This window comes from Miniopterus natalensis, chromosome 6, assembly GCF_054644295.1.
Source record: "Miniopterus natalensis isolate mMinNat1 chromosome 6, mMinNat1.hap1, whole genome shotgun sequence".
Lineage (NCBI taxonomy): Eukaryota > Metazoa > Chordata > Mammalia > Chiroptera > Miniopteridae > Miniopterus > Miniopterus natalensis.
Genome location: NC_142086.1, coordinates 87,812,272 through 87,954,612, shown reverse-complemented (window position 1 = coordinate 87,954,612; position 142,341 = coordinate 87,812,272). Strand labels below are relative to the sequence as shown.

Here is a 142,341-nt window from a genome sequence, read left to right as displayed (position 1 = left end):
ACTCTGCCCGGGGCCTCAGGCGCAGGGGCTGCAAACCCAGCCTGCAGCTGGGCCGAGTGGGCAGGGACAGAGCAGAGCGAACCTCAGCAGATGGCAGGGTTACCGCTGGGTCTCCGGGGCCCGCAGAGCGATGCTGAGCCCGGCCGCCCGCCGGTGCCCGCCAGAATGACTTATTGCCTTTGGTGGTGGGGTCCGTGCCATTGCTGCTTTCAGCAGCTTGGGGCCGGGGAGCTGACAGCTGAGTGTGGGGAGAGGGAGAGAGGCAGATGAGACGCAGGAGGGGAGGAGGGACCCGGGGCCATGTTGGGACAGGGCTGCTCGGCCCTCCAGCTGCCTGAACAGGTCCAGCGGCCACAGCTATCAGGCTCCCAGCCCAGGGCCCCAGCTTTGACTTCCCTGCACTGCCGCCGACAGGGGACAGGAGTTCAGTGAAACTGCCCCACCACGTTCCAGCAGGGGACACAGGCTGGCCATCGGCCCCAGCATCGCCCTAGTACGAAGGTCCTGGAGTGGGCCCAGGGGGCCCCTGCCCTGTCACCTCACCTGGTGGGCTGTCACCTTAGGAAAGCACCCAACGAACTGGTCCCTGCCATTTCCTGAGGCTCCCGTGTGTGTCTCCTCCCTGGGCCCACATCCGGGGCCTCATCAGACCTGAACGGACTGCTCGAGGGGGCCACTTCCTCTGGTTTCAGGCTGGTATGTCTCATGGGGTTAAAACCATTTCCCCATGAACACTCTGACTTATTTTCTTAAGTCATGAGTCAATATTAGTTGCAGCAAGCACTTGGCTCAACCACCAAGAGACGGACTTTATATCCAGAAGTTTCTACTTCACAATCCCTGAACTATTTATGCTAAAAGATGATCCCCACAAGGAGGAAAATCAGGGCTCTCGGATGGACATAAATGAGCGCATGTCAGCGTTTTAACTCGGTTTCAGTCCGGGGACAGTGGGTGTCCCAGCTGGTTCAAAGGAGCGGAGCAGAAAGCTCAGGTTCACACGGAGCCAAGGGATGGGGGCTCCGATTCATAAACAGTGGGAGCTGGCTTCCTGGGGGGGGGGGCGGTGAGGCCCCCCACTGGGCAGGACGCTTCTGCAGGTTCTAGTCCTTTCCGGGTGCTGCTGTAACAAAGCTCGCAGATGGAGCTCTCCGGGTCCCGGAGGCGAGGAGTCCCCAGGGCCCACTCCATCTGGAGGCACCGAGGGAGGGCCAGGGCCCTCCTGCCTCTCCCCAGAGCCCAGTGCTGCCAGCTGTACCTCCAGCCACATGGCTTTCCCTCTGTGTCGTGTGGCTCAGATCTCCTTTTTTTTTCCTCTTGTAAGTACACAAGCAACTGAATTCCGGGCCCATCCTAAATCCAGAATAATCTCATGCCGAGATCCTCAAATTAATGACATCTGCAGAGACTCTCTTTCCAAATGAAGTCACATCCATGGCTAGGAGGGGTGAGTGTGGACATTCTCCTTGGGGGCCACTCTCCAACCCACTGTCTGCAAACAAGAAACAGCTGGATTGCTATCAGATATCTATAATTTATAGCATGAAAGAGTTCAAAGGCACTGAAGGCTAGAACCAGAAACCCCAGGAGGGCCCTAGCTGGCGTGGTTCAGTGGTTGGAGCGTCTGCCCACGGGCTAAAGGATCTCGGGCTCAATTCCGGTCAAGGGCACGTCCCGTCCGGGGAGCGTGTGGGAGGCAAGCAATCATGTGTCTCTCACATCAATGTTTCTCTCCCTCCACTCTCTCTGAAAAGCAATGGGGAGGGAAAAAAAAAAAGAAACCCCAGGAGGAACAACTGCTCCCACTGGAGACACCTGTTGCCTTTGAATCCCTGCTGCACACTCCGATTCTGTACACTGAGGTCTCAGGAATCATTTCCAGGCTCCAGGACGGCAGCAGGGTCTTTTACACCCACTGGTCATTGGGAGCTGCAGGCCCGGGACTGGGGGACCTGGTGTGCTGTGTAGTGGACAGGGGGGTCTGAGGGTGTGCGGGACCCACAGGCCTGGGGCTGAGTAGGAGGCTGGGATGTGGGTGGCCTCGGTGAATGGCGTGGGGTGAGGGGTGCAGACGGAACCTTAGGAAGGACCAGCCTCCCCCCTTGGTTATTTCCTCTCTCCCAGCCTTCACCCTTCTGCCCCTTCCCTGCATCTGTCCCCCCAACCCCTGAGGCTGTAGGCATCACTCCCACCTGGAAAGTCCAAACCACCGCCAGGAAACCCAAACCTTCTGCACTCCTCTCCCTCCCCCAGCACCTTCACTGGCAGAGGATCCGCTGGCATCAGGTCCTCTGTCCGTGCCTCCCCCTCCCCCAACACTCCCCCCAGGGGCGGGGGGCACACCCTCCTCCCTCCAGTTGGTCTCTGCCCTGAGAGGCCCCACTCGGCCCACTCTGGTCTCTTCCCACAGCACTCACACCCGCGCAGCTCTGCACTCGCCTCGGGCCTTGAGCCCCACACAGGACCCTGTCCTCTCCACGCTGCGCCTCCAGCGCCTAGAACAGCGCCCGTCCGCAGCCATCGCTGCCCACACCGCAGGTGCCCAGGGAAGGAGCCCTGCAGCGGAGGAGGGGTGAGCCTGCTCCTCCTGCCTGGGGGAGAAGGGCTCCTCCTCCTGGGTCCATCTCAAGGGCACACTTGCTCGCCTTACTCCATATCAGGGTTGGCCCTGGGGTGAGTGATGTCTGGGACCCCTCTGCCTGGGGACACAGCCAGCAGGGCCTGGGGAGGGAAGGATGGGCACGGGAACAAGGCTGGGAGGGAGGTGCTGGGTGGGGTGGAGCAGGACCCTGGGGAGGGACCCCTGGAGAGGGCAGCAGTTTGGGGTGCTGCCGCCTGTTGGGATGACCATGACATAGCGAGTGCACAGGGCTGGCTCACCCTGGCCCCTGGGTACCTTCTGTCCTGTAGAGGCTTCGGAGCCAGAGCCTACCCCAGGGCAGGACACCAGGCTTTCCCTGTGCCTACTGCAGGGAGGCAGGTGTGGCCTGGAGCCAACAGCGGGGGGCACAGAGGGCAGTGCCCTGGGTCCTGGCCTCTCCCTGGAGGCCAGCTCTGCCCCCCCACCTCCCTGTTCTGGAAGCCACTCCCACAGAGGCTGGGTGAGAGTCCCCATGCTGGGCAGTCTCCCGAGGACCGTGGACAGAAGTGGACTGGGGTCTCTGAGGAAATTCCAGGGATTTTCAGGAGACCAAGGAACATTTCTCTTCCCCAACTCGCAGGGGGAACTCAGAAAGCCCCACAGATCGGGGCCACTGGATTTATGCATCACGGACACACATTCAAACTGTGAACTCTGACTGCGAGCAACGGGGTCAATTCCCATGTCCATGGCTCCCAGCAAAGCAAACAGGAGCAAGGCCACAGGTGGGGCCCACCAGCCCTCCAGGAGGCCCTGCGTCCAACACCCCCTGGCTGAGCTCGGTGCTGCCTGCTGCCAGCACTCACCGAGTGCCCAGGCCTACCCCATGCTGGCTCTGGACTCAGGAGGCAGGCGACAAAGCCTCTGTCCTCCAGACCCCCACCCTTGGGGAGCCCCTCGAGTTGCAGGGTCTCTGAAAGAAAGCCGGGTGCAGAATCAGCAGGAAAGAGCCCCATGGGGCATCACCAGCATCCTTTTGCTGGAGCAGATACTCAGGGCCTGCTGTTCTGGGGGGGGGAGCTGGGAGAGCAGGCCGCACCCACAGCACAGGCGGAGAGGGCAGAGGGCCTACACTGCACCCTCACGCTGAGAGACACTGAGATGCGACCCCTTCCCACCTAACCGCGTAAACACTTATGGGAGCTCGCCGGGCTCCACTGAGAGCGCCTCCGGGTGTGTCTAAGCTTTGGGGATATTCCGAAAGTGCTCGTTCTTTCTTCTTCCTTAATAGTTCCTAAATTTTAAAACCTCAACTTGTTTTGGCCTCTTGTGCTGTGGGGACAAGTTTTGTCCAGCTTGGCTAACGTGTGAAGGGGACCCAGTAGACATGGGACAGGAGACACGCAGGGTGGATTCTGGCACCTACTCCACCTGTGCCAGGGAGCCTCCCTCCCAACGCGCCGCCCTGCCTGGCACTAAGAGGGGCCCCCCCGAGGCCACGGTCCTGGCCTGGGGGCAGGCGACTGTCTCAAGAGCAACAAGAACGCAGGTCCCAGAGTCTGTCTTACTGCACGAGGTCAGTCAGTCCCAGCTGTGTCCTATCATCTCCTTGAGAGCAGACTAGGGAGGGTCACCTCCGACCTCAAAGAGAGAGGCCAAGATAAAGAGGAAGATAAGAGCCAGCAGGAAACAGCTGACCTCCCAGGGCACCTCCTCTTAGAACACGGCTGGCCCTCAGCGCTGCGGACACTCAGACACTCTCAGGGGGCCGTCCTGTGCACTGGAGGATGGCCGGTAGCACCCTTGGCCTCCACCCACCAGGGGAGACAGTGGCACCCCCACCCTGGTGCCACAACCAAGTATGACTCCAGGCACTGCCCAGTGTCCCCTGGGTATAGCTGAATGAGCTCCGGGAGCCAATGTACAGCATGGTGATTAGTGCTGATAACACTGTGCTGTGTGCTTGAAAGTGGCTAAGGGAGTATCTCCCAGTGTTCTCACCCCCAAAAGCGATGGTTACTACGTGACAGGGCGAAAAGCGATGGTTACTACGTGACAGGGCGAAAAGCGATGGTTACTACGTGACAGGGCGAAAAGCGATGGTTACTACGTGACAGGGCGAAAAGCGATGGTTACTGTGTGACAGAATGAAAAGCGATGGTTACTGTGTGACAGGAAGAAAAGCGATGGTTACTGTGTGACAGAATGAAAAGCGATGGTTACTGTGTGACAGAATGAAAAGCGATGGTTACTACGTGACAGGACGAAGAGCGATGGTTACTGTGTGACAGAACGAAGAGCGATGGTTACTGTGTGACAGGACGAAAAGCGATGGTTACTATGTGACAGAACTAAAAGCGATGGTTACTATGTGACAGAACTAAAAGCGATGGTTACTATGTGACAGAACTAAAAGCGATGGTTACTGTGTGACAGAATGAAAAGCGATGGTTACTGTGTGACAGGATGAAAAGCGATGGTTACTGTGTGACAGGATGAAAAGCGATGGTTACTATGTGACAGAACTAAAAGCGATGGTTACTATGTGACAGAACTAAAAGCGATGGTTACTATGTGACAGAACTAAAAGCGATGGTTACTGTGTGACAGAATGAAAAGCGATGGTTACTGTGTGACAGGATGAAAAGCGATGGTTACTGTGTGACAGGACGAAAAGCGATGGTTACTATGTGACAGAACTAAAAGCGATGGTTACTATGTGACAGAACTAAAAGCGATGGTTACTATGTGACAGAACTAAAAGCGATGGTTACTGTGTGACAGAATGAAAAGTGATGGTTACTGTGTGACAGGACGAAAAGCGATGGTTACTATGTGACAGGACGGAGGTGGGAGCTAACACTGTGGTGGCCCTGGTTCTGCAACATGTAAGTGCATCAAGTCAGCCCTTGGATACAGCCTGGCCTGTGTGGCTCAGCTGGCTGGAGCATCACCCTGTGCACTGAAAGGTCCTGGGTTTGATTCCTGGCCGGGGCACGCACCCCTAGGGGTTTGATCCCCAGGCAGGGTGCATGTGGGAGGCAGCCAATCGATGTTTCTCCCCCCACCCTTCTCAAATCAATAAAAAACATATCCTCAGGGGAAGGATAAAACAAAATGCCTTGTATACACCGGAGGTTTACACAGTCTTATATGTCCATTAAGGCCTCATAAATCTGGGGGGAAACTTAAAAGTCACAGTTTGAAAAAAAATGACATTGACTATCTCAGACCAAAACAAGGCGATTAAGCAGCTTCTGCGATGAACCGGTCGGGAGCACACAGCAAAGATTTATTTCTATTTGGCCAAAAAGAGAATCCCTGGCATGAGAGCAGTTTATGGGGGCTTCCTGGCAGAGGCATCTCATAGAGAACAAAGGACAGCTCGTGACCCCAGTTACTCAAACTCAAGCAAGATAAATACACAGAAGCCCCGCAGGCCCTGGGTTCTAGGCCAGAGGAGAGAACCCACCTCTCATCGAAGCCGCTCAGAAATTGCCCCATTGTGTCAGGAGGCCAGGCTGTCCCAGGGGCGCCCTGAGGGACATCACACAAACTCACCAGCTGCCCAGACCTGGGCTGGGACGTCTGCCTTCCTGGCAGTCTGTGCTTACAGACCACGATGGATAAGCTTTGTATTCTTGCAGGGAGCAGCGGGAATGCTCACAGTCACCCCCCGTTGCCACAAAAGCCAGCATTCCTAGGGAATTTCACATTCTGCGGGGAAAGTGGAACTTGACTCCATCCCACAAACAAGGCTCTTGTGCTGATTAGTCACTCCCAGCTCTGCAAGGGCTCTGGCCGCTTTGGGGAGCACCTTTGAAGTTGAGGAGCTTCCTCAAGGTGTCAAGGGCTCCCCAATAGCTCCTCGTGGCAAAGCACCCTACATCGAGGTGGCTACGTTTTTCTGGAACCCCAGCGACGTGGGGGCAGATGGGAAGGAAAGGGGGGCTTCTGCTTCCCCCTCCCTGCCCCAACCCATGCAGATGCCTTCCCGGCACGTACCCCAAGGTCACGGTCCTCTTCCTGGAGTGGCTAGCCCGCCACCGGGGAAGTCTGGAGCCTGTGTTTCTGGGACTCTGGGAAACCAGCTGCTCGGATTGATGTGTTTGTGGTGCAGCCGCCAGCAAGACCACAATGTTGAAACATCCTTAATAACACAACCGAAATGAAAGCTATTGTAGGCGGCAAAATAAACATCAGTGTTCAGCTCTGGATCCAGGCCGCTCCGTTTTTTAAGATGTATTAGCAGTTGTTGACTAGGATAGGACTTAAATAAGCATTACTTCTTGCTTTTATTTGGCTTTTTTCTTAAATGTGGTCTTGTTATTCGAGTTTTTGTAACCTCTATGCAAATGTTCCCGGTCTCATGCTGATCAAGCATATTTTATGGAAATTTTGATAACAGTGTCCCCTTTTCCTGCAGCAGCTGGAATAAATCCCCACAATTTAGCGGCTTAAAACAACACAGATTTATGATCTACAGTTCTGGAGGTCGGAAGTCCAGAGTCGGTCTCAGTGGGCTGGCTCCTTCTGGAGGGTCTAGGGGAGGGGATCCGTGTCCTGCCTTTTCCAGGTTCTAGAGGCGCCCGCACTCCTTGGCTACTGGTCTCCTTTAGTCTTCAGAGCCAACAGAGTAACATTTGCTCCCTCTCTGGCCTCTGTTTCCATCGTTGCATCTTTTGTCTCTGACCTTCCTGCCTCCTTCTTGCGGACCATTTCCCATCTCAAGATCCTTAACTGAACCCCAAATGCAGAGTCCCTTAGACCCTGGAAGGCCGCATTCTCACAGGTTCTGAGATTAGGCCCCATTATTCAGCCTGGTACAACTAGGTTTCGTGGCAAAGTTTTTCAGTTAAATAGGAAAGTATTTGAAAATGAAAAATATAAAGAACAGCAGAGGTGACCCTCATAAAAGAGTTAGAAATGGTCACCTCTGGGGGCCAGCAACAGAGTGGGAGGTATGGGGACACAGGATGGCTTTTCTTAATGAGCTCTTCAGATTTCAATTCTCCTTTTTTTGGTTTAAACAAAGTGCAGTTATTATTTAATAATATTTCTTCAATTTAGAAAAAGAGAATGCTATGTCCCCTGCCCCCCAGGATGTTGACAGTGGGCACGGGCGCACCCGTATTTAATGCACTATGATACAGGTGACCGTGTGGTGCAGGAGGTTGCACCAAGGGCCAGGCAAACCTGGGGGACCAGGGGGCCAGCACAGAGGGGGCTCCCTAAGCCGTGGCCTTCAAACACTTCTCAGGGCCACAGGTAGGGGACCAGGTGGCAGAGCTTCAGCTTCCACATGTTCCTTTCTGGAGATACTTTCAGAGGGGTCCCGGGTCCCTGGTCCCTGCTCTCGGGCCCACGCTGGGCACTGTGGTCAGAGAGCTGGACCCAGGTGGCGGGGAGGGGGAGGGGGACCCTGAGTCACAGCAGAGAATAAAGGCACAGACTCTAACTCTGCAGGCACGGAGCCCCCCCTTCTCAGCTGCTCCCAACACCCATCCCGAGGGGCTGAGGGGACCGCACAGCCCAGATGGCCCAATGACTCAGGCCAGTGGCTCTGACGCCTGCAAGTGTGGGTGGGCCGATTCCCTGCCCGGTCACGGCTTCACACTGTCCTGGACACAAGTCACATTTTACACGTTCTGCCGGCAAAATGAAGGTGCCGTCCCACCCGGGCTCGGGACCAGCAGGCTTGGGCCCCTGCGGTTAACGCCTCGCTGTGCTAACCCGACTTACACTCCATTCTTATGTAACGACGCCCCGGGCTGACCGCCAGGGCTGAAGTCACACGCTCACACACCCGATCACACACTCACACACGCGTTTCACCAAGAAACCCAAGAGGGATGAGGCGCCGACGTGGCCTGAGTCACAGGGCTGCCCGTCACCCCCACCCGGCTGCTGCGGGGCTGAGGCGGCCCCTGCTCCGCGCCTTACAGCCTGGTGGCTTCTGGGATCTTCTCTGAAGTTCATAGTAGCCTGTGTCTATGAATTGACAAATGAAACCGGGCTGTTTCTGGGACAGAAAATCCTGTGACAGGCAGTTAGACAGACACAAGCAAAGCAAGGAGGATGGGCCAGGTACAGAAGGTCATCAGGGCAGGAAGCCCTGGGTGCTTAGCAAAGGACAATTGTAGGGTGGGACCTCGGCCCCAGGCTGGCCTTTCCTCCCCTAGCACGTCACTGGTCCTGCAGTTTGGACGCCCTGGCATTTCCCCCTAGAGATAACATCTAGGCCTCAGTTGTGTTTCAGCTCCAGGCCCAGAAAAGCAACGGAACCAGCCACAGCTGACCTCAGGACCAGCTGCCTTCGATAATGAGCCCCTGCCCTGGCACCGACCAATCAATCAGTGGGGACCACAGCCCTGACAGGACACACCTGGGAAGCTGCTGAATATTTTATTAAGAACTTCCCAACAGTGAGAATTGACTTAGGATCCGGGAGATGGGGGTTCGATTGCCCCTCAGGGCACCTGCCTGGGTTGATCCCCAGCGGGGGGCGTGCAGGAGGCAGCCGATCAATGACTCTCATCACTGATGTTTCTATCTCTCTCTCTCTTCCCTTCTTCTCTCTGAAATCAATACATATATATATTTTTTAAATGTTCCCCTGGGACCTCCTCTAAAATCTCCTCCCTTAAAACCCTTAGGACATAGGACCCAGCCCGAGCTCCCTCCCGGGAGCACGCCTGTGCCTTTCCCTTCCCCTCCCATCCCCCAGGCACAGCACCATCAGCTTCCTCACTCTGCAGCTCCGAGGGCCCTTCCTTTGCCTCTATACCTTTTTTCCTAAGCCCATTTCTCCTAGGAATTACTTCTACCTCTGTGATTTACCAAATAAATGTTCTCCTATAGTTTGGGTCTTGGCTGTGAATTATTTCCCAGCCAGAACCCAAGTACCGAGGTAGCTGAACCCAGGCCTGGTCAGATGTCATCAGACTAACATGCGGTGCCATCCCCGCCGCCTACAACAGTTCCATTTGTCAGTTGGTGTGCGAGAGGGAAGTGACATGGTGGACGTTTTCCACTCGGGCACAAAACCTGCAGCTCCATGTCTTTTGGCAAAAATACAATTGAGGCTCATAAAAGGCAAACACACTGAGCAGAGAAATGAACAGGACTTTAAATTTTCCCCAACATTTTGGGAACAGGCAGGGTTAAACTCACAGCCTCCCTGGAAGTGGGAGACTAACCTGCCTGGAAACAACAGCCACCTTCTGAGTCTTGGCAAAGCCTTGGTTGGCCCCCCAGAAATTAAGATTTAGGTCCACGGCTACCGATGCTTTTGTAAGTCAAGGAATCCCCGGTGCAGACAAGGAAGGCGGGCCTCACCTAGCTGGTGCCTGGCAGAACCTCACAAATCATTTGTCCTTTAACCCGGGGAATTCCCTGGAAAAGAATCAGAGACTCAGTATTTTTTTTTAAATACATTTTTATTGATTTCAGAGAGAGGAAGAGAGGGAGAGAGAGAGAGGGAGAGAGATAGAGACATCAATGATGAGAGTTATTGATCGGCTGCCTCCCAAACGCCCCCTGCTGGGGATCGAACCCACAACCCGGGCATGTGCCCTGACCGGGAATCGAACTGTGACCTCCTGGTTCATAGGTCGATGCTCAACCGCTGAGCCACGTCAGCCAGGCAGTTTTTTAATTTTTAATTTTCACTGCTACAGAACCCGTCCCCTTCCCTTGCGGAAATGAAGGCGGGAACAGGCTGTGGCTGGCTCTGGGTCGCCGCAGTGCGAAGCAAGCTCGTCTCCAGAAACACGACCCCGTGGAGAGAAAAGCGGGCGGCAGCTCCGGGGAGGCCTGCCCAGTGAGGCCTGGCTCTGACGGGCAATGCGGACTTATCTAAATGATAGCAGGTAGGTTGTTTTCATCAAGTGCATAATGATTATTGTAATGCTCACAACCCAGAAAAGAAATTTTAGCACCTAAAGCCTCATGGTCACAGTCGATAAAAGTGGCTTTCATTTCCCACCGATTTGCATATTTAGCTGCCGAAAAGTAAGAAGGAGGTCAAGAGAAGACCGTCAAGCATAAAAATATGTTAGGAGAAGTTCACCAGGAAGAGACGAATGAAAATGCATGGTCTACCCTCGCCCCCGCCCGAGGGAGCCACCCACGTGGACTGGGTGTCACCAGCCACTGACAGGGACAGGGATGGTGGCAGGTGCAGCTCTTATCCCCAAGGAGCGTCAAGCCCAGCGGGGAAACGAGGCCTGGCCCCTGACGAGCGGGGGAGCTGCCTGGGAGGGACCGACGACGGGAGGACACCGAGAGCTGGCGGCTCACCAAGTCCACACACATGGCGCACGTGGGCGCAGACACCCTCACACGGGGCCCCGGGGTCGGCACACACAGGGAGGCTCAGGGGCCCCCCTCAGCAGGGGCACTCTAGCAGGTCTCAGGGTCAGCAAGTCCTCTCTCGCGGACGGTGGCCACGGCGAGGACAGGACGATGGACACACAGGTGGGGCGAGGTAGGCGGGAGGGGCGGTGGCACAGCCTCAGTGGCTCCACAGTTATAACGAGACCAGAGCTCAAGCATCACCCACGTTCACGTGGCCACTGAACACGCTAGGAGCTGAGCAACAGCGGCCACACGATCCAATGTACATTGCCACGTTTCCGGCTGTGTGAATTTTTGTTTTCAGCTGCAATTCCTCCTGTGGTTTTTAGACAATTGAGTCTGTCTCTTCGATAAGTGTTCTCACAAATCCAAGCCAAGTTCAAACAAATGGCCTTAATTAAACATCCACATCCTGCCCGAAGTGCAGCGAGACGCAAAGCAAGGCAAGGGCGCAGGGCGATGTCCAGAGAAGCAGCACCGGGAGCCCCTCCTGACAGGGCCAAACCTGTCCCCGTGCGGAGGAGTGACGTTGGAGCCTCCCCTCGGTCCCCGTACAAACATTAGCTCAGGCTATTCCCACGGCCTGAGAAAGGGCTAAGGCTATAAAACTCTTAAACAAAAACATAAGGGGAAAAGCTTCATGACATTAGACTGGGCAATGATTTCTTGGATATGACATCAAAAACACAAACAAGAGGAGAAACAAAAACACTAAATTGCATCAGAATTAAAAACTCCTGTGCACCAAAAGCACCAGCAACAGAGCGAAAGGGCAACCCACAGAATGAGGGAAAACATTTGCAAGTCACACACCCGAGAAAGGGCTAATATCCAGAATATACGAAGAACTAAAATTCAACACCAGCAACACCCAACCTTGATTTAAAAATGGGCAAAGAATTTGAATAGAAATTTCTGCAAAGAAGGTATAAAAACAAGCAATAAGCACATGAAAGATGCTCAACGTCCCCGGTCATTAGGGAAATACAAATCAGAGCTGCCATGAGACGTGACTTCACACCCATCGGGATGCTGTTATTAAAACAGCAGCAACAGTAACAAACAAAACCAGACAACACAGCGTGTTGGGAAGGGTGTGGAGAGCCTGGAACCCGGCGCGCTCCTGGTGGGAATGTGGGACGGCGTGGCCGCTGTGGAAGGCGGTGTGGCGGTGCTTCAAAAGGTTAAACGAGTCGGGCCGGCGTGGCTCAGCGGCTGGGCTTTGACCTAGGGTCCAGGCGATCGGGGTTCGATTCCCGGTCGGGGCACGTGCCCGGGTTGTGGGCTCGACCCCCAGTCGGGGGCGTGCAGGAGGCAGCTGATCCATGACTCTCTCATCATGGATGTTTCTCTCTCCCTCTCCTTTCCTCTCTATGAAATCAATAAAGATATTAAAAAAAAAAAAAAAAGTTAAACGGAGCTGCCACGTGACCCAGCAATCACCCAGCAATCACACTTCTGGGTATACGCCCCAAAGACCTGAAGGCAGATATTTGTATGCCCATGTTCATAGCAGCACAACAGCCAAAAAGTGGAAGGAAACAACCCAAATGTCCATCAATAGACGGATAAATAAAATGTGGCCCGTCCATGCAATGGAATTTTATTCCACCTTGAAAAGGACATTCTGCCGCTGCGACAACGTGGATGAACCTTGGGGATGTTATGCTAAGTGAAATAAGCCAGACAAAGATAAATACTGGATGATTCCACTCAGGCGAGGTCCATAAAATGGTGACATTTATGGAGACAAGAAGTAGAAGGGTGGTTGCCAAGTGCCGGGGGGGAAGGGAAATTGCTTAATGGGGATAGAGTTTCAGTTGGGGGAGATGCATGGGGGTGGAGATGGGTGGGGTGATGGTTACACCGCAATGTGAATGTGCCTAATGCCTCTGAGCTGTGCACTTAAAAATAGCTAAAAATCATAAATTATACGCTATATATATGTTACCACTATTTAAAAAATTAAGTTCTTAAACATAACTACATATATATTTTCATAATAAGAGTATTAAACTTTATAGCTCATTAAGTTCTTTATAGTTATATCAAAGTTAGCATTAAACTACACTACATTGAAATAAAAAATCAATAGAAATAATGCACTGCCAACCTCTTTGTATTAAAAACATTTAAAAAAAAAAAAGTATTGATTTCATAGAGAGGAAAGGAGAGGGAGAGAGAGAAATATCAGTGATGAGTGAGAGTCATTGATCGGCCTCCTGCACGCCCCCCACCGGGGATCGAGCCTGAGACCCAGGCATGTGCCCTGACTGGGAATTGAACTGTGACCTTCTTGTTCCTGTGACACTCAACCACTGAGCCATGCTGGGGGGCTATATTAGATACCTTTAAAGTGAAGTTCAGGAATAACCTCAATTCTATTCCCTATTAGAGTTGCGATTTTAAGCTGAGAGATGTTAAATAATTTAAGTTTGAAAAACAGTATTAGAATGTGGAGGTGGAATGATTTGTTATAAGCTTAATTTATTAGAGTAATTTAAGTGTTTGAGATGCTTGGTTTGGGTTGTAAATATTTTTGCCAGGTACTTGAATTGCGGAAAAAGAAAAATGCCTACATTAAGTTATAACTGAACTTCAAACATTAGAGGAATTTACCCGTCATAAAAAGCTGATCAACAATGACCAATGTAAAATAAGGCACCAATGCGGAGAAGGCTCCGAGTCTCCCAGCGGGCCATCCTGAACTTGGTAAACCAGCTGAACTTGTTTTCAAACAGCAAGATAATATCTGGTGAGGGACTGGTGAGGCAGGACCAGCAGGTGCCGGTTAAGAGGCACTCCCGAGAATAAAATGCGTGTGACACCCCCCCTTCTCAGTCTCCCTACCAGTCACTGCCAGGAGAACGCATCCCACTCGCTGTTTGCTTCCCACGGGAGGGAGGTGTCCTCAGCAAGCACAGCCATGTGACAACCCAGATGCGGCCAAAGGAGCCCTGCCGTTCCCCCTGCCAGGGATGTGCTCCGGGGTGGGCAGGGAGCCTGGGCCGCCGCGGGCCTGGGGCGGGGGCAGGCCTCTCCTCCGCTCCTGGCCCCTCGGAGAAGGCGGCCAACGGCACCCAGGCGCGCTGGGCTGAGGCCACACCGGCCACGGGTATGCTGGGGCCTCAGAGGACACGGGCTGTTCACACGTCTGTATTTGGGGGTCACAATAATAGTAAAAATTCACAAAATACCTCTGAGGGCCGGCCTGTTTGCGATGATGTTGCGGGAGGGAAGTTCCGGAGGCGAGGTCCCCAGCGTGAAGACATCGGCGAACCGTCCCCCTCCATTGCGCACAGCGCTGGTTACACGGCCACGGCGAGCGGCGCTAGGCCGCAGGCGCGCTTGCATTCTGCTGAGTCATCAGTGGCATTCTGCTGAGTCATCATGACATACGGTCACCATCAGGCGCATGGGGGGCCACCGAGACCTATCAGCCCTGGCCCGGCGCACCCGACAGATGACTTTAACCCGCCCACCCACTCGGCGGAGGGAGCGACACAATGTCCTCGGTTTTATGGATGGGGAAACTGAGGCAGAACTTGCCCACAGGGGGACAACTAGCCACCCGGGTAACTAAGCTCTGGTTTGGGCTCCTGACCCCTGACCCGCCTACTTACCTGCGACAGGTAAGAATGAGGCTGACAGGTAAGGACAGTGCGGTGGGTTTGGGGCAGGGTCCCAGGCCCTGGGCCCCCCGGCCACGTTCATCTGCGCGTCCGTGAGGGAGGGCTCTCCAGCCCGTGGGTGCAGCTGCAGGAGGAGCGGGAGGGTTGGATCCTGTGGGCCAGGGTCAGTGTCTGTAGGCCGCCAGCCCTCTCCGAGGCCTTCAGGCCTCAAAGTACTGGACCAAGGGGCCCGGCCTGGAGGCAGACACCCTTCCCGGGCCTGTGAGCCAAAGTGACTGACACCCAGGCGTGGCAGGCTGGGGAGTGAAGAGCCCCACCCTGGGGCTCCTGGAGGCTGGTGTCCCTCGGGCTGTTCAAAAGGAGGTGAGGGCACCGAGGGGGGAGGGGAGCCCTGGGACCCCAGAGCCCCGGGGTGGAGGCAGTCAGGGTGGACCGGGGACCTCAGCACTATGGGCACAGGTGGCCTGGGGGCTGGGGGCTGAGCGGGAGGCTCAGGGCTGGGTGGAGGCCTCTCCCCGGCCTGAGCCCGAGTGTGGCCGCACCTGGAGCAGCTGGGCGGGTCTGTGAGCAGCATGGGCTGCCCAGGGAAGCAGGGCCCAGGTGGGGGGGGGGTAAGGGGTCTGCTGCAGGGCCCAGCCCACGCTGGGCTTCATTCACTCCACGGGAGAGAAAGCCACGAAGATGTGAAGTTCCCCAGTGGAATCCCGGTGCCCCAGAGCAGCTGAAAATCAAGCAGCAAACACCGTCCACGGGAGGAACAGCGGGAAAGGAACACCAAAGGGGAAGGAGGGGAGTGGGGAAGGACCCTCTCCCTGCAGGGGAGATACCAGCCTCCATAAAACTCTGAGGGCGGGGGGGGGGGGGGCAGAAAGAAAAATAAAACCAGCGTGGAGCCATTAAATGCTCTTTTTCATAAACCCAGGAAAACACAGCACCTACTTGTGAAAAAAAATTTTTAAGGAAAAAGAATACATTCAGGCTACTAGTTTCACTCAATAAAACTTAAATCCTTACGTGTAGGACATAAGGGCTGAGGAGGAGATGCTACAGGCTGGAGTTGAGTGGGAGGACAGGAGAACAGATGGAAATAAGCAAATAATGCAGAATAAAGACATGATGACGACTTTAAGGGCGAGACCTGCCGGGTGGATACGTGACGCTCCCAAAGAAGAAAAAGCAATACATGAAACGGAGACAACAGTCAAAGATATAACAGAAGAAACTTTCTTGAGCAGGAGATCGACCTTGATCTACTTAACAGAAGAACTCACTGGGTATCGAACAAAATGAATATTTTATATCCCAATGTAAAATATCAGAAAAGCACACGAAAGGCAGGGTGGCCCAGGAGAGTTCTGCGCAAACACCAGGAGACAATGCGAGTGGCCACAGTGTCACGGCGGCAAACCCGGGCTCCGTCCTCAGCCAGGTCACTGCAGTTGGCCTGCTGCACGTCAGCTACGGGGGATGAGAAGCTGTGCTAAGAACATTTCCTCCCTGAAAAACCAACTCGAAAAATTTCCAGGCAAACGGGTGACTCAAAATAAAGACCCACAGACAGGGAATGGGGGGTGCGGGAGGACAGGTGACTGAAGCTGGAGTCGGGTCCAAGTAGATTTCGTGAATAAAATCTCAAAAATTGCGAAAGAGCCGTCCTTCAAGCTAAAACTCTCTCCACCTTATTAGAAATGACGGCTCCTTGGGGGATTCACTGCAAAGGAGACAAAGATACACGTGGTGAGCAGAACTGGGGACAGGTGCGGATGTTGTCATGGCCACGGCCAGCACCAGAGTCTCAGTGTCCCCTGCCCACCCCAGGGACCCTCTGACACAGCTCACATGAGCAAGAACACTGGTCCTCATTCTACCCCATGACCCGCACCCTTAGGTCAGCCAACTATCTCCTGCCAGGCCCCCCCACACCTTCTGGTGCTTTGCAGCTTCGTAGCTTTCACTCTACTCACTTCCCTTGTGTGCTAGTCGGGGCTCTCCAGAGACACAGACTAACAGGGGATCTCTCTCTCTCTCTCCCGCTATGTCTGTCTCTCTGTCTCTATAACTATATCTAGAGAGAGATTTAGTTTAAGGAATCGGCTGGTGATTGTGGTGCCTGGCAAGTCCAAATGCAGCAGGGCAGGCCAGAGACCCAGGGAAGAGCTGATGGGGCAGCTCTGGTCTGGAGGGAGAATTCTTTTTCCTCAAGTGACCTCATGTTTTCTCTTAAGGACCTCAACTGGTTGGGTGAGGCTCACCCACATCTGGAGGACAATCTGCTTTACTCAAACACTACTGATTCCATGTTAATTTTGCCTAAAAAATATCTTCATGGCCACATCCAGATGTGTTTGACTAAATATCTGAGTACCATGGTCCAGCCAAGTTGATATATAAAATTAACTATCGCACCTTGTCAATCCTTTGAAAATTAAGTTTTCAAGAAGCTATAAGGACAGGCAAATATATTTCCCTTTTCAAAGAGTGAATCACCTAATCTTACTCACACAATATAGGTTATTCCTACCATTTATGTGTATATTTATTATTAAATTTCACAAATATAGCTTCATTCTGAATTACATAGTCGGGGCAGGGGGAAGGGACCACGAAAGGTATCAATCTCCCCCTTAATATTGGCATACCTTCTTTCTACTTACATTTTTAAAAATTCTCACTCAAGTATATGTTTTTATTGATTTGAGAGATAGAGAAAGGGAGAGAGAGAGAGAGAGAGACATCAATTGGCTGCCTCCCGTATGCGCCCTAACCGGGGATTGAACCCACCACCTTTTGGTGTACAGACAATGCTCCAGCCAACTGAGCCACCTGGCCAGGGCTTTACTTCTTTAATGCTGAGAAATCTGACAGCAAATCACAGATACCATGGCATGCCTCCGGGAAATATTTCTGTATGCATCTCTAAAATATACAAATATTTTTCCCACAACCAAATAACATCCTCACTTAACAAAATCAAGACTAATTCTTTCATAATGTCTAATTTCCCCAAACTGGCAAGAATATTGTCTACAGCTGCTCTCCCCCAAAGAGGATTCCACCCGGGCCTGGCTTGCGGATGTAACGTCCCGGGGGTATCAGGCCCCCGGGGCGCATGTGTTTTCCACGCCAATGACAAGCAGGCGGGGGCCCGCTGCCCTGCAGATGCCCACCGCCTGGATTTGCCCGGTGGCTGGTTTTTGATCCCGTCATTCCTGCGGCTGGAACTTAGATTTAAAGGCTTGTTAGATTCAAGTTAAATATTTCTGGCAAGAGTGCCTTGCAGCTGATGGTAGTTTACGGAGTTGTTTCACAGTAAGAAACACGAAATCCAGTCGTTACCCTGAAGTGGGGCCAAGCTTCTGTCAGAGACTTCAACTAAGTACTCAGAAATTGGCTGCCTGACTTAAAGCAAACAAAACCCCCTCCTTTCCAAAGGAAAACTCACATAATCCATAAGCGGCCACCTGCGCCCACAGTGGCGCCTGCTGGAGACCCTCACGGGTGCACCTCCCACTGCCCGGCGCTCCTGAGAAGTCGCCCTGGGTCTCGCCCCGCCGAACACTAGCGGGAGACTTCACTTGGTCACCGGGCCCGAGTGTTACCGTGTCGACCTTTGGGAGCCTCCCCACGAGACCCAGAGGCCCAGCGGCCTTTGTTCGCCCCCCCCTCCGTTCTGATGACCACCTTGTCTGGGGTCCCACCCTCACTTCTGGGGGCCCCAGATCCGAAGTCTCTGGGTTGTCACATTCCTCTCCAGCCCCCAGGGCCCCAGGCTGGCCGGGCCTGTGTGTGTCCTAAAGGGTGGCTCGCAGCTGTTTGTAAAGAAACCCAAGAGCCAGCACCAAATGGCAGATGAGGGGCCCCGAGGCAAGGACCAAGGGCAGCTTCTAGGAGCTGAGAGCGGTCCCTGCCCAACAAGCAACAGGAAAGTAGGGCCCAGTCCTGTCCCTCCCCAGGAACTGAACTCTGCCAACACCTGAGCCACCCGGATGGCCCGCTCTCCAGGCGAGGACGCAGCTGGAGCCGGGGCACCTTGGTCTCAGCTGTGAACCGGGGCCCCGGCCATGCTGCGTGCGACTCTGACCTACAGGGGACACTGATAGACCGGTGGGCTGTTCCCAGTCACTCACTACTTTTACTGCAGTAACGTGCACATAACATGAAACCTACCATTTCACCTAAAGTACACGATTCATGGCATTAGGTACAGTCAGTGTTGGGCAACCATCCCTTCTATGTAGTTCCAGAGCCTTCTCCCCACCTAAACTCCCTGAGTGAACCCCAAATGTAGGTCTCTGAGGCCACAACTAGAGAAAGTGGTTTGGGCGTCTGCCAGAGGCCAGGAGACTCGGGAAGTCCCTGTGGGACAGGCACCAACAGCCCAGCCACCATAGGTGGTTCGTTTCCTCCAGACAAGGTTGGGCTTGTTCACTTTCTCCTCGCTGGTGCCCAGGGAAACTCCACACCAGCCGGGGAGACTGGCTTTCAGGAGAACACACTCTGCCAGGGCAAACCTCAGACCCAGCGAGGAAGTGAGCGTGACCTTTCCTGTCCCAGGTTTCCCCGCACGAGCTCATGCGCCCTGGAGGGAAGGAGGAAGGCTCCTGCCCTGCTCTTGACTTGGGGCATCTGGAGGTAGCAGGTCACCTTCCCCTGGGCATTTCCGACATCCTGGCTGGCACCTGCACCCGGGAGGTTCTCTAGGGGAGGGGCTGGGCTCCAGGCAGTGGGAGGGGGGCTGGCCAGTACTTGGCTTGTCTTTGGAGGGGGTGGGAGGCTGATGGGACCCCCAGGCATCACCTCTGGGTGAGCACTGCTGGCTCATGGCAAGAAACCTGCAGGAAGGCTGCAGTCCCTGGACCTTCCCCAGCACCTGTCACGTGGGGCACTTCTGATCTGGGTCCCACGACAAGGTCCTGATACAGGTGCCTCCTGCCTGGAGAGGGGTCCCTGCAAAGCGCCTCTCTCTGGCCAGACGGGAATCCATCCATCCATGCAAGTGAAAGCATACGCATAAAAATGGGCATTTGCACACGTGTCCCAGTGGTCCGCAGGATGGGGGAGTGTGGACCACTACACGGTGGCCATCTGCCTGTCCCCTCCCACAACCGATGGGACTAAGATGGGGTGGGGGGGGCATTTGGGGTCTTCTTTTGACCACACCAAGACCCTTGACCTAGAATCTCCTTTCTGTCCATCAAAATAATTGGAAGTGCAACTAGCCAAGCCCTAGCATCCTCCACTCCCTCAAGTCTGCCAGCCTCAGCTTTCCTATTTAAAACGTTTCCCATTTTTGCAGGAAACCCCACTGAGGGTTGAGTCACCCACGGGGGTCACAGACTTAACTTAGTGCCAGCTCCCAGCTTTGCAAGCTGGCACCACAGCTCATCTGTTTGAATGGCTCATTAATTTGTAATGTGGGCCGTGTGGCTCAGTGGTTGAGGGTGAACCCAGGAACCTGGAGGTCATGGTTCGACTCCCAGTCAGGACACATGCCCGGGTTGTGGGCTCGATCCTCAGTAGGGGGCGTGCAGGAGGCAGCCGATCGACGACCCTCTCTCATCACTGATGTTTCTCTCTCCTTCCCTCTCCCTTCCTCTCTCTGAAATCAATAAAAAATATATATTTAATTTGTAACATGAGGTGAGACGGTGCTCGCTTTCTAAGGTTAAAGAGGACCCCAGGAGCCAGTGCCTGGCCTTCGGGGGGCTCAGGAAGCCTCGCCTGCCATTCCCACCCTGCGCGAGGGGCCTCCCAGGGACGCAGCATCCTCTTAGGGAGCGTCTGTTACAGAGCGATGACGGCAGGGATGCCAGCTCCCGAGGCCTTGCCCCCCCTCCCCCGCTGCAGGAAACAGCATCCTCCCCATTATCTCAGTCTGTGCCTTCGTGGGGAATTTGGAAAGTACAGAAGAACACGGAGAATGATCTAAAAATCACCCAGTTTGTGGCCAGCAACTGCCAGTGATAGTATTTCTTCCCAGTTTTTAAAAAGATGATTGAATTAAAACAGAAACAACCATAAATAAATGACATTTAATGTTTGCCAGTGCTGTGAGACCCAGGAATGGGAATCGGCCCCTGGGGACAGGACAGGTGGGGCTGGGGATCCCTGAACAAGGAGCAGCACAGGCCCAGGGTCCCGGTGGGTGGGGACAGGTGTGTGGTTAGTGGCTGATGGTCCTGTAGCCCTGTCTGTGGCAGTGTCCTTGGCGGAGGGTGGGGACAGGCTGGGAGTGGTGGGAGTGCTGGGGGTTCAGTTGCCTGATCCATGGGGCAGTCCCCCTCGTCACCCCCAGGCCCTGCTGCCCGGGGAGCAGCCTCTGACCCCAGGATGGACCTTCAGGAGCACCGGGCGGGTGCCATCAGCTAGGATGCCTCACTAGTCCCCGAGCCCTTCACCCGCCCACCCAGCCCTGGGCCCCCGTGACGATGGAGACCCGTGGGCAGTGCCGCCCCATCAGAGCCCTCTGCCTCCCCGCACTGGCACCGGGCCCACCCGCAGCCCGGACCCCGCACCCACGCCCCAGCCCCCAGCCCTTCTGGCTCACAACCCGCTTCACCGTCTGGCATTTTAAACAACATACAATGAATACATGAGTTTAGGTTTTAAAAAGAGGTTGATTTTCTGTGTGCATCTGACTACAGATACATTTACACACGTTTACACGAACGAGACTAAGCCGTCACTGATCTCACGTAAGAAAACGTGTTTGTGCCCTGCGGTCGGCTCCGTGGGCAGAGCGTCGGCCGAGGCCTGAAGGGTCCCGGGTTCAATTCCGGCCAAGGGCATGCACCTCAGTTGCAGGCTCCATCCCGTCAGTGGGCTCAAGGGAGGCAACCTATCGATGTGTCTCTCTCTCCCTCTCTCTCTCTCTCTCACATCAATGTTTCTCCCTCCCTCCCTCCCTCCCTCCCTCCCTCCCTCCCTCCCTCCCTCCCTCCCCCCTTTCTACTCTCTCTGAAAAGCAATGGAAAAAATATCCTCAGGTGAGGGTTAAAGAAAAGAACATGTGCTTTTGTAAGTAGCCACATTTAAATGTACTACAGTACGTTTGATTTGGTAACTGAACCCGCACTAAAATGTAGACCGACGCTTAACGTCACGTTACAGCCGCAAAGACGAGCACACTGCGCAGGGACGAGCCGGGCAGCGGCCAGTGGCCGCTGTGGATGGGAAACCACAGACCCGCTGGCCAGCTAAATCCATCCTGTGAAAATGACCCAAGGTTGCAGGGGACCTTGGGCAGTGCCCAAGGTTGCTGGGGAAACTGAGACTTGGTCAAGGGGAAGAGCCATGTCCCCCTGCCAGGAGGGGAAGCTCAGGCTGCCAGGCCCAGATTCTGAGCACTTCAGCCCCGTGACAAGCCACCTGCCGACCTCCCCGAGCAGCAGCTCAGGGGTGGCCCCCAGCTTGCCCCGACACTGCATCGGCACCCTGTGCTCTCGGAGGCCAGGGGCTGAGGCTGCTCAGGGGAGACTGCTGGACGCGGGGCTGCCAGGCGGTCCCTCCCTGAGTATGACCGTTCCCCAGGCCCAGTGCTGCTCTTGGCGGGGACACAGCCCTGTACCCAGCAGGGTGCCAGCGGAAGTTTCTGTAAGAAGAGCTCACTTCCTCCAGGCCGGCCTGGTGCTGGGCTAGGTTCCCACATGGAGAAATGAAAGTCAGGGCAAGTCCCGACCGCTTCCCAGGAAAGCCCCTGCGAAGTCCCACCGCCTCAGCAGGCCCGCCGGCCTATTTTAGCCCAAGTAGGAAAGGGGATTTCTCTCTCCTGCGAGTCGGACAGGCATCACCTGCCTGTCGCATGTCCAGGGAGAGGGCACCCTCCCTGCACCTGGAGGAGGTGAGGGGCCACCAGGCTAAAGCCAGCCCCCACCCTACCCCAGTGGGGGGCACTGAAACACTCCAGCTTGCATCACGCCTTTCCAGGCCTTTCTTGGGGTAAAGTTGTCTGCACACGGGGCTCTGCACTTCCTGGAGCAGGACAGCAGTGGGGCCACCTGCGTAAGGCCAGGCCCCTTCCTAGGAATCGGGGGCTGCTGTAGGAAGAGGGCTAGGAGCAGTGACATGTGGGGAGAGGGAGGTGACAGAACGGAACAGGAGGGTGTCCTGGGCTTTGGCCAGTGTGGGGGCCCAGGGTCACTGGAGGAGCTGAACTCATCTCCATGGGGTCTCCAGGGCTTCATCTTCCCCATGGGGTCTTGTGCGGCCCCCTGTTCCCAGCCCCCAATTCCACCTACCCAGACCCGCAGCCACCCATATTCCTCTCATCTGGGAAGTTTCCCTTTGGTCTCTGATCTCTCTCTTTAACTCTGAACAAGTCTGTATAGATGATGCTCACCAAGCCTGCAACGGGATATCCATTCTCTGCCAGGCTGATGGGGGTGGGAACAAGCCTTCCAGGCAGGGGGACAGCCAGAGCAAAGGCCCTGGGGCAGAGGCACTGGGCAGGGCAGAGTGGCTGAACTCAGTGAGGTCCAGGGTCAAGGCGGGGCAAGTGTGGCCAGACAGGTACTTCGAGGGTGTGAGCTGGGATAGTGAAATCTGGCCCAGGTTTGGGAGGTGCCCTCCCAGCTCCTCTGGCATGGGCGGGTCTCTTTTGAGGGTGTTCATGGCCTATCCTGTGCTCTCCCTCGCCCCTGGCTGACCTGGGTGGCTCCACTTTCACATGGGGTTTCCCCAGGAGCTCTCTGTGGCCAGGAGCCTGGCTAGGAAAGTCCCAGACCACAGTCAATGAGGAGACATTTGCTCTAGGTCAGGCCCAGCAAGACCAGGCCACGGTGCCCTGCAGAGGCTCCTGAGGCCCCTGGAAATTTGCCCACAGGGCGCGGGGACTGTAACACCACAGAGGGCCTGCAGACCTGAGAGTCTCCCAGTCCTTTCCTGCTGGGACAGCAGGGCCACCTGCGCCTCCTGCTGGTGTCCCTGCCTCTGTCTGCCTGGCCCTCAGTTACGCAGTGACAGTCAGGGAGGTGGGTCTGGCCCTCTGTCCTGAGAGGCTGGGGGAGAGCAGACTCCACCACACCGGTCCCGTGGAAGGCTGTGTCTACAGACAGAAATCTGACCCAGGTTTTGGGAGGTGCCCTCCCAGCTCCTCTGACATGGGCATCACCCAGTGGGTAGACTGGGCCAGCGAGGAGCCCAGGGTGACATGTTCTCCCCAGAGACTGGGATGGACTTGTTGACAGCGGACCAGCTGACAGGTAGTCTGTGCAGGTGCTGACTAAGCCTGCTGACAGCAGGGGTAACAGTGAGGCTCCCCTTCCTCCCCCAGCTGGGCACCTGCTCTGGCCCCTGAGCTCACTGCTCTCACTGGCCCCTCGGTCCCTAAAAGCAAGTTGGGTGCCCTGCACCCTCTGGGCCGCAGGTGCCCCCTCCTCTCTCTCTCTTCCTCAGACCCTGAGCTCTCCTCATGACAGGGACCTCCACGCCAGGCAGGTCCTTTGTGTGATGACAAGAATAGGACACGGGAGGCTCTACGTGTGCCTGGGCCTGTGCCTAACCAGGACCCTGCCTGGCCGAGCTCCCTCAGGTCCTCAGGGCAATGCCAGGCGCAGGGACACATGCTGCTTGCAGTTTGAACGTGACCTTCACTGCCCCTCTGGACAACCTGCCTCCCAGCCCTGCTCTGTCCACCAGAGCACCCCCATCTGAGACCCCCCCCCCCACCTTCCTGCACTCCTGCCCCACACAGACTCTGGTCCCTCGTGCCGACCTCCCCTGTCCCCTCCTGCCATGCCCATTTCCTCTGTACCCAGCAGGCTTGCCCTTGGCGGGGGGGCGGGCATCCTCAATGAGCAGTGGCAATGGGCACCTGCCATTCAGACACAAGCAAATCCTGCCCCATCCTGCGGAGGCCACTCCCTGACAGCCTGGTCATGGCCTCACTGGCCGGGGTCCACAGCCCGGCACCTCCATGGCCCTGGCCTGTGGCACTCATCTCACCCACCTCACCCCCGATGCACCCAAAAACTAGCCTTCTTGTTTTCCCCATTTCACAGGTGAGGACGTTGAGGCCCAAAGAGGTGGGCAGGTTGCTTCAGGCCGCACAGCACAGAGGACGGCGCTTGTCGAGAGAGCAGAACGGCCCTGGCCAGCCCCCCACGTCAGCCCCCTCTGTCCCTCGGGCCTGACCACTTAACCAGTGGGGACGCTTCCAAAGGGAAGCATGCAGCTTGGGAGGAGATGGCCCAGGCCACCGCATGGTCCTGCTGACACAGGACCAGGAGGCCGGGCTCCCCCGACGCAGGTGGCAGGCACTGGATGGGCAGCTGGGACCCAGGACGCACTGCTGTGGAATGCCAACCCGTGCAGGGCAGAAGGACCCAAGGAAGCCCAGGGCCCCGGCCACGCCTGATGCACCCCGTGGGCTGGCCCTGCAAGATCGAGGAGCCACTGGACGTTCCCATGTGGCTGGGGCCTGGCTGTCGGCACCTGCAGCCCCTGGCGGGGAGCAGGGGGAGGCTCTCGCGGCGGCGTGACCACTGTCCGGGTACACCCTGCCCGAGGCAGCGCGGGCGAGCACCCGCAGGTGCTGGGAGGGTGGCGTGCTGGGCCTGAGGGTGCTGGCGTGGGGGCCAGGTGTGGCACATCTTCAAAATATTTCCAAGATTTGAAAGAAAAATGTCTATGTGAAAAGCATTCATTTTGGTATTTTGAGGAAAAGGTTACATTTCAAATATCCTTGAAACTGATAACACGGCCCCTCCGAGAAGAGAGCAATTGCTGAAGGTGGCTTCTGGCTGCACCCCCTGAGCAGGGAAATGGCCTGGAAGGGCCGGGCCGACTCCCGCTGAGGCTGGGGGCCGGGCTGGGGGGGGGACCTTCCTGGAGGCCGAGAGCTTCGGCACAAGGAGAGGGCGGCGGGGAAATGCAACAGCGAGGTCCAAGTCCTCGCGACGCTCATTTAAACTGGGGTGTGATGCAGTTCTGCGTTTCTCTACAGGTTTTTCATATATTCTAGACACACCAGGCTAGTCCAGGGGAACAGCAGCGTCCCTTCTGCCAGGGGCTGGGTTTCAAAATTCCGTTTCTAGCGGAAGGGAGCAGGGGAAGCGGCGGGGCCCAGGGGAGGCCGCCCAGCGGAGGCCGCCCAGCGGAGGCCGCCCAGGGGAGGCCGCCCAGGCGAGGGGGCACCTGGCTCGGCAGCAGGAGTTCCAGACGCTAAGTTTTGGACAATTTGAACTTTAAACAGAATAATGATTGTAACTCACTGAATGAGTGAAAATCCATAAGTGCAGAGAAATACTGTTTAAAAATCTAAACCAAAAATCAACCCAAAAAGCAAGCGAGACTGGGGCGAAGGGAAGCACAGGGGCTTCCCTGAAGGAGGGAGTGGGCCAGTAAACAAGGGCAGGGCGCTGGTGAGTCAGAGGCTGTCACCTGCAGCCCGCGGTCCCCGAGGATCCGGGCACCTGCAGTGGCGGCAGAGCCACCAGGTGAAGGGGTCCTGGGGACCAGGGTGCCTACTGGGGGCAGAAGCGGGGCACCCTGTGTGACCTGGCATTTGCCAAGGTGGGAATACAGCTGTTCAGTGGACGGTCGCAGGCACCCCTCATCCAGGAGGCCAAAGTGGGGGGCCCAGCGCCTGCTCAGGCCCTCGGGGCACCGCCAAGGGTCTGGCCAGGGCTGTGCGCCCCGAGCTCGGCGGGCCTCCTGGCCCGGGTGCTTGGGGCGGGGTCGCTGTGAGGCCGGGGCTGCCCTACGCGTTGTGGGTGTCGAACAGCGACCCCTCCCCCAGTGTGACGGCCTCAACTGCCTCCAGATGTTGGCAAACATTCCCTGGGGACAAAGTCAGGGTTAAGGATGGCTGCTCTAGTCCCAACCTCCAGGTCACAGGAAACCAGGGAGGGGACAGCAGGCAAGTTAAAGACCCCGTGAGGGGCAGTGGGGCAGATCCAGATGCGGGGCACTGTCCACAGCTGTCATCAGGAAGAGTCCGGACAGATGCAGAGGCCGGGTGCGGACCCCGAGCGGGGCCTGGCAGGTGTCGGGGCGAGTGGGGACCTGCGTGTGGGGGCCGGAGAGCAGACGCGGCTACGGAAGGTTCTGAGGGCAGCGAGGGCAGAGGGCGGGGTGTGTGCCAGCGGGGAGGGTGGTCTCCTGGGGGAGGGCTGGGGCCGCTCTCTCCCCGAGCTTTACACTTTCGCATCAGTTTTCACGCCCCCCCCATCAGAATGGTTATTACATCAAAACAAAAACGAAAAGCGAGACATCAAAACCCTGGTGCACTGTGGGGGGGAATGCAAGACGGTGCAGCTGCCGTGGAAGACATTATGGCGGTTCCCCCAAAAATTAAAAATAGAATCATCGTATGACCAGCAATTCCACTTTTCAATGCACACTCACGAGAAGCGAAAGCGGGGCCGGGAGAGAGACTCGCACATCCATGTCCTCAGCGGCTCCATTCGCAGCGGCCACAGGCAGAAGCAGCCCAGGTGCCCCTCCGTGAAAGACAGACGAGCAAACGTGGGCCGGCCCCGCGGGGAACATTACTCAGCCTTGAACAGGAGGGGATCCTGACACAGCCGCAACACGCTGAGCCCGCGCCGTTGCCCTCAGCGAAACAGCCAGCCACGCAAAGCCCAGCGCTGTGCGGTGCCGCGAACACGAGGCCCCCAGAGCTGTCAGATTCACAGCGACAGGCAGCAGGGTGGGTGCCAGGGGCTGGGGGAGGGGACGGAGAATCGGCCTTTAATGCGGACAGAGTTTCAGTTAGAGGAGATGGAAAGTTCTAGAGATGGGTGGTGCTTAATGCCACTGAACTATGCACTTAAAAATGGTTAAGATGGTAAAATTTTATGTTATGTGTATTTTATCACAATTTTAAAAAAGAGGTAATGTTGGTTCAAAAACAGTTTTCGCTTTGGGGTGGTTATGATTTCCTATAACGCTGTAACTGATAATACTTTATCAATGTGATGTCTTGCTTGATCGTGTGATTTTTCTGCAAATTGGTTTTCTTTTTTTCTTTTTTAATCCGCACCAGAGGATGTTTTTTCCATCGCTTTTCAGAGAGCGTGGCGGGGAGAGAGAGAAACATCGATGTGAGAGAGACACATGCATCGGTTGCCTCTCACATGTATGTCAACAGGGGCCGGGGATCGAGCCTGCAACCGAGGTACGTGTCCTTGGCGGGAATTGAACCCGGGACCCTTCAGTCTGAGGGACGACACCCTAACCACTGAGCCAAACCCGCTAGGGCAGCAAACCGGTTTCTTAGGTTGTTGAAATGTACACTTCCAGCAACATCATTTTTAAATGATGTAATCGAAAACAATGTCAGCCACCCTTGGCAAATGCAAATAATTTTTGATGATTTTTAACTTTTAGAAGGGCCTTTCTGATGACACAATGGTTACTGGAGCCATTAATAGCTTTCTATAAACTTTGACAATGCTGAAATAAATTTCTGATAAAATATTTCAAAAAAAAGTTTTCACAACAAAATGCTGGGGAAACTTCCCGTGTCTGAACCACAGCTTCTAGCAGTCTGGCTGATTTCTCTCTTGGACCCAGGGTCCTTTCTGGAGAAAAATCCCAGTCACCTCAACATCTGCCAGTGTGGCCACAGAGGCCGCCTGTGAATGGGGGGTGGGCAGGGCAGTCGGGCAGAGGGGGAAAGACACGCTGGCTGCTCCTGTTCCTGGGCCACCAAGGAGGGGGGGCGGGGGTGGGGTGCAGACTTTTGTCCTGTCTCCTGAAGCTGCCAGCAACCCGATCAGTGATCCTGAAATTCAGGCGCCACTGCCTGGCAGCCCCCCGGCATTTCCTGATACTTCCCGAGACCACGGCTCAGACTTCGGCTCTGAGAGGGCCGGGTGCTGGCCTGCGACACCCAGAGCCATCCCGCCTCCGGGGAGCTCTTCCCTCCTCCCTCCAGGGCAGCACCTCTCCCGCCCTGTGGCCCACGCTGTGTGGACTCAGTTTGGTTCCTTAGCTCTTTCCAAACCTGGAGGGGCTTGTGGGGCTGGGCGGAGGGGCAGCGGGACCAGGACAACGCAGCTGAGTCTGCAGCCAGCACCTGGGCGCCAGGCGAGGGAAGTGTGCTCAGCAGGTGACACTCATGGGACCACTGCCGGCCCCACACAGGGCTTTCCTGGCGCAGGGGGCCCTGTCCCGTGCCATCTCGCCCCTCCCTCCCAGCCTCCCCACCCACAGGACTCGCTGGCACCTCCTCCTCTTGGAAGTGCAGGTCTCTCTTGGGGGACCCACCTGAGCTCTCACCACCCTTCTCACTTGCCCCTGGTTGGCTCTGTTACCCCAGACCTCGTCCCCGCTCTGGAGGGATGTCCACTCTTCTCTAGAGGTGACCAGGAACTTGTTGTTCCTGGAGGTGGAGGTGGGACGGAGAGGAATCAGGTGTGGCCGGGCTGCCAGCTGGCTGGACACAAGGGCGTGGGGGTCAGTGGCACGAGCACCATCAAGGGTGACTAGATGCAAGGGACCCAGGGGCAGTGGAGTTGCTGGAAGGGGGCAACACAGCGGTGAACCCGGGGGCTGGTGGGCCTAACACATCCCCTTGCCCTCCCCAGGCTTGGGGGGACTCTGCTGAGTTGGTGGCCCCTGTGGAGGACCCCACTGCAGGGCAGGCAGGGTCCCAGAAGGGGCAGCCCCAAGCCCCGGGATGCATGGCCACCCGGTGACCAACTTCCTAGAATCACACCACAAAGACAGCGCTGGTGTGGCCCCGGGGCTGGAATCCTTGAGGACGAGGCACTTCCCCTGCATCTGCCTCTTGCAAAGGGCTCCCTCTGGGTCTCCTTACGTCACTGCGGGACGTGGAGAAACTGAGGCCCCAGCCGAGAATCGCTGGCTGAGCCCAGAAAGAGACAGGGAGAGGCTGGTGTGGTCGGTCTGGACAGCAAGTGTCCCCTCAGTGGTGGTGAGGGGCGGGGTCTGGGTTTCAGAAGTTCCTGAACCCCTCCTCCCCCTGAGGGTCAGGGGTCAGGGGCCAGGGGTCAGGGATCAGCCGCCTGCTGGGACTGGACGGGGCTTCCCATGCACATGGCAATGAAGGTCTTGGTTCCACGCAGACGAGGCAGCCTGCTGCCAAGTTCAACCCGGGGCCAGGCAGGAGGGCTCAGGACGACATCACCAGTGAGGAACCATCTGACCTCGGCGTGGGGCTCCCTCACCCCGGGGCTGGGTCAAGGGCCGACACTGTCACCGCAGCAAAGCTGCTGAGAGGCTCCTGCTGCCCTCCTCGGGCCCCACCAGCCCGACACCAGGAAGGAAACAGGGACTGGGGGGCCTGCGTGTTGCCCGGGCATCTGCCCCCTTTGTCTGACCTGAGTCCCAGCTTCGGGTCAGGCCCTTGCCTTTCCGTGACAATGGCTGTGCTCCCCTCAGACGCATGCTCCTCTGCCTGGTTCTAGAATGTTATGGAACTGTCCCTCCATTCTGAGAAGAGTGTCCCGAGGAAAAGGTCTCTGGGGACAGAATGTTCTTCCCAACATAATTTTAATCAGGAAAGACTGCCAAGAACGGGAAAAGTCAGTGGGAATGGGGGTGGGTTTCATGTAAATACCCCAAGAGAACAGGACAGGGCCCGGCCATTCGGGGGCCGCGACCCCGCGGGGCTGTGAGCAGGCGTGGGGCGCGGAGATTCTGAAACACGCGGGGCTGTGAGCGGGCGTGGGGCGCGGAGATTCTGAAACACGCGGGGCTGTGAGCGGGCATGGGGCGCGGAGATTCTGAAACACGGGGGGCTGTGAGCGGGCGTGGGGCGCGGAGATTCTGAAACACGCGGGGCTGTGAGCGGGCGTGGGGCGCGGAGATTCTGAACACGTGGGGCTGTGAGCGGGCGTGGGGCGCGGAGATTCTGAAACACGGGGGGCTGTGAGCGGGCGTGGGGCGCGGAGATTCTGAAACACGCGGGGCTGTGAGCGGGCGTGGGGCGCGGAGATTCTGAAACATGGGGGGCTGTGAGCGGGCGTGGGGCGCGGAGATTCTGAACACGCGGGGCTGTGAGCGGGCGTGGGGCGCGGAGATTCTGAACATGCGGGGCTGTGAGCGGGCGTGGGGCGCGGAGATTCTGAACACGCGGGGCTGTGAGCGGGCGTGGGGCGCGGAGATTCTGAACACGCCAACTCGCACAGAGAATGGCCGCGAGGCGCCCACAGCCCCGCAGAGGCACCGAGGCCTGGCTTTGGGCTGCGGACTGGAGGCGAGGCTCAGGTCTTTCCGTGTCCAGCGATTTGGCTGTGCCCCGTGCACCACAGTGAACATATTTAAATATCAAAACTGCGAGCAGCGTGGCTCCAGGGCACCCCGGGCATTCTGCCCTTGCTTTCCCATGCTGGCGGCATCACCGGGCTCTTCCCTGTTGGGCGGAAGGACGATCATGGGGCAATCAAGGGCTTTTCCAGGGGGAAGGGCTGTTTCCCAGTCCAGGCACCCACCCGGCGAGGAGGAGTGTTCCCCACCCTCTCAGCCCACAGCCCCCCATCCCGCAGCTCAGCCTCCTGGGAGGCCCAGAGGGGCTTGGGCAGCCTCACATAGAAGGGGGCATTGGGCCAAGCCCCTCGTGACAGCAGCCCCAAGTCCTGAGGTCCTTGGACCCGGCCAGCAAGGAGGCCGCCAGAGCCAGGTCTGGGGACACATCTCGGGCTCCACCTGGCTGAGTGTGTGTTTGGTTTCGCATCGCCCGCCTCCAAAGTTGCAGGGGAAGAGGGCAGAGTACGCCCAGCCCAGGAGCTTCTCTCGTCAGGAAACTCGCACAGACACACCCAGAGTAATATTTAATCTGGGCCTCGGGGGGCAGTTACTCTGACACATGAAATCACTCATCACAGAGGCGCTGGCGGGGAGAAGGGCCAGGTGGGGCCGCCTTGCTGTGCGACCCTGGCACCCCCACCCCCAGCACTCCCGAAACACTGCAGCAGAGGCTCCCTCGAAGATGACTCACTTGAGATATATATCTGACCTTTCAGAGCCATTTAGCACCATCAGTAAAAGCTGGTCTCCAGCTGGAAATCCCCCTCAGAATCCCCTACAGGCCTCCAGAGAACAACTTCCTCGGCCCAGAGAGCGAGGGCTGACACCCATGTCACCTGCAGGAACAGCTGGGTAGGTGAGAGGTCCATCGGGACAGGTCCCCCCCAGGGCTGCTGGTGGGTGACGCTCTCAATCCCCTTCCAGGTCCCTTCCAGCCCTTCTGTCCTTTCATGCTCCACCCCACTGCAGGGTACTCGGCACACTCTGGGTCCATCTGGGCCTGGAGGCACCTGGGAACCTGTCTGTGTCCCAGGACGACTGGACAGGGGCGGGTAAGGAAGCCTCACCCACCTGTCCTGCAGAGAATCCTAAGGCTGGGTCACCCTCAGAGCCCCTGACCCAGAAACCTGCCCTGCTCACCTGCCCCCCTCTCTTCCTGTCCTCCCACCTGTCTCCCCGCCTGTCTCCCTCACCTAGCGCCCTTCCTCCATAAATCATGGGCCTGTCTCAGGTAGCTTCTGGAGAACCAGTCCAGGCCAGCCAGCTGGGAGCCAGGGTCCGCAGCCGGTCCCCTGCGGGGTCATGTCCCAGGCCTGGCAGGATGGCCTGAGAGGAAGGTCTGGGAGGGCTCTGGCGAGAGTATGGCCTTCACTGGTGTGTCTGGGACTCTCCTAGGCCCCAGGGACCACTTTGTGCTCATGAGCCCAGACCCCACAGTGCTCAGGGCAGAGCTGGGGTCTGAGATCCAGGCAGCCTCTTTCTACATTTTTTCTTCAAGGACCAGCTCAGAGTTTCCAGGATCTAAAACCCACACCCATTCAGAGTGGACGAGCCGCAGAAGCAGGCAGGGGACTGCTGGATGGTGTGGTGGCACCAGGGGTGACAGGGGTGATGGACTGGACTGGGCTCGGGCCACACAGCACTGTGACTGTCCTCGCTGCCCGAGCTGCACGCTCGGAAATGGCTAAAACGGCAACTCCTGTGATACGTGTATTTCACTATTAGCAACCATCCGTGTACCCTGAAACCTCTACACTCGGGGAGAAGTCTCTAGGGCTGGGACAGCTTTGGGTGAGGGCCCCACAAGAGTCAAGGGTCCCAGACTCTGCCTCATTCAGAGGCCCACCTACAATGAGCTCTGCACTGTCAAAGGTGCACCCCGATTAATGGGAGATGTCAGCAGCTTCACCTTCAGCCTCTGTGTTGACTTAAAAAATAAAAGATCAGCATGACAGTTGTGGCTCAGTTGATTGGGTGTCCTCCCGTGCACCAAAAGGTCGCCAGTTCGATTCCCAATCAGGGAACAGGACACATGCCTGGGTTGTGGGCTTGACCCCCAGTAGGGGGCGTGCAGGAGGCAGCAGATCAATGTTTCACTTTCACATCAATGTTTCCCTCTAAAATAAAAGATGGTTTTTATGGGCTGAACTGTGTCTCCCCAAAACTGATATGTTGAAGTCCTGACCCCCAAGTCTTCAAATTGTGACTGTATTTGGAGACGGGTCTTTAAAGAGGTGATTAAGGTAAAATGAGGTCACTAGGGTGGGACCTGATCCAATCTGACTGGTGTCCTTGAGATCAGGACACAGACACACACTCAGAGGGAGGACTCTGTGAGGACACAGGGAGAAGACGACTGTCTGCAAACCAAGGAGAGGCCTCGGGAAAAAACAGAGCTGCCCACGCCTGGATCTCAGACCTCTAGCCTCCAGGACTGTGAGAAAATTAATCTCGGGTCTGTGGTTTTGTCATGGTCCCCCTAGGACACTAATGTGGCTGAGTTCTTAGTTTCCCCCAAACCATCCTTTAACCCCAGTGAGCAAACAATGTCTTCCCCAGGCCAGAATGGGCTCCCTGGGGCTGAGAGTCCCAGTGTCCCTGCAGGACCCCAGGGTGGGGGCTCGGGACACAGACCGTGTGCACAGAGCTCATGATGGATGCAGACTTCCAGCGACACGACATGTCACACAACTTCCTGTTTTGGGTCAGATCAGAAGCTCCATGAGACACTCTGAGAAGCATCTCAGTACTTCTGCTATTTGCCCTCGGCCCAAACCAGGAAGTGCAGGGAAGCATGAAAAAGAGAAAATATTAAAGAGAACATTTTTTGTTTTAAATGTCTTCATTGTTTCGGAGAGGAAGAGGGAGGGAGAGAAACATCAATGATGAGTCCTTGAGCGGCTGCCTCCCACAAGCCCCCCACTGGGGATCCAGCCCACAACCCGGGCATGTGCCCTGACTGGGAATCGAACTGCGATCTCCTGGATCACAGGTCGACACTCAACCCCTGAGCCACGCTGACCGGGCTACAGAGAACGTTTAAAACAGAGTGCCAGGTTATGCTATGTGAAGACAGTCCCAGAAATTCTTTCCAGTGCCTGCAGTTCTCCATGTGCCTCCGTCGCCGCAGAACTAAGGCCACATGCAGGATGCACAGTGAGGGGCTAGGGCTGGAGGGGTGGCATCTCCAGGCAGCAGTGATTAGGAGCCACAGGTCCCAGCTGGGTCAGACACATGGGTGCCCACTGGGCACACCCCATGGCCCCACAACCCCTCATTCTTGATGACAAAGGCATGAGGCTGGGCCCACACCATCGAGAGGCTGCCAGGAGGTTCTGGGAGACCCTGAACAGGATATGATCCAACACAAGGTGGGCATTCCCCGAGGCCTGTGAGGACAAGAGGTGGACATCTGCCAGGGTGGTCCTGACCACCTGTCCTTCAGACAGCAGCCTAGTCTGAAGTCACATCAGGGTAACTCCCAATGCAGGGGACCTTGATGGTCTGCCTAACTGTGGACTCACCCAGCAACCTGGCCAGTCTCTCCAGCAGCGCCCCTGCCCAGTATCCACCCCCCCTTGTTCTCCTTCCTCCTGACCCTGGGCTGAAACCTGCTGGGGGGTAACACCCATGGCCTAGATAGGAGCCAGGGCTCTGGAGTACAGGGCCAGCCACCCAGGGCAGGACAGGCCCAGGTTCCACCTGGGTAGGAGTGAATGCTCACCTCAACTTATAGACAAACTGTCCCTTTGTGGACTGCAAGGTATGGGGCCTTTTTTGCACCACAGCCACCCCGTCTCGTTTCCTTTCTTTCTGCCAGCTACCTGGATGTGCAGGTATCTGGGAGACCTGCTGACATTTGGCACAGGTCCATGCTGTCTAAACAGACTGGTAGGAAGGTTCATCTGGGGTGTTCAAGTCACTTATTCATTCCAGACACTGGTCAACGCATCCCTCACACCAGGCCCCAAGCTGGGGGCTGGGGCTGGATATGAGCAAGAAGGGCCCCATCCAGCACCCTAGAAAGCCCTGTCTGTGGGAGGTCGGCCAGATACATAGGCCCTCAACTCAGGGCAGCCCACTGGACAGGCCCCTGGCCCAGGCTAGGGTAGGCGGGTGTATCAGTTACCTCCTGCTGCATAACAAACCACTCCCAAACTTAATGGGTTAAAACAACCATCACTTCAGAAATGAATCATTTTTTAAATTACAGGGGTGGACACCACTTTACTTAGTAACTGTCCTTTTGAAAATTAGCTGTAGTCTTTTTTTTTTTTTTTTTAATATATCTTTATTGATTTCAGAGAGAGGAAAGGAGAGGGAGGGAGAGAGAGAGATAGAAACATCAATGATGAGAGAGTCATTGATCGAGCCCTCAACCCGGGCATGTGCCCTGACCGGGAATCGAACCCCGATCGCCTGGATCCTAGGTCAACGCTCAACCGCTGAGCCACGCCCGGCCGGGCATAGCTTTAGTCTTTTTGATCTGAGTTATAATCATGGAACTGTAATTACTTAGAATAGCCTTTTCATCTAATCCAAGTCTCATTTTATAGATGAGGAAACTGAGGTAGGATGTATAAATGAAATGATGTTATAAATGTATCTGTTTACTATTTAAAATACTATTCTGGTGAACATTCTTTTGTGAAATAAATACACCCCCTCAAAAAACAAAAACAAACAAAAAAACAACCATCACTTTATTTGCTCACAGTTCTGAATCAGCAATTTGAGCGGCTCTCGCCGGGCCTCACACACCTGCGGCCATTCGGCCATCGGTCAGAAAAGTGGTGGCGCACACTCCAGGCCTGCCTTGCACAGTGGCACCACTGAGGTTCCTGCTCCCGTCTCTAAGGCAGCACCTGGCGGTGGGCTTGGGCTCAAGGACACGGCACAGACAGCACCCAACCCCCACCACCCACCAACACAGCCGCCGCGTGGCCCCCTCGGCGCCCACCTACTCCTTCCTCATGAGGTCCTCTGGCTTCAGGAGGGCAGCAGACACAAGGAAGGAGCTTCTAAAGCCACATCCCTTCCTGTGAAAGCGCAGCAGGAACAACAGTCCCCCAGCACTGCTGGGCGAAGGCCAGGGCCCCCTCACGGATGTCTGCCCTACTGCATGCAGAGCCCAGGGGCCAAATCATGCCCTCAATGTGCAGCGGGCCAGGGTGATGTCACACCAAAACTAGAACTAGCCTCATCATAGTCAAACAGGAGAAAACCAAGATAAAATCTTGAAGGAAGCCACAGAATTAACCACCTGACCTACAGAGGAGCAAGGCAAGAGTTACATCTGATGTCTCCTCAGAAACCATGAAGCAGGGTGACAGTGGAGTGAAATATTTCAAGTGTTGAGAAAAACCGCACCAACAGAGAAGTCTATACCTGAGAAATGATCTTTCAAAAGTGAAGGAGGGCCCTGGCTGGTGCGGCTCAGTTGGCTGGAGCAGTGTCCCACGCAGGGAAAGGTTGTGGGTTTGATTCCTGGTCAGGCACATACCTAGGTTGCAGGTTCGATCCCCCGCAGAGGTGCGTACCAGAGGCACCTGACTGATGGTTCCCTTTCACAGGGATGTCCCCTCCCAAATCCATAGAAACACACTCTCGACGAGTATGAAAATACACTGTGTTGCATACTCCCAACTGTAAGCCTACTTCTGCCCACCCTGGAAAAGCCACACTTAGACTACAGATAAGTGGGTAGAGGAAGACATACTATGTTAGCACCGATCATGAGAAAGTGGAAACAGCTATATTAATTTCAGATATAGTGGCTTAGAACAAAGAGTTATCAGGAATAAAGAGGGGCCAGTTCTACACCATGATAACAGGGCCAACTCTCTGTCGACGTAAGAAACGTCCAAACTGTAGAGAATCTTTATAAAGAGTTTATCTGAGCTAAGCTGACGACAATTGCTGGGAAGCAAAATCTCCCTGGACTGAGAAAACGCTCCAGCGAACGGCAGTCCTGCACCTTATTTTCTACATTAGAGGCAAAGGAGACAGAGTAGGGGTTACACGAAATTCGCTGGTCACAGGTTAGGGAGGTGGGAGAAAGCAAAGTGGGGAAATCTCTGAGATCGGATAAAAAGTGAACTAGACAAATACTTCTTTCACATTGGAGGGTACAGGAAAGTTAACAACGAACATCTACCGCACGTAGATGATATGTGGGAGAACAGGTAACAAGGAGGGGCTCTGTGGTCTCCTGCTCCGGTGGGAGACTGGGACCTGAAGAGTCTAGAAAAAGGGGATTACTCTGACATTCCAAGGGTATGCTGTTATAGATGCAAAAACAGACAGGCTCAGTTAAGGTAAAGACTGACCTTTATGAGGGAAGAGACTGGCCTAGGACATAACTATGCGCCATGACTCGCATTTAGTTAGGAAGTTTTAGTTTCAGGCCATCCTGTGTGGTTACTTCAGGTCTCTGGGTTTACAAGGCTGCCACGTGGGCCTCCCTGAGCTTGTCAGGTTTAGGATGTGGCCCCTTTCAGTCCACATCTCCAAGAAGACATAACAAGTCTTAACACATATACATCTAAAAAGAGTATCAAACTACATGGGGCAAAAAGTGATAGAACTGCAGGGAGAAAACCCACTATTGTCGATGGAGACTTTGACACCTGTCTCAGAAATGGACAGACCCAGCAGACGCAAAAGCAGTGAGGACGCAGCAAACTCAACTACACCACCAGTCAACCAGGTTTAACTGACATCTATCGCCCACTTATCCAACAACAGCAGGACGCACATTCTTCTCAAGCTCATGTGGGACATTCACCAAGAGAGACCACCTTCTGAGTCAAGGACACATCTTAACACATTTACAAGAAGGGAAATCCTACAATGTCTGCCCTCGACCACAGTGGAATTAAACTAGAAATCAGTAACAGAAAGATAACTGGAAACTCCCTAAGCACTCGAAGATTAAACAACATACTTCTAAAGAACACGTGTATCAAAGAAGAAATCTTGAGAGAAATTAAAAAATATTTTGAACTAAATAAAAATGAAAATACGACAATCAAAATTTGTGAGATGCAGCAACAGGAGTGCTTAGGAAGAAATTTATAGCATTAAATGCATATATTAGGAAAGAAAAAACACCTAAAATCAATAATCTAAGCTTGCACTTCAGGAAACTTCAAGAGCAAATTATAATTCCTAAGGAAGCAGAAGAAAAGAAATAAAAATCAGAGCACAAAGCAATGAAACTGAAAACAGGAAACAAAGAAAAAACAATGAGACTAATACCTGGTTCTTCTTTGAAAATATCAGTAATGTTGGCAAGCCTCTGGCCAGGCTGAGAAAAAAATTAGAGGAGACAAAAATTACTAATATCAGAAATGAAAGAGGAAACATCATGACAACTCCCACAGACGTGAGCGAGAGTAAGAACACGCTGACCAACTTCACACCCACAGACCACCCTGGATGAAATGGACCAGTTCATTCCTTGAAAGACACCATTTGCCAAAACACACAAGACGACACAGACCATCTGAACTGGCCTGTATCTATTACAGAAACTGAAGAATAATTAAATAAGCTTCCAAAACAGAAGGCACCAAACCCAGACGGGTCCGTTGGTGAACCTACCCAACCTTTAAGGGAGGGATCACGCCCATTCTCTGCCATCCCCTTCCGAGGACAGAGCAGAGAGACTACTTCGTGACCCAGACAGTGAGGCCGGCATCGCCCTGATACCCAAACTAAAGGCATTACAAGAAACCCGCAGACAGGCTCTCCCATAAACAAAGGTGCAAAACTCCTCAACGAAATATCAGCAAATCAAATCCACAATGTTTAAAAATAATTAAACACCACAATCAAATGACTTATTCCAGGTATGCAAGGCTGGTTCAACGTTTGAAAATCAACTCGCGTCATCCATCAACTCAACAGACTGAACGAGTAAAATCACGTTCTATCAACAGACACAGAAAAAGCATTTGACAAATTTTAACACCAATTTATGATTTTAAAAAAACACCTCTTGGGAACTTAGAAATAGAGGAAAACTTCCTCAACTTGATAAAAAAAATCTACAACAAACCTACAGCTAACATCACACTTGAGAAACACAAAGCTTTCACAGGAAGATGCTCCTGCCCCCAGTGGAGGCTCATCCCATCCAGGCTGTCAACCCGGGAGCCCACAGCCCGACCGAGGACAGCTCTGCGGCGCCCCTGGTGGCAGGGCCTGAGCCACAGGCATGCGCCTGGCCTGGCCTGGTCAAGGACCCGCCCAGGACCCACCAGACACAGCACATCACTCAGGCCCTGCCGCCCGGTGCTGTCCTTGAACTTCCTGGCCACTCCTGTCTGGAACGTCCTTCACGCACAGCCACCTGCTCACTCCACCTCACCTTCTCTCAGATGGTCCACGTCCCTCTGTCCTCAGCTCTGTGGCTCACCTGCTCGTGTACTGATCGGGCCCCCAGCCTGGGATCGGTGAGCGCTGGGGCCATGTCTACCTGTTTCCCCTGGCTCTGGGCGTGCAGTCGGCACTCAATTGTTGTCAAACAAATAACTGAGTGACCTCGGGTTAGGCTGCCGGGGCCTCTCGGGCTCTCCAGCGCTTCAGATCTGAGCATCAGTCTCTGCCTCACCCGAGTCCCAGCTCGGCCTCACAACGGGACAGTCAGGGACCACCTCCCAGGGCTGCGGGGAGGGTTCCATGGGCAGAGGCGAGTGTAATGGGCTTGGCAGTGACCCCACTTCCCCGATGCAGCGGGGTCTCAGGAAGAAAGGGCACCGTAATACCATCTGACCCAGGCCACCAGGCGCCTCATGGAAAAGCGGCAAGACGGGCAGTAACCAGGTGCCCGAGAGAAGCGCCCGAGCACTGAGCGACACACACGCTTTCTGGGACTTCCCTGTAGGTTCTCCCTTCTCTTTCTGGTCACCTGCCCTTTGGCCATGTCACCACAGGTGAAGAAGTGAGAGGAGGTGAAACCCAGCCGGCCTGTTGTTCCCCGAGCTCGGGCTGCATTTCTCAGGCACTTCTGTGCACAGCACCTACAATCTCTAAGCCCTGGGGGTGAGCCCGGGTGGGTGGAGGGGGGTGCTGGTGCTGCCCCTGGCCAGGGCTCGGTTCCAAAGGCCCATCCCCTGGCATTTCCAGGAGAGACAAACCAAACTGCAGAGCAGATGGAGTCACATATTGACTCTAGATGAACCATTAACCTGCACGTGAAGGTGGAACGACAGAGGACAGACGGTAACACAGGAAATGCCTTCGTGTCTGGGGGAGGGTGGGAACAACAGGGAAACAGTGTGAAGGGTGACAAATGGGCCACATAAAAGTCAGCACTATTTGTTCATCAAGATGCCCTTGAGAATGAAGAGACAGTGGTAGAAGATATGAGTGACCTGCCTGACTGACCAAGGACTTGTAGACAGAACACAGATGAAACTCCGACGACCAGACAGACATGAGACAGGGCAACGCCTGAGTCAGACAGGTCCTTCACAAACGAGGATCGCCAAAAGGCCCAAAAATATATGAAAAGATATCGGCCCCAGTGGACATCAGGGAGACACCAGAGAAAACCACAGGAAACACCATCTACCCACCAGGGTGCTGGGAATGAGACAGAGGGTCAACTGCGCCCAGCACCCGGCAGGTCAGGAAGAGCTGGACACTCGTGCTGGTGGCGCACAGCATGGACTCGCAGAAGCACTGCTGACACTCCCCACAAAAGCTGAACAGCATCCCTGCAGCCAGCAGCTCCACCCGTGGAAGTGGAGTGAACACTAGGGGACCACCAAGGAGGCAGCACGCAGAATGTGGGCAACACCCCAGTGGAGGAGCCCATTTGGAGATGCTCTCAGAGGGAAGCCACATGGCTGAGGCTCCCCTGTGCACGAGCCGAGAGACACTGTCACCTATGGGGTCAGGTGTAGGGGCCGTCTGTCGTCTCTGGGTCCAAGTGCATTTACTTTGTGAGAAGTCACCAAGGTACATGCTTGAGATCTGCACACTCTGCCATTTGCATGCATACACATGGAAAGTGTCTCAATCAACAACTCCCTTAAGTAGGAGGCTTTAACCTGTTATCTGCCTTCTGATGGGCCCTTGAGGTTCCCTTTAGTCACACAAACAAGGATAGGCCTGGCCCCTGTGGCTGGTGACGGCAGGTGCCCTAAGTAGGCTCTTGTCCATGGGCCCAGCTTCAGTGGGAGAAAAGTTGGCTGCCAAACAATGGGGGTCCTGTGGAGGAAGGACAGGAACGTCGGGGGCTGAGACAGATGCAGGTGAACCAGAGGGCCTGAGCGAGCCCAGTGTCAGGCATTATGCCCCAGAAAACCAGCGGAGGGGTGTCCATCACCTCACCCTGCCTAGCAGGGGATGGGAAGGAGGGGAGTGGCAGGACCCATCTTGCACCTGTTCCCAGGCTGGCACCACACAGTGCACTGTGAACTGGACCAATGAAGCAATCCAGCTGCTTCCACCCGAGCACTTTCTCAAAACCAAACAAAGCACAGACACTCTGGCATCCGCATGCCCAGGGTGCCCCCAAGGGGCACAGCAGACAAACTGGAAGGGGAAAGGTCTCCACACTTGGGCAGCAAACCTGAAAGCCCTCTCCCCTCACAGAAACCACACTCATAAGGGAACAGAACATAATTTACTGCTCCTTCTGAATACATCTTCTGTCGGCTGCTGCTTGAGACCAGGGAATACCCAGCAGGCCCACCCAGGCTGAGTATCTGCAACTTTCCTTCCCCAAGGAACTTAAGGAACTGAGACTAACTGAAGAAACCTCACATTCCTCACTTGCCCGTCTCAGAAGGCCCGACAGGTAGCTGCCCACTACAGAAATCCTCGTGAGATTTTAATTAGTACACATTTAGTCCAGATGAGAGAATCTTTAATTGTCAATAACCATGCTTCAAGTTTTCTGATTAGATTTATAAACTTGAAGTTACTTTTCTCTTCCAAACACTAAGTGTTCTAAAGCAAGCCACATCTTTACCTGATCGGCTTCCTGAGAAACCAGACACTGATTCTAACTCTCTGGGTGCATGAGGATCCGGTCGCTACTTCATCCTATGGGCAGGGGGACTACCAGCCACCTCCCCCAGTGCGTGGGCTCTGCTCCCCTCCTCCCCTGGAAGGAAGGTGAGCTGAGCTGAGCACGACACTCTCACACCCACTGCCTGACCCTAAGTGAGCTCCTGCCATATTCCAAGCTGGGCGGGAAAACAGGCCACCAGCTCCTCCAGAGCCCAGGAGGGTCACTTCCTGGCGAGTTCGAGCACCTTCGTCACCATGGCGCCGATCCCGTCGTGGATGAGGTGGAGCGCAGTCTCACACATGAAGGCTGGGGTGGTGACCACCTTGTTCTTTGGGTCCACGTGCGCTTCGTGCACAGGAGTTAGGGAAAAGCCACCCAGCAAGGACGTGGGGCAGGTGGAGGCGTACGGCATGCTGTGGCCACTATTCCCAGCTGCCCCAGAACAAGGGTTCTGCACCACATGCCCCGTCCCAATGTGACTGGGGTGGGGGGACATTCTTTGGGTGGAATCTGCTGAGAGGGCCCCACCTTCCACACTATCTGTGCGCCGGAACTAAATGAGAATGCGGCCAGCACGTCCCCAGAGGAAGCTCAGCAAACAGTGTCAGCTTCAGGAAGCTGTGCAGCAGTGTGCCCTGCAGGATCCGCATGGGACCCACGGCCCCCGCAGCCCTGTCCGGGTCTGCACACTGCTGGCCCAGGTCCCACAACCCTGGAGGCAGCAGCATCTCCGCTTTTCAGATCAAGAAAACGAAGAGAGCTCATCTGCATGCCAGGGACAGGAGAGCAGGGGCCAATTCCACCTGGGATGCACCTCACCACACGACTCCTGCTCCAGGTCACGCAGACCCTGGAGGTGAAAGAACTGGCCTTGCCCCAACCTGCCCTGGACCTACACTGACCCGGGCTAGCCCTGACCCCATTGACTGCCATGGTCTGCTGGCTGCTCTGCACCAGAGGGGAACATGGACATCTGAAACTGCAGGATGACAGCGCCACCTTCAGCACAAACGTCCGAAGGTTATGTGGTCATCTCTAGGACACTGATGTCCTGTTTCTGATTGCAGCCCATGGGGGGACCCTCCGGGTCCAGGTGCAGACCCAGGACGTAGAACACTGTGCCTGAGGCTCTATGCCACAGTGCTCGGCGCAGCTCCAGCCTGGAGACGTCACCTGCCTGGCCAAAGAGGGGGACCCCACACCACATGCCACCCCCACTGCCAGAAAGGATATGGTCACTTCCTTCACACAGTGCTTGGCGCCCATGGCTTTGATGGCTTCCGCGGTCCCGGCATATGGCCACTTGCCACCTTCCTCCTGCTCATGGCCCACAGTGACCTCAACGCCACGGAGCACTTTGGCCGCAAGGACAGGAGCAATGCAGCACAAGCTGAGAGGCAAAGGGAACAGGGTCAGCTCAGGACCGTGCAGGTAGTCACCAGGCAGGGGTGCAGGGGGCACAGCCACGGCAGCTCTGAGGGGAGACGGGCACCATGGATGGAGCTTTCTACACAGCCCCGTCTGGGAGAATGTGGGCAGGAGGTGCTACATGCAGCCCACTCCCAGGCTCGACCCCAGGCTGGCACTGGTGGTGCTGAAGGGCTCTAGGATGGCGACTAGGCAGGCTCCGGTGAGCGACTGGATCCGAGACATGCTGTCAGTGGGGACTATCATCTGCAGCCTCTGTCTCCCACCTGGACGAAGGCGTCTAACATAAGCTGCTCTTTTTCAGTTCGCCAGAGACACAGTGGCCAGCAGCACACACAGGGGCCAGGAGTGGCCTGCAGTTTGCATCCTGCAACTTTGTCCTTACTATGTGTGCCCTGCTGTGCTCCTGCCAGGCCTTCTCCACAGTAACCGGCTCCAAAGATGAGCAATGCTCGCCCTCTGGCTCACTGATGTGGACGAGCCACTCGCTATGTTAAAGTGGGAGCAGGAGGCAGCCACGGGGACACTCATGGATGTGAAGTCTGACAGAATCCAGTCTTCCAACAGGGTCCCTATCACACATCTCTAAGCCCCTACCGGATGCAGGTATCGCTGGCCTCGCCTGTCTGTCAGGACCAAGGACCATGGACTGTGACATTAGTGATGGCTGTGCCAAAGAGTTTGAGGGTGCAGAGAAGCAAAGGGACCCTGGCGTGTGGCCAGCCTCAGAATCCAGGCTCCATGAGGAAGGGAGAGCAGCCGAGAATGACATGGTGGCAGGAACAGTGCTCACGGCAGCAATGAGAGTGGAAAACGAAGAATAACTAGCTGAGCAAGGACGGGAGGCTGGGGAAGGGGTGCTGGGAAATCTGGAGGTCAGGGAAGGAACTGGGGAACATTCTAGAAGCTGACAATCATCCCCTCCTTCCTGTTAAGCCATAAGGAGAAATTAACACAACCACAAACTAGAGAATTTTAAGAGCTGGAAGTCACCTGTGAAACCCCCTCCGTTAAGAGGAGGAAAGGGGCTGAGTTTTCAAGACCACACAGTTCAGAGTGGCAGCTCCCAGCTGTGAGTTACGAGCCACGGCCCACAGGTTCCAGCCCCTGCCCTCCCACCCCTGCCAGGCCTGCTCCTACAGCCACAACGTACCCAATGGGCTTCCCAGCCTTGTGGAAGTCCTTCAGCACACGCTCCACATCTTTGTTGACTTTGCAGTCCTTCCCGTCCGTGGCAAACGTGCTCCTACAGTGAGAACAAGCTCCTTACATCTCAGAGCTCCAGACTATTGGCCACCCCTGAGGTCTGAGATGTGGCTCCGTTAGCTCCTCAGCCATGGAAATAACAGCGAGTGTGCGCACGTATACGTATGTGGCTTCTCATATAATTATATATTTTTCTGTTCTTTTAAATGAGAAAGGAGCACGGAAAGTGCACGGAGGGGGATCATGTAGCAGAGGTGAGGAGGGAAAGCAGACACCAGAGCAAATGAAGCCAGGGGCTCAGACTGCGAGCCGCACCATGTGGTCCTCAGCCAAGGGACAGAAGGACATGCAATTAGCCTAAAACCAGTGACAGGTGGTCCACTTGACTGACAATGAAAAGAAACGCAAATTAAACACTGTCTTTTTCACCAGAGCAAGAGCCGTCCAGGGTCTGGAACAGTTTCCCCTCCCAGCTGGTGGGCACATACCTGCCTGTGCCACCTCTATGAAGGCAACTGGTGAGACTCACCAAATTTCAAACTCCACCTTCTTTGCCAAGAGCCACATTCTGGGTGTCCCTGTGCTCTGTCGTGGGTTCTACTCCTCCTTCCTGGACACATGCATGGCGTCAGCGCCAAGGGCTGACCGGTGGTCACTATGCCAATACGCCAAAATGCACCTATTTATACTTTAAATATGTGTATGTCAACTGTATCTCCAAAAAGCTGTTAAGGGGAAAGAGGACTGGATATCACAAGCATTCATCCAAGCTGGGTGTCCCTCCGGTGGAACCGTGTGTGAAGCTGTTAGACAATTAAAGAACTAACAAGCTACACTGTCAAGTGAAAGGCACAAAGTGCAGAATAGGGAGCTTAAGAGGCTACTGTCTGGTTAGATTTTTAACACAACCACATGTGAATATCATGGGAAATAAGCACAAAAGCCAGAAACAGTGCCAGGGAGGGAGAAGGGGGCTGGAGGTCCCAAGCAGGAGGAACTGAGACTTCTGTCACCCCTGAACTCGCCTGTGGCCACATGCTGTACCCTAAAGTCCACAGCAGCCACCGTGTAGGAGACCCTGATGCGGGAGCTGGCCTTCCTTCTGGGAAGGTAGGAAAAGATGGGAGGCCAGTGACCAGAAGCTGCAGCTCCCCGCAGGATGGGGTGAGCTTACAGATGTGCACGTGGGCCCAGGGCCCCCACGCCCTTCAACACCAAGAGAGATGCACCAAGACCCAGTGCACCTCCTGTCTGAGCTCCTGAGTCAATCAGGTATGGCATCATCCATGCCAGGTACACACCCCAGGGGTGGTGCTGACAGCCGAGGCCAGGGGCTTGTGAAGCCAGTCTCATCCTTCTGAGAAAGGAACCCCAGGCCTGTTGGAAGTGAAAAGCCCCGCTGACGCAGACAGGTCCCTGCCACCTCCTTCCAGGAGGCTCATGACAATGGGGACATAGAAAATCACTTGAAAGGCTGGTTTTGGGGACAGGGAGTGGGTGTGGGGTGGGGCAGCGCTCCCGCCAGGGAAAGCAGCTCTCAAGGGGCTGGGCAAACACAGGCAGACCTGGAGAAAGTGGGTGGTGGGAGCCTCAAGGCATCAGGACACAGAAGGGCCGTGAGCAGAGTCAGGCAGAGTCAGACTTTAGGGAAAGTAACCACCTCTGCCCATCATTTCCAGGTGCAAGATGCCCAGATGGACAGAGGCAGCGAGGAGGTCACTGTGTCGCTGCAGGGGGAACAGCAATGACCAAGTAGTCAATGGTCCCGAAAGGGTGAAGAGCAGTTGATGAGCAACAAGACTGAAGCCTGAACCCCCTCTGCCCCATCTCCTCCACCCCCAACATCAAGGGGCTGATTCTGAGCACAGGTGATGGACTCACTCTAAAGATCAAGATGTTCCACAGGCCTCTGGGGCAGGCAGCTGGAAATGTGGGTCAGTAGGGGGAGGTGTGTGGTCCAGACAAGGTGCCAGCTAAGGCATGAATGCAATTTGTGGGGAGAATGGAAAGGAGGTGCAGGAGGGAGGCGGGGACTCCATGAGGAGCAGCTGGGATGCCTGCGCCCAGCGGTCAGGCCAGGCCCGACAGCACTCAGAGAACTCACAGGAGAGGGAGCACCTAGGTGAGGAAGGTACTGGACACCTGCGAAAGGGGATGTGGACCACGCGGCGAGGACCTGAAGGGTGTGGGGCCTGGAAGGGTGGTGGGAGAGCAGCACCCACTCAGTCCAAGAGCGAAGGGAACAGAGGAGAAACAAGAGGAAGTGGTGATTCCTGGAGCGCTGTGCGGGCGGCAGACAAGTGCTGTCAGCAGGGCATGGGGAGCAAGGAGGCTGTGGGGCCCCAGAATGGCCTAGTCAGCGGGAAGGCAAGCTCTGGGGCTGGCTGCCTGCGGTAACAGTCAGGCAGTGTGTTACCGCAGACCCTGGGTCTGGGGCAGGAACGTTCTTATGAGTGACACAGGAAAATGCCAGCACATCTGGGCCAGATGTGTTGATCTGTTGTGTTTCCATCAAACACATGTAGTCAGGGTGTCACACACACTACACCGTGTGCTTACACAGCTGTGACAGATGTGACGTGAACCTCCCCCCACCCCCCGTCGCAGCAGCCCTGTGACCCCACAGGAGGTACTTAGGACAATGAGGCTGGTGCAATTTCCATGAAATGCACAGAAAGACAAGGAATGAGAGAACAGAAAGAGGACCTGAAACCCAAAGGACGTCATAGTGACGGCCTCCCAGGCTCCCATCCAGATGCCCTGGCAAAGACCCAAAGGGCTCCAATCAGGACAGTCAGGTGACTGGAAAAGCAGTTTCCGGGCTCCACAGCCCACAGGGGCTTGGCTGCCTGCAGGAACACACATGCAGACACTGGTTTTGCTGCAAGGAGACCCACCTGCACCGTGGTTATGACAGAGGAAGTCACAACCACAACAGCAGCCAGGTGCCATGAGGGCTCAGAAAGGAGCAGGTAGAGTAAAATTCGAGTCTTGCCAAAATGCAACCTAAGCCCCATCCTATAGTAGTTCCCTGTCACAGCAGCCAGTTGCATCGTTTGGACCCCAAGACCTCAGCAGTGGCTCATGTCACCACCTGGTCCCCATTTACTGCTCCAGGTAAAAAGCACAAGGCCCCAAACTCAAACACTCACAAGTTTTTGGCAGCTCCAAAGCCCCCAGGGAAGATGGCAGCATCATGGTTGGCTGCACTTAGCTGGGCCAGGTCAGTGATCTTGCCACGGGCGATTCTTGCTGACTCAGTCAGAACATTCCTGGGAAAGGGCACAAAGAGAGGCCAAGGAAAGGTTCAGCGTAGATGAGAGAACAGGGTGGGAAGGAGCCCACAGGACAAGAGGCCGTGTTTTCTCAGCCCCAGGGAGTAGCGTTCACACACGAGTTTCACGTCAACATGTAGAAAAAGCAATGGATCTACAGAGACATAAACGACTCCCGGACCCTCAGATCAGCACTTCAAAACCCACCCAAATCATCTGGAGCCTCCTGCATCAGTTAGGGGCCACTAGGAAGACAGACCCCCAAGAGTCTGAAACAGAGAGCATTTTCATGGGTAACCAATGGACATGACAGGGGTGGGAAAGTTAGGAAGCGCCTGTGCTGGGTGAGTGCAGCAACCACAAGTGGGAGCTACTGCCACCCTAGGCCAGGGTCCCAGGCAGAGAAAAAACCCCAGGGTCCTGATTAGGACCACAGCCCCCAGCAGACGGAACTGCTGTTTCTTCCCTTTTTTCATCTCCCACTGTCTGAACCCAGCTGAAAGGTGTCTGGGAACCACAGCCTCCTGGGGCCATTGCCCTGAGGTCCCAGTAGGACAGGAGGGGAGAGGTGGATCTCAGAGCACCCAGGGCCTCAGGAACAGAAATGCTGCTGGGAGCTACTCAAAGACTCGTGGGGCCCAGACAGGTGAGTGAGGGGGCAGCCAAACTGAGGTGCACACCTTTGGTCAGAACAAAGCATGGAGCTCACTCAGCAGGAACATTTCGGTAAGGAATGGAAGGTAAGCACCAAAAGGTAGCGCTCTGGGCCCCCAGCCTTAGTCCAGACCAGCCTGGGGACGAGTGCACTGAAGGCAGGACGTTCATTTGAACAGGTCTGGCCCTGACTGGGATGAAAACAGCTACGCGCTCAGGTTCTCAGGGAGCTTCAACCCGCCCCTGTGCAGTCAAGGAGAGAGGGGTAGGACCCACACCTGGTTTCGCTCTCAGAAGGCTGCCCCTTGGTGTGGTCAATCACATGCATCTGCCGGACGTCGGGAGCGAAGATCTGGACCTCAGCCCCACCACGGCTGAGGTGCACCAGCACCCTGAGAGGGAGGAAACCACACCAGGCTTTGAGACAGGCCCAGCCTCACCTGTCAACATTTTTGAAAACAGGATTTCAGCTAAATGCCAGGTATAAATTCCTTGGGTAGTTAATATCCCACTTGCTTTGCAAAAAGCTGTGGTTGGCTTGCATTTGAATTCACTGTCACTGAACTAGCCTGCACTGACCAGCAAGTCTCCACATTCCCTTGACACACCGGGTGCAGGGAGCAGGGTGACCAGCTGGTGTCACAGTCTGGATATCTGAGTTCCCAGGCTGCTGCGGGGTGTTTTCCTCCCACAGGCCAAATGATGTGGGGAGCTCAAAGGTTTGAGGGGGGTTTTGGGTCACGACAGTAAGTCCAATTCCTGGTGTCCCCCAACCTTGCTGTCACGGAGGTGGGAGACATGGAGACATGCAGGTCTCCCAGAAGGCACGTGATAGCTCACCCATCAGTCCCAGACTGGGTGCTGTCACTGTCGCCCTTTTGGAGGAGCTAGAGATGCATGACCCAGAAGAGCCGGGCCTGCCCTGGTACTCCATTGGGCTCTGCAGCTCTCATCACCTCCTCCGCACTCCACATAGGTCTTGTCGTTGCTAGGATGCCTCAAGCTGTTCCCCGCGACTGCTGGCTTCCTCCACTCTGGTTTCCCCACCCCGGCCCCCATCAGGAAGCTCTGCGGGCCTCTGCCCCCCATCAGCTCCACACAAACTAAAGCTCACTCCTCCTCTGGCGCCAGCGCCAGCACCAGCACACACGGGCAGCTCCTGGGTGACAGGGCTCCGGCCACCACAGCCCACGGCTCCTCTGGAGAGGGCAGGGGGGTCCCCCAGCCTCCACCTGGAACCTACGGGGCGCTGCTCACGGCCACAGCTGACAGCCCATGCGGAAGGAAAAGCTCTGAAACCCCAAACCCGAACCCAGGCACTGGTCCCAATGTGTGTAGCACGTGTTCCGGTCGCCAGAGGAGAGGAGCAAGGGCTCGCCCTGGTGACAGCGCGGCAGGGGTACTAAGGAAGTTTACTCGGCGTCTCCTTGGGTTTCAGGTGTTATTTTAACTTTTCCTCCGCTGCCTCCCCGCGTCTCGTCGGTCCCTTTCGCTTCCTAATGGGAGAAAGGCTTCTCCAAACGGCTGCGGGGATGGCCACCCCCTTCCCCAGGGCGGCCGCCCGAGGGGCTTACGCGGAGGCCTCGTGCAGCTCGGTCCCGTCGTAGACTCCGCACCCCGACAGCACCTGCGGGAGGAGCTCGGGTCACCGGGAGCCCACGCGGCGTGGGGCCCGGCCTCCGGCGGAGGGAGCCCACGCGGAGGGCGGAGGGGGGCGCTCCACCTCGGGCGCGGCGGGGGGAGCCCACGCGGAGGGCGGAGGGGGGCGCTCCACCTCGGGCGCGGTGGGGGAGCCCGGCCTCCCGCGGCCCCCCGTGTCACCGCGGGCGCGCACTCACCAGCGCGACCCTGGCCCCGGGCCGCGGCGCAGAGCCGTGGAAGGCCGCGCGCGGGGAGGGCGCCGCGAACGTACAAGCCGCCGCCGCCAGCCGGGGAGCCACCAGGGCTCTGACAGCCGCCATGGCCGCGCGGGGACAGCGGGGTCGCAGGGTCACGGGGTCAGAGCCCGGTGCGGAACCAGCCCGGCCGCGCCTGCGCAGTTGCTTCGTTCCCGCAACCCCGCGCCTGCGCAGTCGCCAGGCGGCGCGCGCGTGTGGACGGGCTGGTTTCGTCCCTCGGTCCGCGGCGCCCGTGACGCAGCTCGGCGCTGTCCGGTGTCTGGCCGCACCCTCCCAGATTTGGCAGGTTCTGGGCCACGCCCGCAGGGTGTCCCCGGGACCGCGCTGAAATGGCCTCAGGGTCGTCTCCCTCCTAAAAGCGATTCCCGAACGGCGGAGCCGGCGTGCAGACGCCCGAGGCTCCCAGGTGTCCATTCCGTGCTTGCGCGGGGTGCGGATGCAGCCTTCACATCGCCCCCTAGGCCTGCGCTCCCTCAGTGTCCGCCCGCGTGGGCCGTGCCCCGTGCGTGTCCCCGACACAGCCAGTGCTGGTGTCGCCTGTGGGCTGTAGCGCCCCCTAGAGGCTCCCCTCCCACTCGGCAGCCCCGGGGTGGCGCGGCCTCATCGGGAGCCCGCAAGGTCGGTTCTGCCCAGGATGCCCAGCGTGCTCCCCTGTACTGATCATTGCAAAGCGCACATTCTCGTTTCTTCAGGTACCTTGAAAAAAACCCTAGTTACCCAGGAGTCGGTTCACATACAAACGCCTGGAGAGATGCTTTTATCCTTTCTCTTGCTTTACCAAGTTGCAGACTAACACAGGTGTTTAAAAAATGATTTGAATGGCCACAGCTGGAGGCCCGGGTGAGCAACTGGCTGGGATGCTGCTCCTGGATCCCACCTGCGGAGCTCCATCTTTCATTCCTGTTACCGCCAGGGTGGTCTGCTCAGCTGTACCTCACTGCGCACACCTGAAGCTTACTGAAAAGGCTCAGGTGAAGAGGGAATGTCCTTACAAGTGGGGAAGATGTATAGGAACAAACACCCAGTGATTCGCACTGAGCTCTGTTGGCCTGAGGACCTGCACTGTGGGTGGACAGACCGGTACAGAGCCCAAGAGGAGGCACCAGCCCCGGTGGCAGCAGATACTGGTGCACCAGGTGTCATATGCACTACCCCCCACCTGCCCAGTTAGGCCTCACATCAGCCTAGGGAGGTGGGCAGGTATCCACTTTGAGAAGTACAGGAGAGCCACGCTGTCCAGGGACTTCTGCACTGCACCCAATAGGTGACAGGCTGGGGCCCACGGACACCATCCCCCCCGCCCAGGGAAGCACTACACCTGAGACTTGGCACCAGGCTGTGGCGAAGCTGGTCCAAGCTACCCTCAGTGACCCCTCACAAGGGCCACTGCAGGGCAGAGCTGGCACAGCAGGTCTGAGTGAGCTCCCAGGAGGCCCATCTGGTCCTTCTCCATGGTCAGAGCTCACCTGTTCTGGCATGGAGGTGCCAGTGGGTGGGTGGCCCTGATCCCCCTGCATGACAGTTACACTCAGGATACATTATAAACATTTTAATTCAGAGTTTAGACTTAATCCAAATTTACATTTTAGAAAATCCCATCTTTTCATCCCTAAATTTATCAAAACTTTATATTAAAAATATAAATAACTTTCATACAAAGTTCAAGAGTCTATAAACATGAACCCACTTGCCTCTAAAAGGCATGTTCAATAGCAGACACTCAGCACTTTTCATTCACACCGTGAGGTCTTGGGCCCTGTGCGAGCCTGCGCTGACCAGGGACCGGTCAGCTCGCTCTCAGATGCTTGGTTCTTACACGAAGAGCAAGTCCTCGGTGGTAGGGGTCCCGCAGCTCCCGATTGCCTTCCACTCACTGCCTGGGCCTAGGCAGCCATGGTTCTCTCTCTTCCAGGGTCTTAACCGAGATAAGTGGGGTTACAACACGATGGCTCTACACCAATAGCCTGTCCCCGTCATCCCTGTCTTTGTCCCCACCAAGCAGGTGCAGACTGTCATCGTCATCAGAAACATCTGCTCCCTCCTCGCTTCCCAGCTGCTCCAAGGGGCGCTTCATGCCCCGCTGCTTGGAAACTGCCAGCGCGTACTGAATGTTATAGCGGTTCCAGTCGCAGCTGTGAAAGTGCACGGGTCACGTTAGTGAAAGCAGGACAAAGGCTTCTGATCCCATCACAGGCATCCCCCTCCACTTGTCTAACCGCAGCAGGTACCCATTGTTTCACTGAGCAATTTGTTTGTTTCCAACCCCAGGCCTAACCTGCTGCTGGCCAACCTCCAGTCCCACTGTGGGGCAGGCCTGGAAATTTAGCTCACCAGCAGCAACGGTCAAGCACCTCCAGCACTGGTACCTTTTCCCCCCAGAGATGACACAGGGAGCAGACCCTGATGTGGGCCAACTGGCGATGGGCCAACCCCCCGCCGGCCTGCCCACCAACAATGTCAGCAAAACGTACAGTTTGGAGACGTCATCCAAGTGCCGCTGGATGCTCTTTTGAAGGAACTGAACGGTTGGCAGCAGCTTCCCTGCACTGGAAAGGAGACTCCCCTTAGTGTTCGGCAGCTATGAAATGCCCCACAGGCCTCCCTTCACACTGTGTATGCGCGTAAAGGTCTCCCTTAGTGGTGTACTTGCATCTAAAGGCCTCACATCACACCACACATGCATGTAGAGACCTCCCTTCTCGCCACGTCTGCATGTAAAGTTTTCCTTTTATCTGCAAAGATCAGCTGTGACCGGAGCCACAGGTGAATGAGCAGGTGAGCACATTGTACCTGGACTTCAGCTTCTGTCCGTGCGCCATAAGCAACTTCTGAGTCCATATAAGGTAGAATTCTAGATGGCGAGACACTTCAAAGGAGGCAGCCAAAAATTCAAGCACTTTCTCCACGTACAGCTCGGGGAGGGAGGAGCTAATGACGTCAACTGTGAGAAAGGAATAAACTCACACTCACTCTGTGAAGAACTCAGATCAGGACTACAGCTTAGGCTCTTTCTATATCTGCACAGAGCCCAAGAGCCAGACCAGCAGGTGTGGGTAAGGGGTCTTGGCAGCTTCCCCCCGCCCCACCCCTGCCTGGCCAGGCCCAGCACTCACTCTCGTCCCAGGGCACTGACTCCAGGGTCTCCTGCAGCAGCTTCCTCTCGTTAAGCCGGACAGCCATAAGGATGGCCCTGGTGAAGTCCCTTTGGCGCAGCGCCGCCCGGATCCGCCCAGGGGTGACACTGGTGTCCAGCTCAAATGGGTCAAAGAGCATCTGGGTGTCCAGGGAGTAGATGAGGAGCCCTTCAGTGGTGGTGGCTGCCCAACAGCGCCCTGCAAAATGAAGCGGTCAGTGGCTCCTATACAGTTCTTCGTACTTTTCTCATTTAAGGAACAGGTATCGAACATGTTGCCGTGGTACCCAATGCAACAGCACAGAAAGGAGCACAGGGATGTCTCCCTCTTGCCCCTGCTCCAGCCAACAGGTCCTCTGGAAGGAGTGCCTGGGTCACTGGTGCGAGCTGTCCTTTGAGCACGTGGGAGCAGACACGCACACACGGGCGCTCCCACTCCCCGCCTTGTTCACACTGGCAGGCTTGGCATACTTGCCTGTCAAGGGCAGATACTTCCAACTCTGCAGGCCATGTGGTCTCTGCTGCAATTCTCAACTCTACCGCAGTACCCAGTCAAAATGCACAAACACTGTTCCTCGGCCCTGGTATGCACCCCCGGCTCACACAGCAGCACTATGCCACATGCTGCTCTGCACTTACTGTCCTTGTCACTTACTCCATGTTGGACAGTATCAACTAGTGAAAACAAGCCCACTGCAACCCTGTCCTGCTGTGGTCTGCAGGCTGCACACACTTAATAGCCCCAGGCCCTGGGGGTATTGCCCCTCCCCAACAGCCATCAGAAATGGTCTGCTGGACACTCCTGATGGTGGGGCAGGGTAGGGGAGCAAGGTACTTGATGGTAGACAAGGAGATGACCCCCCAGTATGATCCCAGCTGGCACACATGAAGAGTGCTCAGAGCAGGTGTTTGCCTCCCTGTTCAGGCCCAGCCTGTCTGAGGTCACAGCTTTCACAGCCATCCTCCAAAAAGAACAAAGACAATTATGTCTTACACATGGGAGATGGTGCAGCCCAGACAGAGCTAGTCAGAAACTCTGAGACCCACACTGTCCCTAGAGGTGGTGACAGGCCCGTAGTGTACAGTGTGGGTCCCTATGCCCACCCCTCACCCCTTCCAGCACCAGCAACCCACTGTGTGGGCTCACCAGTGGGTGAGAAGCGAAGTGAAGTCACCCTGATTTCAGGTTTGAAGTGACGGGAGCTCATGTCACCTGGAAATCAAAGGAAACACTCAGTAACAGGGTAGCACATCCCTTGTCACTCACCCAACAAGGGAGGGAAACACTCCCCCGCCCCCAAGTTGTGACAATCAAAACATCCTGGACAGGTGGAGACCCACTCTCAGCAGGAGGGTCCTGAGGATGTGCTCAGCGCAGGCTGATGGCTGTCAGGTGCAGAGAAGGGAGTGCAATGTGCTCAGCGGTGCATGGAGCTGCTCTGGAACCTGCATCAGCTCATTTGACCCTCCCGTCACCCAGACGGCTAAGGTGCCCTCACTCCCTGAGTGCCTCGGGTATCTAGAGTGGACATGAGCCAGGGCTAGAATGAACAGGGCCCAGGTCAGCTGCTGCAATACTGTGCCACGTGTGGGCTTTCTGGCCAATGGGTGTCCCTTCTGGAGGGTATGCCTGGGCCCAAGTGCCCCTGAGTCTGCTGTCCTGTGCCTGTGAGGCAAATGCACCCCTCAGGCCTCCTGGACTGCCAGCTTCCCAATGTTGGAGTCCTTGTAGCCCACGTAGGGGGCGAAGCACAGGTCTGGGTGGCCCAGGGAGCACACCAAGGCCCAGAGGTGAGACCACAGCTGTGCAACTTGTAGGGAGGCTTCCCGCGGTCCAGCCCCCAGCAAACACATGTGCAGTGAGTTCTCAGATGTCAAACACTACAGCACCAACAAGGGAGTAAACCGGCTACTGCCCAGGAAAAGCAGGTGATCAGGGTGGCCTGCTACGGCAGAGTCCATGGGGACAGGAGGGACCCTCTGCGCACCTTTCCTTACACCTGGCAACGGTACTGCAACTCCGCTCTCCTCCCCAGCGTCTTGATCAATTAGTGCCAGGTTGCCAAACTCTGTCATTTTCCTTCGGTTCAAAAATTCCTAGAAGAGCAAAACCCCAAACATCTCGCCGTCAGAGGTAGAAGAGGGGGACATGTCTCCACACCCTTGCTCATGTGCATAGCACTGAAGGAGACCCCAGTCCTGTCTGGAATGTGCACAGGACACACGGACCCTGAAAAGAGACAGCGACGAGCAGCTTCATGGCAGACCCTCCCGCAGATCCTGGTGCTGCCGGTCAGGAGTCCCTGCTGCCACCACGGGGACTGATTCTCTAAGTCAACTTTCGAAGGGCTCCCAGGAGGGGGCGAGCACTGAGGAGGCTGCTCCCTCAGATGGCCAGGTCCATTCTGGCCACCTTGTGCTAACACCACAGCCAAGCCTGGACCCATGCTAGGTCCCGAGAAGCCCACAGAGCTGCGCTTTGGAGCCCTCACTGCTCACTCACCTCCATGGCGTCCAGAGACAGGTTGCAAGAGATCTCAAACTTCTTCCTGAGAATCTGCTCCTTGACATGGTAGATGCACACGAACTTGGACATCCCGCCTGCGAGGACACTCTGGCCGTCCGCAGAGTAGCACAAAGTGGTGAAGGCCCTGCAGCACAGGGGTTCGGAGTCACCACCCAGGGACCTCCAGCCTGCAGTCCTCCCACCACCATCCCTAGCATCCTACAAGGCTCATGGCCTAGACATCCACAGGACCCTAAACCTGCACCTGTGGGACTCTAAACCTGCACCCACAATGTCTATTCCTGTTCCTTCTGAGGCAGCACCATCCCCAGGTGGGGGGCATGGATGCCGCCTCCTGGGAGGCAGGACCCTGGCACAAAAGGACCATGTGGTTCAAGTCAGGGTGTGTCCCAGCTGAAGTCAGAACAAAAAGACCACCCTTTGAACTGGACGTCTTCAAAATTAAAAACCTTTGCGCTTCAAAGGACGCCATCAAGAATGTGAAAACACCCCATAGAATGGGAGAAAATATTTGCAAACTGCATTATCGGGTAAGGGTCTTGTATCTTGAATATACGAGCTCTTACGACTCAAGAAAGATAGATAATTAAAATGGCCAAATGCTCTGGAGACACATTTCTCCAAAGCAGACGATCAAGCAACCAACCGGCCCATGAAAAGATGCTCAGGATGTCAGTCCTCAGAGAAACGCAGACACCCTGCCCCATGCCAAGGAACTCACTTCCCCTTGGCCGAGTGCTTGGCTGTGATCTTGTCCAGCTCCTTCCTGCCTGTCTTGAGGTCGTGCCTGCCCTCGATGGAGCCTGTCTGCACAGCATTCTCAGGGTCCCAGAAGGTGATCTGTGAGTTCAACGTGGCCACAGCCAGCTCTGCACCATCGGGGCGAAAGGTCACAGCCAGAGCTGAAATGAGATGCAGATTCAAGGCCTGAGGAAGACCCTGGGCTCCAGCAGACAGGCCACACCCCCGCTGTCCTCATTACCAGCTCCCTGAGGAACAGGTCGGGGCGGGGTGGGGATGGGGGCACACAAGCTCTCCTCGAGATGCCCTACCCCAGGAGGAAGGAACCAGGCCTCAGCATCAACAGTTCACAACCACATCAGCTACACGTGCAGAGCCCCAGTGGCCTTGGAGCACAGGGGTCTAGGCTTGACTGCAAGACGGGTACAGGCAGGGCTAAGCCAGGCCAGCCAGGTGGGAGGGCGCAGGGTGGGAGGCAAGGCCAGGTACAGGTGTCACACAGTGGTCATAACAAAGGTTGCTCTGATGGGATTGCAGGAAAGATGGGAAACAGACTAACTAGAGATGAAGGTCGGTATGGAGGCCCCACAGAGACACAAGAGCTGGCTGCTGAGAGACTGAACCAGAGCCAGGTTGGCGACAGGAAGCAGAGAAGGCCACAGAGACCCAGACTCCCATGACCAGCAAATGTGTTCTCTGCAGGGACAGACAGTAAAAAGTCGTCTCTGCTGCACCCAATCAACTCTGCAGCTACATGGGAAGCAGCCACAGAAGAGACATCCACAACTTCATGCATAAACACACGGGGTGGGACTCCGGGAGGCAGGACTCCAGCCTGCCGTGGGGCCTCCTGCACCTGCTTTCTGTGGACAAGGTTTAACCCACCAGCCTGTGCAGAAATGGCAGGAAGCTGCAGCCAGGGCCCAGCTCGCTCTCCTAGCAGAGAGCCTGATGCAAAGTGATAGGACTGGGCTGCAACCCCGACAGTGGTGGGGACCTTGGGAGTCCCTAGTTTACACCCAAACACACAGCCAGGACAGGCAGGACCAGCACTGCAACAGGCCTTCCTACCCTGGGACACAACCTCCGCCAGCTATCCCACGATGCAGCTTACCATCAGAGGTCAGGGCCAGCGTCTCCGTGGTCCTCCAGCTGTCCACCATGTCCCACAGCCGCACAGTCTTGTCCCAGGAGGCGCTGGCCAGGACCGACTTCATAGGGTTAAAACACAGACCGCTGATGGGCCCCTCATGGCCGGACAAGACCTACAACAGTTCATAGAGAAGGCTGGAGAGATGAGAGGCTCAGAGGGCAGCCCCACTGGACACGGGAGCTCGCAGGTGCTGGGGATGCTGGAACACAGCCCCTCTGAGAGCTCAAGGCTGTGGGAGAGGAGGAAAGTGGGGAGCCAAGGCAGAAAACTGGAGGCACCTGTGACCTCTGCCCCACTCCCTCCCTCAAGAGGTGCCCCCCACCCCCCACCAACCCTCCTAGAGCGCAGCTCCTGGGAAAGGGGCCCTCACCTCAAGCAGCCTGCCTGTCTGCATGGACCAGATAAAGATCTCAAAGGAGTCCTGGGCCCCGGCACAGACAATTTCCCCGCTGGAGTCCACCGCCACGCAGGAGAACTGGGTGGGCCTTGGAGACGTGAAGGTGCGGAAGTTCCGGTACCTGTGAGAAGAGAGAAGACCAGTTGCGTCGCTTGCTCAGGTCCAACACCGCAAGTGTTCCTGGGGCCTGAGTGCTACAGCTTCGCCCTGAGCCTTGTCTACCCCACAAGCTCCCTGACAACCCCAGAACCCTCAGCCTCGCTCTCACGGCCCTACACATAGGAACAACCTGCTCTGAGCCAGAGACTGAGCGGAAAGGTCACCTGTGAAGGTCAAAGGCCCGCACGGTCCCGTCCATGGAAGAAGTCACAATGACATAGCCGGTGGCGGTGAAGGTCACGCCGGTGACTCCACTCGAGTGCTCCGTGAAAGTGATGAAGCAGAAGCCACTGAGGGTGTTCCATACTTTGACCTGCGGTGGGGAGTGTGAGCAGTGCGTGGGTCCCGAGGCTAGAGAGACTGGCCCCCCTTGCCTCCTCCCACTGCCTCACGTGAGGGAGGGATAGGGAGGGGATAGTGGGGTGCCCTATGTTACCCTGGAAAGTGCAACAAGTCCGATGGCAGCTGTTAGCACCACAGACCCCTCAGCCAAGTAGCTACATGCGTAGGAGCCCCAGCCCAACTCAGGAGACACCCGAACCCACTCCATTCAGATCTGGGTAAGTCTGTAAATGCCTTTCCATGAACCTGTGAGCTCCAGGCTGAACCCACAGCTGGGGCTGAGCCCCAGTGCCCTAGGGCCCCACCCGCAGGACAGGGACAGGACCCAAGGGCGACGCTCCCTCACTGCCAACCGGCCCACCTTGCCGTCGTCCCCGCCGGTCACAATGTACTGCCCGTCAGGGGAGTATGCCAGGGACACCATGCTGTTGAAGTGGCCCTGCTGCTTGAGCACGTAGGACTCGCTCTGCCACTCCCACACCAGCAGCTGGCCCAGGCCTGAGGGGCACACAGGGGTAGGGCTGGGGACCCATTCACAACACCCTGTCCCCTGGGCAAAGGAAGGCACTGACTGCTCGTGAGATTCTGGGGAGGCTATGTGGCCCTGACTCACGCTGGCACTGAGTGCCCATCCCACCCTGAGGCAGGTGCCGCCATCACCGTTCTGAGTGGGGACCCGGCATGGACAGGCCAGCCTCCTGAATCACCAGTGTGCAGAGCAGCCTAACAGTGCAGGGACTTGCTCCTTCTCACAAGCCACTGCTGGCTGACTCTGCTCACAGGAGGCCCTGGAAGGCATCTCCCAGTGCCTGGAAGAGGGTCCCAGGCCAACGTGGGGCCACAGGCAGGTGTCCCAGAGCAGAAGCTCCTTGTTTTCACACAACCCAGCAGGAAGACGAACCTGAGCAGCCCAAGGCGATCCAGTCCCCAGAGCTATTGATGGCGACAGACTCAACCCTCTGATCTGAGACACTAAACAGAAAACAGGACTTGTTGAGCAGAGCCTCCTGTCCCCACTCTCCGTTGGCCAGGCGAGCAAGGATAGGACTTGCCTCTGCCTACAGACCATCATCTACCCACCCGCTGACTAGAGTGAACTCAACACACATAAAGCATCAGAAAACCCAGAGCACTGCCCTGCCTTCAAATCCTCGAAGCTGCCTAATTTTGTGAAACCAGTATTTTAACTTTCTCTGTTTTCCAGAGATGCAAAATAGAAGGGAATGTACAAAAATAAAAATGATGAGACCCACATGTGAGAACAAAGCCCAGGGGAGGGCAAGGCAGCAACACCTGAGTCCCCTCCAACCCTCCAAGCACCTGGACGGGACAAAGATGAAGGCAGGTGTCCTGGGAAGGTGTCCATGCAGCCACCAGGCCGTGCTGGCCACTCCAGGGCTGAGGGGAGGGCAGGCACAGCCTCATCGGTCCCCTGCCACTGGCCCCTCAGACTTGCAAGTGCATAAGCCACACCTGCCAGAGCAGAGGCACCCACCTCAGGGAGTGGATGAGGTTGAACTCCGGGAGCTCGTGAAGGTGGAAGATTCCAGAAGCAAAACCAGTGACCAGGAGGTGGGTCTTCTTGTGATACGCTGCAGCTGTCAGATTGTTAAAATCTCCTTCTTTGTTGAAAAAGTACCTACACAGACGGGATAGCAGAGTGGTGGAGGAAGGCCCAGGCAGCCAGGCTGGTCTCACAGCCCTGCTGGGACCCAGAGGCCAGAGCCTGGCTCCACACTGGGCACTCGGGCAGCCAGCCCCGACCACACCACCTCACGCACCCTATTTCCTCACACCCTCCGCCCTCCACTCCCCCACTGCGTGCGGGATCCAAAGCAGCCTCCCATCTGGTGCCCCGGAGCCAGGATTCCCCAGGATGGGCCCGCAGAGGAATGGTCTGTCCCATGACTCTGGGTCCCTTCTGAGGAGTCATCCACAGACCTGAGCCACGCTTCAGCCTGAGGGCACAAGGCCCTGTACCCTCTGTGGATGGGACACCTACTTGGCCAGCCGAGAGTACTTCACTTTGCCCTGCTGCTCCTCCGAGGTCGGCGTGGCTTTCCCTTGGATGGTGGTCTCCTCCTCCCCCTCCTCCTCCTGCTCCTCCCTCTGCAGCAGGTCCGCCTTCCAGCCCGTGGGGGCTTTTAGCCTCAGGCCCTCAGGGGGGGTGTCGCACTGCCACACACACAGGGCCCCGTCCTGGCTGAGGGTATAGAGCTGCAAGTGGGAGCACACGGGTGGACACTGGTCACCCTGACCCCAAGCCCACACCACCCACAGGCAGCTGTGACAAGAACCTTGTTTATCCATCCTGCCAAAGCCTCCCCTTGCACACTGAGAGACGCCTCCCAATGGGCAACTGGCAGCCACCAATGATTCTCCAACCCACCCAAGAGGACCTCAGGGAAGAAGGGCCCAGCACCCCACTCATGGCCGTGACCCAAGATTCAGTGGGGCTAGAGATTCTGGGTGCAGGGACATACATCTAGGCTGTTGGATTCAAAGAAGCAGGCCACGATGGCGTCCTTGTGTCCCCCCAGTGCGTAGTAGATGAGGTTGTCCCAGCGTTCGGCCCCAAACACCCACGTGGACATGTCTTTGCTCCCGACTGCAAAGCACCTAGACAGAGGAAACACATCTCATCCTTGGGGCTCACAGCTGAGCACCGCCGCAAGCACAGGGGAGACACCCCAGGCTGATGAGTGAGGACAGGTCAAGGGCGTTGCTACATCCATCTGTGCATCTCCCAGGACCAGGAGCCTTGGTGGACATGTGTCACTGTCCTTCCTCAAAAAGTCTCTCACAGGGTCAGCCAGGGGAGCCCCCAAAACCGATCATAGAGTCCATTGGGTGTTGCTCGAGGAGCCTGTCCCTCAAGTCTCCCTGACCCCCTAAGATCCCAACTGGAGCAAACTCTGCTAATGGCAGTGACAAGCCAGAACCAGGTGCCTCATAAGAGAAGGCCTGGTCTTGGGGCACCCAGCCCTTGCCCTGGAGACCTATTCCCTAGGTCCCCCAGGAACATGAGACTGTTGTCTCCCACTGACACAGAGCTATGTCCACCCCCCTCCACTATGGCCAGGGATCTATGAGACCAGCTGGTCTGATGTACAAAGCAGCAGCCACCACCCGACTTCACCTCTCCCTGAACGCAGAGCGAAGGGCAGCTGAGAGCAAGCCAGCAACTCTCAGGTGCCTTTTGGGATAATTAGGGATGGTGGCCGTGAAAGGATGGGCCAGAGCACCCAATACCCCTGCTGGGAGACGTTTTCCAAGTCACCCCGACCACAGCTCCTGAGACATGCGTTGGCAGAACTCAGCCACAGTGGGCGGGGTCATAGCTCTCTCGTCAGGGTCCAGACCCTGCTCCCCAGTTTCAGTAACCAGCGCCAGGCAGTATGAACCTAACTCCAACCTGGTGCCCTCCCTGCATCCAGCCCCACTTGAGGCTCAGGAGAGGCCACTTCAGAATGAGTCTTGGAGACATGACAGCAGTCACCTGGTATTCATTCTCTAACAAGAGGCTGGTTATGGGCATCCCTTCCGGTCCCTCCGGGGCCCCCGGCCACCCAACTGAGGCCTCACCGGGAGTCATCTGTCCAGTCAATGTGTGTGGTCTCATCATATGGCCCAAAGTAGGTTTTGTCCAGGACGAAGGCGTTGAACTCTCGCTTCTTCCCAGGGGCATGGTACATCTGAGCGATGTTGCCTTTTGTGACTACAAATTTCCTGCAGCAGAAATGGTGGCTGTCAGCACTCAACACCAGCAAGAGTCCAGCCAGCTGGGGCCTCTGACAGTCCACCGGCTCTGAGGTCAGTGTCCTGCCTCTCACTGGTCCCCGAGTTTCGCTTCTCCTGCGGGGAACTAGGCTGAAGGAGGACCGATGGATAGTCAGGGAAGAAGCAGACACAGCCTATGGGCCCTGCCACACCGCGGCCCTGAGCAGAGTTCCCCTCGGGTGCTCCCTGCTGCAGACCAGGTCACCAAAGCCCTAGGTGGAACCAAAAGGAAGACGCCAGCCCTGCATGACATGTACCTCGGAGGCTGCTCTGAGGAGTCTCTGAGTGTGGACGTGGGTGGAGACTGCCAGCTGAAGCCTGCAGCCGACACAGACGCCCCCCACCCCGCCGCGGCACATCCGATTCAGCCCAGCTGTGAGCAGCCTGGGAACGGGCCCTCTTTCCCTCAGGCTCGGAACCTGTCCCCATAACATCCTCATCACTAAGACTTCGAAGCTGGTGGCTCCTTCACAGCCTTATTGTCTGGAGCCCATAAGACCCTCTGAGGGCCACGCCTGCTCTGAGACAGTGTGTCCACCAACCCTGGAGCCGGGGGAGAAGAGGGGCCACTCAGGCAGCCCTGCAGGAGCCTGGACCCAGTGGGAGCCCTCGGTTCAGGAACTGTCTGGGCTGCCAACGTGAGACAGCAGCACAGGCTCCCACAGTGATGTCCTGAGTGGGAGGGCCCTCCAGTTCTGCACCAGCCAGCCCTCAACAACACCCAATCCTGAGCCAGGAGGCCCTTACCTGCCATCAGGGGAGAAGGAGACACTGTGCACAGAGCCCTTGAAGTGGAAGTGGTGGAGCACGGACCTGCACACCAGGCTGACCAGCAGTGCATTGCCCCCTGCAGGAAGGGAGAGTGGTCACGTGTGTTCACCTGCCGTACAGCTGAACGCAGTGAGCTCTGTGTGTTTCCACCAGGACTCCTGAGAGTGTGCTCCTGGCACATGAAGCCCAGTCCCACCTCAATGCCAAGGACACACAGCCAGGGAGGAGGCCCAGGTACGTCCACGCTCCCCACACACTGGGGCCCCAGATGTGAAAGCAACTGCGGGAGAGGGCAGTGGGGACCTATACCCCCAACAGAACCTGGACCCAGCTGTGTGTCACCCTGCTGCCCACACACCCCCCAACACCCCCAACTTGTGCCATCAGTCACCACCCTGCACCACTGTCTCTCATCTCTTGGTCCCAGTGGTTACCCTCATCGACGATGATGGCGAGACGGCCGTCTGGGGACAGCCCCACACACTTGACGTTGTACCGAGTGGTCAGGGGCAGAGTGTTGGACTTGTTGCTAAGAGACAAAATCCAGAGTTGTGTAGTTGGTCTCATGTCAGATGGGGGATGGGGAGACCTGGACCACCAGGCCACCTGCCCCCAGGACACACCCTCCTGTCCCCTGGGCCAGAGCTCATTGCAAATCCTTGCTCCCCGCTGAAGGGAAAGGAAGACAAATCCCTGGAGAAAATTTGGCACAGCACATTAAACACCTTAAAAATGGGCTTTGGATATGTCAAACTTGCTTCTAGGGCTGCAGCCCCAAATCCTACATATGTATAAAGTCAGAAAACCAGAAACAAGCCAACTGTCCACCAGGAGGGATTAACCACCAGGACAGCACACCCATGTAAAACTGAAAATGCACAAAAAGGGGAAAAAAAGTAATGTCAAAAACAAGTAACCACTGGGTTACATTCTAGTTTTGCTCTTTATTTTCCAACTTTTCTTCAGTGAACGTGTGATAGTTACTCTAGAGAGCGCCCGTCAGATGTCATTTAAATAAAACAGTGACAGTAAGGACCATGCCAGCAACCAGACCTGGGCACACCTCACACACAGCTCTTGGACACTACACCAAAGCACCTGCACAGAATGCTCCTACTACTGTCCCACTTTGCAGACAGGAAACTGAGGTCTGCAGAAAAAGGGCAGGAACCCAGGCCACCTCAGTGATAGGAGGATTTGGCTCGGGACACACAGTCTGGGAAGGGGTGACAGCCTGTGCAGGGGTGCTTCCCTTAGGAAAGGAACACAGTGAGCACTGTGCTGACTGGGCAGGAGTCCAGGGCAGGTCCCACACCCTGGTACCCCTTCCCACACAATTTAGCCAAGTGACACATGATCTGTACCTTGAAGGTAACAATGACCTAGATACAAGGGGTTTAGCTGAGGAACTAGAATAAAGAAACTGGGACTCCTATGGCCAGTTCCACTGCTGACCCATCGACTCTATGTAATCCTGTGGCCTCCACCTTGGGCTGCCTTAATTAACGGGTGTACTATTAAAAGGAAGTTGAAGAAAACACCACTGATTTTTACATGCAAACTATCATGATTGCTACTGTAACATCATTTTAGTGTACTTACTTTTTAAGGTCAAAAACAGTGACTCTATTTCCCACAGGACTGATCACTGAATTTCCATCACATGTAAAATTTAAGTTTCCACGCCGATAGACTGTCCCCAGCAAATTTGAAAACTGGAAAGAAAACAAAGCTGTCTTCATACAAAGAAAACATAATCTCAACTCCGGAAAAGGGCTAAGTGACACATCTGGTCAAGGAGATGTGCACAGCCCCCACAGGATCCCTGGTCATTCCCGGCATCCCTTCCGTCATCCCCAGGGACACTTACTGGGCCCCTACGCGGCCCAGCCCTGAGCAAGGAAGAGGGAGGAGGGAGCCCAATCCCCAGGGGCTCCGAGCTCCCACCCAGGTGGCTAAGGGGTACAGTGAGCATCGGGGAAGCCTCCATAGACAGGAGGTATCCGCCTGGTGGAGGAGAGAACAGGCCCATGTCGAGGAAGAGAAAAGCTGCAACAACGGAACGGGGTCACCAGTACACCTTGGGTTCAAGGTTTCCTGGAACAGAGCCTGCAAGCATCCTATTTATTGACTCATTCATTCATTCACTCATCAAATGTGAGTGTTCCCTGGAGACATCTGTGCGCAGGGCCTCTGCCCTCAATGCCCTCACAGTCTGTGTCCAGCAGGTAGGATGAAGGAGACATAATGACAAAGCGCATGGAGTGAGGCAAAGACACCAAACCCCAGCAGCGGGAGAGAAAGAGGCACTTCAGAGGGTGGTCAGGGAGGGGGCCTCGGAGGGGCCGCCTGGGCTGGAACCTGGGTGAGAAGCCAGCCAGGCCAGCACTAGGGGCTGTAGGCTGGCAGCGCCCCCAAGAACCTGGAGGAGCCCATGGGGGTGGGGTGGAGGGGAGCTTGGTCATCAGAGAAGGTTTTAAACAGAGGCATGCCTGACCCAATTCCCACTTTTTGAAGACCACTCCAGTGGCCACGGAGGCAAGAGGGGAAGCCGGGAAGCCATTTAGGCTCCGGTGCTATTCCACAGATGGTGAAGGGTGTCACAGCCAGGCAGGTAATCCCAGGAATGCGGACAGCAGGTGAAGTCTGCACTTCATCTGGATATGGGCGGGAGGTGGGCAGCGACGAAGCCCCTCCGGGTCTGGGTCACAGGGGAGTGAGCGTTTGATAGGACGAGGGTCTCAAATCAAAGTCTGGGTGGTTCTTACTAAATGCTGAAACGCAGCACAGCACTTTGCGGATGAGCTTGACCACTACCACAAACGGTAAGCTTGGCCAGCTGCAGAGAAGTCAGCACGTGACTGACCAGTGTCCGTAAGCAGCCGCTTTGGAAAGGGCTCCCCTGCCTTTGTCACCAGTAAAAAGAAAAATTGTTTCTTCCAGCAAGACTTGTGTTCCTTTGCTCAGACGCCGCAGGCCGCGAGCCCACTGTGCTGGGCTACAGGAGCACTCCGGGGTGCACCGGTTCAGCTCGGGCGCCGGCGGCCGGCGCGGGGCGGGGCCGGGCCGGGGAGAAGGGCCTCGCCCTTCGAAGGACAGCCTCTGAGAGCGGGTTTCAGCGCCGGGCGGGCCCGGCCGACCCTGCCGCTCCGGGACGCTGCCGCCGCCCGCAGCCCTCGCCAGGCCTGCTTCGCGGGCACCCGGCAGCGGGCTCCAGCACCGACACCCCAGCCTCCGCGACCCCGCCCCGCCAGGCCCCCGTGTCGCCGCCGCCGAGGGTCCCCGGGCGCCAAACCGCGTCCACGCTCACCTGGTACGCGAACTTCATCGCGCCGGCGGCACGTGCGCGGCGCCGCACAGCCTCTCAGCCCCGCTGCGCCGCCCGCGGCGAGCACTTCCGGGCCGGGCGGAAGCCGCGCCACAGCGCCCCCAGCGGCGCCCGGGGAGCACAAGACCCCGGCCCCGCCTACGCCCCGCCCCGCCCCGAGGCGGAGCCCGAGCCTCCCTAGGCCCCGCCCACGCCGCCCCCCAGGCGGAGCCTGAGCTCGTGGCCCCGCCCCGGAGCCGCGCCTGCGCAGGCCCAGGCGTTTCCGGGAGGCTTTGGCCTTCAGGGGCCAGGGCCTTGGCTAGTTCCACCGGCCAGAGGGCCGCTGATGCCCGGAGGAGGCTGGGGAGACCCGACCCCGGCTTATTTAATGGCTTTGGGTTATGGAAGGAGGACCAGAAAGAACGAGCTTCTAAGCTGAAAACCACACTTTTCCGAAGAAGTTGTATTAGCGATGCTACCAAACATCACAGGCAGCTGTTAGGTTGGCAAATAAGTCTACAAAAAACCCAAACCTCTGAAGCCCAAATGCTTTAGTGCTTGAGAGCTACAGGGTAATAAATTATGGGGGGGAAATCCCTAATGCTCCCCCAAAGGGAACAATCTACACTTAAGAGTCAGAGACAAGGATCAGGGAAACGAAACGAAAATTCTTTACACACTCAATTTTACACCCAGAGCAAAAGAACAAAGTTCGAAACAGCAGTTTCTTCTTAAAATGTGTATTTTCAGAATTATAATGCTTACATTTTAAAGTCTTAATACAATGGTTTTAGGCTAACAATATAGTACAGAATAATGTGAAAAATGACTTTCCTAGTAAACCGTGAAAATGGAATTAATACCTGCAGTGTCAAAGTCACCAACTTGTCACCTTTTCCAGAATCCCAGCAAATTCTATTTAACAGCTTTCTGGTCTTAAAGCTTGGTGTATAGGATGAGTAAATTTAGAGAAAGGGGCATTTTTGAGAAAAATCAAATTTTGAAATCAGGCAGGATTTATTTTAAAGATCACAGTTGACAGTAAAACATTTATGCCAACCTAGTTTGTTCTTTTATAAAAAGTATTTAACTTTTCATTTTATATTAACACCTGGAGTGTTTCATTTTATAACAATCTTATTTTAAACACTAAAGAAAAATTGAACAAAAGCCTGTATTTTCTCTACTGGCTCTTTATACAATACCTATCCTCATCAACTAAGACTTACTAATTTAGGAATCCAACCCACTACGGCCTGCACTGACAATGGAACTGTAGGTAGAAGTCATTTTCAGATTAAATACAATTTTCACATTAGAATCAGAAGAGTTATAATTTTTCCAATCATAGGAGACCCCATGAAATTCACCAAAATTATAACTTCTTTTCCTTTTGCTAATATTTACATTTCCACACATATTTGCAAAGTGGCTGCATATTGTTTAGATGCACATTCTATATCTGGCGGCATAATTATTTAACAGCTGCTACATCTTTACCAACTAAACCAGTTTGTCTCAAACCCATAAGCCTTATTTTACTTTAAACAACAAAAATCCAATTACAGCCTTTTAGTTAAAGGAAAAAAAAAAGTTTTAGGTGACATTCTTCTTTTGTATCAAAAAAACAAAGAAAAATTAAAAAGAGGAATTCATGTAACTTACATTAAAAAGATCTTTTGGGTGGTTAGGGTTTTAAAAAACAAGCCTGTGATAAATTTGATTTCATTAAATTTTTAGACAGTAAGAAACCACCATAAACATTTTGGACTTCCCCTTCATTTTTCCCTCTAAATCTATATAATTAGAGAATTTCACCCTGGGATTAGAACCCAGACACAAATATCAAACAGAAATAAGGTTACTATTGGATCACACTGCCCCTTCCAAAAGGCAGAGGGAAAGCTACATTATATACAGAGGGAGGGTCTGTCCCCTTGGCTCCAAGGCTGCCCATCAGATTAGAGCTTTTCTGACTGAATCAAATCTAAAAAGATCTCTTCATTCACAGGGTTTGGTAGATCTGTAGGGTAATCAACAATTTTTACAATAAAACCAACTTATTTTAGAAACCCTAATCCATCATTAGACACTGAAGTTCTAATTTGCCTAACTAGTTGACCAAGTTTATTAGTTTTAAACTGCTCATAAGGAAGATACATTTCTGGGAAGTTTAATTAAACACAAATATTTATCTTCTTCACACACTTCTCCAATTTCTATAAACGAAAAAGACATGAGGGGAAATCACACCACCTTTATTTGTTGAATGAGTTGATCTAGACAACCAACAGAAGAGTGGTGGCCACTGCTCTACTACATATGTACTGATCTGACCTTCTTACCCCCACACCACCAGCCTCTCTCAAGCAGGTGACAAGCCCTGGCCAGTAGCAGCTGCAAGAGGCTATTTCTGTAAGGCTCACACATTTGAGGTTATTCACATGAGGCCCCACCTCAATGGCATTAATCTGGTCAAGTTCAATCCCAACCACACTTTCCCAGTGAATTAAGAGTTCTCTATTTCATATGTACAAAAATACATCACTTTGGAGAGCTGGAAAAGGTTTAATACATACAACACTTATTTACAAGCTGTGACTTTCACACCAATAAAAACAAATACACATTTATTCTGTTCTTGATTTTTGGTGCAACTTATACATAAACATTACATCAGTTAGTCTGTACTTTTAAAAATAATAAATCAACCATATGTACAATGAAATTTACAACCGAAAGCAAATTAATCCATTGGTGTGGTATGACTGCAACTTAGTGGAACAGCAGAGAATACGCCAGGACTTCCATCCCTCCTACAACCAGACTAGAATTACACCGAGAGGACCCCTCCAATCTTCACTTAAATGGAACCTCTTAATTTCTAAGATTTAAGGTGCAAAAGAAAAATATTGATTATACAGTTATAAGTATATGTAAAGACTTTGAGTTTAAAGGTGAGAGAAAACACAACATATTAACCCTCACATATATGATAATTAAAATAAATATATATTTAATTTCAAGTGCATATGATATTCAATCAACATTATGAGGGAAAAAGGGTCCCAGAAACATTTATTCCTAAACTGTTTCAACACTGAGCTGTTCCTTAGGCCCTGCTCTAGTCTTGAAGTACCTTTAAAGTGGCTCCAGCTAATGGTGCTCCAGGTCCACCCAGTTTGACATCCCAAGGCACAGAAGGGGTTGTTCCCTCCCCACCCCACCCCGTAGCCCAACCCACATGCCCTAAAAGGGTGTTTTTCTAGAAAAGCACAACTAGATGAGCTGAGGTAAAGGACTGTGTTACCGCTTAGGAGACTGACAATCCACCTGGTCCAGAAATTGGGCAGCCGTGTGACCAGAAAGGCACACACGTGTCACTAGTTAAGACTGCAAGGCCTGCTGTGTATCTCCCTGGAAGACGCACGGGCCTCCATAAAGAACAAGTAGGCTGGAGGTTGCCCAGGTGCAAGACCCCTAAGAAGAGCTTTCATGAGCAGGGAACGAGGGATAAGGAGGTGGCTCTGGGCCAGCACTGGGGGACACCAGCACAGGGACAGGAGGTGAGAAAGAAACAAGAAACCTTACACCACTGACAACACAAACTTAACGTTGGACTCTGCTGGCCGCTGTACACTGAGAAGCTCTGATGCTTCCCTGGCCAGGCAGAGTCCCCGGATCTGGTTAGAGCTAGAATGTGACAATGGAGAGCAATCAAGTCAGGATCCCTTCGCGTGCATTCACACCGGGTCTGGGCGTGTTAATGGGAGGCATGGTCATGTGACACTGACTTCGAGAACATGGTCATCTTTGCTGGGGATGACCAGGATCTGCATGCCCGTGCTGGAGTTGAAGACCTGGCCAGGCGGCAGCGCCTGTAGCCGGGGCATAGGCAAGCCTTTGAGCTCGCTGCTGGCGGCTGAGTACACGCTGCCCCTGCTCTTGACGCTGCCGCTGTCCAGCTGGTCATCCACATGCTTGTCCACTGACAGGCTGTCGTTTTCTATCCAGCTATCTGCAAAACATACAAGAAGTGAGATATAGGCCACGCAGCCATGGGAGCTTTACCCACCATGGGGAGTAGCAAGCCAACCTTCAGAGCAGCAGCATGCTGAGGCAACCCCTTGCAGAGAACCTAGCACACACATCCTCAAAGGATCAAGCTTCAGAGCAAATGCCTAAGGCCTGTAACCGTGACCAGGTTTGGATGTTAAGATTCCACGGGCCCGGGGAGCATGCTGTGATCAGTAAGCCTGCTTCCTGCGCCACTGAGCCCTTACCAGCATCCAGCTGTGAGGAATGTGCAGAGTGATGTGGAAGGTACTTAAACAGCCTGACGTCAGGAAGGGGCAGGTAACCCGCAAACAGGGGCATCACCTCCATGTGGACTCTGTGCGTGGCCTGAGCAACCACAGGCATGGAGATGACTCCGGAACTTTTCCCACACACTGCCCAATTGCTACTGTTGTCGACCACTGAAACAAAGAGGGAGATACTGTTTGGGACGCTTTCAGGAAACAAAGAGGGAAACACTGTTTTACCCCAGAAAAGGGCATCACATTCATATTCATGTATTTTGATGGCTACGACTGTATCACCACAGCCTGAATGCAGCAGACAGGGAAACTCAAGTTACCTCCAGGAAGCCTGACATTAAAGAGATTTGAAAGAATACAAAACAATGTCATTCTTCTTGTTACTTTTTTTTTTTTTTTGGTATTGGAAAACAGTTCTATTATTTTAAGTAAGTAAATAAATACTTGGCTCCTCAATCGTTTTTTAGAGAATAAAGGATCCTGACAACAAAAGCTAAAACCTGCTACTGAAGGAGCCAGGCCCTGGAGGAGGGCTGCACAGGGGTGTTGGAGCAATCAGCAATGGGGCCTGGGCACGTGGGTGTCACTGTGGGTCACGGTGGGGATGGGGAAGTACAGAAATAGGATGAAAGGAGCTGGAGTTTTGGAAAAGGGCAGGAGCGATGGTTAGAAGACACTGGGACTGCTAAGCAATAGAGTGTGGACTTCACTTCAAGGGTGGTGCGAAGACTCTGAATCACAGCAGAAAGGAGAGGGCAGCTCCAAGTGTCACCATGTGCTCAGCTCTGAGCCCGACAACTGCTTAATAATACCTGTTAGAAGAACGGTGCCATAACAACCAAGGTCAACTTCCTGCGAGCCTAGGGCCACATTATATAACTAAACATTCAATGAGATTGTTTAATTCTGGAATGTTCTCTCCCCAGACAAGGGCTGCATTTTGTGAAAGAGAGGGCACGCTCACTCAGTGCACTGGATCAGCACAACAGCCAGGAGAAAGCAGCCTCGACACCCACCTTCGTACAGGAGCTTGGTGGAGAAGCGGTCGTCGGACTCCATGAGCGCATCATCCCTGTCCACCTCCAGGAGGTTCGCAAGGCGCGTGATGGACACCTCCAGGGCGCAGAGCGAGCCTGTCCTGCACAGCTCCGTCCCCGCAGGGGGCAGGATCTCGGCTTTCACGGTATATAACGTCTGGGCCGGGGAGGAAAGGACAAAGATGTGTGACACTGAGGACAAATCCGAGGACACGCTCTGTAGGGCTGCTGAGGTGCTGCCCAAGGCCTCGGAGGAAGGAGGCCCCCGCAGAGCAGCCGGGAGCACCCGCCTTGCTGTTCCTGAGAAGCTGTGCTCTGTGAATGCTGACCATTTCCAAGCAGGCCCAACAGCACAACTCTGTGTGCCCGTCACCCAGACTCCAGATTATCAACGCTCTGTCCATTTGCTTCATCTACCTATCTGCCGTGATGAACTCGCCTGGGGTCTTTCTGAACAAATCCCAGACAACCTGTTGTTTCACCCGTGCACACTTCAGTATGTATGACTAAAAACATGGGTGTTTTCTTACCAAAACATAACGCCATTATCACAACTGGCAAAATTAGCACTAATTCCTTGGGATCATCCGATATCAAGTCCGTAACCAGCTTTCTCCACAATGTTTCCTTCCCCATGACATGTTTATCTGATAGTCATACCTATTCACACTCTCCCAGCATTTGCTTGCCACCCAGGACGAAGACCCAAGGCCTGCAAAGGGATAACGCCACCTGCGCACGCTGCCAGTTCCCCTTGGGAAGGGAAGCCCCTTTCTTTCACGAAACCATCAAGTGTAGCTCAGCAACTTCGTGGTACTGCTGCCTCACCTTCCATTCTGTGTGGCCCAGTGGGGCCCTAAACTGACACTGGTCCCTCATGCAAGCCATGCCCTAGGTAACAGCCCAGAGACTCACAAACAAACTTGTCCTGATATAATTTCTCCAGTATCCTAAGATCAACAGTCTCCCCTGCCTCCCAGCACTTTCCCCTATGTGTCCCTTAGGTAAGGCCCCTGTGGGACTTACCCAAACCCCACTCTTTTGGTTGGAAATGACCCACCCAGCCCTAGTCCAGGAACCTCAAGAGGATGGAATGAGGAGTGACTGCTAATGGGGCACACGGTTTCTTTTTGGAGCAATGAAAGTCTTCTACAGTGAGACTACGGAAATGGCCGCACCGCTGTCAACATGCTACAGTCATCAAACGGTACCCTTTAAACAGGTGAGCTTCATGGTCTATCAGTTATATCTCAATAAAGCTTTTTAAAAAGTGGTACCCATCTACCTGGTCCTCAGAATACCAGTCTTGAAAACAGTAGCCCGCCAGGCGTTTTCCCCACGCCTTTTACTCAGCCTGCACAGCTCCGAAGGAGACAGCTCCCTTACTCTCCCTCTGAAGACGGAGCGAAGATGAAAGCAGCAGCGAAAACCGTTAACTAGGTAACAGTCGCCTGCAGTCAGCAAACCAGATAAAGTTTCTGCAGACTCTACTACATGAATGATTTAATGCTCAACTGCTATTAATACATAAAAAAGCACCTGTTTGTACTACAAAAAGGTAATGATGCTAGTGGTCCTGTTCAACACTAAAGCTAACACAGAGGGTTAAATAAAACAGAAGGGTCAAAACAGTCTTTGGGTTGGAAGGAGGTACTGAAAAGACTGCTAATATCAAAAGCTGTCAACACAAACAACTTCTCAAAGTGTTGTCTGACAATTTCAGTAGCAAAGAAAAGGAAATCCACAAAACTGCACAGCTGACCCTTGACTAACACAGGTGTGAACTGCACAGGTCCACTTACACGCGCATCGTTTCCAATCAATACTGCGAATGTATTTCTCTCCCTTATGATTTTCTTAATAGCATTTCTTTTCTCCAGCTGATTTTATTGTAAGAATACAGCACATAACACATAACATACAAAATAGGTGTTAGCATCTGTGTATGTTATCGGTAAGGCTTCTGGTCAACAGCAGGCTAGTGGTAGTTAAGTTTTAGGGGAATCAAAGTTGTACATGGATTTTTGACTGCCTGGGAGTAGATGCCCCTAACCCCCTGAGTTGTTCAGGGTCAACTATATTTTCACTTTCATTTACCTAACACAAAATCCAGTAATCTCACTAAAGAATCAAAAAGCAAATATCTACTCACCTAGCTCAAGGCTACCTTTAGCACCATGTGCAGTTATAAGAAAATCTTCCCAATATTAAGTAAACCTCTATGATATCTTCTGTTTTTCCTTTAGAAAACTTGAGACACGTCTTTATAACACAACCCCCTACATAGTCCCTAATGATCCAAGATGAAGGACTCTAAGGAATAGTCCCAGGACATGACCACGTCAACTAAGGAAGAGAAGGGAGCAGCCATAAGAGGTCTTGGTCCTTGTGGCTATAAACACTTATCTTAGAGCTGCCAGTCACAGTGCACAGGTTGATCATGTCACCTGGAAAGGAGCTGGGTTCAAACACAGCCAGTGGTTTAACTACTCCAAGCGTTACCTATTTTCCTTTATCTGTTGCTTCACTGTATTGAAAGACTGTCTGCTTTTTCAGGTTATAAGAAATATGACATCACCTTTCATTTCCCCACCCCACACCCCACCGAAAAATCATAAACACATACAAAAAAGTTTTCCACTTGAAATTCATAAGTATAGGGCTTTAAGGTGATAGACAGCTGCTCTTCAGAAGCTGGGCGGAATCCCACGGAGAAGCGGCCATGCAGCGAAGGGGGAGGCTCTCGTGTCCACGTCAGCTCCCAGACAAAGAACACTGACTGCTGGCTGCAGATGTGCTGCAAGAGAATCGGCTGTCACTGCACGGGGACAAAGCCACACTCAGTCAACGATGCACACACACAGGGACAAAGCCACATTTGGTCAACAATGCTCACACACAGGGACATAGCCATAGTCAGTCAGTCAACGATGCACACAAAAAGGACAAAGCCACACTTGGTCAACAGTGCTCACACACAGGGACACAGCCACACTCAATCAACGATGCTCACACACACACACACAGGGACAAAGCCACACTCAGTCAACGATACTCACAAACACACAGGGACAAAGCCACACTCAGTCAACGATGCTCACACACACACAGGGACAAAGCCACACTCGGTCAATGATACGCTTCCTACAAAGGGAATACAGGTGAGATGAAGAAGCAGCAATCCCACAGAGCCCTGCTACTGACAGTCAGCATGTGTTTTGCTAAATCCTGCACCCCCACCACTGCCCTGTGCCTCCCATCTGCCCTTGCCCCCAAGCAGGCTGCACAAAGTTGGCAAAAAGGTTTTAATTTTTTAAGATTTTATAACCTTTACAGCACAGGAGATTAAAAAGCTTAAAGAACATTTATTAGTATACAGTATCCAACACATTTCCAAAATGGGAAATGCATCAATTAAAAAGGAATCTACATCCATGCCAATTACTTTGTATTTACATTAAGTTAAATGAGGAACTAGCCACCTCAGGCATCAAGTCCATGCCTACAGCACAGCCACACACTTGGGTAGTGTGTGAAATGGATCAAATATTAGCTGGGAAAAATCCTTTGAAAATGCTAAAGATGAGACATCCATTAAGAAAACCTTTGCTTTTCCAAACACTCAGCACATGCTGTCTAAAAACATATGTGATAAATGAACATGAAGAGCAAGGTCAGGGCTCAGCCAGGCAGTGTGAACATGAATATGACCCTTCGCACCAGCACCTGACTTCTTCCTGGGGCACAGGCAGGCACTGAATGACAGGCGGAAGGGAACAGCTATCATTCCCTGTCCACCTGAGACTAATAAGCTTATAGTTCCATAAATCTGTGCATAGGGCAGAATAAGTGTAAGATTTAATTCTTCTAATGAGACCATGTCGATCCATCTCCTAATCCCCACACTGTACCACTCAGCCCACAGAGTAGGGGGTGGACACGCACGCTGCGGCACAAAGCTGCGGTTCCGAGCAGTCCACACATACCGATCACCACACGTCACTCTCCACATGGAATGGCCTGATCTAAAACACACTATCATATCCATCTGAATGTCATGGATGACTCGGTCATTACATGCTTGCTCTCCCATATTGAGTTTATGCTCAGTTCTAGAAAATGGTTACCTGCTGGGATTCCGTGTTCAATGGTAGTAGCTGCAGGTCGGTACCATCCCCAGTGTCTACAAGATCACTATCTGACAGGTCAAAGTCAAGTTCCGACAGATTCTGGACACAAACTTGAATGTATTTCCTAAAGCAGAAAAACAAAAACTATGACTCTGGCATCTAAGAACTTTATGAAATATACCCTGGCTTTGTTAAGAAGGCCCTCTCTGAAGAATCAAAAAAGTGACACAGTAAAATAAGAACTAGTTGTTGCACATTCCTACTTTTGATTTCACATGTAAAAGGGCGAAAAGCACGAATCCTTCTAAGTGAGCTATTTCTGAGGAAAAATGGATCAGAGTACTGATTCTGATAGAGCATTCCTGCACAGTTCTAGCTGCGTTCCCCAACCATGCAATGGGTCATGATGAGTTATACAGGAAAGAGCAGTGATCACAGGGAACGGTTACTCCCTGAGAATCCAAGTACAGTGGCACCTCGGTTTCCATATGTCTCCGTTGACGACCATTTCGGGTTCCAAACGCTGTAAACCCGGAAGTAAATGCTCTGGTTTCCAAACACCCCTCAGAAGGCGAACATGCCACCCGGCTCCCGCTGCGGGCAAGATCCTGAGGCCCAGCTGTTGGCTGTGGATCCCTCGGTTTTCAGATGTTTCAGAACTCGGTCTTCCAGAACGGATCACATTTGAAACCGAGGTACCACTGTACAGGATTCACTTTAGTTTCTGTTACATATAAAAAGGAATTTTGAAAAGCTGGTTTTTAAGGCAACTCAGGTTCTGTTTAAAACTATTGATTTTTTTTTTTTTTTTTAATGAAGAAGTTGCATGTTTTATTAACTTTCTTGTTTTCCTGCAAGGCTGCTGCTTCACTGTATAAAAATAGCATCAGGAAACACAGTATATTGCAAAATTAAGATAGTATTGTTCGTCATCTGACACTGTAACAACTAACAAAAACTTTTCTCCACTGCCAGTTATTTCCAGTGGAAGGATAGTTAAGTATTTTGACCCAAATGCAGAGATGAATGGAAGCAAGTTACAGTATTATATAAGACTTAAGATAACAATGTTATCCTTGAATTGCATAATTTTTACAACTAGGTTTTACCACAGAAAATTTCAGGAATTCTGATACAACTGTAGCCCAGCCTGAAAATCATAGGCTGCTGTCAGAAAGATGCATGTTGTGTTTTATCTGCCAGCATTAGAAAGTTAAGGGGTATTTTCTTCCAGTGGCATTGTTGTGGTTTCTTTGTCCATTTTTACACTAAATCTGACCACCACTAACGTAAGACAACCATGCTAGACGAAGTTGTTTCATGCTGCTTTATTTAGGGGGCTCATCTTCACTCCCAGCAGATTTATGGGTTTCTCGTGCTCCTCCACTCATTAGCTCTCTAGCTCTGCAGAGTCACTCAGTGTCATCGTGACCAGCCAGCCATCTTCAGGACAGGGGTTGTTGGCAAGCCCTAGAGTTTCTGCAGGAGCGTCATTAATTTCAGTTACTACTCCTGACAGAGGAGGAGAGAGTTCACGCACAGCTTTCACACCTGCCAAAGCACCAGACTCATCCTGTTTGTCCGATTTTGTGTCAATTTCAGGCAGGCTACAGTAGATAGCATCTCCCAAAGCTTCCTGTGCAAAATTGCTGATTCCCACTGTTCCAATTTCCTTTTCTGTTGCTATCCATTCATGTTTCTCTGTGAATTGACCCACCAAGAGCAGATTTGGTCCAGTGCACAACGTCTGGGCGGCACCTGCCCTCAGGCCCCCAGCGTGCAGGGCGCAGTGGGCATTGAAGGGGGAGGAGGCAGCAGGCAGCAGGCCACGGCCCGCAAGCTCTGCCCCGCTAAGAGCCCCATGTTCACTAGAGTACCAAATGGTATTTGAACCATTAATACCTAAACTTCCCTCATTGTAATTTAAAGGGAAAAAAAGCTGTTAGAATAATGTTCCACTCAAAATATGGTTCTGACATTTTTGTTTCCAAATTCCCTAAATAATCAATGAAGCAGAAGAGGGTGATACAATGAGCAGTCAGGCTCACCCATGCCCAGTGTCGATGTGAGCACCATCATTTATGGTGACAAGCGGACACGGCACCTCCTGATGCAGTGTCATGAAGCATAGGACACCCCTCTGAGACCCCAGCCTTCCCAAACGCTGACTGAATCTGATCAAGCCTCCAGTGCAGTGGTTCTCAACTGGCAGCAGCCCATCCCCTCCACTTCTGCCAGGGGACATCAGGCAACATCCAGACATCTTTGGTTGTCACACAGGGGGTGGGTAGGGTAGGGGGGTGCCACTGGCATAAAGTGGGTGAGCTGCTAACACCTTACGGTGAGCAGGACAGCCCCAGAGCAAAGGATTATCTGACCCGTGGTGTCAGCAGTGCTGAGGTTGAAAGGCCTGCTCTAGAAGAAACTAGCGGTTCCTGGGGAACTAGGTTAACAAACCCACGGGGAAGTAACCAGGCCACGCAGAATGGCAAACCTTCCAGAGGACAACTGACCCATGTTTTTCAGTGGGTCATGGGCATGAAGAACAAGGGTAGGAGAGATAAAAAGGGATCTAATAACCACACGGGACTTGGCTGGATCACACATCCCACAAACCAGCTGTGCAGAGGCACTTCTGAGGCAGCCAGGGAAATCTAAGTACAGACTGCGTACTGTAGTGGCCAATGGCATCATGGTTATGTAAGACATGCTCAAGGTCACCAAGACCAAGCTCTGAACAGCAAGAGTCTCTGTGCCAAAGAGCCTGGGACAGGAGCAGGGCCTCCCTTACCGTGTCCCGGCTGACAGCACAGCATGTGTGGTCCTGAAGGGCACTCTGAAAGTCAGTGCAATGACGGTGGAGTAGATGGACCACGGGCACTCGATGGACACCTGAGGGGAAAAAGAGGGCCACCATTCAGAATACTCACCAACAGCAGAGCCACCACCACCATCCATCCACCTCTGTGGTGGCTGCCAATTCCCCACACACTTGATGGCTTTACAATTCCTTAATCAGAAGAAAAACCCCACTAAACATATGTACAAACATAGGAGAGACACAAAGTTACATACACAGTCGAGAAAAATGGACGTAGACTGGCAGAACACCCAGGAGTCACCAGACGGGTCCCAACGGCTGGGGAGCAGAGACACAGCAAGCAGCACAAACCCCTCCTCGCTATCCTCGCACATGTGGCCACGATGCCAAACGTATTTTTTACTGTGCAGGAGGTTATGACAAAGTGTTTTCAATCACTGATGTCCAGATGACACTAATCAGTCATTAACTATTACACAATTAAGTGAATTATCCAAACACGTAATCCACGTGACGCTGAGTGCATAACTGAAAATCCATCAATTTGAGGGCCGTGTGGACAAAGCTATTAATTCCTGTAAGGGCAGATGCCAGGCCTCAGGCTTCCATTAATTTCCCCCATGAAACAGCCAAGTACACTGAGTATGGAAACTTATTCAGCATTTCTATAGGCTCTTAATCGAAATAAACACCATCGTTGTCTCCTGAACTCTATCAGGTGAGGGAAAAACTTCAAGGGCTGAAAAATGAAAACATTCTTTTTTTAAAAAATACATTTTTATTGATTTCAGAGAGAGAAACATCAATGATGAGAGTCATTGATCGGTTGCCTTCTGCATGCCCCCTGCTCAGGACTGAGCCCACAATACAGGCATATGCCCTGACCAGGAATCAAACAGCCACCTCCTGCATCAACAGTCAATGCTCAACCGCTGAGCCATACCAGGCCAGGCAAAAACATTATTCTTTTTTTTTTAATATATTTTTATTGATTTGAGAGAGGATGGGAGAGGGAGAGACAGAAACATCAATGAAAGTCATCGATTTGCTGCCTCCTGCTGGCCCCCCTTGCTGGCGACCAAGCCCGAAGCCTGGGCACGTGCCCCGCCCAACAGGGAATGGAACCAAGATCTCCTGGATCATAGGTCAATGCTCAACCACTAAGCCACATGGCCGGGCAAAAACGATTATTCTTTAGGTGCTGACTGGTCTGATATTCTATGCCATAATCTCTTTGAAATGACTGCATCTCTTAGCCTTTTATACACACACTTCTAAAACTTGGTCATTTAATCTGAAACAAAAAGCAAAAAACAGTTCACCCATTTCTTCCACCCGCAACCACCAATCTGTTCTCAGTTATCTACAGGGTATTTTTGTTTGTTTGTTTTTTTAGATTCCACATTTGAGAGAGATGATCCAGTATTTGCCTTTCTCTCCCCAACTTATTTCACTTAGCATAATACCATCAAGATCCACCCATGTTGCTGCAAATAGCAGAATTTCATTCCTTTCAATGGCTGAATAATATTCCACTATGCATGTGCGTGTGTCACTTCTTTATCTATTTGTCCACATATGGACACTTAGGTTACTTTCATATCTTGGCTAAACATGGAGTGCATATATCTTTTCAAATTAGTGTTTTGGTTTTCTTCAAATATCCAGAAGTGGTACTGCTAGATCATATGGTAGTCCTAGTTTTAATTAATTAATTTATTTATTTATTGTCACCTGAGGATATTTTTTCCATTGCTTTCCAGAGTGTGTGGAAGGGGGAGAGAGAGAAACACAGATGTAAGAGACACACATCCACTGGTTCCCTCCCTCACGTGCCCTGACCAATGGAGGGGATGGAGTCTGCAACCTCGGCTGGAATCAAACTCGGGACCCTTCAGTCCACGGGCAGACACTCTAACCACTGAGAAAGTCGGCTAGAGCTATTTTATTTATTTAAAAGAATTTTTTTTTTATTGATTTTTAGAGGGAAAGGAAGAGAGGGAGGGAGGAACATTGATGTGAGAGCAAAACATCAACCAGCTGCTTCCTGCACACCTCCTACAGGGGATCAAGCTGGCAACCTGGGCATGTGCCCTGACTGGGAATCTAGCTGGGAGCCTTTCAGTGCTCGGGACAACACCCAACCAACCGAGCCATACTGGCCAGGGCGGTAGTTCTAATTTCTTGAGGAACCTCCATAGAGGCTGCACCAATTTACAACCCCATGAATGGTGCACAAGGGTTCCTTTTCCTCCACATCCTCAACAACAACACTTATTTCTGTATTTTTGAAAACAGCCATTGTGTCAGGTGTGAGGTGGTATCTCATTGAAGTTTTGACTGCATTTCCCTGATGATTACTGATGTTGAACATCTTTTCATGCATCTGTTGGCCACCTGTATGTCTTCTTTGAAAAAAATGTCTATTCATATCTGTCCATTCTTCAATTGGATTGTTTGTTTTGCTATTAATTTGTCTAAGTTCTTCACATATTTTGGATATTAACCTCTTTTTCAGATGTAATTTGCAAACGTTTTCTCCCACTCAGTAGGTTGCCTTTTCATTTTGCCGATGGTTTCCTTTGCTGTGCAAAAGCCTTTTAGTTTGATGTAGTTCCACTTGTTCATTTTTAGTTTGGTTGCTTTTCAAAAAATTAGATTAAAAAAATCATCACCAAGACCTATGTCAAGGAGCTTACTGACTGTTTTCTTCTAGGAGTTTTATGGATTCAGGTTTTATGTTCAAATCCATTTTGAGCTATTTTTTGTGTGTTAGATAGTGGCCCAGTTTCATTTCTCTGTATGTGACTGTCCTGGTTTTCCCAACAACACTTACTGAAGACACATCCTTTCCCACTGTATGTTCTTGAATGATTTGTCATAAGTTAATTGACCATGTAAGTATGGATTTATTTCTGGGTTCTCTACTCTTTTCCAATAACCTATGTGTCTGCTTTTATTACAATACTATGGGGATTTCCTTGTACATAACAAGTTGATTTTCTCTTGCTGATTTTAAGATTCTCTCCTTGCCTTTAACTTCTGAAATTTTAATTATAATGTGTGTTAATTTGGATCTCTTCATTTTATTTAGAACTCTTCAGGCTTCCTGGATCTGGGTGTCTCTTTTCCAGGTTAGGGAACTTTTCAGCCAGTGTTTCTTCAAATAAGATTTCCACTCCTCTCACTCTCCCCCTTCCCCTTCTGGGAGCTCTATGATGTGAATGCTAGTCTGTTTGGGCTGTCCCATGAATCCCTTTAAGCTACCTCTGCTTTCTGTCTTTTCTTCTTTTTGTTGCTCTGATAGGGTGAGTTCCACTACCTGGTCTTCAGCTGCCAGAACCCCTCTTCTGCTTCATCTAGTCTGCCACTGGCCCCTCTAGTGGATTTTTTCGGGCCAGTTATTGATTCTTCAGCTCTGTGATTTCCACTTGGTACTTTCTTATATTTCCCATCTCTTTGTTGAAGGTCTTACTGTGTTCATTTCATCTATTTTCTCTACTTTGGTGAGCATCTTTAGAAACATCAGGTGAATTACTTATCAGGGGTAAATTACCTAATTTCCTTTCACTAACGTTTTTTGCCTGAGGTCTTCTTTTGTCTTTTCATTTGGAATATATTCCTATGTTTCTTCATTTTCCTTGACCCTCTGTGTTGGTTTCTATGTAGTAGATGAAACAGCCACCTCTCCCATCTGGAAGGAATGGCTTTGTGTAGGAAGTGAACCCTATTGACCAACCCTGCACTAGTTGGTTATTTCTCAAACCTTTGTGCTTGTCCAAGCAGCCTATTTTATTTTTAATACCTCCCAGTGACTGGGTGCCAAGAACTATCAGTGCCCCAGAGGAGGATCTCACCACGCAGATTAAGGCTGACTAGAAGCCAGTCCCTCAGGCAGCAGCTTCCAAAAGTATGCAAATATATACAGACCTATGGAAACACAAGAATGCACTTCAGCACCTGGGCTGGTCAGAAACCCTCAGAACCGGTAGGCATCTGTGCTACAAGACACAGACACACCTGGAGCAAGCATAATGCTAGCAACACATTCTATGAGCTGATAGGCTGTGGATATGGGACCAAAGTCCTGGATCGCTCAAATAACTGTCAATAAATACCAGCACGAAAGTGAGATTTCTCTTGCTAAGTCTGATGTGACCTTTCAGTAGACGGAAACTGAAGCACACCAACACACAGAACTCCCTCTAGCCTAATCACTAGGACAAATCACTATGGACCCAAAGTTACCTCCTCTAAGCAAACACTATCTTTCATAATAAACTGTCCTTCCCTCTTGAGTTGGGATAGAAAAGTTAGAGCCTGTTTGTCTTTGTCTTTCCAAGATGTACCCCTTATCAAAGAAGGGGTAATTCACAGATATAAGTGCTAAACTCAACAAGAGCTCGTGGTATCAGGAGCTGGCAATCGGCCCTTTGAACAGAAGTCATCTCTCATGTACTGTCTTTCAGCACAAGCAGGAGATGCAGAGGCTGCCACCACGGTGTGAGCAGGTCCAGACCCTCCTTACTTTGTGGTCCGTGGTGGCCATGCAGTGGCCAGCTTTCTGTATATCCTTAGGCTTCCTCTGGGCCTCCGTCACCCCCAGCATGCTGCTCTCCCCTCCAGTGGCTGGAGCTGAAGGTAGAGACAGAACTTCCAGTTCAAATTCAATCATGTGGTATGCAGGTGCTGCGGGCAGACTGATGCTTGTGACCTTGTCAGACGACTGAACCCGGAGTGACGCATCAGAAGCCTTTTCTAGGAAAGAGAGAAAAAGTCACTTCACACACATTCCTTCTGTCTCCTTGTACCTTTTCTTCTAGTAGGTGGTGGCCTAACTGTGAGGTTCCAGCCCACTCCTGCTGCTCCTATGCACACAAAAGCATGTGTCTAGAAAGGATGAAGGTGGGACTGAAGAGGCAGGAAAACTGGGAACAAAACCCCCTAAGACAGAGTAACATTGCGCAAAAGCCAGCTGGTCAGGCCAGAGAACTGTCATTGTGCTCAGTCTGAATACAGAAAAGGGGCACTTCCTACGTGACCCACCAAGTACTGTGTGTGTCCCTGCACAACACACGCCCACTCTGTCACACTGCCAGACTCCCCCCAGAAAGGGAGCAGTATCCTTCCCTCCACACCTCACGGCTGGGGATCGGGGAAGACAGGACTGTTTTAGGGCTTCCAATCAGTGCCTAAAAAGGCTGACTTACTTTTGCTCTTTGGTGAGGGAAGTGGGGAGGGTTGAGGAGGTTGGAGGCCCGCAGGGTGTCTCTATCAAGCATGGGCCCAGGGGCAGGGTCACCGCCCACCCACAGGCAGGAAGCAGCCACTAAAGAGTCATAGACAGAAGCAGGCCTCAGATGCTAACTGAGGAGAAAGGGATGACAGTTCTTCACATCCTCATGGGTGTGACCACACTGAGAGGCACCTTTGCTAGGTGACTGCCGCCTTACCTCTCGTGTTGGAATAGATCACTGCTCTGTTCTCTGCGTGGCACAGGATGAGCATGGCTTCCACGTTGCTGAGCTGGAGGCTGTCCCCATTCTTTACTGTATAATGGCCAGTAGTAACGGTGAACTTGACCTTCTGAGGAATGCCAGCCAAAAGGCTATCTAAAGGGAAAAAGACTGCAATTAGCATCACCCTCAACCAAAAATACCAATGGAAGAGCTAGTATAAGGCTAAAAAAACACTATTTCTTCTACTAGAAAACATCTGTTCACTGTAGATACTCCTCAAATTCACTGTTTCCACCCCTCCACCCTCACTTTTTTATCTCAATTACATGGACTGCAGGGTTGAGGGGCCCTTGCTAGAAATAAGAGAATCTGTGAGCCTGAGGGGTCTCATCACCACCTTGGTTTAGAGTTAGGGATCACGGTGGCAACCATGTCTATGAGGGGCTCAACTTTTACCTGCCAATAAGTTAGTAATAGAGAATCAGAAATGACACTAAAGAACACACTGATGAGCCCTGTCCAGGTAGCCCAGGTTAGAGAGTCTTTTCAATACACCAAGGTTGAGGGTTCGATCTCTGGTCAGGGCACATACAAGAATAAACCAATGGCCCAGCCGGGACAGCTCAGTGGTTGAGCGTCAACCTATGAACCAGGAGGTCACAGGATTCCCAGTCAGGGCACATGCCCTGGTTGCAGGTTTGATCCCCAGTAGGGGGCATGCAGGAGGCAGCCAATCAATGACTCTCCTCATTGATGTTTCTCTCTCTCCCTCTCCTTCCTCCCTCTGAAATCAATGAAAATATTTTTTAAACAATGAAATAACCAATGCATGCATAAATAAGTGGAACAACAAGCAGGTAAGACAGAGGGATGGGAAGGCATGGGGCAAGAGAGGGAGTGAGGGGCTGCAGCATGGAGGCATGAGCACAGCCGGCTGGTATCCCTGGGCACTTCCTAGGCCCCACCAGCAACAAAGCTTAGCCCTTTCACAATTGGTTCTCTGACTGTAGAATCATCTGAGAGGCTGCTGTGTTCAGCATCTGAGGGCCTTTCCTGATGGCCATGGGAGAAGTTTATGAAACTGATGAGCTGCCCACTGCACTGAAAGAGCTGCTCAGAGAAGTTTAAAGGCAGAAAAATAGAAAGTGTGGGGAGATTAAGTAGAAAAAATGCTTTCTTTGGTTTTTTCAAATGGAAGAAACAAGCCAATAAATACATTGTTTTGGCCTGAACAACTGAGACATTCACTCATTACTGTTTTAATTAAGTGGTGTGTGGTTTTAAATCATTTGTTTACACCAATCCCTTCTACTTTTAGGCCTGAACAAAAAGGACAGCAGCTTTGACTTTCTCAAATACTGCGATAGGGGATCAAAGGTAATCAACACTTTCAAAGGAAAGGACTTCTGATCAGAGTATAGAATATAACAAAATCCAGCACTAAGCCTTTGAAATGACACTCTAAGCAAGAAAGTATACTTACTTATTAAATTCTCTGCATTAGACATTAACTGATTGCTAATTTTCTCTTATTTTTCTTATGTCTGGATACGCCATGCTCATTAAAGATTAAAGTTAGTAATTACAGAAAAGTGAGTGTTCAATGAACAGAAGAGTCATAGTCAGCTGGTTCCTACCCAAATGCCTCTAACAGGATCCAGCTACAGTGTACAGAAGTGTGGTGGTGCAGAAAATCCTGCTTTCATGCGACTCCTCTGTAAAGGATTTAAGTGCAAACCAGACACCATGGTCCCAGTTTGCGTAGCCCACTCACCAGCCAGCGGCTCCACGCACAACTGCGGCTCCTGGGAGTACACATCGTAGCACGCCCGTGGGGAGAGGTGCGGGACGACGAAGCACACGGGGCCCGCCGAGGCACACAGCTGTCGCAGCGTGTACGTTCCAGGCTCCTTGGCCTAGAGTCAAACCAAGCATTGGAAAGTCGGTGCCCACTCTCGCAACTGTGAGCACCCTAAGAGCAGGCTGTGCCACGATGTCTGGAATGACTGTCTTTCTCACCCTCTTTGTCCCACTGCTCTGTGCTCACACGTTGACATGCAGGCTGTTCAAAGGACTCTAAGACTGCCTCGACTGATGTCTTTCTGAAGTTTAACATGACGGATGCCATCTTCTTTGAAATCTCATTTTAACAAGTGAGAGTGTATTTTAATACAAAGGCAAAAAAACCCTAAATCCAGTGAGAACATAAATAATTGTGCTATGATATGAGCTTCATTCAAATTTTATCAACTGCCTTAAAACTGTAGAAGTATAAACTTTCACTGTCAGTCTGTTTTTCTTTAAGGGTAAAAACAATACGGGGTTAAAAGGACAGAGGCCTCCACTTGAGGCTCATCACACTTCAGACAGTTCTCGGAAGCCAGCACCCCCTGCTGACCACTGTTGAGGTCAACTCCCCATCTCAATACATACCTGCGTCCTGAAGGTTATGGTATTGGCCCCAGGTTCCAGAGTCACACCGCCACACTTCAGGACATGGGCCCCGTCCTCTAGAGCCACCCCCAAGGGCGTGTCCAAAGAAGCGCTGCTCTCCTGCCTTCTCAGGAGCATGTGAACATTTTTGCATATAATCCCTGTGGTGTTCAAGGAGTTATCGGAAGGGCTTCTCTCAAACATCTCATACAACTCCAGAGCTGGTAAACTGTTTTGGGACACGGGGAAAAGCGAGGTCTCCATCGGAAAGTAAATAATCCCATTGGACGTCTTGTGCTTGGTAAGCCACTCAGCAGTCTTCCGATAGCTGTTTTTCTCGATGCTGAAGTGGACACTGATGGCGAACTGCTCCATGTGGACAGGGACAGGCATCTGACTGCACACAGTTATCTCCACGGACAAAACACCGCCCACGTGTACCACGGCATTGGAGGGGGTAAAACGGAGATCTCTCAGGTGTGCAAAAGAATGCATAGGGAGTACGACTTTGTGACCTGCAAATACATATCACCATATTTTTCTTCCCAAGTCACACTTGTAGAAGATGCAGAGGCAGCAGGACCTTGGTTACCATTGGGCAAGCTGGAATATGCTCAGCATGAGAAGCAAGAAGCAGTGAAGTTCAAGTGAGACAGATTAAAACTACCCAACCTCATACCATCTTCACACACCAAAGAGCTACTTTGTCAAAAGCAAAACCTAAACACATGACTAGATAACTCCTGGAAATCATAAAGCCTCTATGGTTTCTAAGTTCTGTTTTGATAAACTGAAGAAAAATACAGGTCAATTCCTCAATTTCAAGACTTTTTTTTTTTTTTTTAAATATATCTTTATTGATTTCAGAGAGAGGAAAGGAGAGGGAGAGAGAGAGATAGAAATATCAATGATGAGAGAGTCATTGATCGAGCCCACAACCTGGGCATGTGCCCTGACTGGGAATCGAACCCCGATCGTTGACACTCAACCGCTAAGCCACGCCCGCCCGGGCAAGACATTTTTTAAAAATATGTTTTTATTGGCTTTAGACAGAGAGGAAGGGAGAAGGAGAAAGAGACACTGATCAGCTGCCTCCCGGTGGCCCCTGGGGGTCGAGCTGCAACCCGGGCTCGTGCCTGACCGGGAATCAAACTGGTGACCTCTCGGTGCCTGGGATGACACTCAACCAACTGAGCCATGCCCGCCAGGGCACTAAGTACTCTCCTTGACAAACAAAACTCCAGGACCTAAGTGTTACAATAAATTTAATCTTATGACACAGCAGTATCTATAAAATATATTTGCCAAAACCTTTTGCTTGAATGTAAGCTTTTCAGATCAACCTTCCTGTTGGGCGTTCCCATGAGGAAACACGAAACCAATTCCAGAAGTCAGTCTATGAAACAACTGGCTCAATGTCTGTAAAAAGTCAGTGTCTTACACACCACTGATGAAAGAATACACACAAAGTGGTCCATCCATAGGATGGAATAGTATTCAGCCATAAAAAAAAGGAAATATTGGCACACTACAACATGGATGAACAGTGAAAACATGATGAATGAAATAAGCTGGTTACCAAAAAGCACATATTGCATGATTCCATTCACATGAAATATCCAGAATAGGTATCTACAGAGATAGAAAGTGGATTGTGGTGATGGCTGCACATATCTGCGAATATACTAAAAGCTGTTGAACTGTATACTGAAAATAAGTGAATTATATGGTATGTAAATTCTATTTCAGTACAGCTGTTATGTTAAAAAATTTTGGTGTCTTGAAAAAAAGAAAAAGAGATGAGAAAAACTATTCTAAGTTAAAAGAGAATTCAGCTATAAATCAAATGTAATATATGATCCCTGATTAGACTTGACTAAAAATAATGCATAAAAACCATGAGGAGATTTGAAGCTGTGCTACTGAGTACCGAGGAGTTAGAATGAACCCTGTCTACTTGGACATGACTGGGGGGCTGCCCTTGTCCTGGAAGATGCATGCTCCACTGTCTCAGGGTGAAGTATTCCAAGTACAGGGTGAAGTGTTGCATTTGATCTGAGGTTGCTTTGAAGTTCAGCAAAAAGTAAAAAGAAAGATTTAGATACATGTTGGCTACACAGCAAAATGTTACTAGCTATCAAATCTAGGTGGTTAGTGTATGTTATACATTGCATATTCTTTTTACTTTTCTGTAACAGTTGAAAATTTTCACAATAACAAGTTTTAACAATTGGTCTTACCTGGGCTATCTGCCTGTCCGCTGGCAAAGTTGAGTATCTCTTGGCAGAAGTATTTCCGCTCCTCTTCAGTTAAGTGATGATCACTGGCTAAAAGGCTACTGGTCTGAAGGTAGCTGGAGTGGCAAGTCAAGGGGCCTGTGGAAAGGATATTACACCAGGGGTGCCGTGTGCAAACGGCTTCTCCAGGCCCCAGGGCATTCAAAGTGCAGTCTAATAGGTAGTCTCTTTTCTCTTTTTTAACTATTAGGAACTCAAAGAGACCAAATATGAGGACTAGGCATTTAACTCATATTCCACATAGTACCTATGTATAGGTTTGCTTTTTCTCTCCTAATTATTAGTTGTTTATTAAACACTCAATTGTGGGCATTGCTGCTGTTTAAACAAAAAACAATTTTCCTATTTCATGAAAATGCTACACTTAAAGGATACTTCTCAATTTGTCCAAGGTGCTTCTGACATTCGGCCAGCTGCTTCCTTGTGTGTGTGATAGGTAGCGCCCAGCCCTCAGCCAGGTAATTCTTCAGTGCTCCTTGAAGATAGGACTCTGCCTTCTGTGGAGACTTTTTCCTCCTTGCAAATCAACAAACAGAAGCTTTCATTATGGGTCATGATAATAAACAAACTTAGACATAATCTTCCTGACTTGCCCTCCACCCTTCACAACCCTCCATGACCTCTGTACCCTTAGACAGTCCTTCTCTGAGCATGGGCCTGGTCTGAGAAAGAGCGCCAGACCAGGAGTACATTACTGGGCCTGAAGAATGGCTCATGGAGAGAATCCCCACAGTGTGCCCAGCATCACACACTAGTCGAAGAACTTTTGTAGCTGAATCTCAGGAGAAGTGAGGGCAGCATTCACTGTTTCAAGCTGACATGTAAGAACGCCAAGGATAAGAGAAGGTGAAGGCACACAGCAAGTTGGGGAAAGAGCTACAAAATCAGGGCTTGGTGCCACCCACCGACTGAAGACAGGGAAACACAGAAGCAGGCTATATGGCCCAACCAAGAGGAGAGCTTGGCCAAAAAGCACTGAGCAGGTTTCCAAGACTTACAGAAAACTATGAAGAATTTAAATAGCAACACTTATCACCCAAGAGAGGATCTTCCCAATTTAAACCTTCAAGATGTTCAGAATAAAACAAAGTTGAAAGCACAATTAGGGAGAGCTTGCCAAAGCCTCCATGACAACATGGGTCCTCTGCCCTCCCCAAAGGGCTAGGACCACTGAACTCATGGGACAAAGGCTAACACTAAGTAGGCATACTCGGGAAGACATCCGTTTTTATTACCCTACTTTTTTTTTTTTTTTTTTTTAATATATCTTTATTGATTTCAGAGAGAGGAAAGGAGAGGGATAGAGAGAGATAGAAACATCAATGATGAGAGAGTCACCGATCGGCTGCAGCCCGCAACCCGGGCATGTGCCCTGACCGGGAATCGAACCCCAATTGCCTGGATCCCAGGTCGACGATCAACCGCTGAGCCACGCCCAGCCGGGCTACTACCCTACTCTTAAAGCAATGACATTTCTCAAATTCTCAAATCAAAAATTTTTCAACCTATCAGATTATGTGTTAGTTTTTCTACACTTTTATGGTCCTCTCCCTTCCCACCCCTTTTTAAAGAGGTCCAAACCTTCAATACTTCTTCAGTTACTATCTCTAGCCAAAGATCCTTACATTCTAGAGCTGGGAGGGAGTCTATAGGCTCTATAGGCCACCCAGCTAGTCTGTGGCCAAGCTGAAACCAGGACCCAACTGTCCAATTAGCCACTGTAGCTCCTGGCTTCAGAATGGACTAGTGTCCAGGTGGTTCCCACTTAGAGCATATGCAGATACGGCTCCTTTGTTCCACTAATAACTTACTCCTGAGATACACTAGATGGAGGCTCAAGGAAGCCAGTGCCAGCCCTGACTGTCATTAATCAGCAGTGTGACTGGCCAGCTGCTCCAAGCACAGCTGGACAACTAGAAGTTCACTTAGATGATCTATGAATCCCTTTTATAGCCACTTCGATCAGTTAAAATAAGTTATTCTTCCTGTTTTACCTAATGAAACTACTACAGATTTCAAGATGTCATTTCAAACAAAATTTCTTTTGAAAAAACTTAAATATCTTTCCCCTTAAATGTATATTTCTTTCCAATGCTTTCAAATAGCAATGACACTGCCAGCTGGGGTTTCTCTTCTATGGCAGGCTGATTTTATCAAACACATGAGAAATATGCTGTTTTGGGTCTGTTCTGTGAAATCTGACTCCAAGCTGGAGACGTTCCCTGCATCTGTACACACCACCACCCAGTCATGGTCACCTTCTCTCATGACAGAACACATGCAGTTACTTTACATCACTGACCTCCAAGCTTTTAAACTCCTAAGGGGCACTTAACACAAACCAGAGAAAATGCTATAAAACAAAACATTTAAGAATCTATACCCCAACTTAGTTGCTACTGGATGTAGATTCTTAACTATTTCCTCATATTTCTGTAAATTAAACAAATGTAATTATAATACTATATATTACATACAGTACCTACATATACGTTATATATAAGTTCATTATGTTAATTTAAATTAAAGAAATGCAAAGATCACCATCAGCTATAAAGAGTAACAAGGTGAAAATCTCTCCATCTGGTTTTCAAAAGAAATTGGAAAAAATGATGACAGCTGGTTAACAGATTCTACATTTTTATTCTATAACTTTATGTACACTGCACATTAACTCCATACATAACAAATCTCTTACTACACGTGTGAAATGTTTGAAATGGAAAGAAAAGTTAAAATCAATTACATGTAGAACTCTGCCAAGTCCTTTCCAACAAGTTTAGCGGATCGAATCCTCCCGATACTTGTATACATTTCGATGGCAGCATGGGACAGTTCCTGTGGAAAAGTGAAAACCATATAATGCTGCACTTCAACTTTTGTGCTAGACAAATCCCACACTTAGTTACCCAAAGCTGAAGCAAAAGACTTACTAAATTAAAGCATTTTTCACTTTGCATTTACTTTTGTGTTGAGTTTTTATGTAATGTGATTTATACAAAGTCCTTAACTTGAACATAAAATTACGAAGCTTAATAAAAGAAATATGAACTCAGCAGGCACAGAACATTTAACTTGTCAAAGTACTTTCTGCACATGGTAACGCTTCTAGTACTGTCTTTCCTCTTCGGGTAACAGGGACAACCATCAGAGGCTGCCGTCCAATGCTTGAGGTAACCGTGACTCAGGTACGCAGCTGACTCACCGAGCTTCCTAACATTCCAAATTTAAATCCTTTCATATCAAGCACAACAGCTCTGTTCAAGCCCAAGTAATTCCTTTGTCTACGAAAAACCATTCACTGTCCTCTCTTACAATTTCTATTCTACTGAATGAGCAATGCCATTTTGAACAAATTATAAATATCTGAAGATGAGTTTGTACCTAAGTATGGCCCCGTGAGTGTTAACAAACACTGATGAACACCAACTATTTCAGGTTTTACCCGAAACTCCCTAGGGTACCAAAGAAACTGGGAAGGCCAACAAGAAGGAGGTCCCAAATACCAGCTCATTCCCAGTTCAAAAGGTCACAGCAGCCAACAGTCTTCCAGAGCTGGGTTTTCTGCCACCGGGAGACGGGGAACAACATATGAAATACTTACTAAGTAGTGCTTTTCAAAAGCTTCTACTGATGACAATGCTTCCTTGAGTTTCTTATACGGACTCTGAGCTGTGTTGGCTTAAACAGAAAGAAATGAGAGTCCTTATTCATCTTCCTCATGCCCAGACAGGTGAGCTAACACTGCCCCTCACCTGCTGCAGGGAGATGGCTTTGTCTGACACCTGTGGGAACTACAGGCACAGCCATGCAGACTGAAACTGCATGATTACCTATGTTCTTGTCCAATTAATAAATGCATGAAATAGTCTAAACCCTTTATATAATACTTATATCTTTGCCTGAGATTAGTTTTTAAAAGTATGTATTACAAATCTTCCGATGAATTAAATTATTGCCAAATGATTGGAGGTGGTCTCTGGGGGAAACGGTGCAATATTAATATTATACATTTTCCCATTCAAATTTTTTCAATTGAGTAAGAGTCCTTTCAGTTCCTTAAGTATTCCTGACTTTAACAAGTTATGCTAAGTCATACTCATCACTATAATTGTACCCAAAGGAACTAGTAATGCTCCTTTTAGAGTGCTTTATTACCTCGAGGTAATTTACTGAGGAAAAGGACTTGTCTGGCCGTATCGTTAGAGCACTAGATCATCTGTTAATTCATAGGGAGACTGGTGCATTTAAATGCCATGTGGGCTGTAAAAAGTCATCATCAGCTCATGGAAGCCAATGAGAAACAGACACAGTTTTAAGAAACCTTCCAACAAATTCTTCAATGTGTTCTAACATTGTTTTATGCTACTAAAAGGTAAAATATCCTACATCTACCTGGTCAGCTAATAATGAATGCTATTGACCAAATGGTGAGCATTTATTGTTAGAACTTGACTTACATGTGCCAAGTTACAATTTTATTACTTTCTATTGTTCTACGTGCACAGCTGCATCTCACAAAGTACCTGTTTCAGGTCGCTCAGCTCCCAAACCTGCCAAGAGGTCAACTGTCCTATTGAGGTCTTCTGAGTTAGGTCCTTTTTCTGATACAAGTCCACACAGGTAGCCCAAGGACTTTAGCTGTTGAGATAAGCCCACAATTCCAATGAATTTGCTGTAAGAGTCAGCAGAGAAATTAAAAATTTAAATATAAAAATTAAAATCCAACTAAATATTAGAAAAAATTTACCTTTCCCATCTAAATGCTTCTTATCTAGATATAAAAATGTATCTTACTGGGGTCATTTCAAACTCCTACCTTCAGCACAGTAACTGTCAGAGTGGCTCTGAGGCTGGTAATTCTCAGGTTCCGCCACGCACCTACTCATGCTCTCCCAGGCTTTCAAGGTCCCCCACTCAACCTGCACCCCCACGACCCCATTCCAGCAGGCCATCGTGCCGTACACACGGACCACGCTGCATTTCTACACGTTCCATGCTTCACCTTTCTTTACAGACCATCACCCCCAATTGCTGGCAGAGAACCACACCTTTGGCACAAGCACAGCAAGCGCTGAATCTGTGCTGAATAAAGTGATCCAAGTAGGAACCACTCAGTCCATGGCTGCTACCAGACATGCCCTAAAGTAACTAGAACAGTCGTGTAGCTGCTGCGTGAACAGCACTTCTCCAAACAGCTTACTCGGGTCCACCCAAGAGGCACAGCTCACACTGCCCACGCCTGCACTCAGGGAGTCACCTTTTCTGTGGCATAGCTCCATAAGCCCACAGTGTGGGCAATGTTCGAGTCTATCTGTGCCCGATCACAGCAGCCTTCTATCCTCTGCAGCACCTCCAGGCAACTCAGAAATACCCAGCAGTCCAGCGCACCGGGTGGGACGGAGACCTGGGGGGCACAAGAGCAGGCGTGAGGTGGTGCTTGGGGAAAGCAAACCCATACGATCTAGTCTACCCCTCAAGTAGCTACCCTGTCTAACGGTGCTGTCATCTGCCAAACTACAGAAAAGAAAATGGGGACAATGATAGTAATTACATCGGCTCACGTACAAGGAAGGAGTCATCTCTGTCCAAACACATGATTTGGGTCTGTATTTCGGGTGCTGATGAGTGACTTGGCAGGGGTACCCCTTTCACTGACAGAGTCTGAAAGCTTATGAAGAGAAGCAGCCCACAAGAAGGCCCATTGTCAGCATTACTCTAAGTCTGCGACCCAGTCAAACCTCGGGTTGAAGGGCGGGCACATTACAAAGAAAGCAAGCTAAGACCAGACGGCCACTGGGCCACGTTTCAGAAAGATCATATTCAATACTAGAAATGCAAATGCTATATAGGTACTAGATGACACTTAGGAAATACTGTTAATTTTTCTAGGTGTGATCATGTTTCTAAAAAAGAGCATGTGTTGCTTAGAGATACGCACTGAAAAATGTACACACAAACGAAGTATGATATCTAGGACTTGCCTAAAAATAATGCAGGGAAGGTGGTCAGGAACAGAGATGACAGGGGGAACTGGCCAAACTCTGGGAGGGGGCTGCTGCAGCTGGTGGTGGGTGCCCAGAGTTCAGTACACTAGCCTCCTGTTCTGCACACGTTAGCGTTGCTCCATTAAAAATAGTGAAACAAATGTGCTTTGTGCAAACGCATCTACTGCCTATGAGCAACTCTAAGAGTAAGAGGTACTTTTCACATTTTGGCATCTCTGAAATTGGAAAGTGTCTCACAAGCAATAGCATCTCAACACTCACAGTCGGCAGTGCTGTTTTCTCGGTGGTAATGACATTCTGGGCCCCAGTTCTGGTGAGATGGTCACTGGTACCATTCCAAATGGAAACCGAGCCCTGGCTGGGTGCTCGGTTGCTGGAGCACCATCCCCTACACTAAAAGGTTGCAGGTTCAATTCCTGGTCAGGGCACATACCTAGGTTGCGGGTTTGATCCCCAGCTGGGGGGCGTACTTGGAGGCAACCAATCATTGTTTCTCTCTCACATCGATGCCTCTCTCTTCCTCTCTCTCTAAAATCAATGAAAAAACATACCCTCAGGTGAGGATTAAAAAGACGGGGGTTGGGGGGACCTAGGAAGCAATTCTCAGTCAGCCGACGAGGGAAGGGCTGCACAAGGTGGACGAAACCAACTTGTGAAAGGAGGACTCCCTCAGCACGCCCTGAGCACAAATAAAAGGACCCGGAACAACCGGAAAGAGCCAGGGAACCCGAGTGCCATTAAATGTTCCTATAAAAGCTAAATTGCTTAGTCTCTGAAAAATGAGATGAACTACTTAGAACCTTTGTAAAGAAAAATCAGCACAGAAAAATATTACATGACTAGAAGCTATTTTCATAAAGTGATACAACTTTCTCGCCAGACGATGGACCACAGGGTGCACAGAGGAGCTGGTCGAAGGATCCCGCTCTGGGACCCTGGACAGAGCATGTTCCTCCCGCCCCTATGAAACCAGGGCGGGCTCTGAGCAGCTTGGCCTCGCCTCGCCTCGCACCTCGCCTCGCCTCACAGGGCCTCCTGGTTCCAAGGTGCCAAGCAATCTGGGTCCTTTTGCCTCACACGACACCACCACACAGGTAGCAATCCTCTGGAGACTTCTGCTCACAGGCCACTGCTCCTCAGGCACACGCTGGTTATTTGCCCTGCAGGATGAAGGACACGGACCACGTAGGGCTCTACACAGTGCATTAGGCTGAGTCTTATGACTTGGGGGACTCCGAGGAAACCCAGGAGTCATAGCAGGGAGCTCTGAGAGGGGAGCACTGGTTGTCGCTGGTGCCAGCAGCCAGGGGCAGGCGGCTGGTCTCTGGGACTAAGGTGCCTCCACCTCTGGGCATTGGCTGGTCACTCTCCAAAGCCTACAGGAGTGAAAGCAGCAGAGACAGAGCAATGGACCTCTGGGCACATCTGTGGGGAGGGAGAATTGAGAGACACCGTGGTGGGAACTGTGGGAACCTTTGTGGAAAGGTTACAGCACAGATGTTTTCTTGGTTTATTATTTGCTGCAACGAGCAAGTACCAACCACTTGGTAAGTCTGAAGAAAGCATGTAAAAAATGAGACCATCAGTCAGCAGCAGCTTTCCCAGTGGCCGCGGCCGAAGCCTCAAGTTCCGACCTGGAGGTCAAAGCCAGCAGGAAGCCGGCTCGCTGACAGATGGCCAGCTCGAGGGGCTCTGCCCCACAGTCCAGACAGGGCGTCAGTTTCACTAACTGACACCTGAGCCTCCAGCCAGTCCTGCCCTGTGGGAAGTCACACCCCTGTCCTCCCGCATCTTGGGCACGCACTGGCTCCTGAAGTGCTTTAATTGCCCCAATTTTTAGAGACTTTCACAGCTTCCTACATTCCCTATGACACAGCAGTTTAATTTTTCACTGATAGACATCAGGACACAACTGGTATGTCACACAGCATCTTAGGCCACTGTGACCTGCTGCTTCTTAGTGCCATTTATTCCTTACATTGCTACTCATTTGCATCCATCCATCTCTCAACCAGACCCCAACTAAATACCCCAAAGTGACCAGAAAGCCTGTTTCTTCTCCATCTGTTTCAGAGGCCTGGAGGAGCTGGGCTCCACGGCAGCCAGAACTTCAGTCATGGGTCACCTAAGACTTGGAAATTCTAGTGAAACTTACTTATTTAAAATGATTGTAGTAATACTTTTTCCATTACTATAAAAAAGTTACAAAATGCATACAGCAAGGTATGTAGAAGGCACAGATCCTAAGTTTAGAGTTCAATGGATACATCTGTCACTGCACAAGTCAAGAAACAGGCCATTTCCATTACCTGAAGGTTCCCTCGAGCCCCCTTCCCAGTCGATACCCACTCCTCTACTCTGACTCTGCCTGACTGTTGAGCTTCATATAAACCGAGTCGCACAGCATGCGCTCTTCTGCACATGGCATCTTTCACTCCTCACAGTATCACACAGCTCAGCCTCGCAGAGTCCATCAGCAGCGTGCTGTGCTTCACTGCGGGGCCGCAGGCCTATCTCCGATATGCCCCGGCTTCTTCATCCATCCCCCTGCTGATAGGCATTTGGGTTCCACTTCCAGGGTTTGGCTACTATGGATAAAATTATTTGCAATGCTGCCCTCTCTTGGGGGGAGGGAGCCTTCTCAGACCCAGAAGGCCTGCCCCTGTGCTCAGCTACAGAGGAGGAGGCAGGCAAGCCTGGCGATGGGTTGCTCAGGAAGCATCATGGCCCATGGAGCCCTATCTCCTGTAACAGCTGCACGGGGCAGGGAGGAGCCCAGAGCATGGCCTCACTGTCAGGTGTCCATAGTCTCCCAGTCCAGACACAATCTAGTAGTCACACATGACAGAGAGTAAGCCATGCTGCCTAGGAACACACCTGCACCAACTTTGTTCCCAGGAAATTACCATAGTCAGAGCCTACTACTAGGTCATAAGCTCCTCTGAACGTTGCCATACTTGCTTTCTGGTTGGACTCATTTTTCCTGGGTACCTGGGAATGGGACTGCTGGGTCACAAGGCAGCACATTTAGGCTTCAGCAGACATTGCCAACGAGCTTTCCAAAGCGGCTGTACCAATTTACACTTGCAACATTATACTCAAGTTCCAATTTTCTGTATCCTCAATAAAATTTGGTACTGTCAATCTTTTTTAAATGTTACTTTATCCACTGTGGTAGAGTTTGACAATTTTGCAAAGTCCCATAAGCTTTGGAAAACAGAGGTTGTTCTGGAGCCATGATAACAAGTAACCACTAGAGCCGGTTTAAACCTATTTAAATGATTGCAAGTCCACCTCAAGGAGCCAGTCCAGGAGTGGCAGCGGTGCAGGACGCATGCACTCAACAAGCACGCCAGGAGTGCCAAGGAAACCACCTGAGTCCCTCCCAGGAATCACACATCTGCAGGTGCAGCCAAGCTCCTTTGAGAGCCGTCCACCCAGTACCCCACCCCCACAAACCCGACAAACAGCGAGCCTGCTCCACTCAAAGGGTCGACCCACCAGCAGAGTTCTGGGCTCTGTCCTCTCAATTCTGATGGGTGGCCGGCTCAGTGACCCTGACAACTCACGTTCCTGACAAGCAGGATGCTGAGCACCCTTCCAGACTCTGGGCCATTCAGATAACCTCTTTGGTGAACATCAGACTTGTTAACTAATTTCTTAATCTGTGTTCTTAAGTTTTTTAAAGCCCCCTCTCCCAACACCAGTATCATCAGTAACCACAAGAGCTGTTTCACCACCTTCAAAGCCTAAAATTAAAGGTGCCCTTTTCATTCTTGTTCTGTTAAACCTGTGTTTTTATGTAACCCAAATACTGGAAAACTGTCCTAGGTGAACCCCAACATGCCCACCTGCCCCGGGGATCACAGCTGCAGCAGCCCTCATTCAAGCTCCCTGCCGGTCACCATCCCCTTCACAGGCCCTCGCTGGCCAAGCCCTCATGACAGTCTGTTTTAGTTAATCTTGAACTTCCCATACAAGGCACCAAATATGTGTTCTTGTGTCTGCCCTCCTTAGCTCCAGGTCACACTGGTGATGCTCTCCCGCCACAAGTTCGCCAGCTTTCACTACTGGATGCCCTCCATGGTCTGAACATACCACAGGGGCTACATCCCTTGCACATGATGGACATTGGGGCTATTTCCAGTTCCTAGCATTTATGAATAATGCTGCCATGAGCATTTTGCATGTGCCTTCAGGTACACACACGTATGTGTTCCTATCTATACCAGGGAATGTTTAGCTTCAGCAGACAGTGCCAAACAATTTTCCAAAGTGGTGGAACCCCTCATGCTCCTCGTCAACGAATGTGGTCCATTGTCCCTGTGTGTGTTGTGAGAGCAGGAAACAGGAAGTTGGGTCATTAGGAAGGAGAGAGATTGAGAGAGCAAACAGCAGGTGAGGTGTCCTCACGTCACAGTCAGTGTTCAGCTTTGGTCCACTTCACAAGCAGAACATCATAGAACCAGAAAAGTGCAAAAGAGTGCAACAAACATGCTTAAAAGTGGGGACAGCATCCACTCAGGCGGAGATCACGATGACAATAACCATTTTTTCATCCAGAAAAGAGCCAGGGATAAACCACCACAGTGAGCGTGACACGCAGAAAACAGCAGGTGGCATTTAGAAAGGCCTCGGGCATTTGCGCACCAGAGGAGAGGACCCAGATCCCAGCTACACCTGCCCACGCACTGACCTTGACACAAACACTGCCGAGGAACTGGGGTGCCCACACAACCTATGATCTGCATGTACAATTTGCATGTTTCTTTTCCCACAAAAGGGTAATAACCGGCCTCTTTCCATTCACTTCCACAATGTCCAGAGGCATCAAAGGACTCAGACTACGAGCAAGATGAGCAGAGCCTGCTGTGCACTGGGAAAGCTGACAAGAGGCGAGTGTGCTGTGGTGCAGTGGATGAGCAGGACACCACACATCCTCCATAGCCCACCCACAAGTCAACAAGCTGGAATGATAAGGGATCATGGTAGGACAAAGATACTGGTGCGGGATGACACCATTCCTGCTCTATACTAGAGATCCCCTGCCACACTGCCCCCCTGCTGTGGTGTGTAACATATCAATGGGCTCCCTCACCTTCCAGCTTCCAGAATGTCTGGAGGAGACAGGAGGACACAAAGGAGGAAGTGGTTGTACTACCCACTCCCTCCCCAGGGCCAGCGGCCCCTCCCCAGAGGCCCAGCCCTCAGGCTACCTGTTCTGTGGCCTGGCAATGCTTCCTCCCCTCTCTGCAGGTTGCAGCCACGCTATGACTGGTCAACTTTCTAAGTTAAGAAAAAGAATTTGATAAAGGTTCTTAAATCCTTGAATTTGTGACAGGCTGGGCACAGCACTAACGGGGCTGGCTCCGCACCACCTCTGTGGTTTCCCACACCTGCCCCAGGCCGTACAGCTCTGCCTAATCAACCCTCTAGGGCTGCTCCAACATGAAGTGCCAAGTGGCCAAGTGTGACATGCCTGGACTCTAATACACACCCCATTCCCCTCCCAGTGCACTATTAAGACAAAAGTCTCTAAATCAGGTAAACTCTAGGCACACATGAGCACAGACAGCCTGTCCTGTTAGTGAATGGTTACCTCACAGCCCTCCAGGTCTGTACAGCAAGACTGGTTAGAGGGAGCCAAAGAAAATCATTTCAAGGTGGAAAATGTTATTTTTTCTCATTTGCATGATTAGATGCCTAGGGCAAGAAAATAATTTGAGCCCTATCTGGTTTGGCTTAGTGGTTAGAGCATCAGCCTGTGAAATGAAGGGTCTCAGGTTTGATTCTGGTCAAGGGGCACGTATCTCGGTTGCAGGCTAGATGCAGGCTAGATTCAGGCCCAGGTTGGGGAGCATGGGGGAGGCAACCAATCGATGTGTCTCTCTCACATCAATATTTCTCTCTCTGTCCCTTCCACTCTCTCTGAAAAGCAATGGAAAAAATATCCTTGGGTGAGAATTTTTAAAAAAAGGAAATAATTTGATAAAATTCTTAAATTGTTGAGTTTATGACAGCTGGGACAGGCATCTCCCCTTTAGAAATTAACTAAAATTTTCTCTTCATTTGGATAAAAAAGTTTAATCTCCTGAGATTATTTCAAACTAAGTGTTAAGCCTGTGTTTAGGGTTCTAGGGTGCACAAAAGTTCCTGTGTTAGGAAAGACTACCCCTCCCGACAGCTTCCCTAACACAGTCACATTACACGCTAAGACCTTCCATAATGGTGCCCTTTGGGAGTGCTGGTGTGGACTGAAAAAACGGTCACTAACCTGACTGGATGATCAGATTCTGTGACCAGTCATGTTACTAGGTAAGTCACCTGACCACTTCCAGACCTACATTCCTCACGTGTGAAGTGGAATCAGTTCCTCACTGAGGAAGGAGGTCGGGGTCTATGAATCCCCTGGAATGACGTATAACATTCTGTATGTGCGTATGTGCATTTTTCTGGGTAAAGAGGCTGCTGGAATTAAATGGCAAGAACTCCCTAACTAGCTCTCCTTACTATACTGTTTATGTTTCTACAGGCAGAAAACAAGTTCAGGGACCCTGAGTGAATTCGCCTTTAGAGGCAATATTTCACTAGATCAACGTCTAGCCTCACTAAGTGGTTTCCTTCACACACATAAGCACACACGTCTTCATAACGCACCTCCCATTAAACTTCGTGCTACTAGTTAACATGGCACAGCTGGCTGTGTGTCACACTGTTACCTGCATGTTCACGTGTGAAAGGAAGAACGTTCTGAAGTAAAACAAGTATCTACCTGCAGAACCTAACCCTGTGTGTCCATCGGGGAGTAGCCCTTATCGTGAAGACCCGCTCCCAAAGAATAAGCCACAGGCACCTTCAAAATTACATTAAGAACGAATCTAAGAGGCTTGCGTTCTGCCAACATGAACTCCACCAGGCTGAGAGCAGAAATTATATTTCTCAGCAATTAATTTATCAATGTAAAGAGTAACTATACAGGTTATAGACAAAAAAATTAAGGACATTCAGAAAAAGAAAAGTCTCTCCTAAGTACAAACAGTTCAACGCCTGGGATCTGTCAGAACCATCAAGAAAAGGGGAAATGGGAAACAAGCGACTCACTTCCAAGAGCTTCAGCTCTTGCACACAGCTGTGCAGTAGCTCCAGGGCGCGCTGAGCCACCTCCCAGGGCCTCTGCAGGAAGAGCAGCAGGGTGCACTGGCGAGCGAACAGGTAACTGCGCAGATCTAACAGCGTGGCTTCCTGCCTCTGTATCAGTTCGCGCTTCTCCATATCTATGGGCTTCCGAAGGATCAATCCGTTCCAGCTCTTCACTGGCTGGCAGAAAAAAGTCAGCCAGTTGGCACCATCTAAACAAACACACATCATGAAAGGCTGGCTGCAGATCCCTTCACCTCACTGAGATTCTCGAGGGACTGGCGGGCAGCTCACCACCCAGCTTCTCCTGAAGTACTGGCCGCCCCTTCCCCTGGAGTGGAACCAGTTGGGATGTGGGGACAGGGGCGTTACCGCTTAACAATGAGCACAGGGTAACAGGACCCAGGCACGGGCACCATGCCACAGCATGGTGGGCAGGTGGGGAGGCAGTGAGCGCAAGCACGCTGGGGGCAGGGAGCCCCGGGCTGTGTCAGCCAGCTCGGGGAAGGCACGAGGCTGGGCTGGAGCCATCTCCTGGGGCTGGAGGGCAGCCTGCTCACGCGACTGTGCGGGACTTTTTGTCCTGTCCCCACTCTTTTCCTCACTCCACTGTCTCTAACTCAATCATGCTGACTACGTGAGTCCTGCCCCGAGAGAGAAGGGTGATATGCAAAGGAGATGGAGTAGCAGGAAGAGAGGAAGATGCTTGCTTGTCAAAAATTTCCAACAATGCTCTTAATTTAAACTTATCACCCCAGGATTCAAATATGACTGTAAGATAAACATAAGAATCTACAATAACAAGTCATTCATCTCTATAAAAAAATCTCAATCTATTTTTCTCACTCCCAAAGAGAAGTGTTATAACTCTAGCCAATTCATTCTACGTTCATGACAGGAAGCGACTCAGTAATGGGATCTGACGTTACTGAGTATCCGAGGTGCCAACTACGACCCTCAGCATCCCTCACTGACTTGAACTTATACCGAGAGCTGCTGGGAACGCGCACTAAGTGCGGTGCCCTGCCAGCCCCTCGAAGTCCCGACACCAGCAGGTCCCTCTGCCAGTCCCCCTGCCCCCAGGATTCTCCTGGCTCATGCCCACCTTCCCTTCAGGCCTCTGTGTTAATGCCACCAGCTCTGAGAGCCTTCCTGGACTGTTCTAAAACTGAATAGCACTTACTGCCACCCTTCACCCTCCCCTGTCCTTTTCCACAGCCTGCACTTATTCCTGCCTCTCAGTTAAATATTTATCTTTATGGGCCTGATTTCATCCTGTTCCCCAGTGCACTGAGAACAGTGCCTGGCACACAGTGGATGCCAGCCAGTATCTATGAAACGAAGGAACAGAAATGAACAGACCTATCTGTCAGCTGCAAAACTTGGACCAGGCTTACTTTTGGATTTTAAATTACCCCAGATTTATTTTAAAACTGAAAAAACAAAGAAATTACATAAAATATAAGAAATATGTAAGATATTTAAAAGATATAGACATATACTATATGTAAAATGTATGTAATTTTACCTCCTCTAAATTTTTTTTATGTAATTAGTAAATAATTTGCTTTGATTGTATGTTTATATTTGTGTCTTGGCAAAGTAAGAGATCCAAACCTGAACCTGATAAAAACTGGCTTGGAGTGGGAATCCCCTGTGACATTTTATCATCATTTCCAAAGCCAGAGTGGTGCCAGGGCTTCAGGGGACTGTCCCAGGACCTCGCTTCCCATGGGTTTTCTAGAGGACACTACTGTTCCCTGAAATCACTCCTTTCTTTGGACACCGTGACAAGGGTTCTCTCTCTCAAAAAAAAACACCACACCCAACAAAGATGTCTATTACAACCCTGCTTGCGGTGGCAAGAGCAGAAACATCCCAAGCATCCCACACCAGGGGATGGTTGAATCAACTAACGAATCCACATTATGAGGTGCCCTGTGGCCAGGAACGAAAATGAATTAGAACTTCAGCTGTTCCCTTGGAGAGAGGCTGTGATGGGCTGTTAACAAGAATGAGCAACAGACAAATACCTATATATTTAATGCCATTTCCATCAAAGTAAATTATCAACCAAAAAACAGTGAGCACAATTATAAACTTCATATATGGTTTGTCAGTGCTAATTTTGTACTTTTAAAAGAAAATTATCTGAAAGTTTAAAAGAAAGATGGACATCCATTACAAAGGTGTCATATAAAACTCACTGCAATGAGCACTCAAGTATCACAAAGAAGACCTGTAACGGAAATCAAGATTCCCGCCCTTACGCCAGCAAGGAGGCACAGAACCAGAGCATCACTAGCCAGCTGTAAGTTGTGAAAATGACACTTTATGCCTGAAAAACTTCTTAAATGCTTTTATTATTTAGGATTCTTCTTAAAGTGAAAGTGACTAATTCTTAATCCTCATTTCATTCCTATTGGAAATCACGAGAATATATCCAATATAATTTCTTTTAAAACAATAACAGATGACTTAATCATTTTGTGAATAGATGTCAGCTCCAAGACTGTCTGAAAATGGGGAACCTGTGTTGAGAAAGGATTTGCATCTGAAACATCACTACTTACCACCAGCGCCAAAGTTGACCACGTACTGAGAAAACAGGGCATCCAGCTCGTCGTACTGCACCAGGGCGTCTTCAAACTGCTGCAGCATCTCAAACACAAAGGCAAGTTCCTCCTGTTTACCAAAGTTTTAAAAAAGCAGAAACATAAATCAATATTTTGAAACAGTACGTAGCTATTAAAGAGTGTAACACAGAGAAGCATGCAGCATCATGAACAATGCTTTGCTACACCAAGTAAAAGCCAGTTTAATGCAATGTCACCGTCTGTGCAGGCTTAGAAAGGAGACGAATGACACCGGGGAGGCCAGCATGAGTTCCGACTCTCCATGGCTTATCGGCAGCAGGGGACACCAGAGTCAACTCTCGTCCTTGGCATTCCCCTTGCCATCCCAGACACGTGTTTAACTGGAATCTTCCATGTGGAAGAGCTGGGCCTTCTCTGTTAACTCATCTAACCAACTATTTGTTTATATCGACATGGCCCCGTGGGTATTGACTTCATTTCATGGGTTGAAACCCAATCTGTCGTCATTCTGTTGCACAAACGGTTCCACTTGGCCATGGGAGGCTCCTGTGGGTGGTGCTTATGCACTTCCTTACTTGCTGGTTCGACATATTCCAGGTCCACCTTGTATTTTCCCTGCCCCAACCCTGGAATCAACCATTTCTACAAGGAACTCCAGCACCTTTTAGTGGAAAATGGAGTTTAGAAACCAAGATCTGGCGCTGGGTGTGTTCATTGCTACTGAGGTATCATTTTTCCTAGGCCCTGTCAGAAGACAGAGCAAGTAGCATGTGCACTAATCCTCACAACACACAGACCTATATCTCTGAATCAACCCATCCACCCACCCACCATACTGTGGGCTCACACTGATACCTCAGATTCCAATCTAACCCCACTGGGGTCAAGGACAAGGCCAGTTCACAAAAGGCTAAATGCCAAACTCTGAAGCTCCAGGGAGCTGATGCTATAATGACTCAGGATACCATCTCTGGTCTCCTGCTTGATAAGCCAAGAGAGAGAAACATCTGTTAGCTACTATATTGTCTCTTGGTTTTAGAAACTATTCCAGTAAGACTTACCCAAAGAGAGGCACCTTATTTAGAACGCAGGAGAGGGAGGGAGGGAGGGAGGGAGGGAGGGAGGGAGGGAGGGAGGGAGGGAGGGAGGGAGGGAGGGAGGGAGGGAGGGAGGGAAGGGAACTGCAATTCCACCCTGAGTGAAGTACCTGAACCATGAAATAGTCACAAAAGCTCCAGCCCGGCTCGGTCCTCTTCTCCCTCAGGGTTCTCATGTCATCCTCAAACTTGCCTAGGTTTTTGGTAAAAGACATAAGAAGCAATGTCCTGAGTTTGGTCAGGAAGGCGTTCCAGGATTCCTGAGTTCGAGAAGAGTCCTTCAAAGGGTCGGTGAGCACAACACACCTGCAGAGACATGAGCGGACCACCTGGAAAACGCCCTCCAAGCTCAGCATCACTCCCCATTTTCCCTTCCAGTGACGTCCTCCCCCTCCCCAACTGGTGAAGAACACTAGGCAGGTGTGAGAATCAGTTAGGAAAAGGGACAAGGCCCCATGAGCATTAAGTGAGGCTCGTCTACTACAGAACAGACTGGAAAGAAGGAAAGGGATTTCCGATGAGTCCTGAGTCTCAGACTCTGCCCCAGGTCCTCCATAAAACAAGGTGACCATGTCACACTCAGTTCCCAAACCTCATTTCCCATGCCTCCCTCAAAGACCTCCTTTGGTTCCTTGTAACTGAAAGGATGAAATTTAACCTACTCAATGTGCCGCACAAGGACCATTGCAACTGGGTCCAACCAAGCTGTCTAGCTTTAATTCCTACTGTGCCCACTGACCTTCTCATGCTCTCCCCTCTTTTTATCGAGCATACTCCTATTCACCCTTCAAAACCCAGCTCAGCTGACATATCCTCACTGAACCTCCCTCCCCCCCGCCCCCCCCCCCCGAGTGCTCTGCCCTCTCAGCCCCTCCCACACTAAGTGCCCCACTGTGAACACTTTCTCTCTTTGTAGGTCCATCTCTCCCACCAGAATGTGAGCTCCTCAAGAGCAGGGTGAATAAGTAGTAAATGAAGGCTTAGAGGAATATGGCTCAGCTGCAGGTATGATACAGTCTCACTACACAGGCTCTGCATTCGTGTAAAAATATCAAAAATATCAAATAGTACATCACATGCACACATGTGCGTATGCATAAAGAAGAAAAGCCTAAAGGATACATACCAAATACTAAAAGTTAATATCTGCTTTCTTTCTGCTCATTACCTTTTCCTAATAATTCTACAATAAACATGTAAATATTTATAATCAGAAATTTAAAAACAGTAAGCTACTTCAGGACCAGGCGTTTCAATATTTCCAAAGGCAGAAATTATACTGTCTAATAAAATAATTGTCAATACAGATGTTACTAAATTCAAATTTATAAAAATCTGACCCAGCTTTTTACATTAAAAAACATAGATCTGTCATGGGTAGCTTTGCAAATTAATGAAAATCAAAGTGTTAGAAGACATGTTTAAATACTGGAGATAAAATGTTAAAAATTTTGGTAAGTTAAATTTTACACTTAGTCGACCGGGCGTAGCTCAGCAGTTTAGCATGGACCTAGGATCCAGGAGATCTCAGTTCAATTCCTGGTCAGGGCACGTGCCCAGGTCGCGGGCTCGATCCCCAGTGGGGGTGTGCAGGAGGCAGCTGATCAATGACGACTCTCTCCTCAGCTGATCAATGTTTCTCTCTCCCCCTCTCCCTTCCTCTCTCTGAAATCAATAAAGATATATTAAAAAAAAAAAAATTTACACTTAAAGAATAGTCATTAAAAGCAAGTTAGTTTTAAATGGGCTCAGCAGAAACATACTTTTGGCAATTAGATAAAAATTGTATTAAAGTAATCAATAGGCACCTCGAAAAAATTATTATACAATTTGAATGTTTCAAAAGTTTAGACTAAGATACTCCATTATGTAATACCAGTTTATTTACCTAATAAAATCGCAAACATACATTTCTTTTGTTCTATTAAACCACTCCAAGGCCACTGGGTTGGATTTTCCTTACTCCATGCCAGCCACTCTGCCTTCTCTGCCCTCCAGGCTTATGGCAATCTGCTCTTCCTTCTTTGAGAACAAAAACATTAGTGTCCCTGAGTCACAGAGAGGGAGAGGATACTCGGTTATGGACCGTCATGCTAAGATGTTAAGCTGATTCCTTTGGGATAACTAATTCGTGAACAAAAGACCTCAGAAAAACTCCTACAAGTCCAGATTGTGTGAAATTTCTCGAAGATAAACCATAAGCTCAACAATCTAATAGTTTATTCAAACTATAACTAGAACAAGTTTGAACATTACTGAAAAGGAAGCCCACATATGGCTCCTTCCCCTGAAAATTGTCAATTCACTGGGCAACCTTGGCACAGGACGCGGCCACAGAATAAGTCAGCCCATGGCACTCGGGTTGGTACTACCAACCAGCCCCCAGGAACTCTTCCTTCATGTCCTCCATTCCTTAGCCTCGCCGCTATATCTTCAGGGCAGCCTCCCCCCACCCAGAGCAGGCCCACGCCTACTCCAGGCTCCTGCTGCACTCTGGGACTCTCGGTCTGAGCACCTGCCATGGTGGTGACTGCAGCTATGATGATCTGGGTGTGAGGCAATGCCCGACTCTGCCACTACACCACACTGTAAAAGAGCAGGGACCAAGCTTCCCATTCAACCCCAGGACCTGGGTGAATTAAAGTACTAAACTACAAGATGCAGACCAAAATTACACAGGCGTTAAGAAATATGCTGGCTGGCACAGCAAGGAACAGATTCACTGAAAAGAAAGGAAGTGTGTGACCCCCAAAAGAGAGAGCAGGACCCAGGCAGGGAAAGAGGGACAGCCCATGCACAGAGTAACCGCCAGGCTTCAGCAGCCCTGTTTAGTTTGTGAAGGAGATGAAGTCAGCATTTTATAACTTCTGTTTTTAAATGCACACAAGGATGGCCCGACTCCTCAAAGCCCTCACTATGCTAACACCCATTATTATCAATCTTCTGAAAGGGGACCCACTGTATGGCCTCTCCCCTGGGGTTACTGTGTACAAGCTCCACCAGGAGAGGGACCTGGTGCTCTTTTCAACAACCCCTTGTTCACGTGTCAGGCACACCACAGTCACTCAGAGTCAACATTTAGGACTACCCGAAGCCAGTAATCTCTGTCATCCCGGTATCAGCACAATGAGGCAAAATTAAAGATACACTTACCTGTCACTCTGTTTATTACAAAAATCATTTCTTATTTTGTCCACAATAGAAGTTCGGGGAAGGATGTTGGTTTTGTTTTTTTTCTTCGCATCGTTTTCAACCACCACTACTAACCAGTCCACGGAGCTATGAGCTTTCAGCACGTTCTGCCACTTGGTAAGGTCATCTTTTACCGTAGCTTTATACACTTCAGTATCCTAAAAATAAGTAAGTCACTGTGAAAGCAAGTTAACCAAACCCTTTCACTTATACGGCAAGTGCGTCTAATAATAGGGAACACAGCAACCAGAGCACTGTACAGCCCGGGATGGGGACGCTCCAGGAGAAACCCAGCCCCGAGCAGCCCCTACAGGTCTCTGGGCAGGCTCAGCACCACATCCTTTATGTTATCCACAAATACTTGGAACACTGAGATCTTCCAGTGCCACAGAAGAGACTGAGAGTCAGACAGCTCGGGAAGTTGCCCAGTGACACAGTCCCCTAGGTAGGCTGGGATTTTAAAAGCCAGGTCTGCATGACCAAATGCCCTGTGCCCAAGCACCGCAGGAACCCCATCCACTCATGTGCCTGGATGGGGGAGGCAAGAGGACCCTCCCTTGCAGGCTGGCTGTCATCACCACAGGCTGGCTGGCAGGGCAGGGCCCAGGCCAACCTCCCAGCAGTTCCTTCCACAGCCCCTCAGCTCTCTGCCAACCCCTAGAACCACACCAAACTCAATGCCACTCACAGGCCACACCAGGGGCAAGGCAGCCTCAGACCGGAACCCACGGAAAGAGGACAATCTGAAGCTCTTTGAAAGCTATTCTGATTCACATGGATCAACAGGGAGCCATCCTGGTCCTAAACTCAATGCTGCTGGAGCTCTACACGTGGGCCTGCCAGAGAGAGCTCCATCCTGCACAAAAGTCAGTGAGTCCAGCCTTGGCCTCTCCCAGACAGAAACAGGGAAACAGAAACTGTCCTTGCTATTTGTAACTTTATAATTACCTGCAAGATCCATAAATGCACTCAGAAGAATCAGAGTGAAAATCTAAAACCAAGATACCTAGTTCATTTCAAAGCTAGGCATTTAAAAACCTTTTAAAACTACACTTAATAGCTACTGCTTAAATATACACCTTCCCCTCTTTTAACGGAAGAGTCCTTCTTATTACCTGCCCATATCGTCACTAGAGTTTTCAGTCTTTCTACTGACCCATGGATGAGTTAAATCTCAAATTCTGTATCCAGTCCCACTTTTTGGTTTAATTAATAAGTCAAAAGTCCCAAAAGGCAGTACTTATAATTTTTAGCCTAATTTTAAAAACTATGTCCTTGGTTTAAATTAGAAGCAAATACAATCTAAAAAGATATTTTGCTTAAAAATTAAGAGGAAAGCATCTTACAAATATCAATTTCCTGTGAATTACTGTCTCAAACTCATCTACTACGCAATCTCCACAGGACTAGCAGCTCTGAGGGCCTGGAGTTCGATTCACAACACTGGTGCTCCGTAAAGAGCCCAATGCATCAGTCTGCTAGAGGGTGAAACCAACTACCAGGGACTAGCAGCCATACCCCAGCGCTTCCATCAAAGGGCAGACACAAGTCATAAGGCCCCACCGGCCAAGGAGCAGCAAAGAGCTGAGAACCATAGGGCCTGGTTCCAGGTGCCCTTCACGCACCTCCACCGCTCACCCCCACCCCGGCTCTCCACATCAGGAACTGCCGCACCCCCTGAGGGACACCAGCGCACCCTCTGAGATGCTCTGCTTGGGCAGTTTGCAGGGACTGGGGAAATCAGGAGATCACAGTCTAGCCCATCACTCACAACAGTGAACACACAAGGACCAGTGCTAAGTAGACTCAGTGTCTCTTCAGGAGAGGAGCACAGGTGAGCCAGTGAGGCTAGGGGTCTCCCAGGAAAACAAGCTGATGGAGAAAGAACCCACAGTGGGAGGCAAGGAGGGGACCTAAGTGAGGAGCAGCCCTGACCAGGCATCAGAGCCAAGCAGGGTGAGGAGGACATCACAGCACAGGATATGGGATCCCAAGGGAGATGGCGAAGGACTAGGCGCTGGCGTGAGGTGTCGGAGGCCAAGCAGGACTGGATGCCTCCCTGTGGGTGCTGTGGACCAGGGAAATGAGGGGGATCCAGCACAGAGCATCTGCTCCAGAGCAGGGAGGGGCACCGCACTGTGGGGGAACAAGGCAGTGACAGGAGAGTGCTCAGTGACAGCAATTACGCCAATAAGCAAGCCTATGGAGGATAATGAGTGCCTGGCTTCTTGTGCCAGAGGAGGGAGCTACAAATATGGAAAGGCAGGAAACCAGAATCAACCCTGTGGTGTACGCTGGAAATGGATTGTGTCCATGCATGTGCATGTGCACACACGAACAGCTACATGTGGCAATACAGGTGTAGATGTATATGTGGGTGACATACATGTACAGCAAGCCATGTCTTCTCCAGCCATGTCCACAGACAGCTCAACAGTAAAGAGCACACCTGGCTCCAATTTTCCACTAAAAGAACCAGGCTCCCTAAAGATGCAGCTGACCCAGGATTCAGGCAGGAAAACAGGAAAGGACCTGGAAGACCCTGAGTAAGGGAATGCCAGAGAAGGACAAGACCTAGAAATCAGGGAGCACATAATGACATCCATCAATGAACGGGGGGCCATCGCTTCCAGACAAGATGAGGGAAAGGGACCATGCTGACACAGCCACCTGAAACAACCTCCCCACTCCTCCCTGCCAAAAAACATGGGTCAAGGGTTTTCAAGTCCCTGGACATCAGACAATGAAGGACAGTCCCTGAGAGAAGGAAACAGCTGAGTATCTGGAGAAGTTCTAGGCCACAGACAGGGAAGGGCTAAGGCCAAACCTGGCAGACTCCCCATGTGGAGGAGACTAAGCTGAAGAGTCCTGAGAGATGGAGGCAGCTGACTTCACAGGAGGTGAACGTACCAGAGGAGAGGAGCATGAGGACACAGTACCCAGAGCAAAGGAGAGACCCATCAGACAGAATAAAAGACCCACATGGAGCCAGGAACAGGACCTATTCTCATAGGCCAGAGGGGAAAGCCTCCTAATTCACAGGGCATCAGGTAGAGAATTCAGGAGGTGAGGAATAATTAGTCCTAGACTGCTCACTGCTCCAGACCCACCAAATCGTAAAATTCCTAAAAGGATCAAACTTAACAGGTAACTTAGTTACACAAAGCTCAATAAAAGTTCTAGGATTAAAAAAATACCAGGACTGAACAAGATAAAATTCCGATGTCTGGCATCCAATAAAAAAACTGCCAGGTAGGCAAAGAAATAAGAATGTATGACCCATAATATGTAGAAACATCAATCAAGAGAAGTACACCTCAGTCACGATGCAGATAATAAAATCAGCAGGTAAAAGCATTAAAATAGTTACTGTAACCACATTTCATATGTTCAAGACGTTAAGCAGAGACGTGGAAGATACTTTTCAAGGGAGGAGGGAAAAGTCCACATGGAATTTCTAAAGATCCAAAGCCACAATGTTAAACTGAAAAATACACTGGGTAGGATTAAGAGCAGATTAGACTCTGCAGAAGAATTGATAAATTAACTTTAAAACATAGAAACAAAAATTACCCATATAGAACACAGAGAGGAAAACACAGCATCATGAGCTGGGACTTCAGCAGCCTAATATATAAGTAACTGGGGTCCCCACAGAAGGGGAGGAAAAGGGAGGGATAGAGAAAACATTTGATGAAATAATGACCAAAAAGTTCCAAATTTGATCAAAATTATAAACCCAAAAGCCTAAAATGCCCAAGCACAGAAACATGAAAACTATATCAAGGCATAGCATGATCACACTGTCTAAAATCAGTGATATAGGGAAAAAATCTTAAACCACCAAAAAAAAAAAAAGTTTCTCATAGATAACAATAGGAACCAAAAGAGTAACGTGTTTTAAGTGCTAAAAGAAAACAAAAGAACTTTCAAACTAGAATTCTATAGCCAGTGAAATTTTTCCCCAAAATAAAGACTTTTTCAGATATACAAAAGCTGCAAGAACTCATTAGCAATGGACCTGCCATGTAAGAAAAGTGACGGAGCTCTTGAAGCAGAAGGAAATTAATATCACTTGAAAACCTGGATGGAAACAAAGGAAAGGGGAGCACTGAAAATGGTAACTACACAGGCAAATATAAAGACCTAACTGACGGTTTAAAGCACAATAACGCCAGTGCACGGTGGGGTCGATAGCACAACAGAGGTCAGGAGGGGAAACAGAAGCACACTGCTGTGAGGGTCTCACGCTGTGTGTCGAGCAGTGTAATAGGACTGGCAGAAAGAGGTGGTAAGTCACAGATGTGTCCAAACCCTAAAGCAACTACAGCAAGCCCTCCAATAACGTCCTTGACCAACACTGTTTAATGAGATGCTGCAGGAACTTAACTCTTGTCTGTGTCATTGAGCCTATGGTAAAAACTGGTTTCCTTGTATGTCGTTCAGCTGCAGTTCCAAGAACCCAATGAGCACATGAAGTGAGAGCTGTATTGAAATAACACAACAAAGAGTTTTACTTTTAAATTTAAAATCCTAAACATTATCAACTTGCTCCAGGAAACTTTTCTTAATAGATAATAAAACTAACCAAACGAACAGGGGGGAAAAACCCTAAAGCAACAACAAAAAACAGTGGCTCCCTATTTAGAAGATGCAATTTAAGGGGGAAAACACCTCACTCATAATGTCCACAAAAACCACACCCAACAATAAATACAAGGCCTTTGTGAAAAACATTGTGACACATTATTAAAGGACATAAAAGAGACAGAAAGAAGGCAGAAACCATGTTCTGACAGAAAAATTCATGATGACTAAATTCCTCTCAAACTAATCTATAACTTATTCAAGGAAATCGCAATCAGACCCCCTCCAGTCTTTCCTTTTTTCCAGTTACCTGTTGCTTTGTAACAAACCATACAAGCTGTTGACAGTCCAGACCATTTACTGTTCAGGAACCCACAACCTAGAGACTTGGTGGGCAGCTCACTGCGCCCCCTGGTGTCAGCTGTGGGGTTTGAAGGCTGGAGCAAGAAGGCATCAAGTGTCTGCTGGAGGAGGCTGGCTTGTGGGCCAGGGCCTGCTGGGACTGGGGCTGCATGTCCTGATGCCTTCCCATGGGGGCACTTCACTTCCTCACAGAATAGTGGCTGGGTTCTAAGAGCAAGCATCCTAAGAGGACCTGGCAGAAAATAAATTACCTTTTATGACTTAGTCTCAAGAGTCGGTGTTCCTTTTGCCAGTCAGAGGCCCACTCAGCTTCAACTAGAGAAAAGCACAGACCTGGCCTCTCGATGGAGAAATGTCCCTGCCATGGACAGACGAGTTGTGAGGGGGATACACGGGTACGGCCATTTTTGGAAAATAAAATTAGTACGCCTGACAATCTGATTCTAAAATTTATATGGAAGAGAAAATGTATACTAACAAAGAGACTTATTTTAAAACAGCAGATATCAATACATATTATGAAAATGTAATAATTAAAAGCTGGATCCTAGCACAGAATAGACAATGATCGCTAAAACTGAGGTGTTCAGAACACTGTACATATAGGAGATTGGTTTAAAATAAAGGATACATTTTTCAATTAGTGAGAAAAAGACCAAAAATTATAAAATGATGTTAGGCCAGTTTGCTGCCAATTTAGACTGTAAAATTAGGCCTCAAATCCTTATAGCTCCTACCATACACACAAAATTACATGATGCTACACAGGTCAAATTACAAGTTATAAAACCATTAAAAGAAAATGTAGGAGAAAATCAGTTATCTTCGGATAGACAAGGCCTTCCTAAACATGATATACTACTCAGAAATCATTTTTAAATGACAGATTTCACTCCATAAAAATTATACTAGTTATGAATACCTTTGCACTAAATAATACATCAGCCACCTATACAAAACAGAAACTACAGAAGTATACAAACCAGCAAGGAACAAAAAAGGATTATCCGCCCTGATGGTGAACATAGGAGGTTATGAAAACGAAGCTGAAAGTAAATATTAAAAATACCGAGTGGCCACTGGGGCACAGAGAGATGGCTCACAGGAAGTAAGACGCACTGGGTGATTACCATGAGGGCAACGCGCTGCCCCAGAGCAGAAAGACACAATGAAGCCAGACATCGGCTAAGGAATGGAGAAAAGAGAATACCAAAATAAAGGGTACACATGAAAGTCCCCATGAAAAATTGTAACTGTCTCGAAAGAACTGAGACCTGCAAATTCTGAACCCTATCCAAGACATCCGCCCCCAAACGAGTACTCACGCAGCACTCCGTCCAATAAATGTGAAGAAAGGGGAATGTAAGCAGAGCCTTGTTTCCTTCTTTGGGCAGCAGCTCCTCTTTGAACTGCACAAAGTTGGATTCCAGGTGGATCATCTTGGGAGCCCGGCCATAGGACCTAGAAACAATTTTTAAAGTCACTGAGAAAAACAACTGAAGTATGTTCAGCAGAAAGAGAAAAACGCAACAAGAAGTTAATCATTTATTTTTCTTTTTTTAAACTGATGTTTTAGAGAGAGACAGGAAGGGAGAAACAGAGAGAAACATGGCTGTTCCACTTATTCATGCATCATTGGATGACTCTTGTATGAGCCCTGACCAGGATCGAATCCACAACCTTGGCATATCAGGATGATGCTCTAACCAACTGAACTACCCAACCAGGGCAAGAATTTAATCATTTCTATGCGTTCAGAAGTACACAGACTATTAACCCTATAAAAGTCTTCCAACAACTGCTATAAACTACTTTAAACACAGTTCAGAGCTACACATCAGAGCTCCCTGTCCATAAAAACTCCTTTACTCAATGACACATGCATGCTGGAATCTGCTGACTAACCAGGGCTATTTGCACCAATACAGACTTCTGAGAAAAATGGACGTTACTTGGGGTTTAACTTCATCTGTAAGTCACTATAAAAGAAGTAGTTTCCCAAGTGTCAAAAGTGCTGTTTGAAACTATGAAAGATAATACTTTCGTCACCTGTATTATCCAGAAAAGAGAACCGTCTGGTGAAAGAACAGGTTTTGCTTGCAGAGCACAAATAAAACCATGGTAATCACCCCTGTCCCTTCTCTCAACCCAAGAGGCAAAACACAGAAATCCCACCACCTACAAATATCTGACCTGAGGCTCTCAGAGGACATGGGTGCTATTTTGTTATACTCTAAAAATAAATTATGCCACATGTCTTTCTTCCAAACCTCACTCTCCACCTCTAAAGGCTGCATCTCCACTCTTAGGAGCGTCCCTGTTCAACAGGCTGATACCGGCCATGCTGAATGTAGCCATGCTCACACCTGGACTTGTCTATACCCCATTTGCAGGTTTATTTGTTTTTCTGTCCTTTGTGAGATTAATCCAGTTTTCTTTTTCCATCTTAACCATTTACTCCTATTCTGTCACTGGGCACATTTTTATTTTTAATATGCACGAACTGACATTTTCTTTCAAACCAAAGTCAACATGTACCCCCACCCCCCCCAAACAAGACGAGACAGTACCCCTCTCTTTCTCGCATGCATCTGGAATTCTAGATTTTTTTCATTTTTAAAAGGACTGATGCCTTAACGTTAGCAAAATATTTTATGACTAGTTTGCTGGCAGCTGCTTCTTTCATCTTGTGAGTTTTGAGTTCATTTTTATTCTTGTTGAGAGACACCCTTTCATTATTTCAGACAGGGTGGTAAGGTCTTTGATCATACCTGTCTAAAAATGTTATTATTTACTGCACTGTGTCCCAACTTTTTCCATGCCCTGGCAAGCGGTGAGTAGAGTATCTGAATGGCACCCTGGAGGAATGCATATGGCTGTGCACAGCAAGATGGGACAGATCAGGGCCCCTGGCATCCTGGGCCCACCAGGCCTAAAAGAACATTCTCTCAGCACACTGTCTCGTCCAGGCCCACAGTGGAAGACTCTGAGGTAGTTTTCCCTCTTGCACAAGTGCCAGGTTCAAAGGTATTTTCCCTCAGTACTTTAAGAAGATGTTTCTAAAATGCAAGTTTGGTTTCTCTTCTGTTTCCTGGCATGCTTCCTGCTTGCTCTGTCATACTTCGTTCTGCTGAACGTGCAGCAGGCTCCCGCAATCTGTCATCACCTCTGAGAAAATCGCGATGTCAGTTCTTCAAACATAGCCTGTTCTCCATTCTCTGGTCTCCCCTCTGAAACACCTATTAGAGGGACCTGAAACCTCTGGATTTACCCTCCATGTCTCAGCTTTTCTTCCACGCTTTCCAGGATTTAACTCCAGCATTTTTAAGCTCCATCTCCCAAGTCGCTAATTTACTCTTCAGCTATACAGCTGTTCAGTAAATCTAGCCAAGTTTTGCTTCAATCTTTTTATCCCCAAGATCTAATCAGTTAACTTTGAATTTTTACTGAAATAATATGTACATACCCTAACAGGCCAAATTGTATGAATTAGCTTTACACACACACACAGGTGCGTGCGCGCAGGTGCCTACCCCATCCTCTCTACCTCACCTACGCGGTCTTGCCCTCGCCTACCAAGGTCCTGAGCCCTGTCACCTGTCAGGGACTTGCTGGCTCCTCAGGAAGACACCTCTGCAGACACACAGGGCTCAGCTGTCTCTCCAATTCCTCCATCTCTCTTCCTTCTACTGAAAAGGTGTCCACATCTCTTTGATGCCATCATCTCCACCCCCTTTCTCTATCCTTGTGCATTTATGCCTTTTTAGTCTATTTTTTCATTTAGTGTTTCAGGAAAGTAAAGGGATGAATCCATACATTAAATCTACATAGTTTCTCTACTTCGTTTCCCCCTCATAATCCCCTTCACTGTTTAGTGGACACCTTTTAGCCTTTCTGAATGTGTGAACAGTGTGCACGTACTTGAAACCCTTTCAGATTACCCATCTCCTTAGACGCTACAATCCTCCACTTGCCAAATGAACTGCTTTTCCTCATTCACAGCACTGGGCCTCCCCAGAGGTTTAGGACCTATTTCACACGAGAACTCTCCCACATTCTGTACACTATTTATAGTAAATGTTAGTGATATAACACAATAATCGGGCACAAAAATTAGACCAGATTCAATGGAGAATTCGGGTGAATGACTCTTAGAAAGCCACACTGATTCCTCACAGGGCTGGGGTACAAAGTGGCAGTCAGAAAGGAATAAGGCAGCAACCACCAGAATCACACGAACACCACCAACAGAAGATCTTTACCCATCTTGTTAAAACCAGACTACCTGTATTACAAATCAAAATCCAAACACTTTCTAGAAATACCTCAGCAGAAATAAGTTTTCCAGTAAGATAATCCAAAGCCAGTTGTTTCCTCTGAACAAGTCATTAAATAAACAATTCACGATGGCAGCCGGTGTGGCTGATGTGGTTTGTCTCCTCACTTCCACAAAACATCTTTCTGTGCCTTCCTCACCCGTAAGGGCGGCTCGGGAAGGTGCTCAGGGCCGAGGGGTGTTTATGGGAGCGCAGATGAAGGCCACTCTCCTGCCTGAATGTGGAGGCTGAGCGAGGGGTGTCTCCTTCCCAAAAGGCCTGTGCCTCTAAGGCATTGTGGTAGAATCAGAAGAGGCAGAAATCATTCCTGTAAAAGTGGGCCTGTAACTCAAAAGAACTGTCTTGTTTCTTCCATCCTACGACTCATTAAGAAAGTCAGGATGATCCTTAGGGAACAGGCCCAGGGCTGTGACGCCTCAGTTTCCCCACAGTACACTTCAAGACACAGGCTTTAACTTTTAGTATCTCACTTGTTCACACAGATGTCTAAAGAGTGAAGAGAGGGATTCAGCCAAAAATCTAAAACACCAACCTCCTCCATTCCATCGGTTCTCTCGGCAGCTGCTGGGAAAGCGTTGGGTAAATAGAGGTAAATAAGTTCTGATCTCCAGCACCTACAACAGTAATAAAGAGAAATCCAGTTAGGACATTTTAAGGTAAAAGTAGGCAAAATGGACTCTAAAATTTATTGAATTGGTAATTTTAGACTATTTATATTTAGTAAAGTGACGTCACAAAATGAGGCTATCTCATATCTTTGACTAACTAGTCTCTAGAACACCCAGAACCTGACATATAGGATCTAACTTAACCCTCGTGACGCCTCCACGAGCAGGTCTGACTTTCCCCTCGAGGAGAAAGCAGGTCAGAAAAGTTGAGCAACTTGCCCAAAGCCACAGAGCTTGGGAAAGACAGCACCCCCTTAACTCCACCCAGTTTCACTCCTGAGTCTGCTCTACAGCCACTGCTTTCTTCAAATTCAAAAGAACAGCCAGAACATCCCAGGTAGAAAAGTAAACTGGAGCAGTGCACATAATAAACTCAGTTTATTTTGATTAAGTTTCATCAAAACTTCATCAAGCCCGGCCAGGCGTGGCTCAGCGGTTGAGCGTCGATCTAGGATCCAAGCGATCGGGGTTCAATTCCCGGTCAGGGCACATGCCCGGGTTGTGGGCTCAATCCCCAGTCGGGGGCGTGCAGGAGGCAGCCAATCAATGACTCTCTCATCATTGATGTTTCTATCTCTCTCTCCCTCTCCTTTCCTCTCTTTGAAATCAATAAAGATATATATATTTTTTTAATTATTAAAACTTCATCAAAATAAAGCTCAGGCTGCACCAAAATGACTTCGGAGCAAAGCATCCAGGACACGCTCCATGTGTGCACACTATGCAAACCCCCGGCACGCAGCCTATCACTTAGGCTCCCAGTAACTCCTAGGAGGCAAGGCAAACTCGAACCCACTCCACGGAGAAGGGCAGGTCTGAGAGTCCAGGCGTTCAGAGCACACAGCTACACTGGCAGGCACTGGGCGTGGACCCTGTGGGTCTGACTTTATTTATACTGCATACACACTCAGCTCTTTCACAGCAGCTTTAACAGAATGGAAAACCCCACTTAGCTCTCATAAGATGACAGTATAACCACACTGTTATATGTAAGCTACAAAAGAACCTTTTTAATATAGATTACTCAAATTCTTACACTCAGAGGATCCGCTGACTTTAAGCCAAATCATTTTCCAAATTGCTTTAATATTGATCTTAAAGAATCATGGGGAATTGATGGGGGCCATTAACACATTTGCTTGTTTTGCTATCATAAACCTAAAAAAAACACACAAAAATAAACTTCCCCAAAACCACATAACAATGTCAAGTCACTGCTGAGAGTAATGATGTTCTGGGCAGCCGAGCTGTGAGTATCAGAAAGTGGTGGAGCACAGTGATAACACAGACGCTGCCGGCCTGAACACCTGAATCCCTCTCATCTGCTAGCTGACCAGCCCCAGGAGACCACATTCCCCTCCTGTGCCTCAGGGGACCATCTGTGAAATGGGAAAGTAAGACTACCTCCCCAACAGAGCTGTGGTGAGGAATGAATGAGTCAACACCAATAAATACCTTGAACAAGGCCTGACACCAAGTAAATACTTCATAAGGATTATTACTACTACATTTTTTGTTAAAATAAAAACAATTTTTATGTCTTAACTTATCATTTCTCATCATGTTCATTTATTTGGGAGTCATCCTAAAAATTATTAAAGTAAGAAAATCTTCAGTTAGATTTCTTAACTTTGCCAATATCTATTGTCTCTTTAAAAGGTTCCAAGGTTAACGTACAAAAATCAGCACTCTTTGCTACAGAGAAGTTAGGGCAACTACACGAAAGCCTTCCCCTCTTTCACTCGGTTTTCTATAAAGTCTCACATAAATGCCCAATTAACATATGTACACAGAGTAAAAAAATGAAACGCCTCCTACACCCCCACCCCCTTAAGCCATCTCCCACAGGAAATCCTGTTATACGATAAAACTTGCCTAAATGGAGGCTATAAAGCAACAATTTTTCTTACATTCCATCATGGAATAAATATTTGTGTCCAAATTTTAATTTTAAAACACTACAGGTTAATTAGCATATCTGTCAAGGGCAAAGACGTCATCTGACAATAGCTGGGGACTTAGCATGTGACCACTTGACCTCAGTGCCTGTTATGAATTGTGTCCCCTCCCCCCAAATTCATACATTCAAACTATTTGGAGATAAGGTCTTGAAACAGGTGATGAAAAGACCATGTGAGGACACAGCAAGAAGGCGGCCATCCACAAACTAAGGAAAGAGGCTGCAGAAACCTACCCTGTGGACAGGCTGAGCATGGTCCCCCAGCTACCAGAACTGATAGAAAATAAGCTTCTGTTGTAAGCCACCCAGCGTGTGGCATTTTGTTATGACAGCCCTGGCAAACTAATACCGTTCCCTAATTTACATGTGAAGGTCAAATTCTTCTAAACCACTGAAGCTCTACATTGAACAAGAATGGAGAAAAGCCACCGTGATTTTCCCCAAATACACAGCTATTATTAATTATAATACTCTCAGATCTTTATTATCATGGAAGTTAGAGATGCCTTTGAAAATGGGCTATAAAGAGCCAGAGAATGAAACAGAAAGATAGGGAAGGGCTTAGGTGTAAAACCCCCAAACAATTAAATCTCAGCTTATGTGGCACGTAATTAAATTAACAATATATACTTTATAGCTTCCCAAAATAGCCCAACAACTAAGTAGAAAGTCGTTGGAGCTTTGAGGTCTGAACTATAAGAGCAACAACTTCCAGGTTGCGTTTTCATTTTAATCCCACGGGCAACAGAGAAAAACTAAGGAATCAGTTATTAGAAAACAGCTACTAAAAGCAAAAATGAGGCTGAAGACTGATGTGCCCGTGCTCAGAGAACCCTGTTCAGAAACTTGCTGTGTTCATTTTTCTGACTCAGGAGGCCAATTCAAAGAGTCAGTGTGGGCTATTTCTACAGCTAAAGTTTCCTTTTCTGGGGAGGGGGAGACTTAACAAAATAATAAGAGGAATTCGAAGCACAATCCCATGAACATAAATCTCTCCGTGCATGTGTGCGTACGTGTGTGTGTGTCTACACATATGCCACCTGTTCTCATCACTGACCAGGGGACACATGGAAATCCGAGCATTCAGTGGCCCCAGCACCCACAGGCAGCTCCAGGGCTGCGCAGGCCATCACGGTCGTCCCCTGCCCCTGCCACATCACACCCGGCACTAGCCTGGCCAGAGGACTGAGGAGTAGGCCCAGCAGACACTCAGCTGTGAAGGGAAACGTCAAGGTACAGTGGCTTTGCTCTCAGGAGAGGGTCATGGGCACTCTGCCTGGTGCTGGCCAGACCCACTGGGCACCTGCCCCCAGGCTGAGGAAGCCTGGTTCAGAAACTGCCCGAGGCAGGCAGAGTCTAAGGCTTCTGATCCCATAAACCTGTTCTTATTACTTACGCCAGTTGTAAGTGGATTTTCTGTTACATGCAGTCAGGTGACTGACCCAGACTTCACTATTTCCTGGATTGTTTCTGCATACTCTGAGATTTTCACAATCACATATCCAGTATTAATCGTGTAATTTAGAACTTTTTATGTTAAGAGTAGATAAGAACTAATCACACATGGGGACAGAATTCAGAAAGATGGTTTCCGTGACTTAGGCATAAATGAGTCATATTTCAACAAACTCTACTCGTTGAAAATCTTTGAAACAGAACTTGGATCTAAATTATAGAGAAAGTAATTAGCAACTTATATCAACATTAAAAAGACATTAACACAAGTCCAACTTACACAACATAAGCCCACAACAGACACAGGTGTATCATTTAGATGCTAGATCACCAACAGTTAAGACGGTAAGAAAATGGCCAAGACTAAAGAAAGTCTAGTCAAAGAGGTTGATTATAACTAAAAATAGAATCCCACAGGCTAGGTAGTCTTTTCAGACCCAAGATGCTATCACTACAATGACAGTCTAACCAAAGCCTAGTAACAGGCCCAGGCAAACCCGACAACAACGTTACTGCTGTTAACCAGCCATGTGGTCGGGCCAGTCACACACCGTCATCAAAGTCACACGTTATTTATCTTTTGTTGACCTAAAGGACAATGGAACTGTTAACTATCAATCATTTTATGCACAAAACCTTTTACTTTGGGTCCACTAGAACTTCAAAGTCACAAAGTTATTTAACATTAAAGCATTTTAAAGTTCATATTTTGGCCCTGGCCCGGTGGCTTGGTTGGAGTGTTGCTCTGTACACCAGAGGGTTGCAAGCTTGATTCCCAGGCAGGGCACATACCCAGGTCTGGTAACTATTCCCCAGCTGGGGCGCATACAGGAGGCTACCAATCGATGTTCCTCTCTCTCTAAAAACCAATAAAAACAATCCCTGAGTGAGGATTACAAACAACTCATATTTTGAATTCTTAGTCAACTGCAACCAGAACAGAATCAATATTAAGTTGATAATTAATGAGCAGAGGGCTCCAGGACATCCTTTGTATGAAAATGCCTCAAACAAGGCACAGCCAGGGCATCACCGCTAAAAATCTACATCCCAACCAAGCCGTCCAAAGTGGCCCTCTCTGGGTATGAAGCAGCAGGTGTCCACTCTCCGCACTTCAGGAATACAGGCTGTCTAAACTAAAATCAAGGCATGTATGCTCTGTAACCTAAGAGAAAATGTTTGTATCTATGATCAAAAGCTAGAAATATATTGTTGCTAATGTTCCTATAATATTTATGCAATAATTCAAAAAATACTTTAGGACTCAATTATGTATGATGTAAGATTGAATTTGGTACTAAACCATCTATATAGAAAAGCAGCATAAATCACAAAATGTGGTGAATGCGAGAGAGGGAGAGGGGGAGGGGAGGGGGAGGGAGGGAGGGAAATTATGCCTCCAGGGAACAAAGTTAAACTGAAAAGTTCCCTTTCAGTTGGGAGGGACACGGGGTGTTTTTACATTTGTAAAATCATTATTTCCTATAGTTATTTTTCCAGACATGTGCTAAGGGCATTCAGAACTCTCATCCTGTGTTCTGGAACCTGTGAATAGGTTACACTACCTGACAAGGAGAATGAAGGTGCAGGTGGATGCGGTTGCTGCTTGCCAGCTGACCTTAAAGAAAGATTCTTCTGGATTATCCAGATGGACCCCTGTGCTCACAAGGGTCCCAGAAAGGGGAAGAGGGAGGCAGAAGAGCCAGAACTGGGACTGAGCTGGTACTGCTGGCTGTGAAGATGGATGAGGCCAGGCATCAAGGAAAGTGGGGACTCCCGAAGCCAGAAAAGGCCAGACACAGACTCTCCCCCAGAGCCTCCCAGGGAACCAGCCCCGCCAACACCTAGATTTCAGCCCGAGGAGAACCCCTCAGTCTTCCGACCTCCAGACTCTAAGAGGATAAACCTATGCTTCTTTAAGGCATTAAATCTATGTAATTTGTTACAGCAACCATAGCATACTAATACAACTATGAAAAGTATATGAAAGACATAAAGGGGAAAAACAAAAGCATTTAACTCGCAAAAAACCATCTCCGTTAATACCTTTGATCTGATGACAAAGGAAGGCGCACTAAGCTACACAGAGCTTGGCACCAGGTAAGAGCCGGCTAACAGAAGTCAAGAGGGCCATCGGTGACTGTCCATACATACAATGTGCTGGGCTGGCACACCCTAAGAACTCTGCACACAGTCACCCTGAATCCTGATACTCCCAAGGAGAGAGGGCCACTGCACTTGTGGAAACTGAGGCACCAAGACCCTCCCTAACTGGCGGGAGGCCAAGCAGCTAATGAGCATCGAAGCTGGGGCTGACTCAGCCCGATAGCCTGACCCTGGACTCAATACCCACTACTGCTCTGCGCTGCTTCTCGGCTCCTTAAGTTTACTGTTTGCTATGAATCTGCAGGGGCTGTGCTGACACTGCTGAGTGAATATACAGGTTCCAGAAGACTTGTCATCAAGAGTGAACATTTCTGCCATCTGCTTTCCATGTGACCAATCCTTAAAGTCCCAATGCTGTGAAGGTCCTAACACAAAAGTATAAAAGGATCAGGAAACTATAACCATGAGAGAGTGGGGGAAAAAAAAAATAAAAAAATTCAGCCATCTGCAGCTGAGATAAGTTTTCCTAATACTTGAGACCCTGTGTCTTCACGATCAGTCTTTTTACTTGGAGATTTATGTTGTATAAAATATCTTAAATATAGATTTAAAATATTTGTTGATACTCTCATATAGTATAATTTTTCTTCAAAGCCTTAGTATAATCTTAGTTAAGAGCAAATAGTAACTTTTCCAATAAAACACATCTCTCATTTTATCTTGATTTTTTAAGACATCCCGATTATTTTAGCTTGTTAACAAGATAGCTGTCTTCAACTAACTAATGGGAGATGTCTTCATTTAAAAGGGTTCGATTTATCCTGTGGGGCTCCACAGGCCCCACAGCACTAATGGGTGGAAAGGACTGTGGGGGTGGCTAATGGGTTGTAGCTCAGCAGAGGAACGTGCATGTGGAAGGGTAAGTGTCTCACATCTCCTACTGGGACTCTGGTGACCACTCAGCAGTGGAGTGGCTTCACTGGGACAAGATGACCCATTTCAGACCCTTCCAAGAAAGAGACTCTATGAGTCTACTTCTTAACAAAAAAGTCAAGGGAAATATATAATTTTTCTAATATTTGCTTTATAGAAAGTTTTACAGAAATAGCTATTCTTTAAGCATGCTGTTAACATAAGAAAGCAACAGATCATGATTTAGCAGTTCATTCCCATTTGAAAACATGTTGAGAGACCACTGTCTTGAACCCTAAGAACACATGTACCTGCCCACGGACCAGACATTAATTTCTCCACAACAGCTTTTGGCAGAATAAGCTTTCAGATGGGCGATAAAAATGCCCAAGGCCACCAACTGGGAAGTCATTTCAGCCTGTTCAATAATGCGTAAAGCAGATTTGTTAAAATGTATGTACAACATCAATGCAGTACTAAAAATTAATGCTTCAAACCGGCAGCTCTCTCACGAGGAAACTACCATCTAAGGCACACTCACGGAATATGAAACCTCCCCAGGGCGCTCCCAGGGTATCTGCACATGACGGGTTCTCACACTGGGAGTGGAAACGGGGGGGTGAAGGTCTGTGAGAAAAAACAAAAAAGATCCAGATGTCCTCCAGATTCTGTAAGTAGAAAGCCAGGCTAGTCTGTTCCCTAAAATGACTAGGCAACTGATTTCCATTCTACACATGAACACTGCCCTCCCTTTACTGGAAGGTACATATTTGAGAAAAAAGCAATGAACCTTCCCCCAGCTCTGCACCAAAGGTCAAGTTTAAAGAAAAGCAATCCCTCCGTCAGGTGATGGGAATCACCTTCATTTGGTCATCACTTGTCACATTTTGGCTTGACAAAATGAGGGTGATCTTAAGTCACAGCTCAGCATACCTGCCATTTTATCGCTGGCATTCATGGTGTGCCCGTGCCATCTAGCCCTCCTCCTGATCCCTACTGTTACATGTACGGTCACACACACACACGCTCTGCTCCCACTCTGCTTTTCCCACTTTCCCAGTACCAAGTCTAGGTAACAGTTACTTCCCCTGATAGGTATAATCAAAAGGAAAAAAGTACAAAGTATATTAGTGTTAATCAAGTTTTATACTGTGGGAGTCTGTAAAAAGAGGCTACAACTGATACTGAGATACTAGTCACATGATATGAAGTCCCAAAGTCTTTCTTTTTAACAGGAAAGATAATTAGCACACGTGCCAAGTGTTAAAGAGGTCTGAACAAACACTTGTAGCCAGGGGGACAAGTCACCTCTAGCACTCAGAGACCAGACTAGACTTAAAAAGACTGTACAAATGCATATAAATATAAGAATACTGAAGAATCAGCCTTTAACAGCTTGTATATTTTAAAATTTTTTTTTAAAAATAAGATGATGGTAGTAATTTGAATCATAGCACTTGCAAGTTCAACAGATAGTGTGGCTCCAGAAGGCTCTGCTCTGGGGGCTAGGATAGAAGGGTCTTTGCCCAGATTCCCCATCACCTCCTTAAAAGTCTGTTCAAAATCCCTTTCTCACTGAGGCCAACTGCAGCTTTCAAATGGTGCAGCTTTCTCAATGGTGAGGGGAATTCAGCAATGCGTAGCAAAATTATATAGAGTTTCCCACAGCCCCAGGAATCACCAACAGATGCAGCAGCAAAACTGGAAGAGAGATGCAGTAAGCCTATTATTTCCTGCAGGACTATCTGAAATTGAGAAAGAGGAAACCATTCCAATTCTACTGTGGGAGTCTAGGAGAATGAACCAGGGAACAGCTCCCTGACAGAGCTATACCCACTCTACCACTGAGAAACCAATAACATAAACATACACGTGTGTGTACGTATATGCACATACACACTCCTGTACAGAAATACCTCAGCTAATGAAAAAGACATGGTAAAATTAAAATATCACCATTGTACAACCCTTTGGGAAATACTGATATGAGAATAAATGGCTGCTAACAGCACAAAAAGAGAGGCCATCTGACATTACACACCAGCTAATGGAAGAACACACCACCACCTACGAAATGGTCTTGCCAAAAATAATCCAACTAGAATGTGACCCTGCCTCTGGCTCCAATAACCACTGTACAGGAAACACAGAGGGCGCAAAACGGTATTTGAGGACGACACAGGACACGGCTGGCAAAGTCCAGGCGGGGGGTGGACACTGCCACAGGATTAACCCCTTGGGCTCTTGAACAATCTGCAAGGAAAGAAAGGGAGATGGAGGAGAAGCCAAGGTTTTAAGAGAAATTGAAAACACTTATCTAAAAACTTTATTTGGATACTAATTAATTCAAAGAGTTAAAAAATATATATTTAAGACATTATAAACGCAAACACTGACTATCTGGTATCAGGGATTTTTTAGGTATTATAAAGGTTTTGTAGTTATGGGTTTTTTTGTTTTAGAATGAAATTTTTAAATTTTTATTTATTAATTTGAGAGAGAAACATCGATTTGTTCTTCCACCCATTTACGCATTCATTGGTTGATTCTGGTATGTTCCCTGACCAGAAATTGAACCTGCAACCTTGGTATATTGGGAGGATGCTCTAACCAACTGAGCTACCTGGCCAGCGTGTAGTTATGTGGGGTTTTTTTTAAGTCCACTGTCTTAGCTCAGGCTGCCATGACAAAAATACCATAGACAGAGAGGGTTGAAGAACATAAATTTATTTTCTCCCAGTTCTGGAGGCCAGAAGTCGAAGATCAAGTTGCCAATCATTTGGTTCCTGGTGAGGCCATTTTTCCTGGCTTTTTGACAGCCTCTGCCTCTTGTATGTGCTCATATGGCTTTCCTTGGTGGGCACAGGGCACATAAGGCCACTGATCCTATCATGAGGGCCCTGCCCTCATGACCTAATCTTATTCTGATTATCTCCCAAGGCTCCATCTCCAAATATCATCACATTGGGAGTTAGGGCTTCAACCTGTGAATGGGGGATAGCGGACAAAACATTTGGTCCATAACACATACATTTTATGGATAAATTATGTGGTACCTGAGACTTTCTTCAAAATAATGAAGGATTAGAGGAAATGAGCAATACAGTGAAGCAAGATTGGCAAATTAACCCTTGCTGAAGTTGGGTGATAGGTTTGTAGGGTTTCCTGTGGTTTTTGTTTGTTTTTCTTTTTAATCCGCACCTGAGGACATGCTTAGAGAGAGGAAGAGAGAGAAGCATTAATTGGTTGCCTTCCGTACATGCCCCAACCAGGGATTGAACCCACAACCCTGGTATGCGCCTGGACTGGGAATCAAACCAGCAACCCTTCGGTGCAAAGAAGGACGCTCAACCAACTGAGCCACTGGGGCCAGGCTGCAGGGTGTCTTCATAATAGTCTGTCTACTTTTGTACAAAGTGGCAAGTCTCCACAATAAAAAGTCTCAAGCGATACAATTCTCCCATTTCTGGACCTTCTCTTCCCACAGGCTCACCTGTTACAGTACGTAACTTACTGTTTAGTATGTTGTCTATTTCTTCCTGCTAGAATGCCAGCTACGCCAGGGCTGACGGCTCTGTTCACAAAAGTAGCCCAAGCACCTCCAGCAGCACCCGGCATGTAACAGGTACCAAGTTCATATTCGCTGACTGGTAAGTCTGGCCTGACTCCTCCATCTACACCACACAACCCAGGGCCCCCAAAGGACAGGATATCCTACGGCAGAAGTGATGATGGGGCTGGGTGTAAGAGTATGTTCTCAGAATACAAGCTTCATTTTAGATTATACTAAAAATTCCTAGTGTGGCTCACTTAGTTCTTAGATTGCTAAACTAAAGGAAATGATATTTTTATTTCACTTAACTCCATAAGGAAATGCTTTCTCTGAGAGCTAATTTTAGGGAAAAAGGCCCTTCCGTGTGGGCAGAGGGTGTCTGACTCCCCAGCTACTTGGTAAAGCTGTGGTAGAGGGGCAGTCAGCCACCTCGATGCAGATCCTCATTACACTACCAAACACTGAGGGACCTGGTCAAGCACAGTGATGCCCTAAGGTCTTCACCTCACAAGCCTCTGACAGCCCTTCCTGTTGTTCAACTTGATGCTTAGAAACTTTCTAGTGGATCCAGATGAACTAAAAGTGCCCATAAATAGTGAGCTAAAGATTGAGTAAAAATTACTACCCAAGGGGGTATTCTTAGTTCCAAGGTTCTACCTAAAATTTCAGCTCTGAAATTGATACAATGACTTCCAAATGCTAAGCAGATCTGTCAAAAATAAGAAAAATGCCCAGATACCTGGTGAAGCCAAAGTCTAAACCTCCTGTCAATTTCTTTATAATTTCTCCCCTTGCTTTGGGGAAGATGTAACAAACAAGTGCCTAGAACAATACTGAGGAAGGATTCATCATGGAAAATGTGCGAGAAGCCAAATAAAGGCATGGCATTCCTAGGGGGAAAGAGAGAGACTGCAAAAAAGGATCCTCTTTTTCTAAGAGATCATCCCACCTTGATCATCCCAACTTCTGGAGCCCAATTTCCATATGTCAAGGTAGAACTCCCTTAGTCAAGAGGAGAGTGGGGACAAGCCTCCAAAGACAGAGGAGTGATTTAAAAACCCAAGACGCTCACTGGGTGCTGGGCCAATATGCACCTGGCTGCCAGTGCAGATACTGTGGTATAGGGATAAACGGGGCCCCCAAAAGATGTGTGCACTTCCTGACACCCAGAACCTGTGAATGGGACTTTGGGAAAAGGGCCTTTGTAGATGTATTTAAGTTCAGGATCTCAAAAAAAATCGTTCCAGATCATGTGGATGGACTCTAAATGTCTAATAAGAGACAGAAAACACCAGAGAAAGAAGGCCTTTTGAAGATGAGGCAGAGATTAGTGATGTGGCTACAAGCCCAGGAATGCCAAAGATTTCTGGGAGTGGGAAGAGGCAGGAAGGATTCTCCCCTAGAGCCTTGGGAGGGAGCGTGGCCCTGCTGACACCTTGATTTTCAACTTCTGGTGTCCAGAAGAAAATAAATTTCTGTTGTTTAAAGCCATCCAGTTTCTGGTCATTTGTTACAGCAGCCTTCAAAAAACTAATGCATATGGTATAAAATACAAAAAATGGAATGCACATTTTTTCCCTAGTGCTATTCCAATTCATCTTCTAGACATGTTTTTTACTGTACCTCTTAAGTGTTAAAGTAAACACAGATGGACAGGTAACGCTGAAGAGGCCCAATCACCAGTAAACACATAAAAGGAACCTCGCTAATCACAGGTATGTATTTACACACCAAAACAACTACAGTGACCTTGGGCTGGACAAAGAGTTCTTAGACACACTATCAAAAGCACTTTACCTCTCCTTTAATTTAAATTAGGGGTCTTGCCCATAATAAGAGTTATCATCAGAAATAACTTTCTTGATCTCTCTATAGAGCAGGGCAAACTAATTACTGGATATCTGCTCTTCTTACCCCAGGTGCCTTACCTCATCCTCAGCTCAGAATGTCCCTCATTGTCCATCTGTCCCTGAACCCCTCCTGTACATAGAGACTCTGACTCTCTCATGTATGTGGGGGTCCCATACAAATGTATGTAATTAGATTTGGTTATTTTCTCTTGTTAATCTGTCCCATGTCCATTGATCATTAGACCAGCCAGAAGAACCTAGAAGGACAGAGGAAAAGTTCTTCCACCCCAAGAGAGTATTTAAGGCATGCAGTCTTTTCTGCTACCCCTGGTCTGTCACCTAGGCCTGAAGTCACCAGACGAGAGCAGTGGGAACAGGACACCTGCAAGTGATCCCTTGTGAGACAACACACACTAAATTGTGCAATTCATAGGAAAAGACACTCTGTCAACTGGTAAAAAACTTTTTTTAGACAAAAAAATCTTCAGTAAGTCACTTGCACTTCCAATAAAAGACAACCAACTCAGCCTTTGCCGTCTCACTGAATAGACCACACCATCACACCAGTTCCCTGCTAGGAAAGACTGGCTATGTGTTACACCTGCCATGCTTGATTACTTCAGATTCATCAGCACGTTAAAAAAACCAGACCCTGGAGTTTTATTTGCATAAACTAAACTTTAGTAGAAACTCTTCAGAAACACATCTTGCAAATCAGGTACATGAACTGAAGTTCAAATAGAAAAGGAAGTTTTTCACTTCTAAATTATCAGTTCAAGTCCACCTTAGAGTCAGGATAATATATAAATAACATAGGTTCCCAAACTGTGTACCCAGGTGCCTCAGGGTACCAGCAAACCACCAGAGGCCCCAGAAGATAGTTTAAATTACAAAGAGCAAAGCTAGTGATGCAGCAAACCCTACTTCAAGTATTGTTTCAATACCAGATCATGGTATATTCCTTTCATTGACGTCATTATCACAAAACAGGGTGGTGCTGTAATAAAAGTACCACACACACCAAAAAAAAATCAGAGAGTAACAGAGTCCATTCCAAGTCCCAGGTTAAAGAGTTTGTGCAGTGCCCAAGGGGTGCAACCATCCTATCAGTAGTATTGTGGTTATCTAAGAATGAAATAAACATTTTTTCCAACTTATGTGAATTACTTTTTCAAATAGCTGCTGTTAGGACATCATACTTAACAAAATTATTTAGACCTAACTACTTAATAAATAAAATTAGTAAGTATTCTTTTGGCCTAGCGGTGCCAGGAAAAAACTACTGAAACACTAAAGCCATCGTGAACAGGGAGAGTTTAGGAATGTCTCCTAAGTGACTAACACTTTTTGCATCTTGATCACTCTTCTGAGTGCTTCACAATATTCGTTCTTTTAACCCCATCTCCCCGCATTAGATTGGTACTATCACTATCCCTAGTTCACAGATGGAGACGAGGTTATGGAACACTCTAGGTCACACAAGTCAGGCCTGTTTTTAACCAGACACGGGTAGAAATGACATACAAAGGTGAGCACATTTGGTAGTGTCTGATTCAGTCTGTGCCCTCCAAATATACTCCACGGCACAGCTGAGGTTTCCCAAGAAGTGCTTCTCCCACATCTCACCTGACATTTGCTGTTGGCTTAAGACCCCAATGTGGACTAAGACTTGCATTTATGTGTATCAATTTTGTTTTAAAAGACAGTATGAGTTACTTTTCTAGTAATGAAACTGAGGTAGTAGTTAAATCACAAGCATCACACTTTCAGGCTTGGCAGAAAATTATGATGTGCAAATTTAAAAACTTTAATCTACGGGGGGGAAATGCAAACTCCAACCAGGTATAAAGCATTATAGATCTGCTCATTTTTGTTGCCTTTTCCCCCCACAAAACTTATATCAGGTCTGGAACCCCCCAAAACAGAAATCCAGAAAAATGAAATAGGCACTATGAGATGTGACGGGTGAGAACAGAGCCTCTGGACGGAGTGCTGTTATTTTTCAGATACTATACATCCCATGTTGATAGCATGTGCCATGCTCGGCATGATGCCGACAATCAACATAGAAAAGTCACAAAGCGGTGGAATCCCGTAACTCTGTCCATGAATGAGATAGCTGGAAAAGGAACTTATCTTTCCTAACATACCTTTGGATCAGAAACCCAAGTCTTTATTCTAAATCAAAGAGTTGACCCAGTAGTTGGAAAAAAAATAAAAATCTAAGCTAAAACTTAAGTTTGGATCAAATGGATGGGCTGGATTTGTTTCCGTTTCGCTGTGCATTTTTCATGGCTAATAAATTATACTATAGGTATTCAAATTGCTATGATTAGGTAATTCATCACCCAATGTCCTCAGGTTATTAGTACCACTACTGCTCACCTAGCATCCCTGTCAGGTACCTTTCAGATGGCCCACTCCAGTATTTACAAGCTTCACTAGTCTTGGGTCTAAGCAGATCCCCTGCTGAGGCAAGTCACTGCAACAGAGGCAGGTAGGCAGCGATTCAAACACTTTTCATTACTGACTGAAGGCCATTAAAACTTTTAGGAAGCTTCAGAACAGTAAAATAATTCAGCAAGGTTTTTCAATAATGAATTCTATTTACCCCTAATCTCTGGGGACTTTCCAGTCTTCTCATGGCCATGTATAAACAGTTCCTAAATTTACCTGAACCAGTTACATCCTTACACTCTTCTAGGAAAGGTCTATGCACAGCACAATTCATTTTCACTTAAATAAAATGTTCTAAAGTCTATGAAAAAAACCACAAACAAGCATAAACTCTGCTTTCATTTTCAAATGACCAAACGCAAGCCTCGTAAGGGCACAACGGCTAGGTAAGTACTCAAGATGTAAATGGATTTTTTAAAACAAAAATGCTGCATATTAAGACAACTATCTACATAATACCAAAAACTGCGAAGCCTCTGGATGGTTTTAACACAATTTTCCTACTATCCCTGCACTGCTTAGACTAGCTCCTCCCTCCAAGCATGTGCAGCTGAAAGAATGGAACCAGGTAAAGTACGAAGTAAAACCAGGACAAGTGCCACCAAAGCTTCAGCCCCAGAGACATCAAAATGTCATTTCAAAGCTGAACTATGAAGGCAGCCTTTCAAAAAGTTAAAAATTCTTCAACTTCTAAAGGGATCTTGCTCCCTTTTCAAGCTAACTTTCTGTGAAAGCTTACTGAAGCCACTTTCCTTTCTGAGCCGCCTATGAAGACAGAGACATACTATCAGTGCACATGGCACTCACTCAGGGAAAACAGGGAAACCTCCACCGATGTAACCAACCTGCATGTGTGTATGAAACCAACATTAACACCATCTCCAACACTGAAGGCTGGTCAGGTGGAATCCAACAGAGCCTGAGGAACTTCTGAGAGGCACTGACACAGCGCCCACAGAAACACTGCCAGCAAAAGGTCGGCTGAGGGGTATGACAAGTAATTAGATCCGCGGGTGCCCCTACGGAGCAGTATGCATGCGGCATTCACAGTGTGCACGCCACCTGGGGAGAAGTTTCAGGAAACCTCCCACTGAGACCCCACCGGGCATGGCCCTGGCGCCTGTGCCCTGAGGACTCAGAAAGCACCCGGGAGCTGCAGGGCCTCCAGGTCAACTCCACACTCCGTCCTCTGCTGAGCATGACGTTCAGTTACAGGTACTCCGGGGGGTGAGAGGGGAAGAAAACAGCTGTTGCCGAATCCTGCGAGTCTCCAAATGTAGACGAAACCATTCATTTCCCTAAGAGAGTTTACCAACTAAAGGTGAAGCAGCTAACTTTAAATGTGCAATTTCTCAGGGACCTGACAAGAGGAAGCATAGGAGGAGTGCGTCCATTAATCAGGAAAAAAGAAGAAAACCCAGGAAGAGACAGAGAGAGAGAGAGCGGCTGCCTCCTGCGGGCAGGCCGCCCAGGGCGCAGCAGAAGGGGCGCCTCCCCTCGGAGCCGGAAGAGCACCTGAGACACTAACACGGCGCCGACCGCGGCCCGGAGGTCACAACCCCAGCAGCTGGAAACACCTCCACGCGAGGCATCGAAATGTCAGCCAACATCTCAACCTTCCCGTTCGTGTATTTTAAAGTACTGAATTCTACAGTGGTAGCTGTCAGTATTAGGGGGTTTTTCCGTAGCAGAAAAACAATTCCTCTGGGTACTCATAACTGTGACCCAAAAAAAAGAAAGAAAAAAGAAAGGAAAAGAGGCGCCGGTCTCGTTTCCGGAGGGAGGGCTCCCGCTCGGGGCTCGCCGGCCTCCAGCGTCCCGTCTGCGAAATGGGTTTCTCCTCAGGCGCAGGCCGGGCCGCCGCGCGCTCGGGCGGGAGGGTCGCGGGTGCCACACGGGCGGGCTGGGGACCGGCTGCTGCGCCGGCCCCCAGCTTAACACTCTCCCGGCGCGAACCCACCGCGCCCAGCTCGCGAACTTGGTCCAACCTCCCCGGCCGGCACGCCGCGAGGGCCCTGCCCCTCCCCCCCGGGGCCGGGAGCGGCGGGGCCCGCGGACGACACGACCGCAGCCGGGAGGACGGTCCCCGCGGGTCGCGGCCGAGCGTGGGGGCTGAACGGGGCCGCGGCGGGGCCGTGGCGGGGCGCTGTCCTCGCCCCCCCGGCGGAGCGCGCCCGGCGCCCGGCGCCCCGAGCTGCGCGGAAACCGCCGGGCCCGCGTCTCCCGCGGGGTCAGAGGTCGCCCGAGGGGTCGCGGCCCCGCCGCCGCCGCCGCCTCCCCAGCCACACCTCCACTCAGGAAGCGGCCCGGCGGGGTACGCGGGGGGCCCAGGGTCGCAGAGCCTGGGCCGGGCTGCCCGCAACGGCCGCCGACCCTCCCGCGCCGCCGGGCACTCACAGGTGACGATGGGCTTGTTCTCCATGGTGTAGATCACGGGCGGCAGCGGCTCCTCAGGGGCGTCCATGGGCGTCCGGCGTCACCGGCCCGGCCCCCCGCGCCCCATGGGCAGCCCCGGGCCGTCCCCGGCCAGCCCGTGTCTGAGCTGCGCCGCCGGCCGCGACCGCGACACCCGCCCGGCCGCGGGAGGAAGACCCCCAGCCGGCCGCCCGCAGCTGCCGGCCGCGTCCACTTCCGGTGCCGGCGGCTCCGCGGGACCGCTTCCGGGACGCGCCTTAAAGGGGAGGCTCCTCGCCCGGGCTGGCGCTGCCCTCCGACCGAAAGGCGGCCGCGCTGCGCGGGAAGGCGGGCGGCGGGCGGGCGGCGGCTGCGCTGCTGGGAGCCGCCCCGAGACCCGCGTCTCCCGTGGGCGGGGCGGGACGGGCACCTGGCCCCCGCGGGGGAGGGGGAGGGGAAGGGGACGCCGCGAGGCTCGCACGACCTCGTCCCTGGCGGACAGCGCGACGCCCAGGGTGGGTGCACGTGGCCCAGAGGGTCCCCTCCGTCGCCCCGGCCCGGGTGACGCGCGTGGCCCTCGCCCTGCAGCCCCAGCCCCACCACGCAGATTCCCGGGTGGGGGCAGCAGCCACGGGGGGGAGGGGGTCCCTGCCAGTGCGTGGACACAGGCACGACCCCCGGGGCCGCCGCCAAGGACGCGCGGACTCGGAGACGACCCTGCGGCACGGGCGCCGCTGGACGGGACACGGGCGCGGGCATGGCTCTGGGGTGCTGACCGCGCGTGGCCGGGGCGGTGACCTGGGGCCCTGGCGGCAGCGTGCGGACACGGGCCGCCCGGGTGGGGGCCGCGTGGGCCGCCCCTGACCCAGCCCTGTTCTCACCCCGCGCCGGGGCCCCCTCCCCGGCTGAGCGGCAGTTGGCGCTTGCAAAACCCTCTGCCGCGCTGTTTTCTCAACCCGGCCTCGTGAAGCAACGCTGCCCGCAGCGGGACGGGACCCCGCTCCCCTGCAGCCCGCCCCGCAGCGCCGGGTGCGCCCCAGGCCCCCCCCCAGGCCGGCTCGCCCCGGGCCTGCCTTCGGGAGCGTCGGAATGTCCGCCCCCCGAGTGTCCACAGCACGCTGACCCCGCGCCCGTGAGCCGTGTCCTGTGCTCCTGACCCAGCCGCGCGGGACCCTCCGTGCAACAGGCACGGCGCACGTTTGGGGGTGCCGCAAAAGGAAACCTTCCTTTAGCCGCATGTGGGTTCCTTGCGTAAGGAGAGCGCGTTTGGGGTAACTGCGGGTGAAATGACCGCGCCTGCGAGCCTGTGAGCGTGGGCACCGCGCCCAGAGCGCCCACCGCCCCGCAGCCGCGTGAAGGGCAAAGGGCCGACTGGGAGCCGGGGGAGGGAGTGGGGGGTGGAAGCCAGAGCCTGGGGGGCCTGCAGGTCCTTGGCTTCTGCTGGCTCCGCTCCTGTAGGAGGAGACTCCATGCGACTTACCAGCAGGAGGCAGTGACGGAGTCGAGAATGGCATGAAGACTAGAGGTCCAGCAGGGCTAGAGGTCAAGCAAAGACGAGAGGTCAAAAGGCCTCATCGAGACCTCACTGACACCCAGCCCAACTGGGACACCAGACGGAGGGCGACCTCCCCAGGGGTCAGCCCACCTGATCTGGGAAGGCCCGGAGAAGTATTTTAGGCTTTAGGGCCACCTACAATTTCTGTCTCACATTTTAATGTGGGATTTTTTTTAAAAAAGCAATTATTTAAAAATATAAAAACTAGCCCCGGCCATGTTGCTCAGTTGGTCAAGCATCACCCCGAGAGGTTACACAGGTTCCGTTCCCAGTCAGGGCACGTGCCCGGGGTGCAGGCTCAATCCCCAGTTAGGGGGCATGGGGGAGGCAGCCAACTGAGGTTCCTCTCATCAGTGTTTCTCTCTCTCCCTCTCCCTTTCTTTCTCTCTAAAATCTACAAAAACACTTTTTAAAAGATTATATGCATACACACACACACACACACTATTCTTAGTTCAAAGGTCATATAAAAACAAGCCATGGCCAAGATGTGGCCTCTGAGCCATCACTAACCCTTGCCCCAAATAAGGCCTACGCTAGACCTGCCTTAACAAAGCGTAAAGCAAAGCCTTGACAAGACCTGCAAGAGAGGTTTGAACATTGAACCCTGCCAAGTAGGGGACACCTTGGACATTTCTCAGATCCAGCCTAACAAAGAATAAAATCAAGTCTATCCAAGATCAGGCAATAAAGACAGTAATTGACCTGCCAGCTACCACAAATGTCAGGACTCCTCTGTGGGAGATGATCCAGAACCTCTGCAACTTATGACTTACCAATGTCCAGTATACACACCAAAAAATGTACTAGGCATGCAAAAACCAGAAAGTAGAAACAATAGTAAAGAAAAAGAGTAGTCAATAGAAACCAACCCCCAGATAACCCAGATGTTGTATTTACAGATAAAGACTACACGGTAGCTATAACAAATATGGTCAAAGAATTAAATGAAAACATGGTCTTAACTGTTGAAAGGGACTGGCTGCAGAGTAATAGCAAGTATAAACAAGAATGGAAATTCTAGAACTACGAAGTACAACTGAAATGAAATTTTACTGCATTGGCTTAACTGCAGATTGGAAATAGCAGGAGTCTGATCTTATAGACAGACCAGTACAAATTATTCAATCTGAAGAAGAGAAAAGAGATTGACGAAAAAGTAAACAGAGCCTTAGACAATAGGCAGAAATTTTATTTGGAAAAAGTAATGGCCCAAACTCACAAATTTGATGAAAAAGATGGATTTATATAGATAAAGAAACTCAGCAAAACCCCAGAATACATACAAAGAAAAACACATACAGGCACATCACAGTCGAACTGCTGAACACCGTACAGAGAAAACCCTGAAAGCAGCCAGCAAAGAAAGACGCGTCACCTTCCGGGGAACAACGGTAAGAATTCTCATCAGACACAATCTAAGCTGGAAAACAATGGTATAGACCGATCAAGTGCTGAATTTTAAAAACTTATCCCAAAACTCTAAGTCCAGCAAAAATACTCTAAGAAAATGAAGGCAGATAAAGATACGTTCAGATACAGCGGAGAGCCCGCGGCCGTGGTCCGAATGGCGCCCCACGGGAGCTCGGCCGCCGCTGGGAGCGATCGGCGAGGGCGTGGACGTAGCTGTCATGCTTTTTTCTCCCCATAATTTCCCCACGACACAATCATACCTAATAACTTTGCGCGCCAGCTTTAATGTATGTGTGAGACGTGACAATAGCACGAAGGGCGGGTGGACAGGGCTCGCCCGCGTGGGGGTTTGCGCGCGTGGGAAGCGGGCACCTCGCCTGCGAGCGGGACGCGGGCGATGAGAAGGCTCGTGGACGGAAAGGGGACTGAAGCCACCCAGCAGTGACTCGAAGTGCAATTCGATACAAGGCTAGCCAGCCCGGAGCAAAGCTACAAAAAATAATAAGGCTTTGCCTAAGAAGCAAGCAGAAAAACTAAAATGGAAAAATATAAAACCTTCGATGAATCCAAAAGAAGGCAGGAAAGGGACACCGGGCGAATAAAGATCGGAGGGGACCATACACCGGCCAGTCATCGCATGAAAAGAGGCTCAGCGACCAGTCGACACCAAGGAAATGCAAGTTAAAGTGACAATGACATTTCACTTCACATCTACGCAAGTAGCTGAAATAATTTTTTTCTAAACCTGGCAACACCGAGTGCAGACTCGAAGCCCAGGTCTCTGTGTCATTAGTCTGTTGTCACCCAGACTTTGTCCAGAGACTCTGAGAAAACGGTCACTCACAACTCTTCCTTCCTGACGACGCAGACGCCGTGTCCCGGCCCCAGTGGCCACCTCTGGCGCAGAAGCTCTATCTTTCTGGGGTGAGGGGAGGGAAGGGCAAAGCTCTTCCACTCTGTTCTAGGCCACACTCAGGCTCATGGGCAGCGGGGGGACTCCTGGGCTGTTTCTGTCTGAGCAGAACTATCAGAGGTTCTTTATTTCACCTGGGAATTTAGAAAATGCTTGAATTCAGCACAAACACTGGCTTAGCAATTCCTTTTAATCATGGTGGAAATGGTGGTATTACTATTAATCGATGTCCATTCCTTTTTCAGATCCTTTTGTCCTGAGACAGCACTTGTTTTTTTAAAGGTTGCTGGAACTTGAGCCCAGATGGCCTTTCCTGGTAGCCCATTACACTGTGTCCAGACGCAAAGAGCCTGTTCAATTATGTATCATCAGGATGCTGCGTGTGCCCGGGGAGGCACCACAGGGCTTGCCCTGCCCCACTGCTCGGGCCCTCGCCACTGAGCCAGCAGAGGTTCCCAGCAGGTTTATTCGTAATGGCCCAAACCTAGAAGCGACCCAGATGTCCTTTGATGATGACCAGTTAGAGAAACTGGCCTGCCCGCACCACGGAGCGCCATGCAGCAATGAAAAAGGCGGGACCATTCACGCGCACGACGGCCTGGATGAATCCTGATAGAATGATGCCGCGAGCACAGAGCACAACCCCGCACAGTCACCTGGCGCAGGTTATAGAGATGGGGGACAGGTTAGTGGTCGCCAAGGGTTGAGGGCGCGCAGGGTAAGGCGGGACGTGCATGTGGCTATCAAAGGGCAACGTGAAGAATCTTCGGGGCTTTGCAGCAGCAGGGAGGGACCCGGAGGGCATTATGCTGAGCGGAGGAAGCTGCTCAGAGAAAGACAAGTACCACGTGGTTCCACTTGTATGTGGAATCTAATGCACAAAATAAACTAGCAAAACAGAAACGGACTCACAGATCCAGAGAACAGGGTGACAGCTGTCAGAGGGGAGGTCGGTTGGGTGAAAAAGGGGAAGGGATTAAGCAAAAAAAGAAAACAACTCACAGACCACAGCATGGTGACCAAAGAGAGAAGGGGGCTGGGAGGTGAAAGACAGTAAAGGGGTAAATGGAGATGGAGAAAACCAGGTCTGGTGGGGGTGGCCTCCCTGTGCCCGGCCGTGGGGGTGGCCTCCCTGTGCCAGGCCGTGGCCGTGGGAGTGTCCGCGTCCCGGACATGCTGCTGAGATGAAGCCCCTGGGGGGCTTGGGATCTCTCTTACAGCTGCACGGGAACCTACATTATCTCAAAGCAAAAGTTTTAAAAAAACACAAAAAACCAACTGACTTTAAAGTAGTAACACAGGAGTCTCTGAAGATCCCGGGTAGCCAGTGGGGCGCTCCCCCAGGTGTTTCGGGGGTGGGGGCAGGCGTCTCCGGTGCAGTTAACCAAGCCTTCCAAACACAGTATCTTCCGGAGAGCAAATAGCCCACGAAAGGGGAAAGAGAATTAGTAACAATTATGTCATTACTAATAAATAATCTTCCTCATGAGTCATCAAGAAAATGCCATATTAACTTTTCCCTACAATTAACAAAAACTTGGAGGAAGAAAGAGAGCCTAGAAGGGGAGGGTGCAGTAACCCAGGCAGACCAGCAGGGGGCGGGCACCCCCGAGACTCCGAAGTGCCACTGTTTTTTCTTTATTTCTCTTTATAATTAATTTTTAGAGAGAGAGAAAGGCCGATTTGATTTGTGGTTCCACTTAATGATGCATCATCGGCTGATTCTTTACGGGCCCCGCGGAGCTCGAACCCGCAACGTTGGCGTCTGGGGACAACGCTCTAACCACCTGAGCTGCTCGGCCAGGGCCCAGCCACCTTTTCAATAGGCAGTGACGCCCTTTCGTCCTCTGGCCCAGTGACTGGGCGTCCAGAGCTCTTTAAGGAAAGTCCCTCCCAACCCTTTATGGATAAAAACACACGTTGCTACATCGTTTGCAGCATCAGCTAAAAACTGGAAACAACCTAAAATAAATATCAATAACTGTGTTACGTAAGTTATTCCATGTCCATTGATGAACTGTGATGTCACCATCAAAACGGTGTTGAGAAAGGGTTTCGGATAGTCTGAGAAACGCCTATGATTGAGAAAAGTCGATCCCTGGGTTATATAAAACTTTCGGCCCAGCAGTGACAGTGGCTGCTACGGCCGTCGCTTTTCTGTCGCTGGAGTGGCCACCTCTGCGTAGCTTTGGGAGAAGTCAGAGGAGTTCCCCGCACCCCGGCCCGCCCCGCCCCGCCAGAGGAGTCCCGGCAGCACTGAATCGAGGCCTGAGCGATGGAGAAGCCGACAGTCAGCCCCTGCCTGTAATCTTATCCGAACCCTGGATATCTTTAGGCCTTTGGACTTTTTAAAGTCTCTTGAGCACTTTAGAAGGAATAAACGTGGACTTTTTACATTCATTTTTTTTAAATCGGTTTTGAGAGAGAGAGGAAGGGAGGAGAGAGAAACATCTATATGAGAGCGAGACCCTGACAGGCTGCCTCCCGCAGGCCCCCTACCAGTGATGGAGCCCGCAACCCCGGGGCTGTGCCCCGACCAGGAACTGAACCAGCCACCTTTCGGTGCACGGGATGACACCCAAGCAACGGAGCCACACCAGCCAGGGCAAATGTGAACTTTTAAAAAGCTAAAATAAAAGCCTTAAAAGAAATTGATAGATACGATCAAAACCACACAAAAGCAAAAACTCTTTCAAATGAGATTG

The 142,341-nt window shown here is 50.7% G+C and overlaps 3 protein-coding genes and 1 pseudogene across 5 annotated transcripts; all 4 read right to left on the bottom strand.

The window, feature by feature from the left end:
* Window positions 1-41,976: 41,976 nt before the first annotated feature.
* On the bottom strand, window positions 41,977-50,562 carry GATD3 (glutamine amidotransferase class 1 domain containing 3). Its single transcript, XM_087817943.1, has 7 exons — window positions 50,217-50,562; window positions 49,953-50,005; window positions 48,657-48,770; window positions 47,602-47,721; window positions 44,397-44,489; window positions 43,049-43,205; window positions 41,977-42,164 (listed from the first exon to the last, which is right to left on the bottom strand). Exons 1-7 carry the CDS (start codon window positions 50,337-50,339, stop codon window positions 42,036-42,038), a joined length of 789 nt encoding a protein of 262 aa, XP_087674069.1. The 5' UTR covers window positions 50,340-50,562; the 3' UTR covers window positions 41,977-42,035.
* A 1,248-nt stretch (window positions 50,563-51,810) lies between these two features.
* On the bottom strand, window positions 51,811-66,657 carry PWP2 (PWP2 small subunit processome component). 2 transcript variants are annotated; one of them, XM_087818452.1, is made up of 21 exons: window positions 66,590-66,657; window positions 64,882-64,994; window positions 63,714-63,808; window positions 63,256-63,355; window positions 62,314-62,457; window positions 61,212-61,347; window positions 60,731-60,945; window positions 60,224-60,367; window positions 59,630-59,700; window positions 59,090-59,226; window positions 58,551-58,699; window positions 58,201-58,348; window positions 57,792-57,942; window positions 56,658-56,838; window positions 55,913-56,060; window positions 55,398-55,506; window positions 54,557-54,622; window positions 53,390-53,608; window positions 53,067-53,217; window positions 52,748-52,822; window positions 51,811-52,408 (listed from the first exon to the last, which is right to left on the bottom strand). In XM_087818452.1, exons 1-21 carry the CDS (start codon window positions 66,605-66,607, stop codon window positions 52,228-52,230), a joined length of 2,751 nt encoding a protein of 916 aa, XP_087674578.1. In that variant the 5' UTR covers window positions 66,608-66,657; the 3' UTR covers window positions 51,811-52,227. The 2 variants fall into 2 exon arrangements, with proteins under 2 accessions (XP_087674578.1, XP_016069001.2); XM_016213515.2 differs by lacking the exon at window positions 66,590-66,657 and having other exon boundaries at window positions 64,882-65,565.
* Window positions 66,658-67,310: 653 nt separating this feature from the next.
* TRAPPC10 (trafficking protein particle complex subunit 10) lies at window positions 67,311-135,858 on the bottom strand. Of its 2 annotated transcripts, XM_087818450.1 has the most exons (23): window positions 135,759-135,858; window positions 118,933-119,014; window positions 115,389-115,524; window positions 109,075-109,271; window positions 106,032-106,227; window positions 104,801-104,912; window positions 102,192-102,439; window positions 94,343-94,489; window positions 93,609-93,723; window positions 92,687-92,763; window positions 91,829-91,920; window positions 89,458-89,598; window positions 89,026-89,138; window positions 86,786-87,300; window positions 86,127-86,268; window positions 84,347-84,505; window positions 83,422-83,651; window positions 78,864-78,964; window positions 76,070-76,196; window positions 74,569-74,739; window positions 71,922-72,099; window positions 70,870-71,064; window positions 67,311-70,604 (listed from the first exon to the last, which is right to left on the bottom strand). In XM_087818450.1, exons 1-23 carry the CDS (start codon window positions 135,823-135,825, stop codon window positions 70,366-70,368), a joined length of 3,780 nt encoding a protein of 1,259 aa, XP_087674576.1. In that variant the 5' UTR covers window positions 135,826-135,858; the 3' UTR covers window positions 67,311-70,365. The 2 variants fall into 2 exon arrangements, with proteins under 2 accessions (XP_087674576.1, XP_087674577.1); XM_087818451.1 differs by lacking the exons at window positions 102,192-102,439; window positions 104,801-104,912; window positions 106,032-106,227; ... (2 more) ...; window positions 118,933-119,014; window positions 135,759-135,858 and having other exon boundaries at window positions 93,609-93,757; window positions 94,343-94,455.
* On the bottom strand, window positions 76,203-77,972 carry LOC148092965 (glycine cleavage system H protein, mitochondrial pseudogene; annotated as a pseudogene).
* Window positions 135,859-142,341: the final 6,483 nt, after the last annotated feature.

What these genes read in the sequence shown, in the direction of transcription:
- PWP2 (XM_016213515.2), bottom strand. Translation starts at nt 65,021, where the DNA reads ATGAAGACAGCTTTGTTTTCTTTCCAGTTTTCAAATTTGCTGGGGACA. An exon ending in TTGAATCCAACAGCCTAGAT is followed by an intron (nt 60,946 to 61,211) that starts GTATGTCCCTGC and finishes TCCCACTTGCAG; the next exon opens with CTCTATACCCTCAGCCAGGA. An exon ending in CCGGCGGGGACGACGGCAAG is followed by an intron (nt 58,700 to 59,089) that starts GTGGGCCGGTTG and finishes TCCCCACCGCAG; the next exon opens with GTCAAAGTATGGAACACCCT.
- GATD3 (XM_087817943.1), bottom strand. Translation starts at nt 50,339, where the DNA reads ATGGCGGCTGTCAGAGCCCTGGTGGCTCCCCGGCTGGCGGCGGCGGCT. An exon ending in GAGCTGCACGAGGCCTCCGC is followed by an intron (nt 48,771 to 49,952) that starts GTAAGCCCCTCG and finishes CCTCCCTCTCAG; the next exon opens with GGTGCTGGTGCACCTCAGCC. An exon ending in TTTGGAGCTGCCAAAAACTT is followed by an intron (nt 44,490 to 47,601) that starts GTGAGTGTTTGA and finishes TTCTCACTGTAG; the next exon opens with GAGCACGTTTGCCACGGACG.
- TRAPPC10 (XM_087818450.1), bottom strand. Translation starts at nt 135,825, where the DNA reads ATGGACGCCCCTGAGGAGCCGCTGCCGCCCGTGATCTACACCATGGAG. An exon ending in TGTAATAAACAGAGTGACAG is followed by an intron (nt 106,228 to 109,074) that starts GTAAGTGTATCT and finishes ATGTCTCTGCAG; the next exon opens with GTGTGTTGTGCTCACCGACC. An exon ending in TGAACACGGAATCCCAGCAG is followed by an intron (nt 74,740 to 76,069) that starts GTAACCATTTTC and finishes ATTCTCTTGCAG; the next exon opens with CACATCTGCAGCCAGCAGTC.